Raw genomic sequence first — 144,179 nt, 5'->3', positions numbered from 1 at the left:
TTTCGTCAAAAGACTAAGACTAAGACTAAATCAAAAATAGCTGCCAAAATTAACACTGTTCTTCTCACCTGCTTTTAATTGGAGTTGAGATTGACACATTGTTTGTTTGCTTCTGCTAATGTGCAATATCTTAACTCTCAAATATTTACGATGTTTACAATTGTTTTGCTTTTTTATTTTTGAGATTTGTACCCTGTTTGCTCTTTTATTTTCTTATTTAAACCTCTTCAGTACTGTGGTCAGCTGTGGTTGTTTTAAACATGATCTATTTATAAACTTTGACTTGACGAGATGACCTTGAAGAGGAAGGGAGATAAATCAATATTTTAATTCAGATACGCTTCTCTCGTAGTCCTGATTATTTTTATTCAGTGAGTTATTTGCCTTAACCCATTAATTTCACTTAAGTTGAAAGGGCAAACGTCTCCTGGGGCGAATCGTTAACGTCTCATGTCTGAAACATGAGCCCCAAACTGTACCAGCGTAACAAATGAAGTGAAGTGGGAAGTAAATATTTCTCTTTAAAATGTTGTATGGACTCAGAAATTGAAATACTGTAAACAGATGTTTCCGCTTCCTGGTCTCTCTGTGTATTTTGAAAACATAAATTGTCATTAATTAAGTTCAGCCACTGCGACAGGAAGGCAATAAATTATCTGCCCGGGTCCTGCCCTGGCCCTTCTTTCAACCACTCTAATTGTTATTTAGAAGTAGTAATAGCATGTCACAGTGCCTGATCAATAATGAGTTCAGTCTAACGGCCATACAATTTCCCCCCTACACACACACACACACACAAACACACACACACACACACACACACAACTTTTGCTTTGCAAGGGGAAATTTGTTTCAGTGATTCCGATAAAAGGCTGATGAGTGATTACATATTCATGACAGATGTCGAGGCAATGCCCCCGACACGACATGATTAATGTGAAATATGAGCTCGACACTATCTCTGCACCAAAATGAAACACGATAACAAAAAATATGAATCTAATTGAAGAAAAATGATTTTCTCCTCCCCTCCATCACCGTTTTTTTAATGTACGCCGATGTCAATGGGCAGCTGTCGTCTTGCTGGCATTTCAATTACAGGTGGGATATGCAGGAAATTGCTTTTATTCTTGCCTCAAACTCTTCCAAGACGGGGGGGGGGGGGTGTGTGGTTTGGTTCAGGCAAAGGCCACGTCACGATGCCGTCACCAGCTGGTCACATCACAAACCAGGGTTTCTCACGTCGTGCTTTCTTCCTCCGCTCCTCAGTCATGCAGTCCTGGTGATGACTCACATACAGAGCTCCATTCTCTTCTTCTTCTTTGCTGACTGGAGTGGAAAGTGGCGAGAAGCCCTCTGCTGCTGCGTCGTCTGCTGCTGCCACCCATCCAATTCAAGGTTAAATGATGTGTGCTTTCTGAAATATCCTCCTGCACACGGCTGTTGTACCGGGTTGTCATTGATTTGTGGCTTGTTAACTTGAACAAGTTTTGCCATTCTCCTCTGACATCTTACATCAGCCTCCGCGGTGCATACTCGGAAAATGGGGAACAGCAGCTTCTCAAAAAAACATCTTAATCTCGGTCTCACTTTAGTTGAGAGTTTTTCCGTAAAGCAGAAATGCAGATAGATGATTTTTAACACAAACTGTTTCCAGCTAATTATGGGCTTTGGCATATCTTCTTTTGAATTAGCCGCAGTAAAAAACCCTCATAATCACATAGAACTCGATCAGCGTACTTATTTCATATTCATTCTGTATCGTCTCTTGTTTGCTCTGAAGCTGCGAGGTTTGAAATTGTGTTTACATTTCTTATTAATGCCTCCCAATGCAACTGACCAGCACACATGGCCGCTCCTATCTGAAGGAGGCAGAGACATTTCCCCTCACAGAATGAAGGAGAGAAGGAGAGAAGATGTCCTCTGTTTTTTTATGGAGGAGAGGAAAAAACACTCCTGTAACCTCAAACATCCTTCGCTCCCCCGTGGGAGGGGACATGGCAAGTGCACCGGCAGAGAGGATATCACAGGAATCCTGAGGTGTCAATGCCCCGAAGATTGTCAACAGGCGCCTTTCAGCAACTAACCCTCCTCACATGCACAACTTTGTCGGGGGGCGGGGGGGGGGGGGGGGGCTTTTCTGCCCACAGGTCGGCTGATAGATGGATGTTCGAGTCTCGCAGGAAACTTGACACGACAACCCCGAGAGGGCCGGCGGTTGTGAGATGCTGGGAGTGGAGCGTCTGGACCGAAGAGCTGCCGCTTCAATCCAACATCTTCCACCGTTTTGGCTTCCATCTTAACAGCACCTGCAACCCTGAACCTTTCTGCAGGCTTTAATAACTGTGCTTTATTTACACATGACTCACCGTCTGAGTCACTTATCTGTTCGCCAAAATAGGAAGGAACCTTAAAAGCTAGTGAGTACAGAGAGGGAACAGATTTCGTCTTCTTCCAAAAGTCACACGTTCTTCCTCGTGATCTTATAGATGTGTGAAAAGCATTAAAATCACATTTTTGCAAGACTGGTAAAAATGTGGGAAGCTGTACTGTCGGGAGCCAATCAGGCGATCGACAGCTGAAAAGCTCTGTTAGAGTCTAAGGAGATAGCAGATATCTCACTGATGTACTCTTACCAACCTTTACTGGCATGTATCCGAATGCTTGAAGACATTAGTGATAGTGTGAATCTCCACCTACACCCACTAACATCTGGCTTCTTTCTACAGTGGGTCAAATGACTCTGCAGTAGTTGTGGGTTTTTATTGACTCTGGCTCCAATCAGCAGTGATGGAAACAGGAGACCTGAAGTATTTCTTCTTCCTCTTAGGGCTGCTGCACACTAGAGGATATTCAACTCAATTTTTTTTAAAAACTGGGAGACCACAGACATTTTACTGATTATTAATCTTATAATCTTCAGAACACGCACTTCACAGTGACATCAATCTCAATCTCACAGAAACTCGCGATATCTTCTTCTCCTTCCTCAATTATGTTATGGCGGTTGGCAAACAACTTTTAGGCGCATTACCGCCACCTTCTGAGCTGGAGTGTAAAGAACTCACAGGATTAAATGCTACTGCAACAATTAAACATGCAACACGTGTCCATTTTCCAACGCGAGCTAGAGGTGAGTTGTCAATGTATTATAGTTTTTAAAAGAGCTATTATTGCTGTTAAAGTACGCAACAACTCTCGCTAGTGTGGGTTTCTGTTTAGTGTGTTTGCCCCTTTTGTGATCCCCTGACTTTGCCACCAATGCCATCATCCAGTCTGATTCTTACATTGTTAATTGCGATGATTTGGGGCCCAAATACCAACAAAACGTGTTCTCATCAGGCCCAGCTGTACGTAACCTTTTCTGCAACTCAGCAAAGGTTGTCACGTTGTCATGTTCATCTAAGATGTCGACCTAATCTACACGTTAGCACACTGATATCAGCCTTCATCCTCACAGAGCTGCCGGCTTGTCTGTCGACTCTCGTCTTGTCCAAAATATGTCGGACATTGCATATGTCCGCCGAGCGCTCACTGGCCCTCTCCCTCTCTCCCATCAGGCCGCTGATCAATTAGACAGAGCGACAGGCAGTCACACAGATTGATAGGCAGACAAACAAACAGCGAGATATGCCGGCAGACTGGTGATAATGCCGAGGCAACATAATGCAGTTTCTGTGTGGGCCCCCCCCTCCCCAACGCCAACCCATCCCCCTTCCCATCGCCGCTCCACACACACACACGACCGGGCCTCGGCTTCTTTCTAATTTTAAAGATAAACATCACCGGGTGAAAATGGAATTGGAAATTAATCACAGCTATAAATTAAGTCACCTTTAGGGGCTGTCCTTCGTCCTCCTCCGCAGAGTAACAGGTAGACGGCTGAGGCTGCTCTATGTGCAGGGCTGCAGGATAGAGGGGATTTCGAATGGGGACAAATGGCATAATATGATTTGCACACAAAGCAGTGGTTTGGGGGCTGATTTTTCTTACAACGGCGAGCCACAGAGAGACAGTGACTGCTGGGGTCTGTGGCAGTATGTGCCACACAATAAAGCTGCTCTCCGTCGCTTTGGGCACATTTTACTGCTGCTCTTGATATCAGTATTAAAAGTGATTTGTAGCTCCATATGTGGCAAGGAATCAAAACTTAATTTAGGCAGATAAAGATGCCATTTGGGAAGGAGATAAAGTGCTGCATCATGGGAGATGTGTTCCCCAGCCTGCTCTCAGCTCCTCACCCGTACGGCGCCCTCAGATTTACTAGCTCTTTTTTCCTGCTCCATAAAACAGCAAATCTGCTCGCCAGGCGACACAGGCAAATGTTAATGGATTCATTTGTCAAGAACCTTCCACTTATTTACAGTCCTCTTCCATTACCGCTGCTCCTCCTCTAAGAGCAAAAAAACAGTGGCCAAAGTCAAAATATCGATTTTCCTGTCCGTCACGACCGTGAGTCATCCTGTAAAACACAGCGAGCCAAAGACACCGCTGCCACCAGGGGTGTGCTTCAACATGACAGTTACACAATCAGCACACAAGCCTTCTTTCTGTGTGTCTCCCATTGCTGCAGTTATGCAAGATAACGAGACTGAAATAAGAAATGCATCATATCTGCAATCTTTGTGAATAAAAAGCATAATATATTGAGTTTAATTCTCCATTATCTGCAAGTCACGTGATGAAAGCATCTTGTAGGTAGGTGAATTTTTTCTTTCCGTACTTTTGAGTCACAACTTATATGTAACTTGCTGGCCTTATAAATGTAATCAACTTTACCAAACCAGTGAACTAACCCTGAAAAAGTGTTTCATTTATTCATAATTTTTTTGTTTTAGATCGTGCTCAGAGTGAGGCATGGGGTTTTAAATGTTTTACCTATGCCTTATTTTACTGAGACAATGGTTCACGGCCAAAATGGAAATTAAACACAATATACCAAAAACAACTGTTAAAAACTGTTTTACTTTAAATTTCCAAAGTTCTTCTGGGCTTCCGTGATGTGGGTTCACTAATGTTGTGTGTCCTTATACCACATGTAGAATACTGCGGCTGATTACACTGACGTGCTGCAGCTCATTAGACCACCAGGGTTACTCCAACGTGACTGCAGACGCAAGCCAGACACTGAGCCTGTGCACCAGGCGCTGATAGCTGGACAGATTTCACATTCACCTCAGACCAGATATGGCCCCTCAACAACACATATCTTCTCCACTGCTCCCGGTTTGTCTTTGTTGTAGATCAAACTCTCTTCGATCGTTCACATGACCAATAGTAGGAAGTAAAAAAAGTGCTTTTACATTGGTACGGTACTCATGTACATCTTACATGTATCTGTGCTTGACTTCACTAGATTTATATTCGGGTACTTTTCACTTTTACTCCATATATCAGGAAAAAACTGGTGTAGTTGCCAATAATCTAGAATATATATCTAAAAGCAAATACTGGCTTTAACTCAAGTAGAAAGGTTAATGTGGTGCTTGTACATGTTTGTGCTTTTACTTATTATTAGTAGTACTTCCTCCATCACTCCGTCAGATGACCCACATCAGTTAACTGGTGTAGTAGCAGTCTCACTTGTTGTGGTCGTAGAAGAAACACATCATTAATCCCTCCCGGGTAAATGTCTTTATCACTGGAACATCAAAAGCGATGCAAGGCAAACATGGTGCCAAACAGAAGCAGGTCACACACAAGCCAATGGCTCATACATATGCACAGCCAATTTACTCATTCTGGATCCTACCCGGTATATCTTGAAAAAATACACTTGTGTGCAACATTCATTTTTCCTGGGTAGAAATAACGATAAATCAGTTGTTTGTAATCTAACTGTTTTCTCACATCCCATGGAACTACATTTTACATAATCTGCAGCAGGACACGTTCATGTTTGCTCCACTTCCTCTGCACAGTTTCCCTGTCAGTGGTTTTCACCGGGAAACTAAAGTTCATCACGGCTCTCTCTCTTTCGATTCTGGTTACTCAAACCAAACAGTTGTCTAGCAGCTGGTGGCACTTCAACAGGGAAGCAGAGCGACAGTATCCTCAAGGCAGTCGCATGTGATTCATTGTTTAATAAACACATGTGCATCCTTGAAGAGAGGTATTTGCTCTCTCTCCACTGAACAATGTGACTCCGATCCACAGAGGTTCCTGTTTGGCCTTTGCTAACTATATAAGAGCTCCTGATTACCGCCGGCTCGCCCGGGCTCGGAGGCCACACTCGCATGGCACCGCCGGCGCCGCAGCATCCCACCGGCTCCCGTCCATACATCTGCTTCGTCCCTCCTCGTCTCCTGTTTCCTTCCCGTTCTCTTTCCTCTTCCGCGGTCCCCTCGTCCCATCTGGGGAGATGGTTTGGCCTTCCTGAAGTAAACAGGCATTAATCACTCCTTGAGAGGGAATTGTCTGAGGGACAGCCCACGGCGTTTGAAGGGGGCCACGCCGCCGCACGTGGGAGCGGGAGATAGATGCAGTGGGGGTGCGGGGTGTTGCGGCCCCCTATGGGACGTGTACTGCACCAGCTGATGGGGTCAGCGTGTCCACCTTGGGTAAGTGTGTCAAGGACAGCGAGAGGAGGAGGTGGGACTTTGGCTCTGGGTGAAACACGCCGCTGTAAATTGGAGCAGTGGGCTGACAGGGAAATCTTTGTTTCCTCTTCTTCTTCTTCTTTTTGAAGAATAAAGGGAGATCACACTTGTGGATAAGCATAAATTAATGCGTGATCTATCATGAATATGAGAGATGAGACAGTGAGAAAAAAGAACATCACACACTCTCTGATTAATGTCAGCAGTAGATCCGCTGTGTTCTCCATACAGAACAAAGACGTGGACGTGGGTTTGTGTTTTTGGACTTTTTCAGATCTTTGATATTTGGCGCCAAACCTACTTCTGGCAGAAAGTTTGAGGCTAGAGATTGAAATTAATGTAAACCACCCCCCATTGAGAAAAATGAGGGCACATATTTATGATTCCTCCATTTTTGATGTGCTATAGTCATTATTAGCTGGGAGACGGATGAATAACACGATCTAACACGGTTTATGAACCATGAACGGAAAGTGCAATTACCATTTGAATCAGAATGACTTCTTCTTCTCTAATAATGAAAATAAAACCGTCTTTTCAAAGTACTTTATGATAATGCAAAAGTACTACATATCGTAGTTTGTGTCAAAAAATAGAAGGATATGGTTGCTTTTGTATATTTATCATAATAATGTGTGTTTTAACAGGGATTATACTTGTACAATTTTTCTATGTATTATTCCAAAACATCTAATATCACCTAATTCAAAACTAAAGCGTGCTACACATGTCATTATACCTCTATTAGAACCTAAAATATGACTGAAGGATGACAAAGAGCTTTTTCAAAAAATTTTAATATTGCTCAACTTGTGATTTTTGTTGCAAAATATAAGTATAATGTTGTTTTAGTATATTTATACTAATAACATACATGTTTTAGAATGCATTATATACGTACAACATATCATTGTATTATTCCTATATATCTAATGGCATGTTGTCGTTAAACCTCTATTGAATCCCAAAATATGACTGAGGGTTCATAAAGTCAAGTATATTCGGACACTAAACAGCTATCACCTTCCTTTGCAGTCTCAGCTAATTAGTCCAAGTATAGCAGGACATGTTTTATGAAACACGGCGGCATAAAGACGTCGCTCACACACAACCACCAAACTCTGCCATCAATTACCATCATCTGCTATTTAATTAGAATCACCAGCGTTGATGTACTGTACGTCACCTCCAGTGTTGTGGGAATTATTTATGAAGGTGCCATTTCTACTGGCAAAGAATAGACGAGAAAGATGTGGAGAAGAAACGCATAAAAAAAAATACTCTAAAGTACCAGAGTGCAAAAATACCACAGCAGTTTCCGTACTTTTTCTCTATTTCCTTATCATTATTGATTTTAGATTTGACAGAGAAAAAAGACGGAATGTTATTCGTCTAATGAAAAAATATCTTCTGCTTCGTAAACTCTGATCGAAATGACCTGAGAGGACGTGTCCGCGCTTGAGTTCTCTTCATTCTAAGTCTGGAGAGCGGCCGCAGCTCGAGTGGCTCTTTGCAAACAATTTTCATTCTCCAGCTCAACAAATGAGCTCATCTCCCCGAGCCTCATAAACACGCAGAAGTGGGGTCATTCTTTTGGTCTCCCTCTTTCCAAAACAAAAATGTCCCTTAATGCACTGTAGGTAAGTGTTTAACCCGGACGGCTCGGCAGAAGGCAAAGTCTGCTTGTCTGGCACCAAAAGGAAGAAGAACCCTCTGACACTGGTGATCATCTGACTTTTATTCAAAGGCTAAAGCTTCCACTAATCCAGTGAAACCCACAACAACTACCTGTTAAACCACTGTAGTCTCCAATGCTGTTAATCAGGTCCGTTCAGAAAGACAACTTTAAAGGACAGCTCCACACTTTTTCCAACAGTTTGTCAAAACAACCCTTACATTTCATTCACTATTAGTTATTATTTGTATTTCCTGTATCTGTTTATACCTGTATTTTCATTGCAGGTCTTAAACAAACCTCCCCGATGCGACCAAATGGGGGAAAACTCTTTTTCTGCACTTCCTGTCCTGTGAAGTTCGGCTGAAGCAGATGCAGAGCTAAAGTCGATATCCTGCAAAATTGTAATTATAGTGTCTCCGTGCTGAGCTGCAGCAGAGGCATACTTAGACATAGTGGGAAATTTGTACTACAAAGACTCAGGCTGCATCACATTAACTTCCACTGCATTTTTGGACCGAACCAAGACGGCAGATTTTGTCCCCCTTCCGTGAAATAGCATTAGGAAAGGCTAATGCACGTGTAATTGTTGTTGTAAGACGGACTTGTGTCTCTAAATAAATGATTTACCCTGTTTATTGTTTGTGCTTTGTTAAGTTTAGTGAGCTTTTCACTCGACGGGCTCGTTTCATGTGTTAAAGCCGTTACAGCTTGTGCCGCTCTCTCCAGCTCGTTACGACAGCAGCACTCAGGCAGCCGGGAGACATATGCTGCTCGTCTCAAGTGGGGCTTTAAAAGGTATTGATGGTTTAAAAGCAGCTCGTAAGTGATCAGCGAGGAGACCCCAGTCTGTTTCATCGTCATGGTGGACAATGATTAACCAAACAGAGACTCTACTAACTCAGTACAAGCGTACGCAGGCACATTTCAACCTGAGCCACGTAATCCAGCCTCGAACCCGCACTTCACTGGTGCTGCTATTTATAGAGGTGATTATAAATTAGTTTATGCCATTAGATCCCATTTCAGACACGTATTATTTGCCAAGGAAATCATTGTGGAAGTTATCAGCTTTAAATGTCTTCTTAAGTGACAATTGGGTAACAATTGGAGCGTTGGCAGAGCAAGAGCGACACATTACAATCAGCCAGATGGCTGCCAGGAAATGTTTGGAGATAACTGCGAAGGAGAGAAAAAAGCAGATTTCGTACTCAAAGTTTATCTTTCATGTCTTTAATAACCCGGAGCTCCATGAAGCTGCCAGCATTTCAAACTTTTTTATCTTTCAGTTTTTTTTTTTTTAAAGTGTCTAGTGTTTACGTAAAATAAAAGCCACCTTGCTAGAAAACCAATGCAGTGAACAGCCGTAGGCTTTATAAAGAGATGGAAGACATGACAGCTTCTTCAAAAGTGAGATTAAAACATTTGGATCGCCCCCTTTATGGGGCATTTATCCCGCCTCCTTCATGTTAGTGGTTGGGACATGGACCAAGCTAGACAAAGTAAGCATCAAGTAAATTTTTCTCGAAGATGGTCTCTGTCATTTTAGGTTGTTCTTATCACACTGAAATATGTGTTCATTTGTTTGTGTCGTTCGTATCTGGGAAATTTTAGCTTCATTTCAATAAAGTGGGAGACGTGAGGACTTCTATCCTTATATACAATGTTTCGCACATCCAAATATATGTTGGTAAATAATCTCAACACTCCACAACATATCGGTTTGGGTTGTTCTTGTAATCATTGATTTCACAAAAATATTTGGCTTGTTTTTATCACTACATATTTTTTGGGTGTAGCTGCTGTCAAGTCCTTCTAGCCAGCCCTCTAATTAACAGTTAAGCAGAAGTCTGAATCACTCTCATTTGGCAGGATGTTGCAAAAAAAAAATCCAAATTCCTGGTAGATGAAAGAGGAACAGGGCTGCGTGATGTTCTGAAGCGTAGGAGCTCTCCACTTACGCTAAGGTGCTTTCATCTGGCTTGGCGGAAAGTCTCTCCTGTTGTCCTTTGTGAGGGGTGTGAGTTTCAGCTGTGTTTTGGACTGACGCGACACAGCCAGAGATGTTTGCACATCCAGCGTTTGAGTTAGGGAGCGTGGTGATGAATGAGCGGGATGTCAGCTCTGTCTGTTAACAATGATTTATGAACGCTCGAGGGGTGAGCAATGCCAGGTTATGGTAATGGAGTCAGACTCAGTGAGTTACTGTAAACACAGTGTATGACACCTAATGAACGCTCACACAGGAATCCATTACACCCTCTCACATTCCACTCTTTATGATATTGTATGAGAAACTGTCTCATTCTTGGTAAAAAAAAAAAAAAGGGCCAAAGAACTTAATCTGAACATCTTAGAGAAACATTGCTCCACTGAGGAACTACTTCCTGGATGAATAGGTGAACGGCCTCATGGTAGAAAAATAAATCCAGGAAGTGAAGCATCTGTAGGATCAAGAACATGTAGCCGTAGCAGACTGTAAATCTGCTCTCTTACGAGGCTCGGACAAACAAGACGGAGTCATCCCGAGCCCGCTGGAAAGTGCAGATCATGTTCTTCCGTAACCCGAGACTCGGCCTCATCAAAGAAATTCCAATAAGCAGTAGAGACATTTCCCAGAGTGCATCCTGTGGGGTTCCTGGTGGCCAGCAGCACTGATGGGTGGGGTCAGTGTGTCAAACTCCAATCCTGGCTCATCACTCAGCACAGGTCCCATTAATGTATCAGCCATCTGATCTGCACAGCTGCAGAGCAGGGGGGGGGGGCATGTAAACACAAAGAGCGAGGAAATCAAAGGGAGAGTGAGGCGGACACGGAGAACCGGGTTTTCCACCCTTGTTTCACAAAACACGAGTCACATCGAGGCCCGACGCCGAGTGTCAGCGCAAGGTCAAACGAATCGAAGAGCATCTGATTTACTTTGCACTCTCCGAAGGTCACAAATGACTGAGGAGATGCACGGGGGGGCGAGCCGGAGTGTGTTTCTGCGTGTACGTGAGGCGAGATGTGTGTCTTTGAGCAGTTGTGCGACGGTGAGTGCACTCGACAACAGGAGGGGGAAAAAAGGGCGAAAAAAGTGTGTGTCTTTCCATGTGCAGTCGCATGGTAAGCATCCTTTGCTGGGAATGACCTGCTTGTCTCATTAATGGGTTGCTGCCAGAGGGGAACAATATGCAAACCAAGCAGGAAAAAATGGAAATCAAAATATCACCCCCTCACTCACACAAACACACACACAGCACAGCACACTCACTGACACAACACACATAAACACACAGTCACAGTGCATTACATTATTCAGCTCATAAAGCACTTACAGTTCTGATAGGTACGGGTTTTAATTTGTAAATAAACATTTGCTACCAACAGAGAGACAAGACCCATTTAATCATATTTCTTTTGGCACGTATTGTGAGTCGTCCGCCGCCCCAGTCATGTGAAAGTAAGTAATCGTTAATGGAAAATTTTGCACATTAGGCTGCGATTTATTTTTGTACCTTGCACATATGGTCTATTGTTCCATAAATCTGTTTTAGTGCTCGGCTTTAATGCATAGCAATGAGTCAACACTATTCTTACTCGCCGGGGCAATGAACAACTTTCCAAAAAAGCTAGAAAAAGTAAAAAGCTAATGTTCTTTAATCTCATTTGTACAAGCGATTAGCCAGAACATTTTCCAACCGCATTTAAGGAAAAGAAACGTGCAGAAGAAAAGGCACCTGGGTAACTTTTGGTTTGTGTATTAATAACTGAACTGCAGGGCAGAAAGAAAGAAACCAGCATTAGGTTGAAAAGCTACAGCAGAATATCATGTTATCGATCCCGCTGCGCTGAGAGCAAAAACCAGACGTGCGAGTGGGTGTTGATGAAAAAACAAAAGCAGCTCCTTAAAGACATTATTGTTGCGCCTCTGCTCCAGATTGCAGCCTGGAGAGCTTTGCACCGGACCCCTGCTGTGGTGGGCTGAGGCGGGATCGCTCAGACTTGCAGGCAGACTACACTTGGGGCTCAGAAACAGGGGAAGAGGGGATCTGGTGGGGTCCCTTCTAGGCAGGGGGTGGCTGATATCTAAGGACCCCTGCTCTGTTTGTGCTCCAGGTTAGAGGGTCCTCCCCTTCCAGATCCTGAAGGGTCTCCTTACCCTGCGGTTGAACCGCAATTAAAAAAAAAGCGGCAAATGCAGATCACATCAAGCAGCCCTGAAAAGGATGGCAGAGACAAGGAGTTACATCCACATCATGTGCAAACTACATATTCTGGTGATTTCAGGATTTAATTCATTTTATTTTGACAAACTATAGAAACTACACTTCCCAACACACACACTGTTGTGTTGTTTTGTGTAATGCATCTAATTTATCTGCATCATATGGCTTAATTCAAACTTTGCCACGATAGTTATGACAATAATGTTGTAAATAATCTCACAGGCACTTTTGAACTGTTTTTCCATTCCAAAAGCACAAGTGCTAATTTCTTTGCAAACAAAATAAAAAATGCAAATCTATGCTTGTTTGCAAGATTTTCAAATAAACAGTTTGAAATTTTGTCAGTCTTTTCCTGCAGGGACAATATTGCAGCTTTAACTCTCTTTTCTTCCCACCCCACACCTCCTCCTATACTGTTGGGGGTAGCGATCTTGTAGCTACAATGCAAACACTGCGGGTCTCGATTTCATTGACATTGTTGCTACACTTAAGTGCAGTAACCTAATCCCCGCTGAAACAGAAGGGTTTCAACCTTCGCCAGCGGGGCTGCAAGGGGAGGAGAGCTGAGTGGAAGCGGAGGAGGGTGTCGTCCCCGCACTTTACAGCACCGTGGCGTACTGTAGAAGTGGCAGGGGCCTGGGGGTAATTTAGATAGGGTTCCTCTGGCCCGAGGTGTTAAATTTAAAACCACATTTATTATCACAAAAAATGCTTTTCTTTCAGCGTCTGCTCACTTAACTTTAATTATAGCTTCCTTTCACAGGGGGGGAGAGCCATTAAGCCTGGGTGTGTCCTCGGCTCCCTCTCCCCTTAGCACAGTGTTGAGGCCTGCAGTGTCACGGCTGCTGTGATGGAGAGGGGGGGATTTATTTCCTTTCCTGGAAGTTAGTCTGAGATCTATAATCCTGAAGGATTGAGACACGAGTTTTTTAGAACCAACTTTAAAGAGGTGATATGAGCTGTAAATGCAACCCATGTATTTCAGATTAAACCCGTGTGCTGGTTTACAGGTAGCTATTTGGACGCACACGTGTGCACTTTTGTTTGTGCACGTATGGCGTTCATCCTTCTACAGGCCTGGTTCACTTGGCCCATTTTTCCTCATTGTGCCGTGAGTTCCCCACTGGGGAGGAAGACGAGGGAGATTAACTATGTTTCCTGTTGGTGAGGCTTTGATGTTAAGTCCTGGGGGAAACGCTGCTCAGTCCCATTTTCCCTTCATCTGCTGCATGTCATTCAACGTGTACAAACACCTCCAAAGTCACCAAGCCCTTCATGCTGCTAGCCGCCTGCACTTAGAGACATCAGTCATGTTGCAGGAGCAGCTCATAAGTATGACCTCAACTTTGTTTACTGGTTTGAGGAGCATTAGTGAAACAGTAACACAAGAACCGTGGATACAATCAGTGCACGGGAGTTCTGAGGACCTGCCTGCGCATGTCGCTGGAGACACTGTAATAATATACCATTGATGTACAGAATGCAGAATTGATCTGGTGACCTTGCTCTATATGAAAGTTAATCTTCATTTGAGGATTTATTTATTTTTGTCATGTTTATTTTTGGCACAACGCATGGAAGAATGCAAGATAACACAGTGTATATAATGTAAGCTGGTTTGAAATGTCTGTCCCTGGATGGGCCTTTGCGGTCAACAAGAAAATATAAACTAAAGAGAACAAGCTGCTACTTCTGAGAAAAATGAACCGATGTTGCCAAAAACTGCAGTTCACTGAGTGGCCACTTGAGGCTTGCTCCAAAAGCGAGCACCAGAACATTCAGTACGACACGACTGATCCTTCTTTAAGAGGTTACACCGACTTAGCAATAGTTTTATTCCTGAACTCGCAGTCAAGTATTTTGTCTCCCCAAAAGCTTTTTCAACTTAAAATCATTTCACTTTGAATATCAGTCCTGTAAAAGCCAGAATAGAATTCACAATCCTTCTCCCAAATCCCCTAATGACCTCTTAAGTCCTCTCTTATCTTTAAGAGCATAGTGCCACATTATCTCAAAAGTCCCCAATTTTCTCCTTTCAAAATGGCCACACCCTATTGGAGTATTTTTTTTTTCTGAGAAAATTTCCCCCCCATTGTTGCCATGTGCTTGCTCATTGTGGGAACTCTTGAGCTTCTCTCAACAATATTGAATGGTCTCATCTTTACTCTTTTTGCCATTAAATTAAATATATTGTGATCGGGGACTATACAAATGGAATTGGTAAGGTGTTATATTATATATCATATATTTATCCCAAAATAAAAACAAAAAGATGTTTGTCCATCATGATATAGAAAACGTCACTCTATCATTATGCTACACAATGGCTCACCAAGGTTACCCTGAGAGGTCGACCCTGAACACCTCAGGGAACCTTCAGGGCATTTTATAAATTAGATTTACGTTGGCAAATTCAGTGAGGTGATCCAAAATTTACATATTCCGTTGCTTAACAATATGTCATCATATGGTGCAATGTTGTCAGCTCCCTGTCCTGATTAGGTCTGACTTACTAACGTACATAATGTGATATTCATGTTGTGTGCTTAGAGCTCTGATTAAAAGTTTAGGATATCCACAGGAGCGTGAAGAAAGTTAGTCAGCACCCCACAGAGATAATACCTTTTGCCTTTGCCTCCATCGCAGATTAGGTGCTTGCTGTAAAGCTGGAAGGTAAATGTTCTTCTTTGTTAATGAAGCATGTTGCAGAATATAGTTATTTTTTTTACAAGAAAGTCTCCTGAGCTTTTCTTGTTAGAGCTTGTTGACAACATCAGCGGATACTTAAGGTAAGTGTGGGGACCAAAGAATGAAGACGTGGTGGCACAGCTACAAAGGTTTCGGATCGGGTGAGCATACTTTATTTATAGTATGTGTGTTTGTGTGTGTGTGTGTGTGTGTCATATGTAATCCTATCCTTTCCTAATGCTGTTTATAAAAACGAAATAACAGCAGATACTTTGTTTTAATACACTGTGCAGCATTTTCTCTTCCTTTTGTTTATTTCCGATGATTCATTTTGGTAATGAGCTCCTCGTGATAGGCTTACTATTACTTATAATAAGCAGAGTAAGCGATATTTAGGGTTATAACTATAAAGCATTCGGCTCCCGTGGCAGCTGGAGCCCTCTCTGGAGCTGTCACTGTGATGGACGATTGAGACAGAGCATGAATCTCAACTGGGAGACGGCCGTACGTCGCAGGTACAAAACTTCAGTAATGGGTCTACAAAAAAGTAGGCAATTAAAAGACGTAAATGTAAATGAGCCTCATGTGCTAAGCTCCCACGTTTTCCACCCTTCGCATGCTGGTGAACTGTGGGGACCCCCCCCCCCCTCCCCCCTCCCCCCTCCCTCCCTTCCTATCATTTGTCCAGTTCTCCCATTGCAGTCGGCGCCACAAAAAAAAATAAGGAAACAGGGCTCGCTTTGCCCCCTTTCTCATTCAATTATGGGTCATGTTTAAATCTCCCAAGCCTAAAATGAGAGAAATCCAGGATGGTGGCCAGCCAACGCAGTCAGATAGACAGACACAGGCACACACACACACACACACACACACACACCCTGTTTGGATATCTGAGCGCTGGAGGGAAGCCAAGCACGGCTGCGATCGCCTCTTTTCACACATCAGAAAACCTTTTTCTCCTGCATGAATATTGACTTCATGTTCAGCAACTACTCCCGAATACACGTCTGTGCCTCGAGTATATAATAGAGCGCCTCTCTTGCATTTTCACACGAGATTCACCAAAACAAAAAAAGGAAGATGACATGGAATTAATCATTTTTGAAGAAACGCGTCACGACTCCTCGTTTCCACGTTCGTTCATTTCTACAATCTGCTCAATATCATTTTAAGATCCTACTCTCTAGTCAAAGGGGCATATCGATGTCATTTTTTGAGGGACTCCAGATTGGACAGAGTTGATTAGAGGACTACGATTTACCAGATGGCACATTGTGTGTTCTTGTTTCTTGGCAGTGTGTGACCCTGCTGAATATTGAGATGAGAGACCAGCTTGGATTTTCCGGGGGAAAAAGTGAAATTTCTTGGACGTTCTGTTTTTCCTATCCGTCCCCTTCTGTACTGGACTGATGGTGGATGTTGTGTTGTTATTGCGGAGCTGTGTGATTGGTTAGCGAGGAGTTATGGCTAAATTAGCATGAAATCATTCACATGCTCACTTGAAATAGGCCGTCTGGTGCTCACACATTTCAATGGAACGTGCGCGAGCTTCTGTATTTTACGTCGATATGAGAATGATCTGCTGAGGCCGAAGTATAAAGAGATCCGGGGTCCAACATCACACGTTATGCAATGGCCACGCAGGCATCAATCACGTTCAAATCATTATCGAGCATCCTGTTTAAAAAGGGACAATCAGTTCCTCTATTTAAAACCGATGCATCACCATTACAAATCCTCTTTATGGATGGCTCAAAGGCCTGCTTAAGTTCCAGGGCGAGCTAATAAGCCCCAGCACAGGTTGTATCTTTTCATCATGGGCCCTGGACCCTTTCATTAACCTCCTCCAACAGTGTAGGAGACAGCAGGCAGCTGGACTGCATTTGGGGACAGATTGGGACCAGCCATGTGTTTGGTTTGGCCCGGAGTTGCGCGGTGGAAGAGAACTCCCGAGGATGTGGAGAGAAGAAAGAAGTGGCCCCGAAAATAAAACACTTGCCACTTAACTTGAGCGCTGCAGACTCGGCTTTACAACGGCTAATCCAGCTGACGCTCCAGGGACACACTGCTGATGTTGGGAACAGGAAAAGGAAAACAGATTTTGGTCAGCAAATGGACATGCACTCCACCAAACTGTCTTGTTAAGAGCGGGGATTCAGCGTGTGTGCTGGCAGGAGGAGATTTGAGTGTTTAGGAGACAGTGGGAAGTATGAGGCAGTGGCTGGGCTGCCACCTTGAGGTTTACAGATGTACTTAAATTTGTTCTGTCATATCTGATGATGTGTGAGTCAACAGAAAGTGTTGATGTAATTGGAATATATACAGAATAGACATTGACACTCCTTTGGTGCAGGAGTATGATAGTAAACATCAGATTTAGCTCAGATGAAATTGGGAGGAATGAGAGGAACCTTTGCTCCCAAATTTAATAACTCAGTGACTTTGCTTGTTATGGTTCTGGCTATAAGAAGACAGAGAGCACCCACGGCATCAAGCCCTATAGATGTACTGCACCGTCATCTGTGCCAGACGCAGTGAACAGGACACACGCTGGCAAATTTATCGAAGCATTAAACATTAAATGCTCTAATGCAATTGCGATTTCATGACAGGGAAATGGGATAGTTAATAACTGTCTCGGCGAGTCGGCTTTCCAGCTCGGGGTGAGACACAATTAGGTCAAACTAGTGGCTGCATTAGCGGAAGGACAAGAGACAGTTTCAGGACTTTTCTTCTTTGGGATAGGTGAATCGTGGCATTAATCACAGTAATGTTGCTGCAGCGGCGGTGGAGACAGCCCCTGACGCCTTCTCTGCATAATATCCCAAAGTGAGCACTGCATTCTGCTGCTAATTTATGTACTGCTACCAGGGCTGTACAGTAAAGCCTTCCGAAGAAGCTTATTGCTCTATAGCTCACGGAAAAAAGGTGAGGATACCGCATAGAAACTTTTATTATATTGTTTCCTGCTGTAGTTTTTATACCTGGAGACTTTGATGAAGTCTGCAGTGCATCAGCTGCAGTGTCAAAGCTCTGGAAGTGGGGGACAGCCGGAGAAGGAAGTGTCCTGAGCTGTTGTGGAGCACCAGGAGATATAAAATGTAATGTACGATCTGACCCTGCACCACAACTGCAGGGTGGAGGAGGAAACTCCCAACTTTCTTTCTTCGACTGTCCTGTTGTAAATGTCCTTCATGCTACGAGTATCGTCTCTTTCACTTGAGTATAATCTAGCAAACTAATGGTAGCTTGAGAAGGGTTTTTCTTTTCAAATGGAAGAAAGTATGAATGATCCCAGTGATTCAGTTATATGGTGCCCAAAGTTTCAAGAGGGAAGCCATTTACTATGGCAGTGTTTCCATGTTAGCATAGTCAAATTTAATGTCAGCAAAAACGAAATTTAAGTAGCAATAATTATACTGTATCATTATAGTCTATATTATATTCAATTTATGTATTGTCAGTATCGATAAAATCTAAATAATGTATTCATGTAATTACCATCACAAAAAACTAAAACAGTTTGAAACTATATGTTGTATAGTCATTAGTACATGTAGTATTATTACTGGCTATTGATAACATTGATCTCAAAATAAATGTATTCATTTTATACACATCGTAAAATGTTCATATGCAAAACAAGATGATTAAAATTATATTTGAACATGTTACTGATACAAATTTGCATTTACGAGAACCCGACCAACAAGTGATGTTGAAATCCAAAATCGAAAGCTGATGCACATCTTTACAGGTGCATGTTATTAATAATACAATCCTGCAGCAAACATTGTGTGGGTCTGATTGCTGCAGCTACAAGCTACACGTGGAACGGCATGAACACGAAGATGATGTCGATAGAAAAACCAGCTCCAATAATCTGCTCTGTGAGAAACATACAAAACTGTGCAATAGAAAGTTCCTCAGGAAAAAAAAGCTGCTTTCCTTCTCTGCACATCTGCATGAGGGACGGTTTTTTTCTGTCCTATCCATCAGATCTGCTGAAGCAGCATTATACCCCTCAATGCTTCCCATTTCCCATGCTGACAGTTGCCCTGATATGGGAACCAGAAAGCAGGAGAGAATCAATTAGTTGCTCCGTACGTTTGAATGACAGCAGGGACGGAGGATATTTATAGAGCGGGGCTTGAAATATGCTCTGTTCTCTGGAAATTGTCAGTAAAGCAAAACTAATGGAGATCAGATGGATTCTGATCTCTGGTCTAATCAGTGTCAAGAATCTTTCAAATGTGCATACGCACACACACACACACACACACACACACACACACACACACACACACACAAACACACACACACAAACACACACACTCATTCCTAACCTCAACCATGACTAATTTATCTAAGCCTAACCTTAACTCAACCACATTTCCCATCTTACCACTAACTTTAACCAGAACCTCAGAAATGTTGTTCAGCCGCATTACAACTGTTCATTGGCCCCCATCAGGTCTACTGGTCCTGACACACAAACACACACATACACACACACACACACACACACACACACAGACTTCTAAAGTGTACAACAAGTAGCTGCACTCTGAAGGAAGCTCTAACTCCGGTGAAGGTGACGCTGCACAAACTGAAAGCAATGTTACTTTAAATCTGAAAGGCACCGAGGAGAGTGAATTAATGCACAATGATGTAATGACATTTTTATCATATCCTTTTTTATTGCTAGATGAATTACAAAGAAACAAAGCGGAGGTTAAACAGATCATAAATACATCTCGTTTGTCCAAGCAAGCTATTCATTACTTCAAAGTAAGACAACAAACTAATGTAAAAGAAAGAACGCGAAGATGAAAACAATCAGTTTTATATATATTTATGAAAATAAACGCAGCGCAGGTTCACCGGATCAAGAGCACATTGTATAACAGTTTTATGTAAAACCATGAAGAAAAAAAGAAGAGAAACCCATCAAGCCAATAATTGCTAATTAAACGTAAAAAACAACATATGAATGTAAACAAATGACAAAGATTAATTAAAAATTTCCATTATACCATAAACATTCAGTATGTAATAGCTTTTCTTATTAAAACAACACACGATTTTGTCTTGTTCAGTTAAGAAGCCAATTACAGTCAATGATATGCTGCGCTACTGAAGGAAACCCACATATATATATTCCATCATGTTATTATCATAAGTACTGTGGATGGTGAACTGACGCTGGAGCCCCCAGAGGAAACTCAAGCACATGATCAACATGCAAACTCCAGTCAATTCTTATTGATACAAACCTAGTTGCTGATTAGAGAGTACACACCATCAATAGCTGTTCTACAATACAGATGTGATGTAGAAAACCCTTAACAGTTTAAACTGCGCCTCTAAAAAACCGATGGAAACGATCGAGCCACACCGAACAACACGCGGTGACGTCGTGCACGAATCGAAGGAAATCTCGCTGGTGCAACATTCTTTCAGCTTTCAGAGTAATTCACCCTTCTAACTGTACAGGAATTTTTAAAAGGGCAAATGTTTATTTCCATTTGATGACAAAATGCTGACTGGCCGTCACGCGATGCATTGTAATGCGCTGCCCACAAAGGCTCTATAAAAGCATTTACTGCTCAGTAAATCTCTTTAATAGATGAAAAAGTAGAGGGGGGAAATCAATACCAAAACAAATACAAATTAGTGAGTGTTTCTCAACCATGCACGCAGATAGTCCCTGGACTCTATTTGCTGAAGCAAAGTGTAATTCATTAACAGATAAAAGCTTTGGAAGCTTCAGGCCTGTTGGATTCTTTATGGAAGACAAATTGATGACAAAAGTGCTGTGTGGATTTTTTCAGTAAAAGGCTAATTATGAGCCACACACCCACACACACAGAAACACAGACACACACCCACTGCACTTCACGCACACTTTACGCAGTCACATTAACACAAATTATCATTCTGTATTCTGTATATCGTCATCATCATAACCTTGTAGGGAGTTCATTGTTCTAATGAGAGAAGAAAAGATTAAAAAAAACAGTTTATCCGTTACACTTATAATCAAATATAGTTGAGAGCTCTGGGGGGAAAAAAGAGTATACGTCGAGTTCCGATTATTTAGTCAAACTACCGTGTAAATTACCATTAAATTAATTTCCCATGAATAAATTACATTTTGCACTTGTATAAATTACTTGATGTTACGATTACATCAGCGTGGAGGGAGCTGAGTCTTTATTTCACAAACTTTGGTGAGATGAAGACAAATTAGTTCGATTTGAAATATTGATTTCATTACCGAGGCTTTCTATATTTTCCATAAAGATATCAGCACACAGGCAAATGAGAGGAAAACAAACAATGTTATTTATGTAGCTGTGATACGACACGTTTGGGAAAAAACCCCATAAATGATGACATCTGATAAATCCGCAATTGGCAGAAGGACTGTGCAGAGGAAGTGTACTGGTGGGCCGTCATCATGGCCCGACATACGAAGGGTTAATCTCGACTGAACTGACATTCTCTGAATGCCCGATGGAGATGGATGCACAGACGCTTGAGAAGTTGCCATTCCTGTAGTAATATCCCAGTAACGAAAAGACCAGTTGTTATCAATGAGGTTTTGTGCAGGAGAGTCAAGAAAAAGTCACATACACACACACATAGCCTTCCTGCCATTTTATGCAGATGCGCCGGGGCATTGGTGTCTGAATAGCTAATGTGTTTATTGTATTTGTCAATTAGAGCCGCTCATTGGGGAGGGCCGAGCAGATGGGAATACAGCTGTGTAAAGTCAGAAAATAATCTTTTTAATTATTATTATTATTATTATCTGCGGGGCACACTCTGCTCCTGTGATGTACACGACACACACAAGTGACCCAAACTAAATCCATTACGGCATTATTGTCATTGATTTCTTAAAGGTCAACTGTAGCTGGGGTGTTTTCTTTCCCCAGTTAAATAAAATGAAACTCTCTCCTCTGATATGCATTTTCTGCGTCTGTCTTTCTTCTGTCATGTTCCTGCAGAGACACGCTCGGCTGGTCTGAGCCACACACAAGATAAGGCTCCATTACCGGGAAGACTGTTCCGACCGCACACTCGCCCCGACTTTGTTTTATGCATGAAAAGAAGAAAAAAACACACAAATGCAACTCGGTTCAAATTTAAAAGCAAAGGGGGAAAAAAAACATTCAATCATAAATAAACAAGCCTCAATTTCATTAGAGGAAGGAATTAAAATGCACTGGGTTTGGAGTTGGAAAGTATTTGATCAGATCTGAGTCTCTGATTGAATCTCATTAAAGGAGGACAGACAGTCAGACGGAGATATCGGGATTTATTCGGAGCCTGCGTGCAAACACGGTATCGTTTCATAGTCTAATATATGTGTGAGTACTTAGCCACGTGTATTTGAAGACAGGTTAAAAATAGGCCCGAGCTGTTATCATACCAGTGAGATGCAAATCAATGGTGATTTTATTAAAATGTGTTTTTTTTATGACCTCTATTTCACAAAGTTGACTAATGCATCATATCATTTCCTGTGCCATTAAGTGCAGTTTAAGGCAAGTGCGGAGGCGCCAGTGCCGAGTAAGCGTGTATGTGGTTTACATGCTAATGACGAGGAGATGGCTCAGCATCTTAAAGGACTGAACCAGTGTTTTGTGCACGTTATTGCCAATTTACATAAAACAAACATACTTTGTGCATCATCTCCCTTCCTGGCAACCATTAGAGTAGATTCATTTCCACTGGTTTATTAGAAACACAAAACGTCAGGGGATCAAACACAAGGAAATTCTTACATTTGCTCTCTTCTCTGTCGTATATAATTGTCTGTAATAATGTACTGTCAGTATTTTTGAAATATGATTCGTATTAACTGGGCTTAAACATGTCGTGTGAAGTCACTGGTCCTCTGCAGTGGATGAATGCTGAATGTGGATAAAGCTTTTATCTCCATTGTCTTAAAATTACATTTTGGTTCCCGAGCTGCTGCTCTCATCTGTAATGGGACACGTCTTCATATCTGTGGACACCATGACATTACCAGAATGCTTTTGAATTAAGAAGGGACTGATTATGTTGATGTGCAGCTCTATATTTGTATTCCGGGACTTCACTAGAATAGCATGACTCACAGATTCAGAACAAAGTCCTGATTCATCTCAAAACTGCCTGTTATGCAGCGATATTAGCTCAGGCCTCATAAAAAAGCCCACTTTCTTCTGATTGGACGAAAAACATGACAAGCGATTCATCCTCTTACCTGAGGTTCAGAAAACATAATTGACTGGAAATGGCAAATTCTCAAATCTACCCGTACATGTTCTGGAAATTGTGTGAACATCTGCAGAAACGGAGATTACAGCAGGATTTCATTGTTCGGGAAGTACAACTGCTCATTGTTCAAATTAACTCTTTTAAATCAGAATCCACATATAAATATTTCTCTATGTGTGCCTCTGTTTATAGTCGTACAGGGAAATGTGCTAAAATGTGAACTAAAGTGAAACATATCTGTTGGCAGGAAATAACGTTGCTTATAAAATGTTTCCCTGCTTTCACCTAACTGCTGCAGCGTCAGTTATTCGTGTGCTGGAGCACATTTAAGGCCTTTAATACCACTCAAGTTGACTGTGTTGGGAAAACAAGCTGAACTCATATTGCATGACGTTATAAAGAGCAGTAAGAATTCTATGGCCCCGGAGTTCAAAGTGGTCTGACGCCTGAGCCTTTGTCTCACAGGGATTCGTTTACCTCTTTATTTGAAACTCTGGCCTTGTAAAATATGGATATTGGACATTGTTGCGTTCCACTCTAGGAGTTCAGTGTGAACGCCTTTAAGACACTTTCATCCGTTTGGTTGGAATGATTCCTTCCCCCCCCACACTACTCGTTCCTCTCTGATAGGACCCGCATGTTTTCCATTCCTTCACTGACTACTGGGACTTCAGATTCCTCCACAAAGTTCTTCGGGGAGCGGGGCTAAGACAGCCATGCTCCCCGTGCTCTACAAGACGGGGGTGAAATCCGCTAATCGGCTTTTGTGGCCAAACGTGATAAAGCCGCAGCCAGGATCAGGCCAATTTGCAGCGCGGCGGCTCTGTGTGTCCTGTGTGAGCTGCGTATCCACAGAGCAGCAGCGGCAGCAGCTCAGCGTCCTCCTCTTAAAAACGATTTCATTACTATTAGGCCGGGATTGGCAGAATCTTGTGGAATTGTCCCATTGTGAGGAGCCTGCCTCACTCATTTCTGCAGCTGGTGGCTCAGTGGATGTGGAGAGCTGAGATGGAGCTTCATACACTGTCTCAGTGTGGGGTCCCTCCAGCAGCACCGCACATTAGCAGAGCCAACTGTGTGTGTCACAGCACATATGTGCAGATGTTGGCTGGTCATCAAACAGCAGAGCTCTGGATAAAGTGTGTGTATGCACTAAATATTACTGTACAACTCTTCAGCATCCTTTGATAAACAGTCTAAAAGTTCAAGGAAACTCTAAAGTTAAATAACATTTCGTAGAAATTGTAGCTAGATTTATTTTTATGGATTTCTGCGAGGTACTTGGGGCTGGTTTGGTGTTTTTTATTTATATGATAATCATTGACTTTTTACAACTGCTAAGCCATAACCCAAGACTATAAACTATATATATATATACATATCACAAACCTGCATGAATACTTCCTGGTCAGGTGGGAAAAGGGTTCTTACTTTGAAATCAACATGAGTCATGTGAAGTTGAGCCACCAGAGGCAGCACTGAGCTCTCTGTTGTGGATCAGACACTGAGCGAGAAAGAACTGCAACTGGGTCGGCATAGCAGCCAATTGCTTTAGGGAGATAATGGTTGATCATGTTTGTCCACAGCAACGACAATTTTGAAAGAACCCCATTCAATTCTACGATCGGCTATGTACATGAGACTGCACCGACACATCGGGTCAGAAAGGCCAAATGCCAATGACTTCCTGCCTGAAGATTCTTCATCTTCGAGGTTTGTTTAAAGACCACATACTACGTCTAAATGCATGTGGATGATGTGCCTGGGATTACTATTATATATATGTATGAACAGCATGCACTTTTTTTATAATCTTGATAGTGATAAACCCTTTGGAAAATTGGTTCCTTTTGCTCAGGTGTGAGAAGAGCTTTCTCCCAGTAGCCTTGGAGGCAAACCTGTCCCATGTGCTGACTCCTGGGTCACCTTGGATTGTACATGGATTGTATTGACTGTAATGGAAGAAACTTTACTCTGTCAAATTGATTGTGGTTATTTGTTATTTTTCAGCCATGGATGAAAATATGTTTTTCCTACGTTCGAGCTCGTAGGGTTAGAAACAGCTGAGATTTTTTGATTAGACTAGCTCGAGACTCCCAATTACATTTTATTTGACAAATTTCAACGATAGAAAATTAAACAAGAATGGCACATGGAGAGCACACACCCCCGCCAAGGCCAACTTCAAATCTAGCTGTGAAAGTGAAAATGTATTTGTGGATCCATCAGCTTAATGGAAGCAGCTCTGAAAGAAAACTGCTTCTTCCTTGGCCCATGGAGGACCCTTCAATCAAGTTTCAATAAAATCACTTGTTTTTGTGTAATCCCGAATACAGACAAAGAAACGTCAATGAAAACATAACCTCCTTGGCAGAGGTGAAAAGTTTTGATTCTGTACCAATGAGATTAAACAGCAATGAGCAGACCTAGCATTGATAACGCATTACATATCAAATGGGTAAGCCTTGGCAATGAGAGACCTTGGTCAATATATGATATGAAAATATGAATCACCAGAATTCACAGACCTGAAACACACTTTTATTTCAATAACCGGGCGTCACTCTGAGACTCAGCTGTGTTTCTCACCCAATGCTTCATTATCAAGTCCAATACCTGACCTCTTATACACATACACTTTATTTATCGGAGCCAATGCTGTACCTGGACTCTTTGACTTACCCAAAGCAACGTGTTGTTTAACACTGTGAGAAAATAAACCATTGCAGGGATGTGCCTGAGATTTTAATCAAGGGCAAGCTATGCAACCTTAGAACTGACATATACACAGAGTTAAATTTAGACACAGATGAGTTGATAGATAGATAGATAGAAGGGTTAAATCAATATTTCATTATTTGAACATTTAAAATCCAGATGAGTGGAGGAGGACAGTTGATCACAGGCTTAGTTGTCGCTCTTTGGGCTCTCCATACAGAATACTGCTGTCACTATTTATTGAATTGTTCCTCATTTTTAGTTCCTCATTTTTTCCTCAAAGCCCTTTTGCAGGAAGCAGTTATCCAGCGACAATGAGCTGCAGAGCACACTGAAGCCGCTCAGGTGCTGGATTTAGGGAAAGGGCAGAAGGTGCCTGCTCCGACTCAGATAAGGTGACGCCTCAACAAATATCCTCAAAGACAATGAACCTGTAAGTCCTGTAAGTCCAAAAATAATTACAAATGTGAGACATTGTTACATCCACTGCTCTCGGAGGACCGTGCCCCCTGTGAAGTCGTACCAGCTGGTTTAGTGGAGAAGCTGAACATCTCTCTGCTCCTACAATATGAATTTCCTCTATATACTAACACTTTTATTTGTTTCAAAGTGTAGGGAAACAATTATTTAAAAAACGCTCTTGAACAAATAAGGGGTTTTAAAGCTGGTTTGCAAACCCTCATTAAACCAAAGCCCGCCCCAGGCTCTACAGATCCGGGGAACCACTTTAGAAGCATTGCTGCCGATTCAAGCAGTTGTCGCTGTTGACTTGTTGGGTTCATGGAGTCCCGCCCTCCAGGGGGTTATTAACACACTCAGCGAACACACCCACGACGAGGGCAGGACAGTGACCTGACCTCAAAGCACAGGAGCAGCATGAGCGCAAGGAGAAGAGCTGAAGCTGGAGGACTGCAGGAAATCCACCAGAGCAAGGAAATATCTGAGTGCAAGCAAACTGTTGGAGCACAAGCGGAGCAAATCCAAGCACAAGCGAGGAACATGAGCGCATCGCAGGGTTTATTGTTTTTTACGGAGTGTTAAAACATTTGAACGTGAAAAGAATAACTCCTGCTCTCAAACTGAAAGACCACTACCTTGAATAAAGACCATATTTACTGCAGCAACTGTATCAGAATGTGTTTCATAGGATTGTAGGGTACGTGAACAGAAGGGCTCAGTGGCGTTGACATAATTTTTCACGTCTGCCCAGATTTGTGTCCGGCCCCGGAGCTCAAACACCACATGTGTAGATGCGAGGCCCCGGTGCTCTGTGGGTAAATACACCGTAAGACCGGGCTGCACCGTGATTAGCCACAACGCAGCCAGTGATGTCCACACTGAAAATAATAAGACCGTTAACGCTGGACCTTTGACTTGGCTGTGAATTGGTGTTGTTTTTTCCTCATTATGGAACGAGCTTAAGCGTTGTTACACTGTGAACTGTCACATGCTGGTTTGATAAACATTCACACGCAAAAAAATACCAATTAGATTTCATGATCTTGATGATTAATCACTGGCGGAATGAGAAGAATAATTAAACTGAAAGACGTTTTCACATCACAGACATCAATTTTTCAGTTTTGTATACTGTGCTAAGTAAAATAAATGATGGATTGAGTTGTGTGGGTGATTTTTTTTTTTTTTAAGGGGTGGCAGTTATGATTGCTGCCTGGAAAGTAGTTCTGCCGTCTGTCTTTATAATCGCTGGCATCGCAAATTCAACAACACAAAATAACAACAAATTTATCATACGTGAAAAAAAAAATCCTGGTGTCCATAATAACGGTCCTGCCTCTTTCCTCTACCTCCATCCCTGTTTTCCTCTAAATAACCTCCACCTGTTATCGGTTCTCCAGAGTCTCATGCTGCCTCCTCACTAATTTTAATGATCTCCTTCAGTGTCATTGCCCCCCCGACCTCTCATGCCCACCAGCCATTCGCAGAAGGCATCGAGGTCGAGGCTCGGGGCCGTCCTCCTTGTCATTGCCGCCGATGACCTTCACGTTCGCCCCCTGGCACCGGGTCAATTATTCACTGCACGGGAACCACACCTGTGTCCCCGGTGAATCCCCCCCCCGACAACCAGCCGGCAGAAAAAAATGAGTCGATTACCATGGTGGTGCCAGGTGATGGATTTCATGTTCGCTCGCGGAGTGCAGGTAAAAACCTGGAGGAAGCGGCTGAAGGTGACCTTCACAGCCCGAGTATCCTTTACCAGTCGTGCGTGCAAACACACAGACTCCCATGAGGAAGTATCAAAGGGGAGAGTGGAGCGCCGTGGTTCCGGTGTCAGACTTGTTTTGTTCGTCGTAGGTTATTGTTGTGTCGGCTGTAAACCTGAATAACCTTGAAATTCCTCCAGAAGACGCTCCCTGGTGGACCATAACGCCCGTGTAACATCTAGTAGACCAATCAAAACATAGTTCACTGCCTGTTTGCATGGGACGTGCTCAGCGGTATCTGACCTGTGACACAATAAAACGAGTGTCGCGGAGTCTTCGTGTTGTTCGGTCTGACCTGGAGGATTTGTTTTCCTTTTAAACCGTCACCATAACTTCACGATCGAAATAAAAGACGGCGGCGAGCTGTTAAAACATTTATTTTAGCGCCGGGGTCGCGCTCGCAGTCAAATATCACCTTTCGCAACACATTCTCCGTACCCGCCAGTGAGGTGGCATCTGCAGGGCTCTAGGCAGGATGGCAGCCATGTAGGGTAGCACCAAGCCAAGCTGTTAGGCCTGCTGTCTGCTAATCCATTCCAGTGTGGCGGCACAGTCTGTGAACCCCATGCGAGCCGCGCTTCAGGTCAACAGATATGGTCAATACATGTGTTCAGAACATGTGGTCAGGACAACAGTGCTGTCGGAGCATGACTAACAGACTCTACGAAGGCCGTTTGTTCCCCCCCCCCTGCTGGTTTGACTGCAGCTATATGTCCCCACGTGTGTGTACGTTCGAGCCTGTACATCCTTTTGTCTTTGTGCACTAATGCGTGCCAGGAGTCTTGGCTGCCTGCGCGGGAGACAGGTGAGACATGCATAGGGGACGGGCAGCTTTTTGGAACGGACTCTCCTCTCTGTATCTTTGGACGGTTGATGGGCCCGTCTTAATACCAGCGTGTGTCAGCTGTCCTCAGCGTGAAGAGGCACTGGCGTGTACAGCTCCAGTCTGCTGCTCCTCGGTCTCACTGGTTTCCCGGTCGCTCCCGGGGCCTGCCAAGCAACCAGGCCAGACATGGCACCAGAGGGAAGAGGAGCGCCACACGACACAGGCTTGGTCAGCCGGTTTTTGCTTTTGGTCAAAAATTGGAAAACCTGTTCTTGCTTTTGCTCAAAAGTTAAGCATTATCTAATTCCCTGTGACCGTGCATCTTGTTGTGGAATTTAAAATAGTTAGTTTTTTTATGATATCTGGGGTCAAAATGCAAACGATCCCAATTTACTTGTCACTTTATAATTTGCCGTGGAAACGACACCAGCAGGTTATGAACTACATATAATGGAGGCTTAAGAGAAACAACTGTAAAACCTTTATAGTACGCTTAGTGTTTTATGAGAGGTTTTATTGCACATCTGCCATTGGCACGTTTATAAGTACTTGAATTTACTGATATCTGTGAAACTCTTATTGAAATATAATTAATTGTACATTCTGCATGGTTAAAATATTTGCTCCTCTTTTTATTTAATCACGGTGAAGATCCAACACAGCACTATGATGTAATCTACGCACAATTTGTATAATCTCTACGACACACACACACACACTGACAAATACAAATAGAGGAGATGATATAAATGCTCTTACACACTAAACACGCAAAAATCCTCCTCTAATCTTGTCATGGTTAATGCTGTTTAATTTGAGCATGGGACTTATAACTAATGGACGTGGCCATTAATGAGACAATCAGCGTACACGCAGTATGTCCCTCATCAATCACAAATACCGATGTCACGTGATCTTGTTTTAATCTTTCTTCTTTTTTCTGTTTTTTTTGCAACAATCTATATTTTAAAACATCATCATGTGACAGAGAATCTTGTGGAAATGTATCCTGATATATTGTAATGTTGCGTCAGTCACCTCTTCTCTATAGCACCCCCTAAAGGCACAAAGATGAACTATGCATCCCACTCAGACAAAGCACGTCTCTACACAAGAGCCACAGCACCGCCCCCCCCCACAGCTCAGGGTCATTTATCTGATGTCAAAATGACGACAGGGGGTAAAAATGGAAATGTATTTTTTTGGGGGTTGTTTTTTGAGAACTGATCCTTTAACAACATTAATATGGCTGTTGTCGATTGTTGTTTGGGGGGTGACAGTGGATCCCGCTCCTCTGTTAAGAACGCTGGCGGACAGGTGCTGCCCTCCTATTTACATTTGGATCACAGATTGGACCTTTTAAGCCTCGTCCCCAGAGTCCTGGTAATGAACTTATGTGTTACGACATTTAAACAGGCAGTGCCCGGACAGCCTCTCATAACTCAGGAAAAGGTTTCTTCTCTGGCAGCGGATAGAGATAAATGTCAGCGGCGTCGCAGAGGCTTCTCTGAAATAGAGCAGAGATGATGCTCGCCGCTGATATTTACACAGCAGAGCCGAGTCTGAGGGATGGGGGGGGGGGGGGGGACATGGCCTGCTGACAAACACTGGTTCCCACTGTAATTATTGTCTCGATGGAGACTGATACCAGAAACAAATGATCTACTCACATGTAAATCAGGAGGATCTGAATCTTAAATGTTTTCACAGTACTTCACGCAAATAAGCCCAACAGGTTCATCCGGATTTCATCATAACCGAATGTTTAATGTCGATAACCGGTGAATAGAAATTTTACAAATTTAATTCGCTCATTTCACTTCTACTTGGTGGCCCTCTCTGAGTCGCAGTGACACGGGTTGTGGACCAGAGCTCTCCCCGGGTCCGCGGTCATTAATCCAGCTGAACCCGAGGCGCGTCTCGCTGCCCCACTCAGAACTCCAATGAGGGATCGGAGGAGTTAAAAATGAGGCGAGAAGAAGGCCAATTTGTGTGCTAGCCCCAGCAGCAGGACAGGCAGGCACTTAATTCTGCGGTAGCGCATCATTATATGCACCATTTACCAGATGCCCATTTAACATGCAATAATTAGATCAGTCAGTTTGGAGAGAGAGTGTGGGGGGGGGGGGGGGGGGGGGGGACCAGCGAAGGCCTGGGCTACTTAAATACGGTCCCTTGCCATAACATTAGAAACCCCCTACAGGGTCACTTGTCAAAACTGTTTGAGAGATTAATTCTTTGCAGTGTCAAGGAGAAAAGAAAATGTGTAGACAGACTCTTTTTTTTGTTGTTTCTCCCCTTTGTTCTCTGTCTGACAGTCTTCCACTGAAATGAGATGCACAGTGGAGTATGGCATTTTAAGGTGAAATTTATCAACTAATAAACATCAGATGCTTACAATCTCTGTTGTTATGATTGAGAAAATGATGAATAATAATGAGAACCAAATTCTCTTTTTATGATCAAAGAGGGGGAAAGAAGAGGGAGTTCATGAAATACTTCATTTTACCAACGTGACGCATTTAAAATGATTTCTGGGAGTATCTGTATCGATCTTTTTTTTTTTTAAGTCGTACCAATCCTGCAATTGGGTTCCCAAACATTAAACTGTTTGTCTTTGATAATGATCATGACTTCGTTCTAAACCTCTTTAATCTCTCTATGAACCTGTCTATCCATTACTCACGGTGTGGGACTTTTAAGATACAAACCAGACACTATCCCTCTCCCTTCATCTCCTCTCTATTTGGTTTGGGCTAATAATGCCGATCCCCTTCATAGGGAGAATCATTACATTTATCAATGATGCAACTTTCCCTCGTTTGCAGCCACTGCACCGAGTCCCTCCTCTCCACCAGGAAGCAGATGAGAGAGGAGCGAGGAGTGGGGCCAGACCCCGGTCGCCTCCAAGTGCGATGGTCCAAAGCCTGTGTGCTCTGTTAGCTCTGAGAAGCAGATGTTGAGTCCTCTGCTTTTACTGTTGCTGTTATACGGAGATGTTAATGGAGTGATTTATGGCCGGTATAAAGTGAAATAGGTCATCATCAGCTCTCAGCCCTTTCATTGTCGCCGAGTGTGCAGTGGGGGGGGGCGCCGCATGCTCGTTTCAGCCGAGGGCAGCCATGGAGCGCCGGTACATCCCCACGGCGGGGGGAGAGTGAGCGGTACCTGAAGAGTCAAATGGCCTGAGGAGGACACGGTCCACCATGCATGTATTCTGCACGGCTCTAGAGAGCAGACTAACACAATGGAAGAGGAAAGGGCGTACTTCATTTGTGTGTGTAGTGAGGCTAGAGTTGTGCCCTGACATCCTACTGCAATATGCGTGTAGATACTGTATTTATATACCCTTTATATAATATATTAATATAGGGTACAGTGGAAATTCTAGTAAAACAGCAATGCATCCAAAAGCTGGGATGTGATGTTACAAAATGTAACTTTATTCCAATAACAACCTGTTTATCCTCTTTGACATTGTTTTAGGTCAAAGCTGCATTTGGTTCCATACCATAGCACTTCTGTATTAATAAATAACAATTCATATTAATTCATTCATTCATTCATTCATTTACTCTTACTTCTACTACGGAAAGCAAGCCAGCATCTGTAACAGGGTCTGACAGTGAGTCATCTCTTCTTCACCTGGAAATTAAAGGTGTTTTGCAGGGGTAATGCAGCCATTGTCATCCGAACTGTCAGTGTCAGCCGGAGATGATTTATCCATTTAATAATAGAAAGAGCTTTTATTTGTGACCCAGGGATTGGCAGGCTTTGATTGGCTTGAAGACCGTTTCACTTTGCAGATAAAATGAAACTACCTTCAACGTAATTTATAGACTCAATTTTGCAAGACGGTTCTTATAGCTCATATTCAATGTGACAATGCATACGTTTGTGTGTGTATGTGTGTGTGTGTGTGTGGGGGGGGGGGGGGGGGTGCGTGTGTGTACGTCCACATTGACAAGTGTTATAAATAGGAAGATTGTATTTTAAGCCAGCTGGAATTTTTTTTTGTCTGCTTGATCTGTAAAAAACTGATTCACCCTGAGCCAGTTGAACATACTGATCATAATTTCACAGTAGAGTCACACACAGTAAAAATACTTCATCTTGTTGAGTCTCTGCTACTTTAGTCTCTCCTTTTTTTCTCATATGTATCAGCCAATAGAAATGATATTACTTGGAATATTCAGAATCTGACTCTGCCTGCAGGTAAACAGAGGCAAACACATTGACTTTAACTAATCGTCTATCAGCTTTTTAATATATCTGCATTCATATGCATATAGCTGTTAATAAAGATTAGCCAAAATGTCGTCTGGACCTAAAACAAATACAAAAGGTATTGTTGTTTTGTGTGAGGAACCGTTCGACTGTAAACATTGTTTACGGCGAAGTGAAGTCGGAGCCTGGATATCCGCTGTTTCCCCCCCGAAGGCTAATTCATCGTCTGACCTGACCTTCCACAAAAGCCTGATCCTTCTACAGTCACCCATCAAAAAACACTCCCACATGATCTAATCACAGATTAAATCAGAGGCCATTTTTCAAGATTACTTGAAGCTTTAAGTAACAGATTCCCGTGTAATCTCTCTTGTCGGAGCGGTAATGAAGAAAAAGGGACGACAGCAACTCGATCCGTTGTGTGGCCGGAAAACAAACGAGCGAGAAAACACCGGCTCCGTCCAGGAACTTACATCTGACATTTCAGGCCAGCGTAATAAAACGCCATGGAATGATCTTGCCACATATGAACAAGCAATGTAAAGCAATAATGTGTCTGCAGGTGGTGGAGAGTAGCAGCCTCGAAGCACTGACGCTTCTTATGTGATCCATTAAAGTTCAGTAGGCCCTGCTCAGGTCTCAAATCAAGGGGGAGGAAACTGACCACAATATCTGCGAGGCGGAGGAATTCATCATCTGAGGATAAGAGGTGTTCTCTCAATATGGCCGTAATGTTTTACAGCCGCTCTGAGGGGGCTTTAGAGTCCACAACGTCTGGTTCACCACTGGCAGGAACTGGTCACTATGAAGCCATCCATTTGTTTTACACAAGAAGTTCATAACATCCGCCACCGCCACTCCACCACGGGGGCTTCCGGTGATGTGCCCACATGCAAAGTCCTTCCTGCATTAAACCAGCAGCCAGCATGTGAACAGATCTTATTTAAAATAATCTATTATGTGAACGATAACTCGCAAATAACATGGATTTGACGCTAACACGCTGGTCTCCAAGGTGAGGCGACAGCGCGGCTCTCTTCAGACGCTGTGCCCCGTGGACCAAAGGGTCTTATTACTTAAATGAGCTCTATTAGTGTCTCTGTGGGGACCGCTGTGACGAGCAAACTCACAAACCCCCCCGCAAACAGCTTCTGCTGTGCCGCCCCTCGATTGCCCTCCAGTTTCTCACTGATTTACATACAAATTGATCTTGAGGTAAATCAGATGTCACTTTTCTCTGGGTCACGGCGAACACGCTGAGATAATGAAATCAGGGTCCGCTGAGTGCTCCACTCGCACCGGCAACCAGATGGGTCTCTGCGTTAATGCAACGCCTCGGCCTGTGCGGGGGTTCGGGTGGGTGCACGCACAAACACACACACACACACACACACACACAAGTTGGTGTGAGCGCATGTACCTGTGTGTAGGCGTGTGTGCGTGTGTGTTTGCGCTTGGAGAAATGACTTAACATCTTCTATTTATTTCGCCAATAAAAAAGTAAATGTGTTTGCTCATGTGTGATCATTCATTTGACAGCTCTGTATAGAATACATGCTTCCCCCCGTGACTTTGGGGGATTGCTCTGATTTGCTCTGTGAATAAATTTTCGGCTCCTATCTGCCCTTGCTTCAGAGAGAAAATACGAAAATTGTCAACACTGGCCTGTGGCATTTTTATATAAATGTACCAAAGGTTAGTTGTGTTTGTGCTGCTTGGTGGTCTCTTTTCTCAATATACAGTGGGGTCCAAAAGTCTGAGACCCTTCCCTTCCACTTGAATTCGCTCTATATTCTGTCTCAAAGCTGTATATTAGTCCTGCATATAGAATTCTTTATGACAGACCAGTAAATCAATCCTGGAATGGACACCTCCAGGCTTCCCCTTCAGAATAAATGACAGACAGAAGAAGGAGGGACCAGAGAGGTGACAATTAGAAGGACAAGAACCTGATGGACCATCACGTCCCATTAATGTTGTCTGGGGACATATTAAAGAACACGGCATCGTGTGCCATGTTTCTGTCATGGGACGGTCTAACATTGGGGACAGTGTGGGTGTGATGGATGATAAAGGTTGATGAAAACCGAAAAGATTCACTGCACGCATTTGTATTCAGCGCTTATTCTAAAGACGAGCAAAATCTGAATATTTACCAAATTTAAAGTTTGAAACAACTACACCAGTGTTTTTGCATATTTTAATCAATTATATATCAAATATGTAATATCCAATAATAGAATACTACTTGGCAAGTATTGCTTCAACAGTCACAGGCTGTATATCGTATCAGTTCATTTACTTGAGGTGAGGTTCAAAACTGCTAAGTTATACTTAAACTAAATGTTCAAGGTTTAGCCTATAGAACAAATGTACGGGATTCCAGACTTTCTCTATCTATGTAGTATTATTTAGATGTTATCTTATATTTATAAATCCTCTTTATCCTCTGCAGAGGTTCCAGCAGGTATTTTCATCCACCACACATTTGAAATCACTGCATGAACGGAGGATAAAACACAACTAGAAGTAAAGTTCATTGTGAAGGATTTATCCATCTCAAAGCAAGCTCCACGGCTTGGATTTCATAAGGTACCTTTACCGACATGCGTGAAAAGCAGCCTGGAGGATAGTTTGGACAAAGCTTGAAAGTTGTATAAAGTTGTAAAGAAATGGGTTTACTTGTATGACCCTTTGTTGCGTTATTGCATTGTTCAAATCCACACGTCCTTTCAGAGGAAAGAAAAGTAACCAACTGCATTGTCAGTCAAAGGAGGAAATAAATGCAGGAGACGGCGCGGACCTTCTGTGTTGTAATTCCTCTACTTCAAATCATAAATACAATGAAAAGAAAGAGAGGAACGATGTGAGGCCCAGAAGTCATCAGTCAGACTGACAGCCTTGAAATGGAACAATACCACCGTCTCCTCCTCCTCCTCCTCCTGGGCTGCAGACTGTTTTACTATTTGTTAAATAACTCTGGTATTCATGAGGCTGCTTCCCGAGCACCGTCTCCGAAGCTGCGATCAAAAAGGAAACGTGAAAAAATTACAGCTGATGTGTTCATTTCAGGATCCAAAATACTGGCCCATTACTTGTGAGGGTAGGAGTAAAATAAATACATAAACGTGTCGTATGATTGATGTAGACGTTGTGGAAATACATGCTGAAGTTATAACGGGATGAATATTTAATGGGGGTATTTTACACTTCATAAGAAACTGAGATAAAAAAATATTACAGTTCATCATATCTTTATCAACTGGCATTTTTACCGATACATTTTGCAATCAGAAGAGCGAGTTTGTTCAGCCGAATGAGGATCAGTATATCTCCCTCCTTCATAACCCTGTCATCAGAGGATAAGAGAGCTCATAATGGAGCAGTGGTTTATTTTACCCTCAGTGGGCAGCGGGGGCAGTCTCTGGCCGGCTTCCACGCTATGAAGGAAATAAATCAAACAGAACAATAACAAAAATGACCAGAGACCTCTCAGGGGCCGGGCCGAACTACTCGGGGTGAAAGAGGTGAGGCCTGACGAGCTCCGAGCCAATCGCGGCGCAGCCTCGGCATAATAAATTTCGCACAAATTGCCTGGTTTAATTGGGTTCGTGATCTGTGGACTGGAGTGTCAGGAGACTCCAGTAACAAAAGTGGCTGACGAATGGGACTCGCCGATTTCCAGCGCCGTGTAATGCTGTTATAAAGATTGAGAAAAAATTGGAGATGTCTTTGGATGGAGACGGAGTTGGTGCCAGGCTCCGTAGCACCTGGATGGAGAAGACCAGGGAGGGCTCTCCACGTGTGGAGCAGGAACCTCACATGTACAGTCCAAACTCCTATTCTATAATAATTTACTCACCCTGCTATGAAACCAGAGCCTTAACTCTGAATTTGTTTAGTCAATAAGATATTCACGAAATGATATTCGTTCAAAATATAAGCAGTAAGTATAAATACTACCAAAAGATCCAAGTGATGTTCAGAGGGATCACTGATAGACCAATTTTCCCATTCGTGTATTCAATTATTATTTGTATCAGTTGTAATAATAGCATTAAATTGAAATGAAATCATTTGTACAATTTCAATACGATCAATAATTAATTTGATAACTAATATGATTATTGTCAATATCTAAATACTAGGGAATATACGGTATTTTCAATTCTTAACTGAGAGAACAGCATTGACTTTATACAGCATTGACTTTATACAACATTGTACAACATACAAGCAGCCGAAGTCATAAAATACTCACAATATTCAATTGTAGGGAAAGCCTGGTCACATTATAGATACAATTTTTGAACACGTTTCATCACTTTATCCTTGACTGGTCGGCACCTTTGCAAAACAAAGTAATTCTATGTGGTGGTTTGAGTGAAAGTGCTCTTACGTTCTTAGTGGGAAAAGAAAAGGAGAGAGGAGTGAAAACCTGTTTAGGAGGACTCCGACTGCCTGGACGAGTCGGCAGGAGCACAATCACACAACATCTGGAGTCATGAGGGAGAGAGAGTGTGTGTCCGCCCACGCCTCCAACCGGCAGGACCACTGTGATACAGACGCACACAAACCAGCAGCCAGGTACGCACAGCTGGCTGCACACGAAAGGTCAACTCAATCAGGATGTAGAAAAGTTAGGAGGGAAGAAACTCGCTGGAAGGTTTTTGTCTGTGCAGCTTTAATTAGGAATGGAAATGATGCGTGGAAATATATAAGGTGCTTCAATCACGTCTGAGGATGTGGCAGAGGGAGATTGTTTGAAGGCTTTGAGCAACGCAGACGAAGATTCTGTACAATTTAGGAGAAAGTGAAAACAAAAATCTGCAAATCAGAAAAACAGCCATTTTTTTTATCTTACTGGTTCCGATGAATGAACAACACAAAAATACAAAATGCTCGTCTGCACATATTTCCTGTGAAAACCATTCATATCTGCAGTGATGCATATTGTATTTAAAGTTGATAGGTTATTGTATATTCTAAACTGCCATAGAGATTGGCTGATACCTTTATTTTCAGTGTGAAAGACCAGTGGTATCACAGACAGCATTTAGCACTGTTACGGCACAGTAATTAAATTTAAACACCCTAAGAGAGAGCTGACTTTACAATAATGATTTGATTAGTTATCACTCCCCATTGCAGATGATATCGAGTCTATTAATCCAGTCGGACGTCCACATCAAACTGGCTGAGCAGAGATTCGTCTTTGATTCAGCCCCACATGAAAACCTGGTCCCCCCCCCTCAAGTGAAGTCAGACCCACCCATAGAGGAATGTAACCAGCAGTGGTCCTTTTGCCCTGAGGGACCAGCTCAATGTCAGTTTTACTCAACAACACACACACGTACACACCTGCACACACAAACACAAACACACACAAAATCTGGACGAGGGGTCCTTGGGGGGGGAAAGAGGGATGTGATATGGAAATCCCTGTCCACTGATATCTTCCTCTGATAACTATGTGTGAAGGTCGTTTGTCCCCTGGTTTGGCACGACTGTATATAAATCACTGTGGAATTGGCATGATGGGTATTCGCCATGGCAGCTACTGCCTCCCGGACTTTCGCGTCCCCCCCCCACCATATCTTCTCCTTGTCACCCGTAACCCAAGTAGATGTGTAAAATAAATAATGGCACATGTGGACAATTTCATCCATTACAGTCCACTTGGAGCAGACAACATCTTAGCGGAGATCTCTATGTTTTTCTCAGCCTTACAGTATCTTGACATTTCAGTTTACTAAGTTATCCAGGTCAGAGTTTACAGTTGCAGCGGATCCTGGTTCTGAAAATAAGAAAATTACATATTTAGTAGTATTTGTATGGCCAAATATTAGGCAGAGCTCTTCCTCACCTCCGGGCCACATTACAAACATTATTTGCATTTGCACATGTGCCCTTTGTCTTGAGATTTTTGTCAAACCATAGATACAGTTTGGTTTCCTTTGATTTCATTTATTATTTGTTTAATATCTTACGTTTTTTCTGACAATCGTGACATCTGTTATCTCCGGTGGCTCATTAGAAACCAGAGGTTTGACCTTTTGGTGTCCTAGTGGAAACGTACACTGATGGTGACGCCACAGCTCCTGATCTAAAAAATCCAACATTACATCTCTGATCCCATTTTGAAGAAATATCGATCATTTAAAGGAAATCTATTCGAATATAATTGAAAGATAACAATATAATCTCAAATCATCCCTTTATTTAACCTCTGTGCCACCATCATTTTGTGCTGTGTTGTTTAACACACAACACAGAGACACACCAATGGAATTCAACCATGCTGAACCGAATTGGGTTTCTCACATCCTCATGCAGATGGCAGACCGCTATGTGTGTTGTTCATGCACATGTGCACGCATCTGTCTCCCCCCCAACCCCTCTCTCTCTATATATGTGTGTGTGTGTGTGTGTGTGAGCGGGCGGGGGGGGTGCTACTTCTGAGAGCAGCAGGTTTGGCCCCCGAGGCGATGACAAAGCGATCAAACTCTATGTGTCACATATAAATTGCTTTGACCTTTTTTTTTTCCTCCCAGACGCATGGCTCGATGGCAACAAGGGACATTTTACCCAACTGGAAAGAGTGCTCAAGTCCGCAAAACACGAGGAAATGGCAAGCGAGGAAATTAACGGCGGTAAGTGTTTGTCCTCTACGGGGTCGAAACGCGCCACTTTGTTCCCTCGTGTTTATGCTTTGCCAATTTCCCAAAAGACTTCTAGGGTGGGGAAAAGCATCGAGCGTTTATTTCAACGCTGCGGGTTCCTACAGAAAATTGAATTTGCTTTATGGTATCGGCAAAGTGCGATTGTTGAAACAAAATGTTGCTCTGTCTCGTAGAAATTCTTGCTGGAACAAGCAGACAGGTCAGCAGTGTTAATTCATGTGCGGCGAGCGGCCCACTCATGTAGCGTTTACCATTTTACCCCTTAACCCTATTAAGTTAAGTGGCCATTTTGTTTTGCGGCTCTCAGTTGTCACACTCTTGACCACTTTCATACATTTGGATTCTTGATGGCTGCATAAGTGGACTTTGCAAATGAACCTGTTGTCTGTAGTGGCCATCTGGCCAGAAGTCATGTATATAAATGGACCTCCAGACACTTGACTTCTGTTGCTATCTGCCGTGATTACTCTCCTGGCCTAATCCAATATTCATGCATTAGAGTAGGCATGCATTACCTTCTCTCTCCTCCTCATGCTGCCGTCGGTAATTGAAATTCCTGAAGTGCGGCATGTATAATAATGGAATTAATTTCCCGTGGAAGCGTATATGATTGACCATGCACAGGGAACAGAAGGAACAGACTGCATGTTCAAAGAGGAGGAGAAAATAGCAGGTTGTGAGCCATATTGTTGGATTCATGAATTTATCATGGAAATGATGGTAATAACATTATTTAAGATGATACTTATGATTACCCCTTGAATCATATTGTTCTGTTTATACTATTTAGTACATTAAATGGCTTTACTACAGCAACAAATTTGCCAGTTAGATCTTCTCTTGTACATAGAAACAACAAATTCTTCAATGCAATAAACTGTTATTATAGCAAAGACAGCACGTGTGACCATTTCTTCAACACATTACAATACGGCCGCCATGAATTCTGGGAGGGTGTAAATGTCGTTGTGGGGATTGGGAGGGCGGGCACAGAAGTATGCAAAGAGCCCTTTAAAGGTGGGAGGGAGACTGAGCCAATGATCAAGCCGCTTTCACCTCTCATGCAGTTAATGCTGAACAGACTGCTCCTGGCAACCCAAGTCCAGATGACATCAGATCACAGGACATCACAGGGAAAGAACAAAGGCTCTCACAAGAACAGCACTCACCATGTTTTATGAGGGCAGTGAATAAAGGGCAGCAGAGCAGGGACGCATATGCCCGGCGCTTAAAGAAACCTCTTTCCAGCTGCGCTCAGATATGCACTTAAGTCCGGGCATTTTCCTTAGAGTTCTGGTGAAACTGAGTGAGAACACAAATGTTGGCTCTACACATTTTCTTAAACTTTTCCTACCAGCCTAATAGGAAAATGTCAGAAAATTATAAAATGGTGGGACATTCACAACAAGCGAAAGGCTGTGTTGACTAGAACAATACATATATCTCAGGGAACAGTTCATGTACATATGTGGAAGATGCCAACAATGGTGTCAACTTGATTGGAAAGACAGGAATCAATAGCATTTGGCAATAAGCAAGAGGGATAAATCATGTCCCGCCCACTGCAGACATTTTCCTGTTATGAGCGTATCTGACTCGGCTTTAGACTCAGACAGGAAGTGAGAGCCGTTCTGTTATATAGACGTTTCAAAGTTTTGTGTAACTAACACACATGATCAGAGAGACGACTTGTCCCATAACAGTGTCATATCTGCTCCTGCTACTTTTTATATAAATCAAAACAGAAAAAAAGGACGACTACCCTCAGTGCATCAAGCCCAAAATGAGAAAAAAATTAAAATGTGAATATGCAAGGATCAAAATCAGGAAATTATCCAACCCTCATAGGTTCATTTGTGAAAGAAGCATAAGACAAAAACACGATTAATTTTCAACAGGGAGTGAGGTTATCAAGGAGGGGGATGGGGGTGTGTGCAATGGGAGTGTGATGAAAACAGTGGGCTCAGCACAACAACAGCGTATGTCCCAGCCAAGACATATTAGCCTAATGAAATGTTCACAGGCTGTAATTGTGGTAATGAGTGGATGGACTCTGCGGAAGGACGCGAGTGATACGGCAGCAGTCAAGCAGCGTAGAGAAGACGTCAGAGTGAGGACGCACCCGCGAGAGATAACTGTGATCTCCCAGACGTTTTCAAGAGAATCACCTTGTTTAGCGTTTTGTACTGGTTTTGTGTTCATATCAAAAGCCATTCAGCCACAAGGCTGTTTTTTGCTTTTTATATTCACTTTCATCTGAATTCCAAACATACCCCACATGCTTTGTGGAAGCAAGAAAGACTCTGGCTTTGAACCCAAAAACACTCCATACTTCTGTTCATAAAATAGATAAATAGCCAGGTTTGGCCAGTAGAAGCTGCAGTTTGGGTAATTTTGGATAAATAGCCTAAATCCTTTCAACTATAAGAGGTGCCACCCACGTATTCTCTGACGATGCCGCGTTTTCAGAAATGAACACAGATCAAGAACAACACTAACACATCATAAAAGGCGAGGATGCGGCAAAGAAGGCAAATAATTCAAAAGGGGAACGAGTGGGCGGCGAGAGAGGGAGAAATAAAGTGAACAGGGGAGAAATAAAGTGAACAGGGGAGAAACACGGGAAAGGTGAGAACACATCCGAGGATGACAAGAGCCGAGAGAGGGAGTTACAGAGAGACATTTACGGGAGAACTGAGTCGGATTCAAATACCCAATGATTACATCTCTTAACGTGTCAAGTACATTTCCATTTAAAGTGCTTGCTTAAACACCCATGAAGAGGTGTTCTGCGGCTGCTATGCACACAGTAATGACTGGGGAGTCTCCTAAGACCCTCAAGCCGTGCAATTGTCACTTTGTTCCTCAGTGCATTGGATCATCAGCCCCATCTTTGAATTTACTACTGCACTACACTGTGGTGGGCACCAGCGCACGACGGGAGGACAGCGACGTGAATGGGCGGATGTTACACGGACCACAGCCATTTCCAACAGCATTATTCAAAATATATGGCTTCAGAATACTTCGCAAGATAGAAGTAGTCAAATAGAAGCAGCAATAATTGACTGTGGCTACTTGGGGCCAGTGGAATTCAATTTAAACAAAATGAATTTTTCACTTTATGTCAATACGCATTAACTCAATCTCTAGTATCTCTATTTTGGTCTCCTCCAACTCTGGCTCTGTAGCTGCTAAATGCTCCAGTTGGTTCATCAGCTAAGTTTCAGTGACTTACTGACGAGAACACCAAGAATGTAAATGAACAGTAAAGTTGTGAGGTCATGAAGAGCAATGTTGAACTGTGCTTAGCTACATGTGATGATTCCGGGATACTGATAAATCCTACATTTTAGAATAGTAGCATAAATACAGTAAGGATGAAAAGCCATTACACTGACTCAGATTCTATTGGGTACATAGCAGCATTATTCTAAAGTTTGCTAACACTAGTTGATCATAGGAAGCTACTGAAGCTGCAGCCATCGAATTATCTATACCACTTAGTATCTGACAGTCTCAGGGAGCTGGAGTCAATCCAGGCTGACTCGATAGAGGTGGGGTACATCACCAGTCCTTCACAGGGCTGATATACTGAGACAAACAACCATTCACACCTACCAGTCTCCAATCAATCTAACCTGCATGTCTATCAGGAGTATCGGGAGCAAACCAACACAGACACGGGGTGAACATGCAAACTCCACACATAGAAAGGCCTCGCTTGAACCAGTGTGCAAACCACTGCTGCTGCTATATGGCTGACAGGTGTATTCATTCGAGCAAGCACAGCTTTTATTTATGTATTTTGTAGTTTGTGTATTTAACTTTGTATGCATAAGCATACTGCCTTAAAGACATAAATACAGAAACATGAACGGCAGCCAAATTCCCATTCACGTGGGCACAATGACAAATATGACATCTTGGAGTCAACATCCTCATTCGGAGCCACCTTCACCTAAACATCCTGCTGACTGCATCCAGCATTGATAATCCTGTCACTCCCTTGAGGTCCATGTATTAAAATGCAGTGCCGTTGTTTGCCTCTGTGAGAGGCCTTTATTATTAAAGTGCCCTCACCTGCTAACACATTACAGCCCGTAAACAACATGAATGATGTGCCGAGCGCCGCAGCCTAACACACATTTATTAAATTACACTTTTCCGCCACACATCAGCTTTCCCCCTTTGATTCATTCCCTTTAATGAGTTTGCTGATGTAGACTGGCATGCTGTAATGAAAAGGTAAAGACAAGCAAGCAGGAGAGCCATAAATAAGTCTCGGAGCATGAGGAATAATGACAGGAGTTTAGTGTCCAATTAGATTAAAAGGCTCTCTGACACAAAAGCAGGATGCTGAGTGCACTGCTCAATGAGCCCGTGAGTGACATTGATTAACGCTAAACGGATCTATTACTCTCATCCGGGGTTCTGATCAACAGTTCTACCTGCCACTTCTCCAACACTGGTTTCAGGGGGTGGCACCTACTGTATTTCTATTCATGCAAATGTGTCTCCCCGTTAACTAGGTTACAGATTAACAGAGCTGGATGTCCGGATGCTCGAGGATGTTGGGATTATTTTGTGTTTCCACCTGTTAATGCTTATAAATCTAATTAGCAAACAACGGGTTTTAATCTGTAATGTATGAGATATTTGTGTCAGGCATCGTACTCAAATCTATGTACCGATCCGATATCAGATCTACAAACTTTATTATTTTCACCCGGATAAAACTACAATCTCTTCCTGGAAATCACTTTTTCTTCTTTGACACTCTTAAACAGCAGTTGACTGTTTTAAGAGCAGCGAAGAACACTTGATTTCTGGTAGTGCCGCGCAAAATGTCAGCAATTCTGTGATATTTCATTCTGAAAGGTTAAACGACAATGAGTAAAGTGTGCAAGACTTCAATTATGAGGGGGGGCACTCGTGTTGCCAATCAAAACTCTAATAGAACAATAAACGCAATTATCCCTTCCTAACAGGGTTATTAGCACATGCACTGTTGTATTTTTAAATGCACTGTATTAAATCGGTACTCAGGATCATCCGTTATAAGAATCTGTGTCAGGAATGGACAAATTATATCAAAACATCTCTAAAATTATATAATAACGGGACAACATGTCCTTCTATCACTTGTCATACGCTTCAGCTGGCATCTTCCATTTGAGCCGAACTTTAGAGATTTGGTTTGCGGAGGAGTTTAAATCTGTTTTGCTGCAGGGGAGCGAAACTACCTTTTGGATGTGGCTGCTCATTATTCTGCTGACAGAGCTTTATGGATCGCTCCTCTGTTGAGGAGAAATAGATGGGATGATGAGCGATGTCCTCCAGTGGAGGAGTATGTCAACACGTTTGACATATAACACAGCTTACATTAACATTCACAGTTCACAGGATCTGCAGTGCACCGCCAGGACCAAAGAGGTGATGTTAGGCAACCGACTCTATTGTATGAGCATAATTTGTCGTGGTTTTCTTTAACCCCGGGTCTGAGGTCCCCATCTGAAATCTGTGCACTATTTATTACAGGCCAGAATCCGTGTGTGACTCATCAATAACATACATGAAGATTAGCTGTCCACGTCCAGTTTTTCTTATTTTATTACAGGGGAAATGTGCTCTGAATCTTGTAAGAGTGGAATAATCCTCAGTGTTCTCAGGCTGCTTCTCTGATAAACACCGCGTGTGTCATGTCTCATTTTCCCAATTCATGCACTGAGGGAATATGTTTCCCACACAGTTGTTACACTAAACATCAAGCTGAAAAAAAAAAACATTATGCTGTCTGTCAAATCAAAAATGACGAGGTTTTGAACTTGAGTGGCACACTGGTTTATAATGGGAGGAGGGGGGGATAGGGAGTGAACTGGGTTTGAGGAAAAAAATTACAAAGAATAACAAGTCACTGTTGGTATAGTCTTACTGTCGCTGCCGAGAAAGTAAAACAGACGGGAGGAGGTTCACTTCCTGTCTGGCTGATGGGTGGTCCTCTCCGGACCTTTAGTTAGGTATAAGCTAAGTATAAGATTTGTAGCCTCATTTCCGTAATGGGATCCAGCCTCCACTCTCAATATGTGCAAATTGTTACGCTTAATATTTATATAGGTAAAACAAATACTTGTCGGGCAGTTACTTGTAATGTAAGAACACCAACTTTGACCGACTTTAATGGAGGCGTTTGCAGAAGTAAAAGCCAAATGGGCTGAACGAAGAAAATACACGATCACAAGTGTGGGGGTGACTGGAGACGTTCAACGGCAGCGTGGCAGAGGTGAGACATCGACCTCGGTCTCCTTGACAAGCATCTGCCGCGTGCAGTAAAAATGGATGATGCCTTATCAGTGATTTTTCCACAGAGGAAAGGAGAGACAGATTTGAAAAATGATGCAACTGATGCTGGGGGAAGCAGATAAGTCATGGCTCTACTTTCTTAGGCACAAAGGTACCACGTCCAATCGTACATCTTATAGGCCTAGCGAAGGTATATACAAGCATCCTACCCATTATGGACAAGGTATAGACAATACATGGGACAGAAATTAGAAATTTGTGATGTAAATCGGTGTAAAATTGCAGAGAATATTCATGGGACACACAGTTTACATTTACATTCGGACCATGTGCACTCACTGACACTGTCCATTGTCACATTTAACATCAGGTCCTTGTGTCTGTGTCCTTTGGGGGATCTGTTTCAGGAGCACTGCAGACTCTATCGCAATTTTGTGTCCGTCTAACTGGAGCATAAAAGCCGCGTCCATACCTAAGGGAGGCTCGTGCTGGATGTTGGCCAAGCTTGTGCTTTATCAGCTTCTCTGTTTATGATTTTCACGGACAGAATTTTCATTTCGACAAAAATCCACACCCAGCGTGCCGTATCGATTTCGAGCCTGACTATTTGCGCTGCATTAAGGCTGCATTAATTGATTTATGGCGACGAGGGGGACATTAAAAATAAGCCGACAGACACACAACCCTGATGACTTACGACTATCCGAGTTGTGTGGAGTTCACGTTCGGGTCTTTAGCCCCGCTCAAGATGTTCAGCTCTCCTCGGCAGCGAGTCGTTTTGTGTGTCATTAGCTGCTAAGCATGTAGCATACAGAAGATTTATCAGAGCTTATTTTCCGGAAATGGTTGCTTGCTGCCGACGATAAAGGGGTTGATGGGTGCAGTGAAACCATTCAGTCATGATGGGGGGGGGAAAGAGGCTGAATGGCTCCATAGCGCTGCAGAGGTCAGTGAAAATTCAGTATGCAAATGTATCCCTGTTGTTTGAGTATGCTTTGTTTGAAATGCACAAGCTCTTGCACATTTCACCAGCATGCAATTCGTTATGTTTGATTCTGGGGAGGTTTTCAAAAAGCCAACATGAGATCTCAGTGAGCTTGTCTGCCTCCTTTCAAGGTGAATATAATTCGGAACTCAACGCCCTGCAAACTTAGGACTCCCACATGCCAGGAAAACACTTTGCAAGGCCATGCTTCTCACCTTGTGGAGCCCGAGCATTGAGCGATTCTTCTCTGTTGCAGCAGAAAAACCATTCAGCTACATTTTTTCCATATGGGGTTTTGAGTCAATTTGTGTTTTCTCTCTTCCTAAACGTTATCATTTAATTTTTTTTTGTTGCAGTGGATAAAGACCCACCCACACATCTGTATATCTGGATCTTCCCTTCCACCTCTTCATTGCATTCAAACTCCACATCACCAAGACAACTCCATTACAAAGTTCAAGTGCTCAGCAAAGTTTCTTTCACTTTCTTTGGAGACTTTTTTTTTTTCTTTGACTTTTTACTGAGAGACTCATCTCTGGTGGAGAGACCATGTTCTATTCAGGGCACGTCATCTTGTCTTTTGAAGTAAGAGTCCAATAAATGAATAAACACCACCGATGTGTATGTATAATGTTGGTGATGTGTTCCATATAAGTGAGGCATCATATAAAGAAGGACTAATGTCTATCAAACCCTCAGTGGCGGCAGAGAATCATTTTAGTGCAGCTGTTAAATTACAAGTTAACTCGTTCTAATGGCAGAAAAAACTTAATTAACTAGGTGAGCCCCAGGGGCTCGAGCAAAATGCCTCCCCAAGCAACGGCATAGAGCAAGAATGACCCCCAGCTACCACAGACCTGCTTACTGATACAGAAAATATGATTGCTTTTCATATTCCAGTGAATTTTTCAACGTTTTTACATTTTACCTCGGGACACAGTCTCTCAGAGCATATTAGAGCAGGTGCGTCGCAGGAAAAGGGGCAGTGCATGTGGGCGTTATTAGCTAAATGGAATTTTAATAAATAACACTGAAACATAATGAAACATAAGACAATGTGAAAGACGGAATTAAATGCTTGTTGAGGTATGCGAGACAGATAATGAGATGCAGTAATGAAACAGATGAGTTTAAGGAGGTGCGTATTACGGCGTGTTCAATTTATATGTTAATCAATCCGCCTAATGGAATGACCTCGACCGGGTGCCAGAGGATAGGAAAACGATCCCAACCAAAAGCGTTTTTTGTGAATTTTGAAATCTCATGAGCTTATCCGGAAGCAGGGTGTGTGCCTGGTGCTACAATAACCCATTAGAGAACAGGCTAATGAGGTGATTTATTCGAGTTACGCAGCAGCACCCACAACAGAACCTACGCGATGCCCATTCGGGAGTCGGTCTGTGCAGGGTGCGCGTGAACAGGTGCCTCCAGCAGGGAGCAAGTGGCCTTTTCACCCCCCGTGCGTGTGGGTATGAGGCGGATGGATGGGTGACAAACGTGCCATTACTGTCCGCCGCGGCTCCATGTCACCTTTCTGTTTTGATACAGAGATACTGGATGTCTGTCACGCTGACCCTCCTTGTTAGAGAGACAGCAGAGGATAATAAGGAGTGGACAAATGATGTGCTTCAAACCCCCCCGCTGTGTGACCTTTGACCACGTTCGCACTGTACCCAGGGTTCCCTGCCTCCCGGGAGGTCGGTGGCGTGCTACAACTACTGTACAGATGAGAAGCAGAAAGGAGAGAATCAGAAGATTTTATGCATATTTCCGCAGCTGTTTAATGACGTTTTTTCTTTTTCGTCAAAAAGCCGTATGTGGGCGTGTTCTGTGGAGTCAGAAGTCGCTCTAGTTGGACTGTCTATCAGTCACTAATGGTGTGGAGCAGTGGAAGGCCAGGACTGCGTCTGCTGCCTGATAATGACTATGATGAAGATGGATAATACTCCACCCCGTCTGAAACCGTGCTCCCAGCTAGGGAGTGATTACTGCAGTAATTGGGATCCACGGTGGCTGCCGCTGGAGATACTGATCACGAGGCCGCCTCGACTGAAATGTAGATAACATTGACATTACTCATAATGGACCCCAGAGTTACAGCTTCACAAATCCTCCCCGACAGGCTCAAAGTCAAGTCTGTGGAGTTTCGACGTGGATTTGTTTTGTGTGTTTTTTTATATACTTTAGCGACCAGACAAAGAAGAGATGAGCTCTCCAGATGCTGGGTTGAGACATGTTCGGGTTCAGGATCACGAAGGCTCTCATTTGATTTGCTCGTCCCTTCACAAAGTCTCGCTGTAATGCGAAGCAACAGGACATGGGCGACAGTGACATCCTGTGTTTGTCAACCGCGGCTGACGACTGACCCTGTCCTCATGTGTCCCCGACCACACCTGTCTGAACAACAGTCTGCGCTCAAACACAATTAACAGTTCGGTCACGTGAAAGACACAGGAACAAAAGCCCCTAGCTGGAGCAGGAAACAGAGCAGGGAAGCACTGGTGACATGAATCACTTTTGGGGGGGGTGGGGGGTTATTAGTATCCGTTGTGTCACTTTGACCGTCCCTACCTCGTGCCACCGGGTTTGACATATTGATTACTCTGCTACGTGGCCCATCTCCATACTCCATGCTGTTATTTTGAAGAATTTCCAAAAGAGAGATTTATGAAGACCCCAGAGTGATCATTACCAGGAGGCCTTGTCGGGCACCACTTCTTCTTCTCTGGCGAGGTTTTCTGGGATTCCTGAGGGACGTCGGGTGTCCTCTAGGTAATGTCCTAGTGCATGGAGGGTGTCAGGACTGCAGAGCAGGGGTGCTGTTAATGACCATCTGCTCGGAGAGCAACCGTTTTAATGAAGACGGATGTTGGGAGGATCTTACCGGGGGAGGTTTCAGGCGGGGGTCTAATGACACACCCTCCCATGTCTGGACCTTGGAGGTTGTTGCACGCGGCCTGAGGACCTCACCACCTCAGCTGACACCAAGACATTCAGACAGGCCGCCGGAAGTTGCATCAAGGTTCTCACACACACCCACAAGCACGAGACAAGTGTGACTGCAAATTAGGACGACACTCACCCTAAGCTGTATTTAAGTTTTGTTAAATAAGATCACACTCACACACTTTTTTGACCAAAAAATACTAAAAACTGTCATAATGAAGAATGAGCTGCATTCCCAAGTAAAATCCACTGCAATGATTAATGTTTTCATATCTCTTAAAACACTCTGATTACTCCACACCCTATATTCATATTTCCTTTTATTCATATTAATTCCTTAAACTTTCTTTAACTGAAAACAACTTCTGCAACTTTTCACACTTTTCTCTTAGTATGTAAAGTTTCTAGTACATTTTATGTTTTTCTGTTTCCAGTTTGAGTTATTTTATGTTCCCTTGATGTGCAATGCCCTTGCCATGCTGCTGTAATACAATGATTTCCCAATTTGAGATCAATAAAGTACATTTGTCTATCTATCTATCTATCTATCTATCTATCTATCTATCTATCTATCTATCTATCTTCAAGTATAAATCACAGATGTGTCATCCTGAAAACTTGAGTCTTGAAAGCAGAGCAGATACAGGATCAAATCCTTGACATTATGAGCTCATCAGAGGAGTGGGTTCTTGCGTGGCCACGAGAGGAGCTTCCTGGTCGTGTGCGTGAATGTTTTACATGCTCCCCTCCGCAAACGTTATATTAAGCGGGGTCATTATTATTCCCTTATGCTTCGTCATTGAGCCACATCATGCTCCGCTTGAGTAACTCAGATTTAATTGGATTTCAGTTTCTTAAATTAAATTTTCCTTTTCAGTCCTGATCCTCAGCCTTTGTTGCCCGAGCTCCTTTTCACTCTTTGTGTTCGTACACTGAAGTCTTGGGAAATGCTTTTTTTTCTTCTTCTTTTTTCTGTTGATTTGCCAGACTCAGAGTTAAGTCCTGTGATTCTGCCCCAGCGCTCAGGCCTCGTCGTCCTTCTCCTCGATGTGATTCCAGAGCCGCGGTGTTCATAATATCCAAAAAGGAAAGAGGGAGCTCACAGCACGCACGCCCTCAGGCTTCACCCCGAGTCCGCGCTCAAATTAAAAACAAGCCTGTGGCCTATAACGGAGGATTTAAACGCGGGTGCTGTTGTGTCAGCAAACTTTTATTAGAGTCATCCCGTTCGAAAACACAGCAGGGAAGAGGAGGAGAACAGAGCCTGCCGGAGAGAGGACATGGGCTGCTGTCCCTTTTCCTTTTTTCTCTTTTTTTCATAAGACACCACTTCTCTGTAAAGGTTATTAGAGAAGTCGACTAAGATTGATGGATGGAGGGTAGAACACGCTCAGAATCCAATTTCTCTCACACTCATCTTCATCTGGGTTCTGGTTCTGACAGGAGAGGGCCAGAGGAGGTGATGGATGGATGGATGGGTCTCCTCTCTGAACTGTACTCTAAACTGGGCTGCGTTTTCTACAGGAGCGACATTCTTATTTCCTTGTTTTTTCATCTGAGACACCTTTGCAAAAACAATGATTTACCACAAACAACATGAGTAATTTGAATGTTTATGGGAAACTTTGAATGCACTATCGGATATGGGGCGTGCGTGACACAGTATTTATCTATCAATATGCTGAAAGTATGTATGTGAGGTGCCGCGGGCTAATAGCAGCCGTTATAATGAGGGATGGTACCGATAAATTGACATCTCCGCCACTCGCCACAGTCGCCTCCATACAGCTGCAGTTAAAAGGACTGAGTCAGCCTCCACTAACCTTGTGTTTGACTTGAACTGTCATTAGCAAATCAAAAGCAGATTAATTAATCACAGGTCCTGAGGGGTGTGCATTACTTTAAGTGACTATTGTAATATAACACGCAGAGAAAGCACCCATGATTCCTCATCCTGACACCAGGACGAATGCACTTCTGCTTCCAGGAGTGCTGATGCTGTCATCAACGGGGGGAAAATGGATTCTGTAAGTGCCGGAGAGTCTATTAGAGCATTAATTCCACGGCGGACGGAGCTCTTCGCGAACGGCCGACACTTAGATCTCGTCTGGTCGCCTTCTCCACACTGCTGCGTCGATTACACTCTTAAGCATTTCCCCTTAACACATGCTGTGCTCTGGGGAGGAGGAGGAGAAGTTGAGGTGACATGTTTTAGTGTAAACGTTATCTGGTGCAAGCGTGCACGCGGAAACACTGCTGAGCGACCAGCGTTTGTGGCGTGAGCGGAATAAGAGCAAGTGGCTGCATCTGTGCTGCTGCTCAGCCTCGAGCTCAGACGCCTCACCGTCCTGCTGCACTCTGACATTTGGAAGCACACTGTGACTCACTCAGTCAAGGGAAGGAGACGCCGAATGGCCACAGTGGGGCCGGGGGATCGCTGCTCAAAGCCTTGGAGCTTCAGAGGAGCCGTTGAGAACTATTTTCCTCTTTCTTACAGATTTACTGACTCATTCTCCTTCTTCTTTCTCTGTATTTAAAAACGTATGCCGCCTACTCTGTATTATCCAGTGCAAACACCCCATTGGTGTACTAATACCATCCCCTGCTGGCAAAAGAGGGAATATTTCAAACATCCCCCAAAAAAATTACAGATGGGTGTAGAAAAGTCATCTGTTCTGGAGTACATTACTATTTTAAAAAAGACAACAATGAAGAATATATTAAAAAATGTCATATAAGGAATATGAAAGTGAAAAGTAATATTATGACGAGCGCAGGGGACTGAAAACACTGTGGGCCCACAAACGTCCTCAGCCTGGGAGCATGGTGATTATGGTTGCCTCTCTAAAGCCACCAGAGGTCACTACCACTTAATATTTAAAAAGTTCAGAGCAAATCAATAACGTGGCAAGTGTCTTTTTTGAATTTGCCAAACTAACAAGTAAAAAACAGTGAGAGCTAGAGCAATGGAATCGATGCATATTTATAGAGGAAACATTAAGAAGTATAGATGCACGAACCATCGTCTCTGTACACGTATTTTCATTTTATACCAGCTGTCTGTCAAACTCTTTTATTATTATAGCTGGCAGAGCAGAGCACCTCCTCCTCCTCCTCCTCCTCCTCCTCCTCCTTCATGTATGTGCCCGACCAACAGCTACCTTCACTGCTCCTGTCAACAGGCTGGTTTCCATGCCAACCTGGAGCAGGATCGGCAGAGCAAACACTCCAGCAGGCAGGAGAGAGAAAGGGTCCGAGCTGGTGGACGGTTAGTGGAGGAGGTTATAGCGCTGGGAGCAGAGCAGGTACGCAGACTCATGCAATGCAAAGCAAGGTTCAAATTTTGAATAGAGAGGAATGGATTGTGCAAAGAATAGAAAGATCATGCACTGTAGAGACTTTTTACCAAACACACAAAAGAGGAGTAAAAGAATGTCAACAATCCTGTAATCTGAGGACAAATGGCATGTGAGCTGTCAAAATTGCCCTGAAAAAAAAAGTTTTTAATATTATTTCTTTACCTCTTCAGAGTAGAATTGTAAAAGAGACTTTTACAATTTCAGTTTTACTGAGAGGAAAATCAGTTAACGAATGAGATGAATCATAGAAGACATGAACATGTGTCTTAGGCTCAAGCTGAGCCCCTGTGATGCAGATGGGTCCCACTCATTCCCTACTGGGTCTCTGCTGCTCCACTGTGTGTATGTGGAACATGTTGAATGTACTGGTGTATGTATTTGTTCTTTTAAACCCCAAACCCTTTCACATGTCAGTACAGAGCTTTCTTTAAACAAATAGTCTGAAGCCAAATTAAAAAATGTGACTTCAATTGTTGCCCTATAACTTTTGACAAAAGTGGGATGTGCTCTTATAAATAAAAAGGGGTTTGAAATGCTTTATATTTTTTAAATAGAATCTTCATATTACTTCATTAAACTTTGTAACAACTTAATTCCGCTGATTGATTCCTATGCCACTAGTTCAAATTCACGTGGTGACGTGATGGCGCGCGCGTTTACCTGAAGACTGCCTCCAATACGCACGCGCAAAATAGGAGCAACCAACAAACCTGCGACTAAAAATAAAAAGTCTTCAATTATTTACTGTTTAGTGCGAAAGTCCACACGAAGCCGGTGTGAAGGGCAAAAGGGCGCCGGGAGTAGAGAAAAGTAGTTCCTGGTGACGGAGAGGTGGAGGTGGATGTGCTGCTGGTGAGGAGGAGAGACGCTCGAACATTCCTCCTCTGAGGCTCAGTGAGAACAACCATCACCAAGTCTGCTCGGAACCACACCACAGCTCATCTCCTGCAGCCAGAGACCCAGTCCCAGTCGCTGCTCCGCGCACACACGCGTCCCGACCTGACACGCCACTCTGGAGAAAGTGTTGACGACAACTACAGCAGGTAAGAAGTTTACGCGTCGTCCTGGGATGAAAAAGTTGACCGTAAAGGTCATGTTTTTATTGTTTCATATAGTGGACTGTTCTGTGGTAGAAAGTTTTTGAATTAAATACAAAACACAAATTGAATTCCTGCTTATGTTTATATTGTATATATAATACAAATTCCAACTTTATTGATATGGTAATGAAGTATTGAATCTACAGACCTCAGTTAAACACATCATTTTACAGCCAAAACTTAATTTGTAAAAAAAAAGTTGCTTACGTTTATCATGTTGTTTATTAAAGAAGAAGTTAACAAGTTAAGACATAATAAAATCGATTTTCTTGTGGAGGTACTCCTTGAATGTTATAATTTACTATACTCTTATATGTATCATTATTTTCTAATAGACTGTTTTTATCATAATACATTTTCTATTTTATTATAGTATCATATTTTTCACTATTATCCAATAGAATGTTATTATTGTTTAATGTTTGTATTTTATTATATTATCATAGTTTTTTCTACAATTTTACTACAGACTGTTTTGTCATAACTCTATGTATTTTTTGTTTAGATATATTACTACATTTTTTACTATTTAATGACCAACTTATAGTTATGTATATGTTTTAAACCTGAAAGGACTTTGTTAAGTACAGTGCAGAGTTACAGTGTTTGTGGTTGAGTGGTTCCTGAAGTTTCAAAGCATGAAGAAAGTGCATAGTGGGTTTAATAGTAATTAGAAAAGAAAGTTCAGTGATTCTCTATTTGTGCATTTTTATGATTTTCATTCATCCACAGGTAGAGCTGTACTATCCTGTATAAAACTAATTTTATGAATTGCGACAGTTCAGTTGTGATTTCCTCATGAGTGTAGAACCTCTGAGGAACAGGTTTTCAGATCCTCTCAATAAATGCCCAGTATACTTTTATGATTTTTTGTCTTTGAATCATCAACAGGTATGAGCTGCCGACTACCAGGTCACGAGTAAAGCTCCTTTTTTGATATGCAACTACAGCTCAACTGACAAACAATTACAGCCATGAGCGGAGAGGGCTGCCAGCTCCTGGTGTCTCCATGCAACGTGTCCCCGTCACTGAGCATGATTGCGGGACACCAGTCCATCAGGATCCCTATGTCCCCCTCGCCGCGGCCCAGTCAGAGTCCCTCCTCGGGAGCGGAGACAGCAAAAAAAGGAGAAGTTCACTCCCTGGACTCTGGGAACCAGAGCAGGAGCCTCGTGGTTCTGCCAAACCTGAGCCTCCGCAGGCAGGTGCTGACTTACGGGAAACATCTAAACGTGCCCACTGCTTCCCCACAACCGCAAGGACCTACTCATCGTCCTCCCACCACAACAGTTACAAATACCACTCGGATGAAACCGGGCTCCTCAAACAGCAACTTCAAAGGTAAAAAAAACTAAAGTTACTCTCCCGATGAGTATTTTGACTCTGCAGCTTTCAGCATGTAACTCAACACACCCTTAGTCTACACGTAATCAGAAAATCAGGGCACTCATCTAATAAAATGATAAAGTCTGGCAGAGCGATGTGGTGGGCCGACTCAGCTCGTTCCCAAGGTGCTCCTCACAACCCTCGCCGGCTCCCCGCTCGACTTCACGGCTTCTTATTTATTGATAATTAACCAAGCATAAAGGCTGTCCTTAAATTTCTACCGAGGAAAAGTGGAAGGAGGTGAAAAGCTCATTTGTGATTAACAGAGCAGAAAGTGTCTCAGTACGAGGAGGAGGTGGCGGGGGGGGGGGGGGATTCCACAATCTACTGTATAAACTTTTATTAAAGCAGAATAAATGTGATGCTTTTAATTTTAATTAGAATTTAGTATCTTTTCCCGAGACTTGTTTAATATTATGTTAACACTCTGTACTGATTCGTGGAGATTTGTTGAATGTGGATGAAAGTTGTGGCTCTGTTGTAACCTTATGGTGTTTCTCATGTTGATGATCTTTTTCTTTGAATTCTGGGCTTTAGGTCCAGCAGGTTGCTCTGTGTCTGAACCGACCATGGAGGTATTCGGTCAAGCAGCTGCTGCTAACCTGACAGTGACTTCTGTCAGAGGCCAGACATTTCCTCCATCTTGTTTACATGGTGTAACAGTTCCCCACACGGACGCCAGGTGGGTTATATCAATTTCAGTATACGAGGATGAGCTCACTAAACCTTTACAGTGTTTCTAAAGTGGATAACAACAATGTGTTTCAGGTCCTTACTGTCCAGAGAATCCCTGGCATCCACTACCCTCAGTCTGTTTGAAACACAGTCAGTGTTTAGTGGAAGACATGACTGGCCATATGGCTACCGTGTGCTCCCTCCGCTGGGACCACCTCAGTGCTCCACCCAGGCCAGCGAGGGAGGGGAGCAGCTCAGCGTCTCACCGGGCACGGCCATGTCTGGCACAACCGTATCGGGAGGCACGAGCACCTCTGCGTCCCTGCCTTCGTACCTGTTTGCAGCTGACGCTGGAAGCCCCAGGGCGTCTCGTGCCAAGAAAAGAGCTCTCTCCATGTCGCCTTTGTCAGACGTCATGGGCACTGACTTCAACTCAATCATACGCACGTCGCCCACCTCACTCGTGGCTTATATCAATGGTTCCCGCTGCTCTCCAGCCTCCCACTCCACACTCTCACCCGTCCAGTCTGAGGGTTATGGTCACTTCCTGGGTGTGAAAGGGCGCTGTATCCCCCACTCCCATCTCTACGGCATGCCGGGCTTTTCCAGGGCTACGGCCCCACAGACAGTGTGCGGCCGTATGCAGGTGCTCGAAGAGGCCGGGGGTCTGGAGAGCCAGATGGCTAATATGGTGGTGGAGCAGCAGTGCCTCCCGGAGGACGGTGGGGCACGGGGGGGAACTTTAGAGAGCTGCAGCCAAACCTCCAACAACCTGCTGACACCTTCACAGTTACTGCCAGCTCTGCTGACCACAGCTCCACAGGGGCCTCCGCCACCTTACCACTCCCACCAGCATGTTCACCTCACCAGCCGTCACTGCAGAGTAAAGGCCTCGTCTCAGGACCCCATGCTTCCTCCAAGGCACGGGATGGGCTTTTTACCCCAGGTCCCAATGCTGGAGGAAGAAGAAGGAGAGCTGGAGGACTATGAGGCCCTATGCTGCAAGTGGTTGGACTGCAGTGCAGTGTATGACCGAAAGGAGGAGCTGGTGAGGCACATAGAGAAGCTGCATGTGGATCAGCGGAAGGCCGAGGATTTCACTTGCTATTGGCTGGGCTGCCCACGCAGCTTCAAGCCCTTCAACGCCCGATACAAGCTTCTCATCCACATGAGGGTCCATTCAGGAGAGAAACCCAACAAGTGCACGGTACAGCATGCAATCACTAACGTCTCTTTTCATGCAACTTTATTTCTTTATAACGCCTGACCTCTACATATCAGAAAAAATATTCCATATTCTATCCCACCTTCTATACACACAACGTTTTCTCAATGAGATGAATTTCATCACCGATTTGTAAGAGGGCTGAGTGTATGCAGTCAAAGCAGGAACACGGAGGAGCTCACTGAGTTCAATTCTAAGTATTCGATTCAGAGACACAATATCCAAAGCTCGGGGGGGGAAGAAAACCTTCATGTGCTTTCTATGACCAAGGTTTAGATCCGAAATATGGCCCCTCTTTTGGCCATTGAGTAATTAGCAGAGCGCTGTGATAATTGACGTGGGAGTTGAGTCAATTATGTAGCTGTTAAATCTGCTCAAAGGAGGCCTGGCACTTTAGATCTGGCACCGTGGCTCTCTAGTAGCCACTGAGCCTGTCAGCCGCAGCAGGGGGCTCGCCCGGCCACCGTCTGAAGAACTTGGCTGTTGTTCTGGGATGGTGATGCCCCACAGTCTGGCTCTCTACAGGTCGGTGTCTGCGGCCAAAGAGTTGGCATTTAGCCACGGGCCTTGTTGTTGACGAACTGTTGGCTTTGTTTCTCCAAGATGGAACGGTCTAATTCTTTCATGTGTGTTGCAACTTAATTAAATCTCTTTAGTTTGTTTGTTGGTTTTTGTCTGTGATGTGAATGGTTTTTTAGTTTTGCGAAATCCTGCTGACAATACTTTCATAACTCACTCAACATCATTCATAACCTCTTTGGATGAGGTAACAGCAGTTATAACCTACTTGTGACGTTACATTCAATATCAGGTGATCACTGTAGAGATTAGGTATCTTACTAAACAAAGCCATTAATATCTGTACCTGATTTCACAGTAATTTTAGCTGCTGCAATATTTCACTAAATGCCAAATTAGATAACTCAATATATCTGATTGGCAGTGTGGCTAGATGATATATAATCTGTGCCAATACATGTAGTTGATACATGCAGATATAGGTGAAAATCATAAAATCATAAAATTCATTGTCTGGGTAATCCATAAATCAAATTTCATGGCAATCCACTCTATCGTTATTTCAATTAAGTCCAAAATACCGACCTCATGGCAGTGCTCGAGGGAAAGTGATCAGGATTTATTGTCTGGAAACAAGAATTTCTGCTCTGAATTTCATGGAAATCCATTTAATAGTTGTTGACATTGCATGTATGTGGATATTTTTACAATTAACAACTTTCGGGCCATTTAATGGTCTTTGTCTAACCCCCACTGGGAGAATACTTGAGAATTAGGTGAGCAATTGACAAACCACTTGCCAAACGCGCTTTGAACAAGTCAATGATTAACACCAGGCATACCTGCAGTCAACCTTTTGCACCACGCATACTCACTTATTAGCTGAAGCCCACTCTGTTGCCATGGGGCCACATTTTGTTGGCTGCAGGTCTGTGTTGCGTGTCATCATTCAATAAAGGACGAAAGTATCCGTGGAAACAACCCGTGGCCAAAAATGGAAGTGAAATAAAGTGGGTGCTTGTGTGGAGCAATTATAGAATCGGCTGATTTTCACTAAAGAGAGAAAGTAAACAGAGACAGCACAGAAGACTTATCGCTCCCGTACTTTAATGAGAAACTTTTGATTTTCTTTATGTCACGTCTGAGGTTAATTTCATAGACACGAGCACGATTGTGTATTTTTAGAGATTCTGAGTTTACACAGAGAAAACCGAACCCAACGCTCAGAGTACACAACTGCACAAAGATATAGAGCCATAGGGAAACGACTGGCAGGTGAGCAAACTGACGCCCGATAGAAGAAACGAGCGCGAGACGGCAACAGGACAATGAGGCGGCTCTCGTTACACTGGGAACGTAAAGGACAGGCCCAGACTTGTACTTGTCATTTCACAATCTGTTTCAGTGATGATTGAACAGCGTGTTAACGCGTCGTGATTTAAACACACAAGGTTTTAAAAGCCTCTTTTGAACTCAGACCTCAAACAAAGCAGACTTCCACTATCATTGTGAGTCGGCTTATCATTTATGATTTTTTAAATAGTTTACACCCGATCCTTCTGTGCTATTACTACTGTGCTAATCGCGATTTACTTCATACTTAATTAATAATGCTGTGTCCAACAAGAGCATTTGCATAAAATGAGAATTAAAACCCTTTGTTCTTTCTTAATCCTCTAAATTTCCATATTTGAGCTGCTTGTAATTCAAAACCCTTCTCATGTCAAGCCTGAGATTTCAGGTTTGACAACAATTTAGGTACTTGCTTGGTTTCGGCTCTGGGAACTTTTGCTCCAATACCTGGAATTCACTTCCAGGTATTACTATTACTGTTATTCAGCTTCAGTAAACAAATCATTATATGTTCCAAATTGAATCTAAATTGTATTATGTTTATATTGTGTTTCATTAAGTTAATGGTCATGAATGAATCACGATTGTCCATAATTATATTACAGAGGCTTGTTCACGGTATCATTAAATTACATTATGCTTTTATTTATTTAAAAGTTTGTATGACTTGTCACAAAACTATACTTCTCATTAATAACGTAAAAGCTAAAAAAAAAGTACGGCTAAGTATGGAGAAAAATTTTATCAAAATAAAAAGTATTCACATTATTATTTCTTTTAAGTTTAAAGGCTGATTCATGCTCCTCAGTGAAGGTTGTTGTTTAAACTCCTCTTTATGAGCAAAGAATGACAAACTCTTGATAAACAGCAAAACATTTTAAAAATCGGAGGTTGATCAAAAGACTTTTAAATTGCTATCGATTGAAATTATACTGCGGTAATTGTTTTATCTCATAGTCCTTCTGAAAACATACAGTTTGAGGAAAGAGCTGAAACTTAATAGACCAAAGAAATCAGGGATACCAGTGGTGCAGCAGAGACGAGTGTGGTCCAGAGTGAACTGACCTCAGAGTGAGACTGGGCACTGGACGGACGCTGCTGGCACAGACCGTCCCTGTCCCGGCACAGCAGCCAGGGCGCGAGTCTACCTGCCAGGGCCTGTCAGCCAGGGCCTGTCAGCTGCTGGCTGTAACACTGATCTACACTGAGGAGCCGTGCTGCTTCTGTTTCAGCCCCCAACGTCCCCTGCGACCAACTAAAGAGCCCTCCGTGCTTTATGAGCGCTTCACGAGAGAGAGAGAGAGAGAGAGTTACACAGTTATGTACCCCTGGCTGGTCCCGGAGTCCTGGCAGTATTTTAGATTCATGTTGGTTCTCGCTTGTGCTTCCACTTTGGTTGCGAGAGGCCATTTATCTCGGACTGTGCTGGGGGGGGGGGGGGGGGGGGGAGATTCTTGCCAAACTTCAGCTGAGAGGGTTTTCAGTTATTTCTTCTGTTTATATTAAGGATCGGAGCTTTTCGAATACATCGACTTCAACAGAATTGGATAAGAGTGCTCAGATGGAAGATTTGCTCTCGTGTGTTTGGGGGGGAAAAGGCTGAGAGGTTAAGAGAAGCATTTCTCAGTTTGTATTACTCAACCGCTCAGTTTCCAATTTAGTCCTTTTGCTTCGACAAAATGTCGAGAACTCTTCATATTCACTGCCGATCAACCCGAGACCCTCTGCGATTGTGGCATTTCAAGAAATACAACCGCTGTCCATTCATCATTAAAAAGATGATTACCATGATAATGACTCATAACAATCACTTTGCTGCAGACAGGGCTCAGCTAAAAGTGAAAAATCTTTACTGGCAAGTTCAATTTCAGAAACATCTTCATTTTTTCCCCCCAGAGAATAGATAAATTAGCCCTGTTGTGAGGGAGGAATGATAGGCACTTCTTTGTGGAATGTAAATGAAAGTTATAAGTGAATTATTAATAGGGAAGACAGGGACAAGTTTTTAATTTGGCTCTGGCTGTGATGACCTGCAGGTATGAGAATGTGAGGAATCCAGTCTTGAAGGAAACATAACAGAATTGGACATGCTCTGTGTGTTTGTTTTTTCCTCCACAACATTTAGTGAGGAAATTCCAAACCCCCCTGAGAGCGGGAATAGGGAGAGTAAGGTCCTGGCCTTAAAAAAGCTTGGATGACTCACGAGTTTCTGCAGTGAAGTCACCGCAGTCGCATGGATAAAAAAAGAAAACTGGGATATTTGTGTTTTCTTGGTTCTCACGACACAGTGCGAGTGCCAGGTCTTCAGTATGATGCAGTTAATCTTTAATCTTAGTTGTGTATGTTTTAAAAATAGCTCACTTTAAGTGACAGTTACTTTTGTAGCTGATACCAGCTGCTGTCAAGGTGATCGAGGATAAAGGATTGAAAACAGAAAATGACAATACGTCGATGTGTGTATGAACACTGACCCCTGCTGGTGACACCAATGACCATCAGAGATGTGTTCCTGAAAGGCTGCGAAGACGTTTAGTATAGTGGATGTAAAAATGTGTATTTGAGACAAGAAAACGGGCCAAATGACAGTGTTTTTTTTTGGTAAAGTCTACAGTTTTGAGTATGAATGTGCAAAGCCTCATGATTCTCTCTGTGTGAGTAAGTTTTGCTTTGACGTTGTTTTATATTTTGTAGCAGGGGGACACAAAAAAGAGGGAAATAGGAAAAGACAGATTTCCACCATGCATGTGCCTCTGTTCATTAGGTTCTCTATCACTTGAAATGAGAGTGAAGTTACCTGGAAGAGACCTGGACTGTAATCAAAAGGGTTCAAGATCCATGGAAAGTAAAAATCCTCAAAATAATTCTTATCCAGTTGGGGATTAACTAAATGTAAGAACAATGTCGTTTTGTAATACAAATATAAAGACAAGTAATACAATACATTCTGCTCATGACTTGAATCGAGTGTGTGAAGCTAAAGATGCATCTGTTTACCCCCCTCACAGCTTTGCTCCTAATAGCTTTTGCCTGTCAAACTTAAAACTAAAATCATGTAACACATGCTGGGGTTTCAGTTGAGATTAAATCACCCAATTTTTTTCCCATTGTAATGTCTATCTATAGGCTGCATCGTCTTCCACTCCCTCCCACACACTGAGGTCAGCAGCCTTTTTGTCTGCAGCGATTAATAAGTTCCCAGCTCTGCGAGTACGCGTGCGACGCTTGTGGGGCTCGTTATCGACTTTGACTGGGTTTGCATGTGGTTACAGTTCGATGGCTGCAGGAAGGGTTTCTCTCGGCTGGAGAACCTGAAGATCCACCTGCGCAGCCACACGGGGGAGAAACCCTACACGTGTCAGCACCCGGGCTGCCACAAGGCATTCAGCAACTCCAGTGACCGAGCCAAGCACCAGCGCACCCACCTGGACACAGTGAGTGGCAGCCCGGGTGGTCAGACACACATGCAAATAAAGATGGTGTTGTACTGCTATGTGTGTGTGTGTGTCTTTGTCTTTATGTGGTCTCTAAGTTTTCATGATATCTGTGGTTGTACATAGAAGCCGTACGCGTGCCAGGTGCCTGGCTGTGCCAAGCGTTACACGGATCCCAGCTCCTTGAGGAAACACGTGAAATCCCACTCCTCTAAAGAGCGACATTTACGGAAGAAGGTACACAATCTCTGCAACACAACTCACAATCTTTACAGGTGGAGTACTCTTTGAGAGTAAACTTTTTCATTCTTCAGAGAGTATCTTCAACTATTAAAAACCCCAGGTGATTATGGAAACAGTGAGCTGAATGTAACAGACAAAGGAAACAAATAGTAAAAGACATGTAGCCAATGCATTGAGTCTGATTTTAAAGAGAAAGTACAAAGACAAGAGTAAAAGGTGTATTATTTATAAGTGCATGAAGTACAAAGGGGTTTGGTACAGGTGAATCCAGATCGGAGGTTGTGCTGATTAATACTGTACATTTACTGTGAGCCTGTCAAATCACTGTTCTGATCACAACTGAGCCAATCACAGTAAAACGTGTTTTCATTTGTCAACACCTTAACAAATAGAAAAAGGCATTTTTTTCTCATGAAAGCTAATCCTAATCCCAAATCTGAGGCCAGAGGCAGGTGTTTAGTGAGGGTTTTAATTTCAATTGTACAATGATGGAAAAGAATGATTGCAAATGCTCGTGGAGGCGTTAATATGACCACATATAAGACATATCAGACTTTTTCCATTTTACTTCTAACAATGGCATAACATTGCATTTTAAGAATAACATGTGAAGTTTTTTATCACGCAGCAGACTTGAAGCGAGTGGATTTGAATGGGCTCACTTTGTGGCAGCCTGATGTAATTTGCACATGACTTGATGAAGGTGAACACGGTGGACCGCTGTGCTCAGTGTGCTCTGACGCAGCACTTCTCAAATTCGTTGGGTGCAGACTCGTCGACACACTGTGGGCTCCTTGTATCGATCAAAGCAGAGGGGGGGGGGTGTTAAAATGCATTTCAAGGTTGGCAAATTGTCAGAGCTCTGCCCACGCCGTGAAGACACAGCCGATTAGCTTCATTAGTTTTAACTTGAGACCTTGAACCTGATCACAGCAGCGATGCTCTCAAGTGCACGGCATCGCTTCGACATTACGATCATGTACAAAGCTGCATCCACACACTGTTAACGTTTCATTTCATTGTGCTTTCATTTGTCAGCCGGTGATACCGAGTACATCCTCTCCTCATTCCACTCTGCTGAGCTCGGCAACTTAATTGCTCACAGAAAAAATGCAATTAACTTTCATTAACTAACATCTCGGCACGCGTGCAGTCAGATGTAAATAGCCACCTAGCTGTCTCGTCAGTTTATACAGTACAACCAAGCCGAGGTCAACACACCGAAGAGCTTGGTCACACAGAAATACACGCAATTAAGATTATTGTCACTCGCTGTACTTGCCACGCAACGTGTCGCAGATTTTTCAGATCACTCTCGTCGCCGCTGTAACCAGTTTGCAACACGTGCGTGAGAGATTCATGCTCTTTAGCTCTTAACGAGGGTTAGGTCACCATAGATACAGACAAAGAGGTGGGAGTTTCTAAAAAAGCCACATTTTACAAAGTCCCTCCCACACACACAGCTTCTTTCATTAAAAACTCATTAACAAATGTTGATTGTAATTGTGATTTCACTCGTGACTCTGTAGGTGGAGTGAATGTTAGACGAACTCCAACTCCCGGCGTTATTCTTTACATTGGTGTGTTTCATGTCCTGTGTCTTCACCGTCAGTAGAGTCAAAGGAAATGTGGGTAGAAAGAGAGATAAAAGCTGTTGGGTTTTCCTGCAAGATTCCCGTCTTCAAAAGCCTAATCTCGCTGCCACAGATTCATTTAGATTTGATTTTGTCGTGATTTAATTTTTTGTTTTGCTTAATCCAATAAGAATTAATGTCTTTCTCATTGAATTTTATGTCCAAGGATCAGATCTAATGAAGATTTATTAACATCTAACAATTTGTGTCTGAGGTGATTTGCTAGAGGAAGTGTGGTAATGAAGTCAGATGTGTAAGACTTTACTTTGTGATGTCTTAAAAATTTAAAAAAAATCATCTGCATAATATAAAAAAACACAAGTCATTGGAAATATTATAATTGAAAGTAATATTTAACATTGGAATAATTAAAAGGAAAATATGCCCGAATCTAATAACTGTTCATGCACGACAGCTCTGTTTATGTTCAATGTCATTTCTCTAGATGAGATCTGCAGCTGGTGTGACCCAGGACCCGTTGACAGACTGCTTAACCATCCACGCTCTGCAACCAAGCCTCTCTCCTCTGGCAAGGACAGACAACCTAAACCCATCCCCTGGTGCATCCTATGAGTCATACTCCGGTATGTCTCTGGTCGGACTCTTTTCATTAATATGTTTTATATATGTATAAAAAGAACCAGATGAATAAATAATATAGTAGGATACAGTACCCCCCCCCCCCCCCCCCCTTGCAACCATGTGCACATAATAGGCTTATCTATTAGATTTGTGAAGTGTCTGTCATCCCTGCTCCCCAGCTGCTCCACAGGGACACGACTCCACCGGCAATCCTCACCTGACTCTGTTTGGCTCCTTACAAGATAATTACAGGTACTGAGGATTATTTTTGATCGGCTCGTGGTTTGTATTCTTTAGCGTATAATCCATATATAGTGTGTGCAAACCTCCATCAAGGCCAAACAGTCGCACACATGATCGTCTAGTTGTTATAGTAGAAATCCTATTGAAAGGAGGAAATGGTGTGATGGTAAAAAGGATTTATCCGTCTAGAAATATACTGCTAACAAGTGGAAAATAGTGATCTGTGCCTTAGTTTATGATAAATTAATGAAAATGTTGAAATGTTAAAGAAAATCCACAGCTTCTTCAAAATGTATTGGGTTCATCCCGGGCCACATCCACCCACCAAGTTTGGTGTAAATCAGTTCAGTAGTTTTTGTGTGATCCTGCCAACAAATAAACCAACACACAAAACAAACAGAAAAAGGAGAAAACAACCTGTGGAGGAAATCATACACTCCAATATAAATCATTCAACCGTTGTTATTAATCTTCAATTTATGCACAAAGTAAATTATGTGATGGAATTCCAGATAGTGTATTTGCCAACGTAAAAATAGATACCGTGTTGGGATTCATATGCAAATTCATTAGTAAACAAAACCTTTTCTATTTGAAATACTGGGAACATGTGCAGCAACATTAGAGACAACAAGTTGGAGCAGTTAGCTTTACTCTGCAAGCCGACTTGTTATTTTGTTTCCATTCTGTTTTCCCATTGGCACCGTTAGAACTTCAAACCATGACTGATTAAAATGCCTCACAAATCCTCCTTTTCTCTCTTTTCTTTCCTCACGAACTGAAACAATCAATTTAAACATCGGTTGTCATGGTTTCAAGGTTATAAGCTCATAATTAGAATCATCAAGAAGGAAAAAAAGCTCTTTTTTGCAGCCTGGGTGGAAAAAGAAAAAGTCTAAAGGGTTGGGATTTTGTGTTTTGTTGTTGTTCTTGTGTGTGTGTGTGTGTGTGTGGGTGGGTGGGTGCTGCGGCTGGGAGTGAGAAGCATTGGAGTTAGGGGACGGCCAGCAACACATTTCCCTGGTCGACCCATAGGAAGGCGTCCCTTCATCTACACACTTCAAAGCATGTGATGGAGGATTTCTGCCGTTCGGAGCAGCCAGATGCTCGCGGTTCCCTCACTGGCTGCGATTGTTCTCATATCAGCGGCAGGCCAGAGCATTCACCGCAGGATTCTGGGGAGACAATTGGGCTGTGAAAGCAGACCTCGCCTTGCCTCATTGGTCTCGACCCGCCGGTATTAATGGATGCTATAGCCACCGACAGGAGCGGCTGAGGAATTCAATAAGTGAATCATAAAAAAGAAACCCCAAAAACACCATTTAAGGAGCAGTGGGAGAAGAAAGACAGTGTAATTACTTTTTTTTAGATGTTAAATCGATCGTAAAATCCTCGTTGCCATTTTGGTTTTTCTGGGATTCCTTTGGGTTCAGTTGCTCGCTACTTTGACAGCAAACTTTGGCTCCTTTAATTTTCCTGTTGTTGCCAAGTAGACGTACAAATGGGTTACATGGGCAAACCTACCAGCAGGGTTGTCAACACTATTTAAATCTACTACTCCAACAATGAGTTACATGACGGAGTCTCTAACTTTTCTTTGAGAGAATAACATGTTCAATTAGCTCGTCTATTCAGAGTGATTTTCTCTGATTACACTAAAGACAGGAGGAGCAGCTTTGATCCATTATCTATATGAGAATGTGATGAGATAACAGACTGCAGGCAGAGACTTAGAACGCTAAGAATGAGCTTGTGTTGCACAGCCCACTATGTGCATATAGACAACAACGCATCATAAAGTGCAGCTAGAGTCCCTCCCTTGCCGCTTCTGTCAATTTCCAAGCGCAGACAATCAATCTTGTGGTCGTGATTGATGATTTATTTGTGGCCTAACTGGCCATTGTGCTTTTGTGTGAAACTGTGGCAAGTACGGAGCTGGGTTCAGAAAGGTATTTGTTTGCCGAACACTGAGAACAATTGGGATCTTGGAGGTTTTTGATCTCAGTCACTGGTTTGAAAAAAGTATGAATGGATGTGATGGTGACGTTATTGCATTAATCGATGGGTAAGAACGGGGCAATATCAACACCTCTAGAATGTGTTATATATCCATATTTAAGGCTTGCAGCACAAAATACTTATTATTTTATATATATACAAAATATAGTGAGTCATGGTTTTTAATATTGGTGAAATATATTTTATATATTTTTTAATATTTATATATATGAATTGCATCTTAAAAGGGCCATAAAACCAAATCATGAAACAGCTAAAAATCATCTATTGTTCTCCAAGTTTTTTTTGCACTATATGATTGTGTATGTTAAAGACTACCTAATAATTATTTAGTTAATGATGAAATAGATACATTACTCTTTTTCCTAACATGTGGAGCAGAGAATTTAATTCAGTCTGAAATATTTCAGGTTTGTTGATCCTTCCCCTCACCAGCTCTTCCCTGGGGACCAGCGTGGGTCTTGCTCTTCCACCTGCCTCCCCCTTCCTCCCACTGGGGCATCCCTGCAGAGCAGCCGGGATCTGGAGCAGCCGAGCAGGCCTCCTGATGTCGCAGATCACAATCCGGGTACTGGGATGAGTTTATTATCTGTGCATTTCCCAGCTTTGTCAAAACACCCGCTGCAAAGATGTAAATACAGTTGTGCTGGAGGGGGAGGGTCATCTGAAAGTGGTTTATGGTGCAAGTTTCACATCTGAGCCTATTAGCAAACGTGTGGGCGGTTTGACAATCTGTTTGAACAGATTTTCTCACATGCACATTAATTGTGCAGTATATCTTTATGATGTGAAGCAGGTGGCTGGTGATCTTCTAGTTAGTCGGAATCAGGCAGCTTCACTCTATGCACCTTTAAATAGACATCACCTCTACACCTCCCCCAAGACTTGATAGCCACAGTGATGTTGACGACGTGCTCAGAAACACAAGGTTCAGTTTTAACTGCGAGATAAAGACGGGGTTTAAAAAGGCCGGGATGCACAATTTATTTCTTTTATGAGGTCTGATGCCGCGCAATGTATGATTTAAGGGAGTGAGGCAATAGACCTTTAATTGAACAACTCTGTATAAGAATAAAAGACTGAGGATTTCTCATTTACCCTGCAGAGCTCTCGGGGCAGATGAAGATGCTTTATTGTCCTCCACAATATGGCGGGATCACAGCAGAGACCGGCTCGAGTCAGCTGATGCAAGTTGATGCCTATGGTGACAGCCTCGCTCCAGCAGTCAATAATCCCAGTGGGGGGGCAACCACACAAACGACTCTTCCCTGCATTGCAGGTAATGAAAATACAATCTAAACAAAATAGCCCCTTATTGCCATTGGATTTACCAGCATGCATATGTGGGTGTGCATGTCTATTCATGGGTGTGTGTGTTTCTGCGTGTGTGTGTGTGTGTGTCTGTGCGTGTGTGCAGAGTTTAATATCCCCAGCCAAGTGCACAATGTGACTCCTAATCAAGACTTCCATGGAGGAGATTTCTTCACGGGGGCCGACCACTTCCCAAGTCAGGTCTCCTGCATCTACACAGAAGGATGATATCACTCTGTAGAGGGATTTGTATTTGGTCCTTTGCAATGTTTTGTGTCCCTGTTCCATTTATGTCAAACAGTCAATATAAGGAGAACAGCAGCAGTTACATTCAGCGGAGAAAAAAAGAACGATTTGCTGATAAAAAACAATCGAATATGCGGCTCCCTGGGTTATATTGCACTGACGTTATTGACTCTCACATTCTAAATATAAGTTTGTCTCTCTCTATGTGACTCCCTCTTTGTCTAAATCTCTGTAAATGTACCATCTGACTCAACGCTCTGGCTCCGGGATCGATGTATAGTAACGACTTAGCCGACCAGAATTTAATGTTTACTTTTTCGGGGTTTTGTGCAGCTCGTGTGTGCCTCTGCTGACATTTTGCAAAAATATTCAACACCGCAATCACAGCAAAGTATGCAAGGGATTATTTATCAAGTTTTCTTCTTAGAACCACGGCCTTGTAACTATAGTAACAGGACAGCCTTACCATTTCACTGTAACGTTCATCGACACAACCTGAATATACAGTAGCACTGTGCTATGAGGGCTGCTGTGCCTCCATCATTAGCCGCATTTCATTTTATTTGCTGTGAACTGCTTTCTTTTCAGAGCTGACCCTTTTCGAAAGCAGCAAAGTGCTGTACATTCTGCAGACACTTGTATTTATGTTACGTAAATTAACTTTTGTAGACTGCAAAACTTGCTTGAGATCAGGAAACATTAATGGTGATTATATCTGCCTTTATTTCATTGTTTTGCATTGCAGGGCACTTTTACTTCCCATCCATACTTGCAGCTGTATTACCATGCAACCTTCACACATACAAGTAAAAAAAAAAGAAGGAGACTTGACGTTCACCATTAACCCAAAACAAAAGAAAGATGATCAACAGCAATATGTTTTATACGATGTGAGGTAAATGTTTTATGGTAAACTGACTAAATTATGCAAGAAATGCTGTTTTGCCTTCACTTTTGTAAACATTTGTAATAGATCAAGAAAAGGAATTAAATCATTTTCAATTTTTTACCAGTTGTATAACCTTGTTTCCCTAAGTAATATGAAGTTGCACCAAACTCATTTTGGTACATTACATTTTTTCAAACAATACCACACAGAAAACTTTCAAGGTTCATTTCAGTACTGCAAAGCACTGTGGAGTGAATGAAGAAGACACGCACTCACCTTTACATACTGAGAGAGCCCTGACACTCCACAGGAAATTATTTCACTGGAAAATAAAAATTGAAGGCAAGAGTGAGTTATATCTGATGCTGATCTTTATAAAGCAATTTGTATTAAGCCTGGGTGATCTGTCCAAGAATTATATCAAGAGATAAATGTTGATATCGGTTGATATTGATCATTATTAAGATAACTACTCTTCTTTTGAAGCTTGAGGACAGATTTTTGCTCCTGCGTGAAGATTTATGGTGTTAAACATTTGATAAATAGCTAAATATTTAACAAATCTGAGGTAGATCCATTTATACAATTCTTAAAAAATATATCAACATATATGGGACTTAACTTATAATGCCACAGATAATTACTGATATTGCTTTATTGGTCCGCCTCGATTCCCCACACTACAAAGCACATTTTCTCAGGCAAAAACAAAAATGTCTAATTCTCCAAGTCGCTATCTATCTACAGAGTCATTATCTCCATCTTTTTTTGTGTTTAACAAAACAAGACAAAGTTTACCGTGACAGCAGAGGGATACTTTGTGGTAGCAATACAAATTCTGAGTGCAATAACTTCACATAAATCACAGATTTAATTAGACATTAGTTAACGTCCAGCAGGCTCCAGTCTTCACAGCAGTGTTTTTCTTTCTTTGCTTTTTTTTTTTTTTAATTGAAAGGACAAACTGTTTTACTTAAAAATATATCCTTTAGCAAAAGAGTGTCAGTCTTCAGACGGGGTTTGACTAGTTGCTTAGCAACAACAACAGCTTTTCCGTCTAATACAGCTAACCAACAAAAAAAAGTGCTGCTCAGTGGACACAGGTGGTTGGTTAAGCTTTGGATCCAGTGAGAAGCTTCTTAAAAACGCTGCCTTTGTTTTACTCACTGCATCCTTTTTTAGCCCCCGCTCGTGCTAGTTGGCAAAATACTTCAACTTGCAGCACATTCATAGCTTGATTTATATTTAATATTAAAAATGTTATGTTTCATAGATATATATATGACCCGTGTTTTGTCATATCCACCACTTTTGCATAATGTGCTAAATAAGGTCTAGCGTTAAGATGAGCTCAAATGTGATCTTTCAGAGAGAAAAGTGCTTTCGTTAACTTTAAGGCTAAAGACAGTGAGATTAATGACAAGACTAATAAAACCTAATGGCTTTAAAACACACAGCGGAGAAGAACAGCTCATTATGAGATTCACCTTCGGCCGAACCAGCCATCTACAGATCATCTACATCTGTATCAGATTAAGTTAAGTCTCAGCACTTGTTTGAAGTAATAGAATGGCTGTTTCTCCTCCGGGTCCTTAACTCTAGACCCTTCCTACACTGTGTGGAAATAGAAACATTAAAGAAGTGTGGTTTGGAGAAGGGAACAAGGAACTCAATGGCAACCACCGCTCCTTTTATTCCCGGATTTTGTGAGAGAAAAAGCTACTGTCAACGGAAACATGAATGAAAAGGTGACACCCTGTTGTTGTTGATGCTGAGAATGACACCTGAAACTTGATAGCAGATCTGTAATCTCTATTACAGACTTATTAACCATGTCTAAACATATCACTGTCTCTTTGGTCAAAATGGGAATAGGTAATAGTGCTCAGGAAAGAATTTTATTTCTAAACAAAAACATGTCATGCTCGACAACTGTATTTGAGTCCAAATTTTTGCTAGACCACACAAATCCCTACACCTCCCAATTTTACTTTACTTATCCAAGCCACTAACCCTACCCCTGAAGAGCCTATTGGTCTAGACCAGGTAAATATAGAGTTTGAAATACTCTAAATGCGTTTGTCCCTGTGTGTGTACTAATGCACATTCTCATGTGCGTATGTTTATGAAAAGTGATAGTTCACCAAAGAACGAAATTCAATCAATACCTACTTACAACTATGCTGATGGATGGGTGGGTTGAATCCACAAAACACTTTTTGAGTTTCAGGGGTACACAGCTTTGCAGCACTATCCAATACAATTTAATTAGCTGGTGACCACAAATCTTCATTTACAAGGCTTCATTTACACCATGTGTGTGCCTGAAGTGAACGCGGCTCCACAGGATGACAACAGAGGAGATTTGGGCTAAAAATATGGTGAAATTGACGCCGTTTTAAATTTGGATTTTGTTCTGTTTACCCCTTAAACTCCAATAGTGTTTTGTGGACTCAACCCACCCCTCCATCGGCCGAGTGGCAAGTAGATAATGAGTGAATCTTAATTTCTCTGGTGAACCAACCCTTTCAGGAAATAAACGAGTGATTAAAATGCACGACCATATGCCACTAAATTTCAATAAATTATTACGAGAGGGGATTCTCTTTTTTCACTTGGGCACCTGACCCCCCCCCCCCCCCCCCCCCCCCCAAAAAAAAACAATCTGTGCACGGCTCTGGTCATGAAGCATGAAAATCCTAATTGTGACAAAAATTAAAATTAGTCGTGGATCTTGATTAAGTGATGATAAGACTTTGAGTTTTACTCGCACCTTCACACGGATCCAACAACCTGGCTGTTATCTTTTCACCTACAGGACGCAGCATCTCGGTTCAACGTGCTTCACCATGTTTCATACAAAGTCTCCATATAAATCGATCTGATGGGTGTGATTTGTGTGTTTCTTATGTATTATTTGTTCTTGTATTGACTGCGCGTGAATCTCCTCCCACCTGCCCGACGAGGATGCGCGCTCCCGGGGAGTTTTATAGCAACTGTTGCCCGGTGAAGCAGCGCCATAGCCACCGTAGTCCTGGCGACTGTAACCCACCGACAACAACCTCTCGCTCCATCATCACCTCCTCCTCCTCCTCCTCCACCACCATCCTCATCCTCATCCACCAGTCCACGGCTCAGGTTTGGAATCAATCCTTTTACTACTCCCTTCGCCACCGTAAATTCAACCCCGAGGCTTCGCTGCTCGCCCGGGGAGGGTGGGAAGATATCTATCGGGTCGGTGTGTGTGTGTTTGGTCCGCCGGTGAATGAACGCTCTCCTCCCGGTGGGTAGCTCTCGGGGTACTTTGCTAGCGGAGGGTGTTTCTTTGTAACGTGCTAGCATGCTCGGCTAACGCTCTGCCCGGGGAGATACCCACAGATGTGAGGTGTCCGGCTCGCTAGCAGCGGCTCGTTGTGTGGCTACAGCTTCGCCCTCACGTAGTCCACCTGGCGTTCAATGGTTTTCGTGGGGGGGAACCCGTGTGTTTGAACTTACCATGCTGGCGGAGCGGTAGCATCGGTTCTGGGGGGGCTAGCCGCGGATGCTAGCTGGGTCAGCTGGAGCAGGTGTCTGTTGTTGCTAGGTTGCTAACGCCAGCGTTGGCTTCTCAAAATGCCCCCCCACCCCCCTTTACGTGTATTTTAAGCTAATGTGGCAGTGATATGGCAAAGTTTGGTCAAACCGTGTCGGGGATACACAGCCAGCAGCGTCGACCAGCTAGCTTCTCCACACACACACACACGCACACACCAAGTGCTTTTCACAATAGCTAAGCCATTACTTTCCCTTTTGTCTTAGGGGAAGCCAGATAGCCTTTCGCTAGCCCTCTTTGTGGCATCTGATGGCCACGACAAGCTAACACCTGACACAAGGCGAAGGGCTGCAGCCTTTAAGGGGGGGAAAGCAAATATGCATCATTATCATCAAAACACCTTTTTAATGTCGGTGCCCATTTTAATCCCGAATCGTGGCTTTATCCTGCCCTGCACTGTGTCTGTGTATCTGGGCTGGTGGACGTCAGGGTTCCGCCGCCCACTGCAGAATATATCCATATTAAAAACCTCTGAAATGATCTATTCTGTATTTTGGGATAGAATGGATATGCACTCCATGTGTGCCTGTGTTTCAGGGAGCACAGATCATAGAAGTAGAAGAAGAAGAAGACAGACTTAATTCAGTCTAGAATCACACTGTGAAGGGGGGGAGATGTATGGTCCTGAGTTAACAAGCTTGTTATTGTGTAAGAACTGATTTATGCTCACTTTGATTCGGTGAAAGTGATCTAATCTATTTCAGTCAAATGTACATCTGCCTCACTGTAGAATAGTAAACTTGCTGTTTTGGGCTAGTTAATACTGTGTGAGGGTCATATAGGTTTAGACTTGGTTTCTTAATGTTTCATCACAATTATTCTTGGGTCCACTGGGTCTCCTGCACATCTGCGACCCCCCCCCCCTTCTCCCCCATTCCTGTGTGTGTGTGTGTGTGTGTGTGTGTGTGTGTGTGTGTGTGTGTGTGTGTGTGTGTGTGTGTGTGTGTGTGTGTGTGTGTGTGTGTGTGTGTGTGTGTGTGTGTGTGTGTGGGGACAGGTGCACTTTCAGCTGTGATGGGACTCCTGACCATCGAGGCCTATGTCTATGTGTGCATGTGTCCATCACGGACAAGGTATTCCGTTAGGAAATAAACTTTCGTTGTCCATCACCATCCTTTAAAATGAATTTGTGTAATTGTATGTATTGTAATTGTGATTCATCCTCTGTGTGTATGTAACTACTGATGTAGAAGGCCCTTGAATGAGAAACACCTGGTACTGGTAAGCAAGCGTGGCTTTGACTGCCTCAAATCAGTTCAAACTAATTTGGTCAAACACTAATGAAACAACATTTCCAAATACTAAAGGAAAAGATCAAAATAATATACATTTATTGATGAATTGGCATACACCACACAATGAGGGTCATGCACAGACACCCCTCCCGACACACACACACACACACAAACAGACAGAGGATGTTGGAAACTGCTAGTTATCAGATCATGTTACCACTTACCTGTAGACCAGTAGGGCAGAAATAGTACCATGCCACCTGCCGCCTGGATCCTGTTGCATTTCCAATCACTTAAAGAGGGCCTGATTAATTCAATTATTCAGCCATCCATTTTCATGGATTAGCAGGATAGGGCATGTTTGGTTTGTTATTAGCCACGGCCGGCCAGAGATAATGTATGATGCTGATGAAAGGGGGGGGGGGGGGTGTAAAGGTCCTTGTTTTTCTACTTCCAAAACCCAAATGAGGCAACTCGGCTCATCAGTGTAGATTTGGACGTTTTCTTAACCAGTGTCACGATGCGTTTTTTTCTCTTTTTCTCCTGATCCTGTCTTGATATCAAATCAGGTCAAATGTCTGATGCTTTGTTGCTTTGATTCTAACTGGAAATAATAACAATATCCAGTTTATTATTGCAAAAACACGCAAGTCTCTCCCCGTTTAGTTTCTAATTTAAAACCCAACTCCTAAACAAATAGTGCTTTGCCTCCCCCCCTCTTCAGCTCCCACTTACATGTCCCTTCACCTTTTCGCCTGCTGCACTAGCGCCTAATCGAGCTCCTGTCTGGGGGTTGAATGTGTGTGTGAAAAGGGGAGATATTTGTGTATGGTGTACTTTTCAGGCTGGTTCACCAGCTCATATTTCTTTACTTGGTGCATCAGACTCCACCGTCATCCTACATGATCATTAGAGAACGGTGGTTCTGTGTTGTTTTCCAGGATCTTTGACTGTGAATATAGCAATCTTTGCTATTTGTTGCTTGTAAGGTTAGCATGAGGAATTGGGGGGGGTTAAAAACGTAGGGCAAAATGTTGCCCTCCTCTGTGGCTTTTGTTCCTCTGTGTCTTTGTAGGGCTTGCACTTGCTCGGTGGAGCAAAGCATTTAAGTGGGCCACAAGGGAGTGCCTGAATTGTGAGGCAGGAGGTGTGTGTGCGTATTTGTGGAGGGGGTTGGGGTGAGGCAACAAGAGTGTGTTGTGATGTAGGGGCACTTTTCCTCGATTAGGTGGGCTCAGTTGGGCACATGTACTTTGGCTTTCAAATAGCAATGTTGAACATGATTCTACTTTTTTTTTTAAAGCAAAACAGTAGTAAGCTGAAGTTTGACTGTGCAAAATGACATCTTCATCACTTGCGTAGTCTCCAACCAATGGCTGTCACACCTCAAGATAAAGAAGCTGCTCGCCATGTTGTGCTTTTTTTAGTGAATTTTCCTATTTGCCAGGATCTTTACAAAATCACAGAATATAAACATATGCTTCTCTTGATGGTAGTTCCTTCTTCCATCAGCCAGACCACAGCCCGTCTATCAACAGTCTGCTTACGTGTCTGACAGAGATAGTATATGCATACATCCCCCTTCCCCGGTGTTCAAAATAGTCATGCTGAAAGCAGATGGCTTCGCGTTAATGAATCTCAGATCGCCTGGGTCTTTAAAGAAATAACAGATTTTTTTTCTGACGCTTCACTTTTTCTCACAATCTCACTGCACCAGGTAAAATTGACTCAGCTTTCCAATCCCAACTTTGACGTTCGTCACCCCATCACAAATAAAGTGATAATCACAGGAAAAGGGGCCAGTATGATACTGAGGAGCAAGGGAAGGCTTGTCCCTGGAGAGAGTCGAAGCTGTTTGGAGACCCAGCTTAATTAACCAAGAGAGGCTTGTTCATGGAAACTGTGATGGGGAGGAGGTGGCCTTCCCCTGGAAGGAATGAGTGATGTTAGCCGTACTATTATTAACTCACAAACACAGGTTCACCAACGGTCTCTCCTCTCCTTTTCTCCTTATCTTGAAAATAGATCACTTTCCCCTTAGTTAGCGAGTACTGTAGACAAGGTCTCTCATGCACACTGCAGCTTTTTATTTATTAGTAATAAGGATTCTTTCTGCTCAAGTCACACAAAACCTGCTTCTTTTTGTTCTCTGTACCTTTTAATCTCAGGTAAAATAAGAGCTGTAAAAGTGCAGGACTGACAGAGCAACAAAAAGCAACATCTATTTAGAGTTTGTTAAATATTAACTTGTTTTATGGCTGTGAACATGGAGACACGTCCATGTGTCACTGATGCATGAGGCTTTTAGTACATTGAGTACCACAAGGCAGAAACAGGTGCTTGGGCAGAATTGCTCGAGAGCAGATTTAGAAGCATTGATTTGATCTGTGACGAAACCTCGTGTTCACTGTTATGCCTTGATTAGGATCTCAATAAAGCATATTTTATGCCCTGGTATAACTGAATCAGGAGGATAAACATTGGATGTATTTTCCTCTATAAGCTATATGTTTTTGATGGATGTGTCTATTTGGTATGTCATGCTATGTTTTGGACTCATGTTAAGGATAAGATTTATTTTGGGATACGTTAGCTGAGGTTCATGGCACTGATTTGAAGAGAGAATAAAAAAGTAATCTATGTGTTGTTCTTTTTCTATTATTAACTCAACTTAAAAACAGTACAAGTATTTAGTAGAGCGTTTAGCAATTTCCTCTTTGTTTAACTTAATTATTAATCTTTTACGCCACACGGGCGTTGGCTCAAGGTTGCATTAAGATGATAATGTTGTTGTTATTGAGTGGTAAAGTTGCTGTACCAGTTAGACCGGTAGGTTCGGACTGGGTGCTCTTTTCTTTCACTTTTTGTGGCTCATATTTATCTATAGTAAGAGTGAGTATTCTCTGTCTTATTCAGGCGCCATGCAGACCCCTGAAGCAGGCGCTGACTCCACCTCCACTGTCCCTCTTCAGACCACCGTGCCTGTCCAGCCTACCAGCTCCACCCAGCAGGTGCCTGTCCAGCAACAGGTACATCCAGTCTGTCTGTGTGTGTATTTATGTCTGAATCCTGCTGCACAACTGTGCATACCTGCACCATGCATGTCTGCACGTCTCCCTGCTAACATGTGATTTTTAGTCTAAACTAAACTATTAATCTGCAACATTTGAAATTTGTGTTGCCAGGCCCAGACTGTTCAACAGGTTCAGCATGTTTACCCAGCACAGGTGCAGTATGTGGAGGAAAACAGTGGCGTCTACACCAACGGCAACATGTGAGTCACTCTGCTACTCAGCTCTGCTCTTACACCACTCAACAAATATTAGCGCTACGTCTCCGCAGCCTGTTCTTTCTCCTCTTAAGTCTCTTCACGCCATCATTCATGTCACAAGCACATGATGTCGGTGGGAGAGCGTTGGGTCTCTTTGCGTTTGTTTTCTTTTCTGAGGGGTCTGCAGTCGTGCGTTTGATTGTGCTCAGTCACCTGAACATGACGAGAAGTAGGCCTGTCCTCTAAGTGCTGACGCTACGTGAGGGTCCCCTGGGTCTGGGGAGCGGGGGTTACATACACACTCCACTAACAAGCCCAAGCTGTGTTTGTTCTACTGTGATTCGCGTGCACACGCACACGCACACACGTGTATGTACAGAAACAAACACACTGAAGCTGTCTGACCTCAGCTACTGGTGGAAATACTAGCGACTACTTAGAAATATTTAATCATGCACCAAATAAACTACACACGTGGCCCGAGTATCAGGCTTGTCAAAACATATTGGGAAAGTTATATTTAAAGACATCTCCAAATTAAATGTGACACAAAAAGCCAATAAACACTTTTATGATAATTGCTTTTGACAGCCTTTAATAGTCTAGTGCATAAACAATAAAGAGGTTGTGTAATGTTTAATTTTTACCATCTACCTTTAACAGGTGACTCACATAATTAAGAAACCATATTTGAACTTAAGAAATGCTAATTAACCCAACAAATAAAAAATCTGCATTAAAGGTACTTCAATCATTATCTCTGTTTTATTTTCCGTCCCGGCACACTGTCTCATTGAGTGACTGATCACCTCTCCTCTGTACAGAAGAACCTACTCGTACTCGGAGCCGCAGCTGTACAGCCAGAACAGTGGAGGGAGCTACTTTGACACGCAGGGCAGCTCATCACAAGGCTCCACTGTGGTGACATCTCATGGCATGACCAACAACGGAGGAGGGGGCAGCGGAGGAATGAACATGGGTCTGGCGGGGGGTCAGGTCATCAGCAACAGTTCGGGGGCGTACCTCATGGACAACACCGGACCGCACCCTGCCACCCAGACCGCACGAGCTTCCCCGGCGACTGTAAGTGCATAGCGCCCACGAACTGGGTTCCTCGCCCGCCTTCGCCTGACCGCTGTTGTGTGTTTTGTCGATCGAACATCTGACTAGTGTGTAGTCACATCCAAGTCTTCCCTGTTTCAATCCACACAGCTTTTAGTTTGCTTACACTCTTCCAGTTGGAGTAGATGCTCTGTCTCTGCAATAATCCACACACTGATTTGATTCAAAACGTGGGTTGTCAACTCTCCTAAGTGGAGTGTTTGTGTTTCTAAACTTTCAGTGTACACGCATTATGTTACATTATAGAGAGAGAACTTTTGTGTTCACCTCCTCCATGATTGTGTATATCTCTGCTGATGATCCTTGCTGATCCATGCGATGAACTGCGTAGGCTGCCCCCCAGTCTCTGTAGTGATACAACTACTGCCAGTTTCCATCCCTCATTTCATCTGCTGGTTTATTAGCACTCTTTGGTGAAGAGGAAGAAAGGAGGGGCTCAAACCTGAGAGACAGGTGTATTGAGCGAGGGAGGAGAAGCACAGCCCCGCAGATGCCCCCCCTCCTCACGCGAGTTGTGTATCGTACAAAGGAGTTGCTCTGTAGCTACAATCTGGACGTCCCATTGAATTTTTGTGTAGTCCACTCTAATGGTGCCTTCTGGCAGTAACGTGGTAATGATGTGTTAACTGACATTACGTGTGGATGAATATGATGTGGATGTCTGTCATGGGAGAGTTAAAAAAACCCTAATAATGAGTGGCAACTTTAAATTGTTTTTTTTTATGTCTAAGAAATGTTTGCAGGCTTCGGAAGAATGCTTCTAAGTGATGTGCTACTTGACTAGATGAATTGGTCCAGCACTATGAATTGTTTTTTTCAATACAAATACCAGGAGACCAATAATCCTTCTATAGAAAATGAGCTAAACACTGAGACACCACGCTGCCAACAGGAAACACATCATGCTTAATAAACAATCCTTTTAATAAGAGTGACTTTAGCATCTTTTTAATACTTACTCCAAACTGATAAACTCATCCTGTAAAGCGTGTGTTCCTGTTATACGGAACAGGCAAAGATGTTCCTGAAATGGCAGGTCGTCCTGCTCTGCTTGGGTTTAGTGGTGCTTGCTTTGGAATCTTTCCTAAATATATTTATTTTGCTAGTAGCCACTAATGTGACTACATCAATCTATGATTTGTCTTGCTTTTGTTTATTTGTTTATTTTTTGTTCATTTCCCTCCTCTTACATTTTGTTTTCCTGTGCTTCGTGGTTTATCAGATTGAAATGGCGATTGAGACGCTCCAAAAATCTGAGGGTTTATCCAGTCAGAGAAGCTCGCTGCTCAACAGCCATGTAAGTTGTTTTTATAAATGCTTGCCCTCGTTTTACCTTGACCTCTGCTAAACTCAACCCTCTTGCCGTTCTGCCTCTCTCAACCCCTCTGTACATATGAGTTTGGTGTGGTGCTTGCTGTTGCTTCTTTTACTTGTTATTATTCATTTTAATTCCCTGGCTGCATTAGAGATGCTTTTTGCAGAGCTGCAGCGTGGCAGTCTACTGACTGTCGGCCCGAGGCCTTTCCAGACAGTTTGCGTGGACCAGTATGAATCTCTTGAGTAATGCAGCGTGTGTTCCCCTTGTAGCTCCAGTGGCTGTTGGACAATTATGAGACAGCAGAGGGCGTAAGTCTACCACGATCCACCCTCTACAATCACTACCTACGGCACTGCCAGGAGCAGAAACTGGACCCTGTGAATGCAGCCTCGTTTGGCAAACTCATCCGCTCCATCTTCATGGGACTCCGTACACGGCGCCTTGGGACAAGGTTTGCTTTTTCTAACTTCTCTTCTCTCCTCAAAACATTTTTTCATCCATGTGAACTTTTCACCTCTCCTTAAGATTCTGTCGATATGCGCTCACTTCTATTTTTTTGTTTTGCAGAGGCAACTCCAAATATCATTACTACGGTATACGTGTAAAACCAGACTCCCCACTCAATAGACTCCAAGAGGACATGCAGTATATGGCTCTCAGACAGCAGCCTGTTCAGCAGAAACAGAGGTAAACAGGCAGCCAGACATGCAGCTAGACATGCGATACTTATCTCACCTTATATCAGTGCTGAGGTGAGCCCTCTGGTTTCAGGTTCAAGCCGGTGCAGAAGTTTGACAGCTGCGCTGGGGAGAATTACTCAGCCGGAGGCCAAAACCAACCTGGTGCAGAGGAGCAGACAGTCATCGCACAGAGCCAGCACCACCAGCAGTTCCTAGGTTAACAGCTTTTTCCTTTGTCTAGATGTCTGTGAAGCATCCAAAATGCATTGATTTCTGCTTTATGTTTGCCAGATTATTCCATAGTGTTGAATTTAATATCTCATTATCCCAACAGATGCATCGCGGGCACTCCCTGACTTTGTCGAGCTGGACCTGGGACCGAGCAATACAGAGAACATCAGTCCGGAGGATGTGAAAGCTCTCCAGTCCCTTTACAGAGAGCACTGTGAGGTCAGATAAAGAGCTGGCTTTTCATTTCCACCACAAAGTCACCACAGCACACATAACTCCATTCAATATCGCAGCATTCATAGATACCATCCTGTCTCACTATGCAGGCATTCTGTTCATTTCCCTATTGATCTGCCTGGACTAGCGACGCATAAATCTATTTCACTTATTTTCTATTAAAAGTCTCACTCTCTCCGAGGAAACGGTCCATGCTTTCCCTCATTGCTATCATCACAGACATTTAGTAGTTTAATCTACTAGGATTACATGTAAACTTTGGCAGGATTCAGAGGGTGGAAACTTTGGGAAAGGTCATGTGTGTTTACAGTGACGGAGATTCGTAAAATGCCATCGGCTGGCATTTAGGAACTGAATTTCCTCTTCATCTATTGAGTTTTTCAATCACAGCTCTTCTCATGTCTGGAAAACAATGACCAATGGGAGAAAAAACATTCACACATTCCTCATGCAAATCCAGAGCCTTTTTGAGATGTTCATGTGAGATTTCAGCCACATCAGTACGATGCTGCTAAATATAATTTTATCTGTGTCCTTGAGAGCGCTGACAAAATACTTAATCTTGACAATGTCCTGGTTCTTCTGGATAAAGCACAAACCTTGCTATCAACACGCACTATTTCTTCCCCTCTTAGAAAGTAATTCAAGGTAAACCTATTAACTCCTTTTGTGTAATCTCTTTTTCTGTTGCAGGCTATCTTGGACGTGGTTGTCAACCTCCAGTTCAGTCTAATTGAGAAGCTGTGGCAGACATTCTGGCGTTACTCTCCCCCTGATTCGGTAGAGGGTGCCACTGAAACAGAAAACAGGTGATGAAGAATTACCATGTTGATTTAACGTTTTCCAAAAATATCCGTTTGAATGCAAATTATTATTTTTTGGAATGAACAGATTTCAAAGGCATCTGTTTAAAGTTTTGATGTGGTTGTTCTGCAGCAGCATTAGCGAGATCGAAGCGCGGCTCCCCCAATCACAACTACTGGCGCTGTGCAGAAGCGAAGCTGTACTCAAGTGGATGAGCACCTGTGACCACCTAATGTACCAGGCCCTTGTGGAGATCCTCATCCCTGATGTCCTGAGACCCATTCCCAGTGAGTCCCAGTCCCAGACACCTCTCGGATTCCCACGTGTGCTGTGCTGCCCGTATTGTTGTAATGAACGGGCGGTTTCTGACATGTTGTTTGGTTTCGCAGGTGCCTTGACTCAAGCCATTCGCAACTTTGCCAAAAGCCTGGAAGGGTGGCTCAATAATGCTATGAACGCCATTCCGCAGAGAATGATCCAGACCAAGGTGCACTATTGCAGCATTCATAAGACATTTCTTCAAAATGTCCTGTTCTAAATATACAACTAATAAATCAGTAATTTAGTATGAACGATTAACTAGCTGTCGGTGACACCTGGGCCTTTTGTTATCATTGTTTTCACAGATTGCCGCTGTTAGTGCCTTTGCGCAAACACTGCGCAGATACACATCTCTGAACCACCTGGCCCAGGCGGCACGTGCTGTGCTGCAGAACACGTCACAGATCAACCAGATGCTGAGTGATCTCAACCGTGTTGACTTTGCCAACGTACAGGTCAGCACAGGTCTTTGTGTTTGAATACGCAGCAGCGGTGCTTTTGTAATGTCAACAGTAATATCACTGCTCTCTTATCAGTGTGTCAAACGATTACATATACATATGTCTTACTTTTCCTTTCACCGGACACGTGTGAACCTCCCGTTCTGCCTCTGTTGCTGAGTAGGAACAGGCATCGTGGGTGTGCCAGTGTGAGGAAGGAGTGGTTCAGCACTTGGAGCAGGACTTCAAGGCCACACTACAGCAGCAAAGCTCGTTGGAGCAATGGGCAGCCTGGCTGGAGAACGTGGTCACTCAGGTGCTCAAGCCCTACGAGCACCGGCCCACTTTTCCCAGAGCGGCTCGACAGTTCCTGCTCAAATGGTCCTTCTACAGGTCTGCAAAAAAACAAACAGCCTCACTGAGACATGACCATGTGTGTGTGTGACTGAACACTTAATGTTTTCTTTAATGTCTGTGCAGTTCGATGGTGATCAGGGACCTGACCCTGCGCAGTGCTGCCAGCTTCGGTTCCTTCCACCTGATTCGCCTGCTCTACGATGAGTACATGTTTTACTTAGTGGAGCATCGTGTGGCCCAAGCTACCGGAGAGACGCCCATCGGTGTCATGGGGGAGGTACAACTTTGCCACCACTCGTTTTGGTTTTCAGTTTCATAGTATTTATAGTGCAATTGTGACACACTACAATATATGACAGATATGCTGCATGCCTGAATAAAAATATACCTCAAAGCACAAGTTTACAATCCAGTCTCTGATTTAGATACATGAAAACAATGCAATTTTAATTGGACCCTCTAATTATTATTTTTTCGTCTGTTTTCAGTTCGACAGCCTGAACACCTTCTCCCTCAGTAACCTGGATAAAGGTATGTGGTGCAACATTTATGCTAAAAGAGAGATTTATTTTGTTGCCAACTGCAGTGGGGCCACTGAGAAATATAATTTTAGTTTTATACTATTTTTGTGATGATCCATTGATAATCTATAATCTCAAATACAAACGTGTTGCTCTTTCTTGTCCAGATGAAACTAGTGGGATGGACAGTGACCTGGACGACGACTTGGAGGAGTCCGGGGAACCTCTCGCCAAGCGGGAGAAGTCGGAGCACGACGTGATCCAGGTGATCCAGGTGGGGGCGCTAGAGGACGGGTCCCACCCTGTGGTGGGCGTCGTCCAGCCAGGTGTCCTCCACTCGCTGCCCCAGCCCCAGCAGGATCACACGGAGCACATCCTCACCCCCTCAGCCGGTACTCCCAACATCCGCCACTGCAGCCCCACAGGCAACACCTACGCCTCTGTTTGAGGGTCAGAGGGCTCGGCCAACCGTGTCCGGCCTATTTACGCTGTCTCACTCTCTCCACATATCTTTCTCTCTGTCAGTCGTGATGTTTCCGTCTCTTTCATGCATTGTCTCCATCTGTACCTGAATGGACTTGCTCTCCTCTCCAGCCTGGTCAGTGGAGGAGTGCCGATGGCTGACACTCTGGCCAAGTTGTGCTGTCCGTGTCCGACTGCTTAGATTGTGGATGTTCTGTCATCCCATAAGTCTGTGCTCTACCATAGTGCGGCAGAAGTGGAAGGGACCCGGAGGAAAAGGACTAATTTGACCCGTTAAAACATTTCCTGGTTAATCATGAATCAACAACAAACCCGTCTGTGTGTACAGACAAGCATAAGCTCGAAGGAAAATCACACTCCTTCATACTGCTGATGTCTCAGAGCTCAAATCCACGTCACCAGTCCCAGAGGAGCAAAGTCATCGATTGACTCAAGACCTTCATCTACTGTACATAGATCTGCTGTACTTTGAATTGGTATGACCCAAACCTCATGGTGCTATCGTTGTGTTTTGCTTTAACTTCCCGTTATCCCTCCTAATTTTAGTATGATTTACATTCCAACTGCTGACTAGCTTTTGGCTGAACAAAATATGTGTGAGTGTTGTTTGTAGCTCAAAACAAAAGGGATGACTTTCTATGTGTGTATGACATTTAAAAAAAAAAAAAAGGATCAATTGGCAATTTTGTCTTTTAATTTGGTAGCCACCCACCGATAACCACTTACAGCTTTTAGCCACAGAGAAAGAAACCCCCTGAGGAAATATCTGTGCTGCTTCTCGCGTGTAGAGAGATTGAGAAGAACGGCTGTACAAAAACCGTTTCCTCGATGCTAGCTTTTCTATGCACTCGTGCATAACGCTTGCCTTTGTTCATTCGAGATTTTCTGTAGTTCCGCTGATGTGACAATAAGTAATCTCGAAAACACCTTACTAGACACATTCCCCCGGTTTCTTTCTCTTTTTTTAGTTTGTGTCTTGAAGAAATCTTTTTAGTTCATAGAGGACCAAAAACCAAACCAACAAGAGGAAGCTGGGAGTGAGGCCTCAGGGGCCACCCGAGAGCCGTCTCCTGTCCCCCCACAGTGCCATGTTTGCAGAGCAGAAGGAATGTCAGGGATTAAATGTACCTCGGCTTTATCATAGTGCCTTATCTTTAAATGCAGCTGTCCTTGTTGTCCTGACTGTGTGGTGTCGAGAGCCCGCGGCCCCTCTGCATTGTCCCAGCCACACCTTTTGGCTTTCCGGTGACTTGTGGCTGGATTTGGGCCGGGTCATCAGTGTGGAGACCAAGGAACCCAGGCCCAGACACATCCGTTGTTTTCTCTGGATCAGCTCTACTAAGCTTCTTTACGTATCTGAATCGCGGTCTTTAGCCTTGCTCCTGCCCTAACTCTGCCCTCTTGAGGCCTATTCTTGCATTAGCCTTCGTTACTGGGTGAAGTGCGTGTGAGTGTGTATATACATGGATGCGTAGGTCTGCACTGTGTTTGTATATGTATATAGATATGCCTATGTCTGCGTGCTTGTGTGTGTGTGTGTGTGTGTGTGTGTTGGAACACATCCATCAGTCACCCTACCTCAAACCAGTGGTGCCAGCCCTTTTGACGCGTGCAGAACAGTCACCAAACACTTATTGCACACACACCTCTGTACTGCACAAATCTCAACGCGATAGAGAAAGTCTGCATTGCTTTTCTCTCACCTCTGACACATTGTGATTTCAGTTCTTAGCCCGTAAAAAAAAAAGCGTCATCCTTTGTTCCCTGTTTGAAGATCATCTTTGTACAGTGGACCAAAAGTAGATATTTTCTGATATTCAAAGAGATATATAGATATATATGTATAGTATATGAAATGACGACACACTACAGATACGTGTTTGCTTTTTATGTGGTTGATCGGATTGTTTCTACGTGACTGTGCTTCTTTCGGTAGCTCCTCTGTAATTAGTTTATAGACTCAAGTGGGAAAGGCATGGGTACTAACTTTTTTCTTCATTAGACTACATCTATACTTGAACTGTTACAGCCTTCTATGTTGTGGAGATTATTGAGATTAATCCTCTAAATAGGAACTGTTTTGCTACTGTTTTATTGTTTGTTTTTTTGCCATGCCTGTTGAAAACGACCTGCACCGCTTCTCTGCGGGAGACTTTTTTTATTTATTGATATTTATTGTGTTTTTGGTTTCATTATGCATATGTTATAATGGGGACATATACCACTGCAAAGAGCAGACTTACTGTACAGAAGGACCAGGAGGTTTGTTTGTTGTCGTTTTGTTTTATTTTCCCCCTCGTAAGTCATGTATGTAGGTTGATGAAGGATTATGAAGAAGGGTTGGCACTGTTATTTGTTGTAATCAGTCTTTTAGAATCTCTAGTCCAAAAATTCCCTCAGAAACTGTCATTACCAGGATCTGTGCCCTTTTTGTCTGAATCTAGGTTGTGTTGCTGTGTAGAAAACATGCTCAGCAGTAAAGGAGGGCAGGGGTGTGCGAATGTTGTCCTTTAGGTCTTACTCTGTAAAGTTCGACTGAGTATTAGGGCCACTTACAGGGGAAAAACCTGAGATTTCGAGAGTAAAGTAATACATTTACCAGAAGAAAGACTGAATTCAGGGGAAACATCAGAAGATCAGCCTGTTGCCTGATAATGGAAATGCGGTCGACTGTAAATCTTTGATGTGATATATGTATGATGTGATTTTCAAAGAGGTGTCCCAGATTCTTAAGAAACAATGAGATTTGTTTGAGGTTTTGTATCCAGCACAGGTTCTCCTTGAAGCTTATTTCTTAAAAAATATCTTCTTTATCCACTAAATTGCTGCTTTGTTCTTGTAAAATTGCAACTTTACTCTCAAAATCTCAGATTTCCTTTCTTCAGCATGGCCCTAATACTCTTGTTGTAGACTCTTATCTAGGTTTTGTAAAAAAAAAATTCGACAACGTTTTTGTCCCCCACCACAAAGACACATTCCATATTTATTAAGCCCACACATCTCATACTGTAGCCTTACCCTGAGTCTATTGGCTTGAAATGTCTGGCACACTAGATCTAGGAACCGAGCGCACACACACAATAACAGGCTTTATCATCACATCCCTTAAGGACAGTTTTGAAAAGTCTGCAAGAAAAGGTCAGTGAACCTTAAGGGAGCTGGGAGCTGGAGGCCCGGAGTATTTTGTTTACATCCGACTGCGGCCACAGCGACCTTGTATGAGCGATGGCTCCCTGACTCTTGCTATTTAAGTCGGGGAGAGAACACAAGGTGAACAGACACGTAGACATAAAGCCCCTAGATCATCTTGTTCTTTGTCCAGAGCCTCACCATAAATCTGTGCTCCCGTAATAAAGTAACCCCACATGACTCGCTGAATTTATTTGAAAAATGCGATTGTAAAAGAAAAAAAGAAGAAAAAAAATGACGTTCTGTTCTGTGACTGAAATCTTTTGAAGTATGCTGTAAACCTGGTAGTGTGTACTGGTTAGGAATGGAGGTTCTGCAGGATATATTATCTTGCCTCTTATTGAATGATTAGTTTTTTTAATATATACGAGTCTCACCTCCGTTATCATGTGAATTAACTACAACACTGTAGATGCATTTTTTTTTTTGTGTGCCTGAAGTGGAAATGGCTTAAAAATGTTTTTCTTTCTTTGAATCTTGAATTGTGTGCTTTAGGATCATAAGTGCTTTCTGGTCTTGCACGGCTCCCATGTGCTGCTAGAATCCGGTTTTGTTTCGTTCACAATGTTCCCCCTATTGTTTTCTTTTCACACATGGACTGATGTGCCACACAGTGATTTTTTTTTTTGTGTGCTTTTTCTGCATCTCAAAGCCTGCCTGGTAAAACACTGGACTGATGATAATGCTGCCAACACAATTGTACTTAATTTCTCAGTGTCTTTGAAATTGAGAAGTAGAATTGTTATTTTGTGTGAGTGTGTGCGTGCAAATGAGCCTTTTTTTCGACCAGAGGGAAAAAGAAAAAGAAAAAAGAAAAACATAAGCTATGTAATAGGAGTTTTAGCTAAGAACGGACTCTTCACCGGGACAACATGGCAGCTTCACTGACCCATAGCAGACTCCAGTGCCTTTTCCTTTTCGCCCCGGCCAGAGCAGATGGCCTGGGTGACTATTGGGTCTCTGGTGGGCTACAGATAGAGGCTCATCAGAGCGGACGTTTCCTTGCACAGGTGCTGCCATTGAGAAGACACCGGAGCTGAGGAAGACGGAAAGACAAAAAAAGACCCGCCCTCAGACTTGGGGCTGTCTATTTACTGGATGTGACGCGCACCGCGTGGTTTACACGTGGTAGAGGACCTGCAAACGGCTTTTTAAAAATTGTATAGAACTGGTTAATGAACAAGGAGAGCAGCTGTAAAGTAAAAAAACGCTCCCTCTTACGACTTGTTTTTCTCATGATCGTGATTTCTGCTGAGGTTTCTTTCTTTTCTTGTCAAATGATCTTTTCTGAATGCTGTGACCTGTTTGAGATTTGTATTTGGATGTTTTCAAGTGCCATTTGACAGTCCAGTGAGTCGTGGCCATCTGTAGCACGCTCTAATGCAAGCACAAGCATTTGGCAGTGGCATTTGGGGAAGGTTTTTATTTTCGATTCACCCTAGACAAAAATATGTATATATCAAAAACTGAAAAGGTATATTTATTTGTGTCCTAATTATTTGATTTGTTCTTTTGGTGAACATTTTATCGGATATGTTGGCTAAAGTGCTTTTTTTGTGATAATTTCTTTTCCCTCTATTTTTGGGGATAATGTATAGTATCTGATATAATATATACACACAAATTTCATGTGACTTTCTTTTCGTGCGCTGTTAAGTTTTCTTCATATCTTCTCAAATTTGGCGAGCAAAACCAATGCGTGTAGGGTGATTTGTATCGTGTATTTTGCATAAAAAACGAGGACAATTGGGGAACTTTTATATTTATAAAGATATTATCATTTAGTGTGTCGTATTGATGAATATAGAAACTATTAAAGACACATGTAGTTTGGTTTTCTGAATATTTCAGATCTCAGCTCAGGCTAGCTTCTTAGTGTTGTTTTCTTAAAATTTGTGACACGTCTTTGCAGTAATAAATGTTCTCTTGTTCAAAGTTGAGTTCCTCTCTCTCTCACTTATGGCTCACACACACAGAAATCAAATGACTAAATCGTAGCGTTAGCCCATTACATTTTATTCAACCATATTCATACATGTAAACACCAATATCATTCAAACTCAGTTTACGATGAGCACAAACTTGCATTTCCTGAAAATTGTACAGCATTCCTTGACTTTATTCTTATTTATTTTTTAAATGTTTCCATTTTGGCCAGAATGGTTCGTCACTGTCACGGTAGCAAAAAGGTACAAAATACTGCAACTGCTGTAAACAGAGCTCCAAATACCCAAATAGTGTTGAAAATGAAACAGAGCTTTCAGAAGCAACGTAAACACTGAAATGACGGCAGGCTGATTAACCGTTTCCACTTTTCCAGAGAGTTATTTTTGGCTTCAATATGGCTACGCTTCCTCTCACAGTTCGGTCCACACTTGCTTTTCTCAGCTGTCTTCTACGTTATGTGTTATTCTCAAATGAAAACAGGTGGAGGTGAGCTACTCCAAGGAGATTCTCCACCGAAACATGTGTTTTCAGTACAAACAATTCGCCGCCCGCAGGTTTGAAAGGTGGTGCTCAATTTTTTTTTTGTATTTCGTAAACCACACCTCTGTAAGTTTTAATAATCATGGTTTCTTTCAAACCAGCTGAGAGTGAATGTTTGATACTGAAACATAGATTATGAGCAGGCTGCACTTTGAACTACCCCTGGGGTCCAAAAACAGTCTCAGACATTTCGAACCCAGTGTACATTATTTAATTTTATATTATGCTAAGATATATGGATACGACAAGTAACCATACAGGCGACAAAAGAAACAAGACAACATACGCAGGCAAATTAATAAAGTGCTAATGGACACTGTATGGGAATCTAGTTAAAATAAAAAATAAATTACGATTAAAAATAAAAATTAAGCAGATAGATGTATAATAATCTCTCCTTGCTTTTATAGTTTCGATAAAATAATGTGGTTTGCAAAAGTTCAATAGAAAACCATCATTTCTCACGACTGCTACTAGAATAATGGAACAGTTTTATAAAGAGAAGCCTAGCTCAACTAAAATGGGCCTTTTTTTTAAATGCTCTTTACCTTATTAAAAACAACTATTCAAAAAGGGGGTGTATGAATCAAAGCTTTCAGCTTTGAAAAAGATTCAAGATTACATTTCACAAGAAAATGAGTAATGGGTAACATGATCTCACATAAATGTCCTGATCTGCAACTGGGAAGAAAAAATCTCCACTTACATGAAGCCACATCAGCACCGGAGGACCAGTGAGGGAGGACTGGACCGGCAGTGTCCACCAGCTGAAATCACATTTACATAAACAGGGTATACGACAGGTTTGCATCCAATACAAGGCTCCACATTGGGCTCAGCTCAAACTGTGTGGAGCTAAATAGTTTGCTCTTTTTAATAAATAGATTAAAAAGGAATTTGGGGGCTCCAAACATCTAAAAAAAAATTAAATACAGAAAATGTCCTGACAGAAGAATACAGAGTTCGAATCGTTCCCTGCTTCTTACAGTGTCTTTGTCAGTTTGTTAAATAGTCAAAGAGCTTTTTGGATCTTTTAACCTCAGTGTGGACATGATCATGATCAAACTTGTGATTTGAGAAACGGGTTCACTTCGTATTGTTGTGCAGTTCCAATTGTTGACAGCGGAATACTGGCTACCTTTAACATGCTCATTCTCTTCGTTTCCACTGTTCCACAACTCCTCCCAATGTGACTCACATGCTCCTCCAGGAAGTCTCTGAACTTACAGACCTGGAGAGGAACTCAGTAAACCGACGACTGCTCGCAGCACTGGGTTTGAAATCAGTGTGAGTATACTGCCGCCCTTGTTCTTTACTCCTACAACCTGCTCAGTGTCCCTGTGGTTGCGGCCCTCCGCTGCTGCTCTGGGCCTATAGGTGGAGTGGTCTGTTAAAAGTACAGTCTGATTTTTTTTCTTTGTTGCTTTTGTACAATTAATGTCTTTTCAACTTAGTCAAGCGGATGAGGGTCAGCTATGGGCATGGTGTGCAGAACTTCATCCAGTAGCTGCAGCGCTCGGTGTAAATGGATTTCAATCCAGCAGGGTGTCTCTTTAATGCTCTGCCGTGGGTAGTCGGGCCCCCAGCCTTTCACGAAGCTCATCCGCAGGATGCACAGCCTGCGCAGGTCGTCAACCCCGATGCCTGCAGCAGCAGACAGACCTGCAGGGGAGGTACAAGCAGCAACTTTCAGATCAATGTGGCACTATAGGCCAACACACAGCGGAGATATGTCAGCGAAGTTACTGCTGTAGTAAAAGTTGGAACATAAACCAGACACAACGTTAAATATAAAACATACGACTGCTATTAGGAGCATATCTCCCACTCAGATCAGACCAAGTTTTATTGGATAAAAAGATAAAGGAGAAAATCCAAAAACCTGCATAGTATAGTCACAACTCTCCCACTGCAGCTGTATATCTACACTAACCTGGCATTGAAGGGTAAATATGTACATTTTAACATCAACTCATTATGAAATCTGACAGATAAAATAAATAAATGAAATCGATAACACCACAGAGAAATGCAGTGTAATGGCCAATTTGTACACATCTGGGTCTGTTGGGGATACTATTCCTCCAGTTAGTCATATCTTGCAGTGTAACTTTTGCTTATTCCTTTCAGACCTAATAAGTTAGTACAATAATACATATTTATATTATCCTGCATAATACAGCTGCTCATTTGGCAAACACAAATGAATCAAGTTGGTTTAGTATAGTAAAGAAGTTATCCATTAAGAAAATACAGACTTTTACAGCAGACTGCAGTGCCATAAGAGTCCCTGATGAAAGTCTGGAGGCAAAACGCCTAAAACAGGACGAAGCTGAGAAGCAAATCATTGTAATACACATGCTGGAGGGGAAAGTGCAGCAGTTACAACACTCACTGATGGCAGGAGCGATTCCTCCCACTGAGCCGGGTCCGGGAATGTTTCCAGCCACCGCCGCCGCCTGAGCTGAAGCTGCTGCTTGAGCTGTCGCTGCCTGCTGCTGCATCTGCCTGTGGCACTGACGCAAGTCAAACACCTGGTGGGGGGGGACGAGACAAACGTTCACAACTGAGAGCAAGCCAAGATATTAAATGAACACTCAACCATTTGACTGTCAACTGAACGGGCCAGATTCCCACTTTGATAAACTGTCCCTCGAGAAAACAACAGGAAAGAGGATGCTCCACATATTTCACTACAGCCTCAAGCTTAACTGCATTAACAGTTAATCCACCATACTCGCATTCCATCGTGGCTCCTGGCTTCCATCGTGGCTCAATTACTGGTGTGTATGCAAAAATAGCCGCTGCCAAGAACACTACAAGCGTGTTTTCTAATAACACTACTTAACTCTAGAAGCAAGATACTGCAATCTCACCTTGATGTAAGCACTTGGGTAGATCTTGTGAACTGCATCTCCAGGGGCACGACCCGCCTCTCGATCCAGGTAATAGCTCTGCACAAACACTGCGTGATCACTCAAACAGCGCACCCACACATCTCCTTCCCCTTTGCACTCCAGCTGCACGCCTTTCCCAATGTGGAGCCTGTGGTCAGAAGAGGGGAGGAGAAGTAAGTCAGAGAGGACAGAGACACTACGTCACGCACACACTTCACAGTACTGTCATTTATTTATTAACCCGAGAGACGGATAATCCCTGTTGTCTGCTTGAATCAAAAATACTACATAGAAGGCAGCGTACCTGGCTTTTTCTATGTTCTCTGTCCTGTGAACGTTGCTCAGTTGGCCCAAGCAGAAGCGATCCCCTCCTGATGGATCCACATAGCCGTCCACAGTCACTACTGGACAAGTGGACGGCACCTTAAACGTCTCCCCTACCTGGACATCCATCTCAAAGTAAGCGATGGAGCACCAGTATTCTGGAGCTTGGAGAAGAAAAAAAAATATACAAAATGGTTTACACCGTTTACAGTTCCAGTTTTAGGATGTGATAGTAAATATGTGAATTGTTTTCCATCTGTAGCTTGATACTCACAAGGGTGATTGGATATGGGGGGCTGGAACGCTATTTCGTTGGTAACAGGCCCTGCAAGATAATGTCAATTTTAATTAATAAACAGAATAAGGTAACAGAAAGAAGATGTGTGCCTGTGACCTTAACAGATGTTCTGTCAGTTGTCTTAAATGATGTGCGACTATTGCAGATGTGTCCGTGTTCTCCCTCCACTCACAGTAATGCCCTGTGTTAGGCATGGGCTGGTGATGCTGTAGATGACCATTCTGGTGCGGAGGGACCACGGGGGGGAAGCTGCTGCTCCTGCCCCAGTTGGGGGTCGAATCTGTCAACGTACAATCAAAAGAGAAAGTTTGTGATTTAGAATTAATATTAAAGCTTAAAACTAAAAAATATTGTTTTACAAAGATCTAAATCTAATTGAATTATTGTTATTTTTTCAATTATGTCAACTTTATCTCTTTTATTTAATTCTGACTGGCAAAAACATGATTATTCTTTATATTTTGCTGATGTGTGCTCAGGTGTCTTACGTGAGGGTCCAGCATTGATTGTCGAGAAAGCAGAGGTTGAGCCGCTGCAATCGGGGGGGAGTAGAGCGGGGCTGCTGAAGGTCTCCTGAAGACCGGGCCTTGACGGCGGATGCTGGATAGTCTGCAAATGGCTCTCAGAGCTGGAGTGAGATTGCTGGTTATCATAGTCATATTCATCCTTTACCATTAGTGGACCTAACAGAGGATGACAAACATGATTAGGGCGGATGGAGATTTACAAAAATTAGAAGCAATGTAAACAGGAAGACCGGCAACTCCTGACCTGAGCTTGTAAGCGTCAGTCCTGATAAATCTGTGGAAAATGATAATTAGAGTCAGAATTAGAACATGGACTGCACTTTTAAACAGATGACTGAATCATATAACTTCATTATCAATGAAAATATCCGGTAGCAGAGGTGTGGTTCAAATAATAACTTGTATCAAGCTTCAAAATCCTTCAGTCTACCTGTAATATCATCTTATATTGGTCCATAACCTAAAATAATGTGATCTGGTCACAACATAACAAACCTGTGACTCTCACTTACCGATGCCTGGAGAGACCACCCTCTCGTAGTGGTATGGGTTGACACAAACATTGTCACATTTCAGGTCAAAGGCATACTGGCAATATTTCACATGTTTCAGTTCGTTCTTGTGTAGATCAGGCCACCGCCACAGTCGAGCATAGACAACATGGGGGAAACCTTTGCGTCCTGCAACCTAGAGCACAGAGATGGACATCCAATGAGATAGGCAGTGCTTCTGAGGTGTCTCTCACAATTTTACCTGAATATAAATCAACAGGGTACTGTGTATCTGCTACTGTACCTGTAGACGTCCATCCAAAGTCCGCTGTATGGTTACACACTTGCTCGGGTGTGCTCCATTCGTCGTGATGGCTGTGATGAGGGAATCCAGCTCGTCTTTCTTCTCCTTCAGCTTCTTGACGAGACTCTCGATAGCCCGCTTGGCGAAGCTCTCGCTCTCGCCTCCCTGCCTGTGGCACATCAGGCTGTGCACAATGCTCAGGCAGGCGTCATTGCTCGTGGGAGTGTTTGTGATTGACATCTTGCTCCTGAGGCTTCAACCTAAAGGAGGCTGTCCAGTTGGATGGAGTGAAATGATTGTCGATCAAATGTTGCCCAGCGATCTAAGACAGAGAGAGAGATGTACAGCCCTGTTCACACAAAAGTTCACACAGTACAATGATTTAAAGCCACAGGGTTAGATGACAGGTAAACAACGCTTGATGATAACAGCCACTAGCCAGGGTTACTGGGATTTAATAGTTGACTGGGCATCTTCGATCTAACACCCATGTTCATACATGCGTTTACAACAATGGTAACTTCTGAATCAAGTATTCAAGTTTGAATGAACACGGGGGTTAATGGTCAGGGGTTAAACAGTCTTTTCGCAGCTAACTAGCCTTGATGGGTGTGAAGGCTAGTAAACACATGTAGCATTATCCAATCCGAGCAATGCTTCAGTAGTGCAAAACTAAACCCGATTAAAAATATATTGATTGCTACAAATCACATATTCAATGTAACACACATATTATCGGTATAATAAAAAAAAAGCATGCAGTTAGCAAACATTGCCCTGCTAATGTCGACTTTAGCTACAGCTGGGTAGCGTAGTGTTAGCTGGCTAATGCTAATTTATAGCCAAGTCGTTTCATAACATGGCGAACACCAGACACACCCTGGTTATTGTACTTACTGTGGTTTTTGTCGATGCAGCAACGATAGTCCAAATGTTATCAGGTTATAGCGGGTGGCTCCAGCGACCTGGTTTTAGATATGCTGCCCAGCCCCAACTAGCTTGCTAGCACATACCCTACAGCTAACAGCTAGCAGCTACCAGCTAAGGCTCCTCAACACCTCGCTAGCACGCTGGCTCTTCTGGCCCAATTTCGCTACCACGCGAAATGTTACAGAATCATATTATCTAAACGCACACGGGTTCAGCCTTTATCTGTGTAATACTTCAACGGAAACTTAGAAAACAGCGTTAGCCGGTTAGCTGGTTAGCTGGCCACGAAAATAAACAAAAAAAACGCATCTCCACCCACCCGGCTGCGACTGCGCATGCACGCGTGAAATGTGACAGGCGTGGCGCTGCTGTTTGTTTTTCCTTTTTTTTCTAAATCCACAACACATCTGCGTCAATGCACTTGAAATATAAACATGGTTCTTATATTTATATAGGATTTTTTTCATTGTGTGCTGTCGATTAATGAGTAAGTACTACAAACCTCTCTGACTACCCAAATACTGAAGATCAGACATTTTTACTTTATAGATTAAGAGATTTCTGAAAGTAATGTCCAGCATGTGTACAATCAAATCAGTTTATATCTGGATATTTCAAAGTTCTATAAAAACACTTTGCTCAATAAGTTCAGAGAGAGACTGATATGCATGTGATCAGGACCTCTCTGAATACCTACATACTGATATCAAAGATTTTTACTGTATAGATTTGGAGTACTATAGGGTTTTTATAGTACTTTGAAATATCCAGAAATGAACTGATTTGATTGTACACATGTTGGACTTTACTTTGAAGAAGATATTCAGTAAAAATATCTTAATCAAAACAGTAAACATGTTTGATATTCAGTATGTAGGTAGTGAGAGAGTTCCTGAACACATGCATATCAGTCTCTCTATGAACTTATTGAGCAAAGTGTTTTTAAAGTACTTTGAAGTATCCTGAAATGATCTATTCTACAGTGAAAATGTTGGACTTTACTTTGAAAAATATCTTAATCAAAACAGTAAATATGTCTGATATTCAGTATGTAGGTAGTCAGAGAGTTCCTGAACACAGGCATATCAGTCTCTCTATGAACTTATTGAGCAAAGTGTTTTTAAAGTACTTTGAAGTATCCTGAAATGATCTATTCTACAGTGAAAATGTTGGACTTTACTTTGAAAAATATCTTAATCAAAACAGTAAATATGTTTGATATTCAGTATGTAGGTAGTGAGAGAGTTCCTGAACACATGCATATCAGTCTCTCTATGAACTTATTGAGCAAAGTGTTTTTAAAGTACTTTGAAGTATCCTGAAATGATCTATTCTACAGTGAAAATGTTGGACTTTACTTTGAAAAATATCTTAATCAAAACAGTAAATATGTTTGATATTCAGTATGTAGGTAGTGAGAGAGTTCCTGAACACATGCATATCAGTCTCTCTATGAACTTATTGAGCAAAGTGTTTTTAAAGTACTTTGAAGTATCCTGAAATGATCTATTCTACAGTGAAAATGTTTGACTTTACACTGAAAAATATCTAAATCTAAAGAGTAAATATGTTTGATATTCAATATGTAGGTAGTCAGAGAGTTCCTGAACACAGGCATACCAGTCTCTCTATGAAGTTATACAGCAAAGTGTTTATATAGTACTTTGAAGTATCCAGAAATTAGCTACTTGAAGCTAAAAATGTGTGACTTATTTAGTAAAATCTCATATTGATACTGTCAAAATTCTATTCATAAAAATGACACAGGTAAAACGATATATACTACTTTTTCAAGTATGCGGTTTTTATAGGCTCCATGTCAACAGTTTATTTTGAAAACTGGACGTATGCCCACATGTGTTCCTCCTTTAACTTCGAGCACTCAGTTGCCGTCCCCTTTCCGGGCGGCTGTGTTGCCTGAGATTGATGTGATCATATGAACCTGCTCGTACGGATTATTGACACGGTGGACGTTCATTCTCTGTGCAAAGTTCGGGTAAAGGAAATGAATCATCATGAAAAAGCAAACTTTTGAAATGTCCCGTGAGTTTACTCCTCGTTTTTCCTCGTCAGACTGACTTCTGAGGAAATAGTGATTGATATTAAATATGATACTATATAATATCAATCATTTAAAAATGGTATCTGATCACCTGACACCATGACTCGGCCATTTGTACAATGAAAATATTGAGAATGCTTTCATTTGCACACAATTACTTGGAAATGTTCTCATGTGAACTTTGAGTTTAGGCTAAATTTGTTTATGTAGTTCATAAAACAAATCGTCCAATTAAGTATTTCAAAAAATGAACAAGAATTTACACAGGAGCACAAATCAAACTGAGGATCAAAACACACAGAGTCATTTAAGTGGGTTGTTCTTAATGGCAAACTTGTGAAGACGAATATTAAGAGTGATTGAATCCTTAAAGTCACTGGATTAACATAGGTATACATCTTTAAACTAAAGCAGCAAAATGCCACTAATTGAAGTTATATTTCTGTTTTGTGCTGGAAGATCAATAAGTTCACTGTCGGTCAATATCCCTGCCCTGCACCCTTGAGGATCCTGTTCATTTAGAAAGTTCCACAGTGTTATGCCATTATTGTTATCGGCTTCCAACTGTTAACAGCAGAGGCTGGGTGATGATGTGACATGTTTTTTTTTCCATTTGCACTGTTGCCGTGGCCTCGATAAGGGTGTCCGCATGCCCGTGTCAGAAAGAGGAAGTGAGAAGGGTTCAGAGGGCAGCGAGCAACCTGACGGCAGGATCGTCAATAGAGCGTGTCTGCGTTGGAGACCAGGAATCTGACACCACCTTCTCACAAATGCTCCCACTTGGAGTGGCGTCTCATCCTGAGTGACGCTCTACGAGACTCCAGGCTCTGACACCTCCTTATCGCCGTGGCATGGACGCGGGTAGAGAGAGGCCCGTCCGGCATGTGACGCGGGAGGGATGGGGATTAAGGTTGTTAGGTGGGGAATGCTGCGATCACCTGCCAATGACACGAGTTGTACACTAAAGTTGCTTTCAGATATTTTACTTTATTAATGTTTTTTCGCGTGAGAACCAAAAAAGCAGGATATGAATGGTTGGTGTAAAGCAAGATTTTGCAGCAGCTGACAGCGACGTTAGGGAACAGAAACTGTACATTTTTCAAGACAAGAAGTCAGGAAGAGCTCAGAGACTCCTCCTGTGATCAAAAGCCATCACCATAGATAGATTTTCTGAAGAGCAGAGATAAAAGAAGAAATGTCACAGCTTTTAAATCACCTCCCTGGCTCCAACATGCCACAGGGCACAGAAACAATATATATTCCTACTTATAAAGCATCTTGGCATCACTGGGATTAAATCACAACTGAATATTTATATATAAAAAAAAAAAAACATATAGTAATCTAACAGTAGTGCAAGTCATTGTGATATGGTGGGTATAACGTATTTGTCATGACAGAGTAGTTCAGTTTGGATAAGCTGGAGCCGCTCAACTTGTGTGTCAGGAATCTCTGCCGAGCTAAATGTAGCTCTGAGAAATCCTTTGAGGAAAATGCATGATGGCATTTCACATAATGATTCAGTATGAGTTTGGTCTATTTAGTATTTGCTATTCTGGTTCTGAATCCACATTTAAATAATACAAAATTCAGGTTGTGCACCATGAAATACTGCACACAGGGTTATGATCTCACATACACACTGATCTATTGACATATACATATTGTTTTTTTATCAGATGGTATTACTGCAGTATTTAACCTAGTGACTAATGATCCAAAAAGCTTGAACAGATATTTTTCCCACGATGTTTGGAAATTTCTTTATTCTTTTATGATCATTTTGACTGATGTGTGGCCCAGGGCTGCACGGGAAATAAAACAAAAATCAATAATTATCACAATATCCTTTTCATCAATAGAAGATCTAAATGATTGACCTCAGATTCGTAAAAATGTTTCGTAGGGATGTTGCAGTGATTTATCACGATAATCCACTTTTTATCCTGTTGATGCAAAAACACTCTCATATACAAAACCCACCACATCGTCACAAAGCATGACAGCCTGAATAACACCTGCTTTGAAAGCTTTATACTCTACACTAATATAATAACTGCTTTTCCTTTATACAATTGCAAATTTACAACATTCAGCACAAATCTGTGTCCATCACTAATTTACAACTAAGTCCAGAATTGTGTGTTTTTTTTTTTTCTTCACACGCCACTGTATGAGCTCTCGAGTAGATATAGTGGAAACGTGGGAAGACGTGTGCAATGTGCAGTCTCTATCTCTCTGTGTTTTCAGGACTATCTGCATCCGCACTCCGCCACCACCATCCCCTCGTACTTGTGATTGAAAGTGATCACGCCGTTATCGTGATAAAGGAGCGATATGGGCTCCAGTTTAGTGGGCACGCAGCAGGCACGCGATGCCCTCTCTGGACTCTTCAGACTCAGCAGACTCTGCACGATGGCGTGTTTGGTGGGCGAGACCTCGGAGGTCAACGGCGGGTTGCACACCCCGTTGCACTCGTAGGCCTCGTAGCCCAGGGGCTGGATGATCCACGCGTCCCAGCCAATGTCTTTAAAATCCACAAAGAGCGGCGTCCTCTTGCACGGCTCGCTCTTAACATTGCGACGCATTCGGGGAGGTGTGTCGTAGATAAGGTTGGACTGCAGCTGCAGGAGAGACTGTTTGTCCAGGTCGTCCTGGTTTGCGAGGCCAGCGTTGTGATTGACGTGCCCCCGGAAAGCCTGTTGGCTCCGGCCTGTGTTTTCAGCGAGGTCGTTCTCGTGCTCAATCATCTGACTGAGCTCTTGTTTATCCAGTTTGTGGTCCCTGCTCTGATCATCTGAGAACACAATCATCACAGCGTTTTGTTTTCCCTCCGAGCTCCTGTCGATATCAATCTCAATCGAGGCTTCACCCTCCTCTGTGACCTCCCGTGTGGCCCCGTCCTCCTCTGGAGTCGTGATATGAACCTCCAATCTGTGAGCCGCACACCCCGACTTCCGCCAGAGCGTTACCACATGAGTCAGGTCAAACGACACCCACTTGTTATCTCTGACATGGACATGCTTTGTCACCAGTTCCTCCAGATCCCTCATCTCCACCACCTCTTCTTTCTCCCTCCTTCCGCCTTCTTTCCCCACCTCTCTGGTCCAAACAACGCCCTCGTGTATATTGTAAATGGTCACCTTGCAGTCAAGGCCAGAGTGTGGTCGTTGGGCCCGCCGGACCAGGGTGAAAAGGTGAAGCTCGGCTATGGTTATGTGCTCGTGGTGGGGCATGGAGAGGTTGAACATCAGGGGAAATATCCGCACGCCCCCGGCCGTTAAACTGTAGGGGGAGGAATCTGAAATTAAAATATCAATAAGTGTGTCTCAATGCGTTTTGCATGCTTTTACATGGTCAAAACTCACGTTACGCTGTTAAATATTAGAACGTACCCCTATTTAAAAAAAACACAGCTATCATAACAAATGTATTTAGTTTGTTTAAATCACATAATTCACAAATTGTTAAAAGCGGAATGTTTTTGTTATTTTAAGTTCAACACATAATCACTTTTAGAAGGTTACATTAACCATTTCAGCTTTGTTGACATCCTATTTGTATGTTTATTTAATGGACAAAAAAGTGCAGCAATCTTTACACGATTGTTTGTGGTGTTAAACAAAGCAAGTCTGTACCTTCATTCTTGAAGCTGCGCACAATGTTGGCCGAGGGCACAGACGTGCGGTCGTGGGCAAAGCGGTTGTACAGCTCCAACATGTACTCGGGCGGCTCCTTACGGGCAGCGAGGGGCCTGGGCTGGGGCCTCAGCTCTGTGAGGTTCAGTGTGGACAGAATCTGCCTCATGAAGTCCTGCGCGTCAAGGAGCGGATTATCACCTACGTCCCTGCCGACTGACGGCCTGCGCTGGGTCTCGGGGGGCCTGATGGGACTGCTCCAGCTCAGGCCAGGCAACGCCAGAAGGAGGACATTCAGGGAGCGGATAAAGCCGAGGCTGGAGAAGACTGGAGCGGCCATGGTGGAGAAGTGGAGGAACGGGTTTAAGATCCAGAGACTGAGAAGCAGATGAGAAGATGTGAGGGATCCTTCTGGGAGAGGACCCCGTGCGAACAGTTCTAGGTTTTTGAGGGAGGGCTGACCTTGGTTAAATAGGACAACAGGTTGCTGTTGGGGGCAAAGAGAAAACAGCTTTGCCCTCGTTGATCCTGTGGTCTGGTTGTGAGGGCAGGGCTGTGCTGTCCAATGTGCTGCGCTGACATGTGTCGAGATGTCACTAAGGCCGTGTACTCGGCCCTCCTCTCTCTCTTTCCCCACCACTAACTTATTACATTAATTCCTACTGATATTCTAGCTCATTTTGATCGGCACCTTCCTCTTGACAAACCAAACACTAAACCTGCCATTGCAACGACTTGAATCTAGCCTCCCAATTAATATATATGTTTCACCATGCTATAATTAAAATAACGATGGTGTCCTTCCGTATAAAATGCAGAAACGATAGAAATAAAAAATATCTAATTTTCAGTACCTTTAAAATGTGTAAGAATTAAAAACTTTGTTATGTTATCAATTATAATATTGTATAATTCATGCAGCGCAATCTCCACAAGAGGCCAGTGTAGATCTAACCTCTGTACATCTGCCTTCGGGAAAAAGACGGCACTGAACATTTTCACTGGGTGGTGAAGATTGTTGATTTAAACTTGTACTTTCAGCTGCCATCAACTGAATATAAGCTCACAAACAGATACTTACCGGTTGTTGAAAATTAGCTAGAGAATATATTTATACTGAATATAAAGATATTTTCACCAAGACACCAGGTGACTTTTGAGGAGGAAATGTGAATATAAACCAGGTTCAGTAAAACGTCATTGGTTTTTTTGTTGTTGCTATTTATGGAACTTAATGCATGATAATCCCTTGCTGAGTCACTGCTAGATCACTATGCATTATTTTTCTGGATTGTATTATTTTGCAGAGGTTATGAAAGATTCAGTTAGTAAATCAAAATTTACAACTGAATCCACTTTTTACGTCGATAAATTGTGTTATTAGTGTTTTTTTTAAAGAACCAGGGCTGTGTTCGGGTAGATGAAGTAATTGGAAAAATACATTATTGCAATAACTGTTGAGGAGCTGTGTCGTGTTATAGTGGCTCACAAGCTAAATAACTGCGCATTTGTTAAACCTGCCTTTCTGTATGAATATATATATTTATTATCTTTATTTTGCATCTGATGGGACATGCTGGGTTTCACAGACTCTTTGAATAATTGACACACATCTTGCCTCTGTGGAGCTCTGCTGTGTTTGGAAAACTTGAAAACCTCTTTTAAGTTTGACAATCGACACCCAGCCTAAACCCACCTTTGTAGCTGTGTTTGAAGTCCTCACACAGATAATATTCATGATTTTTCACCCTGTGTAGTGTGAACATTTCAAAGAGGAACATCCCCAAGTCACTGCCTGTATGAAAAACCCAGCTAAGGTTTTTATCTATTCGTGTCAGTCTGACCAGAGCCAGTCAGTCGGTGATGTTTAAAGTCAAAAATCACCCACAGGAAAAGATAAAAAAACATATCACTCAGTGTATAATTAAGAAAAAAAGAATATAAACCAAAATATAAAATTATGCACGTCATTTATTTTAATTTTTCATTCAACATCGCAATGCAAAAAGGACCACTGCAAAGCAGAGTTGTATTGAATGTAGGATTACTTACTATAAGCTAATACACATGACCTTTAATTAATAACATGGGTATTACAATAAATATTACAATATAAATGCCTTTTGGAGTATTAACAGTCCTTTGTTACACATTTACAATCTCATTTTGCCGATCGTGAATCAAATGGAATGGAGACAGTTAGCGAATGACTGCACAGTCTGGTCCGGCGATTGATCTGTTAAGAATCAAAATGAATTCCAAATCATCTGCATGTTTTTGATGACTACACCGACGAGAGCCCTAATGATCTCCAACACAGACCAAAAGTATTTTAAAAATCGTTTCATATCAGAATCTTTCTCAACAGCCGATCCACGTGTCACCTCAGGCCTCCGTGGCTCGACAAACTCGAAATATTAGAAATGATGTCATACTCGTGTAGCAGTAAACCTTGAAACTGTACATGTCATATTCTTTGGAGTCTCCATTCACCAGTTTGCATATTTAGTCTAGTTCACATATCACAAGTGATCCATCTTGAGCTTCAAACATATCATCCATCCAACCGAATGCCAAATAATCTCCATAATAAATACATGTAAATGTTTGGCACATTATCTCCTATGAACAAAGAAAATGACTTCTAATTGGATCTGTTCCTCTGTCCCCACAAGAATAATCAAATGGCACAAATCCGTATCTCACCACTGGAAAGTGTCTCTGCAGGATTTAACCGGCGCGAGCGGCCGTGTTGTCATGTTTACACCCAGGAGTCCAGCGGTGGAGGCTTGTTATCCATGAGGCCCACCGCAGGTCTGCCAGCTCTGATGAAGTGTTTCCTTTCACTTGTGGCCTGTAGGTCGAGAAATACGCACAGGGCCAGTGTTAGTGGATTGGCCTGAAAAACCCTGACAGTTACAAACATAAGTCACAAGAATAACTTTAAAAATAAAATCCACTCTAAGCATAGCCTCCCTTCTAGGCATAGGTTATAAATACAGTAATTAGTAAATGAGACTATGTACAATTTGATTATGTATGTGCTTCTGTCATGATGTCTTTGAGGTTGTCATTCAGTTTATTGAAATTGCAGATTACCTGTAGAGCATCTCTTTCCACAACAGCTCCTTTCCCCTCTCCAACTCTGTCGTTTTGCTCCAAACTGGAATATACATCTGAAAGAAAAGAAATAAAAAGAAATACTGTCAAAGTATCAGGAGACAACACGGCAAAGATTAGAAAGATGTAGATGAAGTGAACGGTCACGAGGAAGCTTCAGTCACTTTAAAATGAAAATTGGACACTCTTGAAAGAAGATTTATTAAGGAACCTCAGGATTCTGTCCCCTAAATCAACATTAAATATTATTATAGCATATCAGTTAATTAGAAGTCAGTTAAATGCAAGTTAGCTTAACGATTAAGCCTAAATATGTAACTTAGCTAAAGTTAATTGTCGAAATTTGAAGTTTCCTGTATTTATGCACTAATTAAAACAATTTGATGAGTCACAGAGCTGTATATGGTATATTAATGCAGCTACATGATTATACTTTCTCTAATTCTTTTTTATATATATATTATTTTTATTTCAAGAAAGTAGCTCCAATGCTACATTGACTCTGCCTCTTTTAAATTAATGCGAAATGAACCATAGTTATTAAAATGTGACAGTAAATTGTTTAAAACTCAAAGTTTTCAGTCAACAAATGTCCATCTGTGTATCTTAGTCTTTGTTTCTTCAACTACCAGAGCAATGCGCTCAAGTCAATTAGCTTTTACACCTTCTATGCTGCTACCGCTTATGTCTGTCTTCATGAAAATTCTAATGTCAAATAAATTTCAGGCTTTGAAACTGAGGCCGACTTTTGAGAACTTAATGAGGTTTGATATAGACCCACTTGTTTTAAATGTTAATACTGCAGATCCAGCCAGCTGGGCACCTATTGCCCTTTAAAGAAATGCAAGGGCTCATCTATTCATTTCAGGCCGGGAGACCAGAAAGAGAAACAGGCAAATACAACGAAATAAGTCAATGAAAGTAGCGCATAAAGAATCTGTTTTATCGGGAAGATAGAGGTCGCTCTCGATGTGGGAAAGTGCCCTTTTGGAATAATGCTCAAATGAAATGTGACTGGTGATGCGTGAGCCTGCTCTGCCTCTGGGAGAAGCTGCTCAGGCTAATAAGCCAAGTCTGTGCACTGATAACCTCAGCAGCACATCATTGGTTCAGGGCTATTTTCCAGAAGAATATAGTCGGAGCCTGAACATTTTCTTTGTCCCTGACACGACAAGACCCACAGTATGTTTAAAAACCTCTCCCTGTTCCCAGAGCTAGAGGACACATCCTCATTCAGATGACGCTTTAATATCATTTTGCTGAGGGAATTCATGCACTGATTTGCTGACCTTGGTTTTTGTCCATGAGAGGCAAAGTGATGTCATCGCCGCCTTGCTTTGCACTCTTGGACTTTTTAGTCGTTCCTGTGGTCGTTGGCTTAGAAAAAGACAAAATGAATTATGGTACAGGATGGCAGCAGAGCGACAACATACGGATGTGGGCCACTTCAGGCGATGATGCAACACTTGTGGCCTTCATGTGGCCCACTTGTGAAAATAGCAATATCCTAAAACAAACATACTTTGACATTTTTTGGCAAACATAAGGTGCTATAGGCAAGGTTTCATCTAGATGTGAACCTAGATTGGCCCCTGTAGTAAACAGTGAATATGGCCTAAATAAAAAAAAAAAAAATCCGTCCATTGTGCATTCTGAGCTTTAAATGAGCAGGAAATAGGAACAAATACCTTAAAGTGGCTCTTGTTCCAGCCGGCCTTGATTAAGGTGTTCCTCAGGTCCTTGTAGGCCCATATGGTCTGCAGCACATGGGACGCTGCCTTGGTCTCCCGTGCTGATTGGCTGACGACAGATCACCAGACATTATGGTAAACAACAGAGGACAGCTCTGAGACAATACTGTCCTGATGATTAAAATCCTTTTCTGGTTGCCCTGGGGTATTATGCTCATAATATCATGAGCTATCGCATCAAGGACATGTCAGAACAAATGCAGCAGCTAATCCCATAATACCAAATGCACTCTGCTTTGTTTCTCTGTCTTATTTTTTACTAAAGGATAACGTTTGAGAGTTTCAGTTTGGGGTTTTGGCTGATCTATTATTATTTTAGAAAGAGATTACTTACCTGGACTTGTTGATGGCCACCAGCTTCTGCACAGCATGGCCCTGTATGAGCGCTCTGGCGTTCTCGGGGCTATCTGTGATGATCTCATGGATAGTGTTCAGAATGGAGACCACCGTATCTCCCTCCAGATTCTTCGCCGGGTGCTGCTGCCCACAAGGAAGATTGCCGACAAGGTCCCTCAGAGCGTAGTTCCCTGAAATGACAGGGCAACTTAGTGTGAGTGTGCACGTGTCACAGGGCCCGGGGTATGCTGCTGAGAGTAACAAGCCTGAACCTATGAGGTCTTTATTCCTCCTGTCCATGGCCAGGTTGCGGAGAGCAATGGCCACCGCTCGCACCACTTTGTCCACATCGGAGCGCAGCAGCTCCACCAGGATGGGCAGCCCTTTCTCTTTTCGCACCGTGGCCCGGATGTAGCTGGACCACTGCAGACACAACGGATATAACAGCTGAGTGACGGCAGCCTGTTTGGAAGGATCTGGTGAGCGATAGCTTCAGGGGATCGGTTGGTCATCTTTCCACCTTTTTCAAAACCACTCATATTATCCCAAGCACAAACTAAACTATGAGAAGTGCAATTCTCTCAAGTTATTTGATGTGTGTGATGTAATTCAGGGTCAAAACTCAGTATTTTAAGGCTTTAATCTGAGCAGTGACAGAGCATTGATGTTAAAATAAGGTGACACAGCGATGGAACCACCTGGAGTTCCTCGCAGTGAAAGAGATTTCTTTGATCATGTATCATGGTGACAATGTCAATCCAGAGAATCCAGTGAGATAAGGACGATCAAACCCATATAAACCTGATTTTCACGAACCAAGATCAAGTAAGAACCCTTTGGATTTTGGTGCGGATCCCCAAAAAATTTAAAGAATTTAAATGTGGTTTCACAAGGGGACTCTTGGGCCTTGGCAGAGGTATTCTCTCTCTTAAGTGCCATTCTAGTCTTTGTCTTATTTCACACTCTAATATTGATACAGCTTCACGGACAAACCCTGGATATGATCAGTGGACAGTGTATAATATCAGGACAAAATGAGAGCAGCCATGGTAATCTTCTTTGGATACATAATGATTCTCAGCAGTAAGTGTTATAGATTTAAATAAAACTCATGCAAGGTCTAAGCATCCAGGTAAAATGATCCACAATGAATGGGCCCACCGAGCGTCACTATTCCAACCACTCACAGCCCAATGTCCCGCAGCCAGGTTCTGCACTGCTCCTGCAGCCGCCTCCAGGGTGTTGTTGTTGTGACTGCAGGTGAGAAGAGAGAGGTAGAGCCTCAGCACCTCCGGCTGGTACAGCAGCTCCAACCCTTTAACAGCAGAGGCAGAGAAAGTCAGGAAGGACTGTGAGGCAATGGCAGTTCAACAGCATCAGTACGTTTACATGTTAGATGGTGTTTGTATACATGTTGTATGCATGGGAAATATGTTAATCTTGTTCCAGAATCTCTGTATCAGAATATAAGATAAGAACATTTAGATGTCGGGAGGAACATCACTACTCTAGCAGCCTCCTGCAGAGTTTTTTTTTTTTATGTGTGCCAGCAACTGGACGCCTGACAATTGGTATAAAGCTGACCCAGGATCGTAACATGCTTGTCATTCTGATTTGCATTCACTGGCTGCGGCGTGGGAGGCATCAGCGTAGCTCTGCTCTCTGTTCAGTCCTAAACTACTACTGAGGGATTGTTTTTCTGCACACAGAATGAATCCATGATTAAAATCAGCCACAAGGCTACACACACAAAACCTAACGATAGTTTAGCTGCACAAATCTCTGAGGTGCGCACATGCTGTAGCTCATGCAGAACCTCGAATGCAAATTCCTTTTCCTTCCAGAGTAACTGTTCCTCTTCTAGATGTTGTCGGATAAAAATGTCTTTCAGTTGGTGGGTCCTTTTTTGTTTTGGTAATGAAACTCTCATCAAGTGGTGCAGGTGCTGATGTGTGGCTTTGAATTTAAATGAATTCCCTTTCAGGCCATGCCAGCATCATGCTTTCAAAAACAAATAACAGCACAGAGAGCAGATGCAAATGCTTCATGTTAGTTTGATGATGATATATGATGAAAAGTCTACATGATTTATTTACCCTCTAATCTACAGCCTCCTATAACATTACTATGAGTCGTACTGCAATCAATATTATGTTAAATCTGAGATTGTCTTTTCAGAAAACATATACCTTTCATTTGATCTGTACGTTTTGGTAAATCCAATGTACCGTACTTTCTGTCCATAAATCCGTTTTTCCAACCTGTACATCACAGACACACACATGCACACAAACACAAACACAAACACTGGTTTTCATTGTAACACAATGACAGCAAATATCCAATCACCATAATACTGCCACGGAAATATTCAGGAGTAGCGTGCGGACTGACCTTGATTGAACCACTCCTCTGGTGAATAGGGTTTGAAAGGAAAAGAAGAGAGAGAACAGGGACTATAAGAATATATTATGCAGGAGAAGGGACAAAGCACAGAGCTCCTCGATGTGCTGGAGGACGATCCTGCGTCACGTTTGACTCAGTGCCGCATTCGTCAATTTTGTGCAATTAGCTCCGGGAGGTTAGCATTGGTAAAATGCTATAAAACTGTAAATCACAATTAACTCCAACTTTATTGTTCCTCCATTAAGTCGTTCCCTTCCATCAGAAACAGCTGCAGTCCATTAATTACTGTTGATCAGTTCTAATTGAAACTTCTTCTTACATAGGTTACGTATTTTCACGATGTAAAAACCGTCTTGTGTGTTTCATCAGTTGTAAAATAAAAACAAACGGGAAAAATAAAACGATATTCCATAACTGATCTCATATCTTTTCGTTTTTGGGACCTTGCACTCCTGCTGAGTGAAATCTCACGTCAGCTGCTGCACAGGGTGATGAAATATTCAGGCTCTCATTGGCATACAAGGGGGCAAAGAATGTGAAGGCCCTGCTCGAAGGCAGGACACGCTCAAGGTAAGCTGTTGAAACAGAAAACGGTTGGTTTGCGGAGATACTAATAGATGTTACAACTGTTAAGAGATAATGAAGGACTAAAAACCTTAAAATGGGAAGTTATGTGAGGAGAGGAAGGAAGAAAAACAAAGAATAGACTCAGTTGGCATTCATGAACTGTAATGTGTTATGGCCGACTAACCTTTGGGCCTTTTCCCGCCCAAACAGTCAGGCTCGTTCTTCTTCTTCTGCTGCCCGACCGACCTCATCAGACTTGAGTGGGGCTCCTGGAATCGCTCGGCTCCTGGTATCTCTTTGTGAACGTGATACGAGAGGTTGCGCAGAATGCAGACGCAGTTCTCCACCGACTAAAATAGCGAACAATGAAAGAGGAATTCAATCAAAGATGCTATAAAGGTACTAACGAAATGTCAAAGACAGGCTATTAACCTAAATTTGAAGTATACTCATTCATATATCAATAAGTTGTGTTGACGCCAACAACCTTATTGTCAGTATCCTTGTTGAGAACAGCTGACTGCAGGGCATGAAGCAGCGCGTCCACCAGCCCCTGACAATCCCTCAACCTCTGTCGAGCCTCCGCCCCGTCTGAGCTGACGTTCCTGCAGAAACAACTCGGCTCTATCACACCTCAGCTTGCAGGAACGTTTGTCTTTCACTCTTTGACAGCAGCAGCAGAGATTACCTCAGACATCCAGAGGTGTTCTTGAAGACTGTGGTCCAATCAGCGCTGTGCATTTTGGAGGGATCGGCCGAGTCTCTCCTCCAGCCCGAGTGTGGGATGATGATTTCGTCGGTCAGAGTTTGAAGGCCTTGGTTGATCACCATCATCTTCATTGGCTCGTGTGAGGAGAGGTTCCACAAAGTGCCTGCAGGGGAACAAAGATACCAAAGTTGTAGAAATAAAATTGTTTGTTATGGCTGGAGAAACACTCAGGATTTTCACAGTACCTGTGACCAGCTCTTTGACCTCCATGCTGCTGGTCTTCCTCAGCAGTCTGACCAAAGCTGGTATGCCATCACAGCTCTTGATGGCCATTTTGTTATTATGGTCTTTCCCAAAGGAAATGTTGCGCAAAGCCCCGCAGGCCTTACGGTGGACTTCAGGTTTCGGGTGGTCCAGCAGTTCCACCAGGATCGGCACGCCGTTCAGCTGGCGGACGTCCTGCTTGATGCGGTCGTTCTCATAACACAGGTGCTGCAAATAAGCGGCCGCGTTGGACTTGACCGGGTCCATCGGGTGGCTGAGCATGGAGATGACCTCGTGCAGGTTGGGGTCCCTCCAGCGTGGGTCTCTGCGGATGCTGTCCAGGCTGACCATGCTGCTGCGCTTGTGGGGGAACTGCAGGGTCTGTGCTCGGCACATGGCCTGGAAGAAGGGATTCAGGTTCCCCTCTAGCTGGGCCATGAAGGCGTCGTCGTAGCCACCTCTGAGGGAACAGAAGAAGTCATGGATTCATTTATATTGTGATCAGGACAAACATGCAAAATCATCATTCAATTTTAATAACTTGGATCATTTTGAATAATTTACGAAATTAGCTTATCTTCTTGCAGAGAATAAGAGGAGAGGGTCGATACCAATACTACTAAATATGAAGCTATACCGTCAGTAGTTGATTATTCTAGCTTAGCATAAATACTGGAACCATGGGGAAACTTCCCTGGTTCTGTCCAATTATTCAGAGAAAGAAATAGGCCATCCAACACTTGAAATGGACTTAATCAAAAAAGGTAAAAAAATGTGAAAATGTATTTTGAAGGATGGTTATTAACAGGACTATATCTTGACCATTTTTTTTTCATGTTATCTGGCAAACTCATATCACAAATGTTATGATATCTCTCGGCAGAGCCAGCCGAGCTTTTTTCTCCTGCATTTAATTTGAAGCTAAGCTTTGCAAACATCTCCTGGCTGCAGCCTTAGATTCAACGGACGACTAAGAGAGCTATCGATCCTCTCGTCTCTTCCTCAGCAAGAAAGTGAGCATCCTCTCCACAAAATGTCACCCTGTTCATTTCATTTTCCACAGGGTGAATTAAAGGGTCTAATAGAGGCACCTTTGGTGAGTTTAACACCGGGCAACAGTGAGTTGTGTCTTTAGTAAACAGCTCTGTCACTTTATATGGGCTAAGGAAAAGCTTCTGGCAGGGAATAACAGGTAAAACCTCCTTATTTATTGACTTTGCAGCCGGCTTCCTGATTGATACCAGATGCTGCTTAACTGCTGTCCATCTGTCTATCTGTTGTCCGCGCTCACTCACAGGAACAGGATAAAGGCGACTGCACTGCCTGTGCAACTGCTCAGGTTAATATGGGTTATTATCACAGCAAGACATCTGCCATACAAATTATACTGAGTGTCGATTGGAACTGTGTTTAGATATGTTTGCTACTGCTACAATTTTTTTTCCCCGAGGAAGTCTCAGTCGTGGCAACTGAATCTCTGACGTCATCTACATTTTTAAACAAAATGGCTGCTCATAACATGGGACATGGGAACATATCATAGACCAGACATGAAGATGGATGGAGCATCTTCACTTCCTCCCACTTTCAAGAAGGGATGACAAAATATCCCAGGTATGAAAAACTGGGATTTTGGGGGCATTTGTGGCCAGAGTGCAAATTAGCAATCAGAGGATTGAGCCACAGTAGCAAGTAGCCTTCCACCAATCGTGAGTGAGTCTAAGCTGTCAATCACCCCATTTTTAACATCAAATTACTGATCAAAACCAAACTTACCAGAAAAATAAACACCGGAACAAATGTAAATGTAATGACCTTCCTACAATGACAAGAACCAGCGTGAAGAAAAATGTATTCAACTTGTAATTGCACTTTTTAGTTAGGTATGGCACTATTGATGACCTATACTGCAGCCAGCCACTAGAGGGAGATCGAAATGCTTTGGCTTTAGGGCAAGTGCAATATCCAATTCACTTTTAATCAGCATTTTCATTCTGGGTCTTGCGTGATATGCCTTTATTTACTGTTTGTTGTTGTTGTTGGTAGTAGTATGTACTGTTCTGCAACTGCTGTAGCACTTTGGCTCAAAAATCTTATTCCTCTCTGGGACATTCAAAGTATATATTTGATTTGATTTTACTTAATATTTGGGGGCCCCATCATATCTTCCATCTTTATTTACAGTCTGTGATCTAGATTGTTTTGCATTTTGGTTTTTCTTGATGCGCCTTTACATCCACAGCTTTAAAGACACCATGCATCATTACACCATGCATTCTAAACAGTCTCAATAGCCTTGTTGAGATGAAAACTCAAAGGACCATATTGACTAACCATAGACTGAACATTAATAATGATCCCACATCTGTTGTCTGACCACAAATGTATAAAAGGATCAAAGATTGACCTTAAATTAATGGACTCCATCCCAAACTCTATCATTATTCTGACTGGAAAATACACATTTTAAAATGTTCTCTTTAATGTGTTTATGGAGTAGTGACTGAAATATTACAGATGTTCTGTCTGTAGAGACTCATCACTATTTGTCTCGACATCATTTGCACCATAAAAACCACAAGAGTCCTCGAAAGCCATTCACACGCTTTCCCTCCGTGGGATCAATAAAGTTTGAACTAATGTACCTGGTTCTCGAGGGCTCTCTGAGGAGCTCCATGGTTGTAATCGGCCTGAACTGGGGGATCCCCCCCAGTGTCGGATAACCGGGGGTCGGGTGGTCAGTCTTCATGTCCAGGGGATTCCCTCCTCGCTCGCCGCCGCCCTCCTCCTCTGCCTGGCCGCTGAGTGCAGCAGGGGCGTAGCTGTCCCGGAGGAAGGGGAGGGTGTAGTGGGCCCCAGGCTGGAAGTTCTTGGCCGGCCAGTAGCCGTGGAGGGTGGCGCGGGATAGGCTGCCGTACCCTGCGCACATGTCGCCCCCGATGCCTCTGTATGCATCAGGAAGGGTGTACTGTCGGCCCTGGCTGTCTGGATTCACCGACTGGGGCTCCCCGGGTGGCAGGACCGCCTGAGGCTGTGGAGGTGCTGTGGCGGCGCCGCAGGTCGTTGCGATCGGTGTGACGGACTCAGTGGGTTCGGTGTTTGCTGCAGGAGTGGGTGGCTCAGCTGGAGCGTTCTCTTTAACCACTGGGGTCGACGTGAGATCAGGTGAGGTCTGGAAGTTCTCCAGTTGTGTGTCTGATGATTCTTGGCTCTCACTCAGGGCCTGTTCACCCTCTTGTTCCACAGCCTTGGACTCCTGCAAGGATAAATGCATCAGAGCTAAATATCTCCACAACAGTCTAATCACAAGTCAATGAAATCCCATTGGTTTGTTAGAGCTGCAGGTTTCCCTCTGGCCCTTTGGACGCCACCAAATTGGTTTGTTCACAGTCGGAGCAGGAACTATTTGGTCTTAATTTGGCCGGGAGTAGACCAAACATGTCTCCGTTGCCCACAGTTTGTTTATTTCTCATTTAAAACCCTGCCGCACCATCACAGCTCATTTTTTCATACTGATGATCAATCATCATCATCGCAGTGCTTCTCTGGCCTTGTGGGCCACCAGTGAATAATGAGTTCTTCTTTCTAGCCAAACAATAATGAATCCCCCTTGTTGAAAATGAGTTTAGATTGGACTCTGATATAACAACTTGAGGTCCAGCCATTGTTTAGAAGCCGAGTAAATTGCCGGATCTTTTATCGCCTGGTTGAGTTTTAACTCTTTCGCTGGAGAGTGAGAGTGAGAGCGAAACTTAGCGTTGCTGTTTGTAGAAACCGAACAACATGGAGGTTAATCGCATTCAATTTCATGGTGTCGTTGTCGTGTCAAGTTTGAGAAGCACGGCTTTAACGGATTTTCTACTAATATTGTAATTTGACTCTGAAAACTGAAGTGAACATTGAGTCGCACACCTCAGTGTCCGTCTGGTGCGGGGTGTCGGTCTCACAGGAGCTCTCATTGGTCGAGGTCATCACGGAGGCGACGGAGGTGGGCGTGTCCAGTTCGTCAGTGGCGGACGGGTTATCCAGAGTGGGCTCTTTCCCCTCCTGGGCCAAAGATAGAGGTGGAGGGTGACCCTCTGAACTCTGCTCCAGACAATCAGTGTAAATACATCATTTGTGGGTATTGTGAACATCATGTCTGCATTATACACAAATAGAGAGATGATTATGGGATGGACCACACGGTGATAGCACATCATGTTGTTAAGGCTGTCGACATTATCAAATCATCACACATGACTTACAGAGTTCACGCTGAATAATGTGCACACGTATATTTATATCAGACTAATATACAGTGTGTCTGAAAAATCTGAGATATGAGCTTATAGATAAACTGGAAAGTCATATATTGTAGATAATAAGATGAGCTCGTTTTGGGTTATAAAGCAGGGTCAGGTGCCAAAAAATATATGAGAATATATGTATAGATGTATGAAAATAAGTTATCTGCTGAGAAATGTACACAGCCCATATTAAAAAGAAATAAGATGTGCTTTAAAACACCCTCAAGGACTTCCATAATTTTCTAATCCCCTAAAGAAAAAGTCAACGCCCTCAACTATGTCCTCAAACAGACCCGTCATTCTGGTCTCTGAGGGTCTCAGGCTTCTGAAATCGGACTTTCCTTTTTCATTCGATTTCAATTAAGGATTCTGTTTAGTATTAAGTCTGTTATCTTCCTCCAACCCTCTGTTACAATTCCCATTTTGTCAATTGTTTTGTTTTGGTCGTGGAGGGAAAACAAGCTATTAAAGTGCGTGCGTGTGTGTGAGTGTTTGTGTGTGTGTGTAAGTGTGTGTGTGTGTGTGTGTGTGTGTGTGTGTACTCTAAAGTTGCTTACTCCCAGTTAAGGGATGTTTTCAGAGCTAAAAAAAAGGGGATAAGCTGCTTGATAAGCTTTGCCTCCATAGCTGCTGGTCAGGCAAATCATGTTCTATTGTGTTGCTTATATGCAATCTTCCACTATTGTCGTCCCACTTGCCGGATCACACACCTCCCTGAGTCTGCAGCCGTGCACGCTCTCCTGTCTGGCCTCCATGCACACTGGCCTCTTACAGTCTGTCACCTGAGGTTGGCTGTGCGTCACTCAGAAAACACTCAGTTAATCATCACAGGCTGACCGACCCGCTCTAGCTTGAGGCCCCCGGAGAGAAGCCTCAGAGAGGAGAGGCGGAACTGCAGTGAGATTAATTTTACAAACACACCGTATCCTCTTACGGAAATTAAAACTTTGAATTTGAAACGGGGAAAAAGGTGTGAAATATGGGCACTTCAAACTGAAGGGATTATTGTGGTTATTGTGTAGTCGCTAGGCAGCAAAAACATAGAGGGGGAAAGATATAGGGTGATAGACGCCATTTAACACTTAATTAACTAATTGTGTTGTTTTTCTTGTGTCATGGTTTATAGCCTTGTGTACAGACGAGGTTATAGCTGCATAATGTATTATTTTGTTTATTTTTATCATGTAATACTTTCGTGTAAGTTGTTGGGAAGAGAATAAGTTGAAATCTGCTAATTACATGTGCAATTTTTAGGGAAATCCCTTAAATTTAAAGACCTCAATGTTGCTACTTATACTCTTTAAAATAAAAAGTGTTAACCCTTATCTTGCGTCATACTTCTAAAAACTTTGATAATAATGTCAGGGAGCAGATTTTCCTATTCTCTGATATATACAGAAACTGACAGAAAACATCTTGCAGGGGTACTCGGCTACACGTTTTCTGCATTTCAGTTGAAGTGCCTCGCTTAAGTCTGCTCGAGAGCAAGCAGTGTAGTGCCTGGTAATAATTTAACAGCAAGCAAGCAAAACAATGTTTTTGAGAAGTAGCTGCATCTGCGGAAAAAAATCTAACGTAACTGTGTCACAATCTGTATCTCTATGATTAGATATCATTGTGGGGTGGAGATTTAAAAAAAATGACCCCTGGACAAAGTGCAGCAGCTCTGTGACGGGGCTGGATGTGAGCAGCCAGTCATTCAAGGTTTTTGTTGTGAGGCCTGATTTACCACCAGCGGCTCTTAAATCAATAATCCAGCTGCCGCTCTGATACAACATGTTGATATCTCTTTAATTTCCACTTGCTTATTTCAAACAGATCTTAAACTCTCTTTTCTCTTCAGCCGAGTGTGCTTCATTAACCAGAGTGGATTAATTATTCAGCATCTTGGTCGGAGGGAGAACCGGAGGCTTTTTTTTTTTTTTTTTACTGAAAACACATTTTATGCAGATTTTCTTTCAAAATTCCCATTCATTCCGGTGTGTGTCTCCAAAAGCACTCATGCTTTCAGTCAGTATCGAATTATCTCACACACCTGTTTTAGTTTTGAAGGCGTGGTGGTTGCAGCGGGAGAATTTCACTCAAATCTGGGACAAACAACGATGTAAACAAACCCATCAAAACATCAGACTATAATTAAGCTTCTATTATGGAGGAGATCAATTCCGCTGCATCATTTATGAGCCGTTTTACCACCTGAATTGCTTATCCACTCTAAAATCATTCGACTACTCAGAACTAGGACATTATTGTACATGATCTCACAGGATAGATATATACAGTGGATGATACACTGAAATGAAAGTGTAGGACAAAAACAAATAAACTGTTAAAACCTCCTGGCTCTCGTCAATCTGAGGCCACAACATTAAACCGAACAAGTTCCAGAGAACTCACCTCCACTGCATTGAATCAGGCTGCAGCGAGCCGCGGAGCTAATGTGCAGGGGGCGAGAGCTCGATTCGCTTTTCAGACGCCCCACCGAACACAAGTGGCCCTCATATCCGAGCACAAAATGTGTCAGAGGGACGGGGAGATGAAAGGGTCACCCAGGGGAAATTGGCAGCGAGGAGATGATCTCGGTTTGAACAACTCTGGGGGAGGTTGATTGGATATTGTTCGGCGGCACAAACTGAACGCCTGGCCCGGAGAATACAGGGTACCACTGTCCAGCACAGACGGCTTGATTAAGGATTTGGAGGACGATAATAGGCTGGACAGGGGCCCGCACGCTGTCCCCGTCTGATTCGAGCTCCAGGGAAGGCCAGGCCACTCTGAGTCAAAGCTCATTTAAATAACTCACTGCACCATCACTAACTAAGTGTGCCCACAGAGCCAAATAGGTCAAGACGATGACGCTCAATCTGACCTAGCTGTAAAGACGTGGAGGTAAGGTATATGGTGCAGCGATGCAGGAGGCAGAATGACATGATGAGCATCTTGTGCCTGTCAACTCTCAGAATTGAGGCCAGCAGAAGCCAAGGTATTATTTCGGGAGACAAGCGAGTCTGATCTAATGCTGAGTGAGGTCAGGTTTGTTGGTGACCAGCTCAAGGGCATGACAGACACAAGCCACAAATTCAACTTGTCACAAATCCATGCCAGAGAGACACAAAGATGGTGAAGTGAGTGTGCGGGGATCAAACTTGAGTGTGTGTTAGTTTTGCAGTTTGTGGGGCTGAAAGAGTGGCGCGTCCACGGGGTAATAAAACATGACATCAGCCCACTGATGTCAGAAGACATTAGTCACAACTTTGTCACAACTCATCTGCCGTGCACTATCTGTTGAATCCGAGATGCTCGTGCTGGTCACTGTTAATATACAGAATGTGTTGCTGTGCATTGTGAATGGAAAAGGCACTGAAATGACATAAATGCATTTAAACCATTTTTAGTTGACGCTTGTTTCCTGCAGAAACACCATTGTCTGCCATGCATAACATCCTGTTCTCCCTTATTCTAAGCAGGCTGATCTATTTAGTAAATACTCGTTCAAGATGACGCCACAGAGGAGAAGAAGGGAGAATACTCAGTCTCAAAGTTTCCATTTGGAGCCTCCTCTTACTCCTGATTATGCTCTGATCCTCAAATAGTTAAATACTGCATGGTCAGATTTAATGTGTCTCTGATACATCATGGCAATACACTTACCACAGTGTGTGCACCATTTTCCCCCTGGAGGGACAACCTCTCCTCATAATGCAATCAAAGATTATCTCCCTTTATAAGCTTGCCTATGCATTTTGCACACACGCACTGCCATGTGGATGCACGCACACACACACACAGAGACACACACACACACACACACACACAGACACACACACACACTTGATGAAGATGTTAGCATCATGTCCCCCATGCACACAAGGAGACTGCACCGAACAGCAGTGAGAGGGAATGAGGTGAAGCGACTGATGCCTCCTTCATTCATCATGACAGAGGCAGAATGCATAAAGCTGTGGTGGGCTTCAGTTTTCCGCAGGAAGAAAAAAAAAAACTGATAGGCAAAAGCAAAAAAAAAAGAAAAAGAGGGAGGGTACAGAGCAAATAGAGCCATTCCACCACACACTTACCTCTTTCACTTCAGCAGGCATTGCCAAATATTCTCTGCTTCCCCACAAATGATGAACAGGATGCGTCCCCCGGTGAGACGTCTGTCCCCCTGCCTAGGATGAATTCTTGCCTTGACTCTTCCTCTGAGCATTTGAGGCAGTTCAAACATGAGCAGCCATCCTTTCCTCCCAGCTCTCACCAACACATGTCCGCTATCCCTCCCTCTCCCTCTCTCTCCCTCTGCCTCCCTCCCTCACTCTCCTCCCCTCTATCTCTCTCTCTCTCTATCTCACTCTCTCTGCTTCTATTTCTCTTTCTCCCACAAAGACCCTATGCACACGTTTGCTCAACACAGACGTTCTCACAAACACGTCCACAAACACACTCATGTACCCCTACAAACACTGGGCAGGGGCTTCTCTGTCATCCCTGCCCTCCTCCTCTGCACTGGTGTGTGCTGCAGTTCAATGCGTGTGCGCTATTAGCAAGATGCTGAATCAACTGTGTGATGCTGAGCCTGGGAATGGCTTAGGTAAGTGCAGAGCCCTGCAATCCCTGCGCTCTGTACCCATATTTTCTGGCAAGCAGGCAGGCAGGCAAGCAGGGTACACACACGCACACACACACACACACAGGCACACACACATGCACCATTCCCTGTGGGCTCACAAGCAGATGCAGCTGGAGTACAGAGCAGCCCACTCTACTTCAGTCCTGTGTCACCCATGTGCAGCATAATAAGGGGTGAGGGATGGGGAAGGTGCATAAACACTCTCTGCAGCAGCAGCAGCAGCAGCACACACACTCCATGCTGGAAACAACCCTCTGCAAACTGTACCAAACCAATCAAAGTGCTTCTCCACAGCCCATCACCGACTGCACACAGGTCTTCTCCAGACACCAGTCACTGGTTAGAGAAAAAAATACAAAGGTGCTGAAAAGATCCTGCAAGCAGGTCTGTGAGTGCTCCTCTTGTTTTTATAGATGTCATCACCGGGACGTTTTGAGTAACTTCACCGTTAATATACTTCCTGGTGCAGAACTGGTGAAGTATTTGGGACAGACATTATATTTAACTGGGACAAACTCCTTCTGGGGCTTGTACGCTCAACATCTACAGGCGTTAAAACAAAACAGCCATTTGGAATACTGGGCATGGCTGAGGAGGAAATTGGCAGACACAGACATTAAGCCAGATGTCCAATCTATAGAGCAGTGGATCTAAAACTCTGGTCCTTCAAGGACCCTTAACTCACACAAACTAGACCACAGACCCCCATTATGAAAAGAGTTTTTGCTTTTAGATGATTTCTTACAGGAGGTGTAGGAAATTAAGGATGAAAACAGTGATACATCCTGTCAGTGTGTTACTTATGGATGAAATGATAGTATAAATAAAAGATTCCCCTTTTACTTGAAACCCCTCTGGTACCTCTCAAGGAAGGACCCCTGCTGTGAATCACTTTTTCTATGAAACTTCAGCAATTCAAACTTTGGACATAATGGAAAATGCGTATTTACCTAAAACATTCTTCTTTTGTTTAATTTTGTTTATTTATATAAATCTAGGGTGGAAACAAGGCGGGGGGGGGGGGGGGGGGGGGGGGGGCAGACTGTTTGCCATCATGGGCCCTGAGGCTCAGGAATGAATTGCCTGAAGAAATAAGTTTGCCTGAGACAGTGCCTTCTTTTAAGTGTTGGCTAAAACTTTGTCGGGAGACATATTCATGAATGTGCATCCATTACCATTAATAATATTAACTCCTTTCTCGATTTTAACTATTTTCCCCATCTGCATGCAGAAGTGGCCTTGGGCAAGATACTGAGCCCCTGATGGCCCTCATAGAAAAAAGTGCTGCACATATATGCACTATGTATGTTTGTGTGAATGGGTGAAAGGCAAAACTGTACTGTAAAGCACTTTTCTAATCTTGATAAACACTCAAAGTAAATACAGACCATTTACCACCTCACATTTCTCTTTGGATAAAGCTATTAATAATTATTATTAGTAGTTGTTGTAGTACTAGTTGTGGTAGTAGTAGAATTAGTAGGAGCAGTAGTATTGTTTAATTATTTTATTTCTCTTATTTCCTTATGCTTTTTAGTCACAAATGGAAAACATTTTATTTGGACATATTTTATAGTTCCATTTAAAAAAAAAAAAAGCTAATGACAAATATTGCTACTGTGGCTATGTGATTCCAAATATAGGATAAAAATATATATGAATAACCCATAGACGTCTTGGCTCATTCGATTACATCATCTAATATCGGTCGAGGCGTCGGTGAGATAATCGCAGTCGATCTGAGACTAAATCCACCAATCATCATGAAGTCCGGCTTCTCACTTACTTTCTCTGTTTAAAAAAAGACACATACATTAAAACATGCTCCTCTGGGCACAGACAAACATAATCCATGTGAAAGTAAAACATTCTGCGATCATCCTCACAGCAGGGCGCTCGATCAGCTGTCTGTGTTATCGATTTCGGGGGCAGCTCTTAATATCATTGATCCTGAGACATTTAGAAATCTTTATTGGCCTCTGTGGTATTTCTTTCATATTAGTTTGTCTCCAGCTTGTTAGTGCGGTGCAGTTTGTCATCTTTAACGTTACACATCGACGTTTTTGTGAGGTCTGGTTCATTAAACTCTTTCTCATTTGATGGAGTCCCGTGTTGTCGCCGATATATTTCAGAATAAACTCCTTCAATACAGGTGAAGTAACAGAGAACCTTGAGTTCTGTGTCCTGGACATCAAACGATCCATTTCATCAGTAAATCAGTTATATAGTAAGAAGCTGTTGGAGCTCCCTCGCAGTGGAGTTAACATTTGAGACATCTCTTTTAATTAAAAAGAAGAAAAAAAAAACCTTTGATGCTTCCATTGTGAAATCAAAGTGAATCAGCGTGTTCTCACATTAGAGAGATTTCCTGACACGTGGAAACTGATCCATTTGTTCCAGAGGAGATTTCTGCTGCTCGCTGCCCCCCCCCCCCCCCCCCCCCCCCCCCCCACAGCTCCGGAGGCCTCACTCCAAACATTTCTGGCTCCATCAAATCGAGAACACCTGCATCAAGTGCCATAATGGTTTTGGGTCAGTGAGAGAGAAAAAGGTACTTTACACAGTTTCATATTCTGATCGAGGGTATTTCTTTGCAGATAACCTTAATTTAGATGATAGAATATACTTTACTTTAGAGGTAAAAGGGAAAGGTGCTAAAATCTATCTATGGTAGAAATCACAAATACAAATATCGATAAAAAAAGAGACATTTCTGGTCTTTTTCATATTTTTACCACCAGCAGTAAAAAGCAGTATCTCTACTCGGAATAAAACAGTATTATCACCAAATAAATGTGATTTATCCTCACAGATTTTTAACCAAAAAACATGAAAATTGATTCATCGCCTGAGAGAGCTGGGAATGTTCCATAAACCGAGGTGACCAGACTTTTACATCTACACATTCTCTCCTCACAATCTTTCCATGGCTCCTAACAATCAACACGTGGGGCCGAAGGAAACAGAAACCTGCTCTGGAGTCAGTGTGAGTTCAGGAGATCACACCTCAATGCAAGAGCTGAAAATGTTACAGGTGATTAATGAGACTTTTCTATTCCCGAAAATGAATTATACCGGATTTATCGGCATGTTCCAAGTGTACAATTTACAGAAATTACTCTGAGTTTATTACACTTGATATTATAAAATGTCAGCTGTATAGATCTGTGCGCCGCCATTCATATTTCATTCATTATGAGCCTCCTTCCGACTTTCAGAGCTGCTTAACATGACCTGACTCCACCTCACACTCCCTGTGTCTGCAGCACATTGTGCACACAGACAGAATAATCACATCATGTGTTGTCGTGCCGCACCGCAACAGCTTTGTTGTAGTTTTGTCGTGTAGAGACAGAGAACTTGGGTTCAGGGGACTGATGTTTATGATCCAAATAACCGTGTGGATCTGTTCCTGTTGCTTCCATGGTGATCTCCGGTTGATTTATAATCCTACCATTCTCATATAGTCTGATACTTTCCTTATCGCTGCTTGTCCATCCCTTTCGAATCAAGTGCACTTCTCCCATGAATAATGAACGAGCCGCACACGACTGAAATATGTTTGTTTACATCCAAACCACACCCTGTCTTCATTTTATTGGTCCATAGCTCAGGGTGCAGTCCTTTATTTTCCCTCTCTTTCTCTTTTTTTTGTCTTTGCAAATCAAAGCATTTTTAATCGTTTCACGCCAGAATCTCACACGTCAGGTCCACAACATGCAGATCAGCTGAATGGACAAACAGCCACATGCTAATCAAACTGCTCAGGGGCCACTTCAGGTCGGTGGATGGAGGAGGAGAACTGCACTTGTAACAGGAAAGAAAATGTATATAGGAAAAAATCGAAATATTTCCAAACAATATTTTCACTCCTGTCTCTACAGGGTCTTAAACCATGAACCAGAACACGTCTCACTCCCTAACAAACAACCTGAAGGACTTTTAGGATTTTGATTAAGAATGCAGGCACAAAATATGAATCACTGGGTCCATAAGTTAAGCTGGAGAGAGAGGCATGATTTTTTTTCTCCATGTTTGTTTTTAAATAACCTCATGCAACCTTCTGCAGCCTTGGATGTGCCGTCTCTCCCTCCTTCCCCTGGTTCACTCGCTGTAATGTTCAAAAATAACCTCGCTGACGCTCTTCCAGTACATTATTGCCTTTGTTTGTCTCCATGTGCCCGAATGAACGAATATATATGATGAAGAAAAATGGAAGATTTGAAGGTTTGTCACACAGCACATGTACTTTTATTTTGCTCCGAGGCAACGTGACCGGTAAATCATACATGACAGAGACGCTTTCCATCTCTAATTAGAGCACGAATGTAGGTAAGAGACCAGAAGCTCGAACATTTGGGCACAAACAAGCCACCCTCTGTGATTTATTCCCTGCTCCTCTCGTCTGACCTCAAACCATTCACGCACACGCACACGCACACACGCACAATTTCACTTGTGTAAATAGAACGAATAATTCCTGCTCTGCCGAGAGTATGATGAATGTGATTGTGCAACACAGGCACTCATTTCTGCATGCACACACTTCAGCTGTATTTCAAAAAAAGGAAGAAAAAAAAAACGGGTTTGTTTTGTTGCTGCTGTACAGATGATGAAGCTCTTTGTCATCACCACAGTAACCGGACAGTAAATTGCCTCTACCATGTGACAGAGATGAATGTCATTATCGCTGCCCATTATCTACACACACCGGGGTTGAACCGGGTCTGCACGGTGCGGCGTAACACACAGGACGCGTTGGCAGACCCACAAAGCCACACAGACACATCCCATTATAATATTATTTGATGGGAAATGCCCACACAGTCTTTTGGTGATCAGCGGGAACATTTCTTCTCACAGCTTTCTCCTGTGGCCACACAGAGCCACAGTCAGGCCAGATTTCTGTCCCAATTAAAAAAAACGCACTGCCCACCTCCTCACTCTGGCAAGTGCAGCGGAGGCTAATTCAATTTATCGCATAGACAAAACATCTAAGAAGGGTTTTAAAGAATGGGAATCTGGTGCCTGCAGGGTTTTGGATGCTGCCTGTGGAGGCGGCCGCGCAGAGAAACACTGGAAATGCCAGAGAAGGTCAACGAATCGGCCTCGGAGCAGAAAGGTCACCTCTCATTTTCACATTCCAGCATTTAAACACATTTGAGTTAAGTGCATGGGAGTTGCTCTATTTGCATTTGGTGAACCTGAGAGTTTGCACTCAGGTTATTAAACGACAGAGCGTCACGTCGACACTGGCTGCTGCAGCCGCTCGGCGAGCCGCAGGAACAGCGGTCGGGCCGGATCACCCGCGTAGGAAGCAGCCACAACACGGCAACACATCCCTTCACTGTGATGTGATAGATAATGTTAATATAATAAAACATAACCCCCCCCCCTCTGAGGCAGAAACAAGCCGGGGCGGCTATTAATCCAACTCGTCTTTGTCAAGTGTCACTGCAGCAAGTGCTTAATCACGCCAACAGAGGAGAGAGAGAGAGAGAGAGAGAGAGAGAGAGAGAGAGAGAGAGAGAGAGAGAGAGAGAGAGAGCCCGGAGAGGAAATGAAATGCATCAGTGGCGCTGCAGCTGAAAATGACAATCAGCCAGTTCAGCGATGCCTCCGATGATCAAGCATATCAATGAGGGCGAGAGAAAGAGGCCGGGGCAGAGAGAGAGAGAGAGAGAGAGAGAGAGAGAGAGAGAGAGAGAGAGAGAGAGAGAGAGAGACCACTACTGAAGGGAGAGCAGAGCAGCAACTAATGTAGGTCAGATGTATCACAAACGATTCGGGTGATTTGGAGACTTATTAGAATAAAGTCAGCTCATGTCGAGAGGTTAACGTGAATCCATATTCCTCACATTAAGACCCACAGGCTTCTGGATGAACCTCGGTACAATGCTGCTGAGCCGGTGAGCAGAAATGACTGTTTGTTAACTTTTTATTAGGGTTCATCTGCAAAGTCACATCTAAACTAAAGAGGATCGGAACATCGCTGTCATTGAGTCATTATGAGTGAACACACACGAAGGGATTGGGGGTCAAGGTTGGTTTTGGATGATTTTGGCTTCTGTGTAATGTCATAAGTGCAATTAAAGGGTCATGTCACCCAAATCTCAAACAATGTTATTACTCGTTTTACCCTCAGTGGTGTAACGCCGATAGTTTTGGTTTTATTTGTCATTTGTTTAGGGCTGTCTACATACAATTAATGTTCCCACTGAACGAAATAAAGGATATAATCCAGAAAAGTTTTTTAAGCGGGTACTTCAATATGACATTCCTCTGTGTTTCTCTCCCTGTATCAAAGAAAATCAATTTTGTCTATGGACGCACAAATTTGTTTTGTTTTTTGACTAAATATGACTTTTCGATGATTACAGTACGTTTTTCCTCTTTAGCTAATATTTAATGTTCACAAGGCAAATTAATCGATCAGCGGTTCAAGGTGTCATATCATCAACTTGCAGCTTGGAGGACAGATGTCTCCTCTGAGATGTATTTGTCATGCGGACACATTGTTAAAAATGCATGATGTTCAGTGGTGGGGGGGGGGACATCTCAGACACCAGGATATATGCACGGAATACTTTTGATATTACTCAAAAACCTGCAATCCCTCTTTGAACAGCAGCCTTGACACTACCATCATTACTATTTTACCCCCAGTCAGAAAAACTGGGATGGAAGAGAAGGAGACTAGGGGGCAGAAAAAGAGAAAGAAAACAACAGAGAGGGAAGAGTAATGGAATATAAATCATCAGATGATCCTAATGCATGTCCTGCAATAGGAAAAGTCGACCAAACAACACTGAGATTACCTCGTTCTCCAACATTACCCCCCCCCCTCTGCTCAATAAAGTTCACTATACAGTTCTTCTCACCCACGTCTTTTTTCTCTTTCTGTTTTCAGACAGAGCAGATGTGAGAGAGCGACCGACTCAAGCCGCTGCACCGCTGAGATGGAATCATTACTCTGTGATCACAACATCGTCGGGTAAACTCAACAAACAGCATTACAGATTCTTTTACCCGCGGAAAACAGCAGGACAACGCTTTGAAGATTTATTCATTCTGGAGGAAAGTGTGAACAAATGCAGAAGCTGAGACTGAGAGACAAATATGTTTTTAAATCCATTAATGTCCAGATTAGGGGTGAAAATGGCCGAGGAGGGTGAAGTTATTTCGTGTTGACACATTTCAGTGCTCATGTGGGATTGTGAGTTTGAGGAGAAGTGTGAATCCATCATTTACTAAATAGGATTGTTTTAAATTCAAGTTCAAATGGATCAGATTCCTGTCACTACATCTTTTATGGGTTTTTGTTTTGAGTTGGGCCGTGTGTATAAACTGAAGCAGTGATGACAACTAGCATTGGCTATTATTGTTGTGGATGTGGTAATTGGTCATTGCTACATCAATTTCTCTGTAAAAAATTGATTAAAAGTCAAATGAAGAAATGTAATCTGAGGTCCATATGAAGTTTCAAAGGCTTCGTCTCCTTCCTCTGAATCACTGTCGTCTTCAGTGAAAAGATAATAATATAATCTGTGACACTTTTGACAAGAACAACAGCTCAGATGACTCCTGAACAAAGTTGTTCACATTTAGCACCGAGAAGCTGTTTGTGTTCATGCTCCACATCGTATTTCTGTTGTCAGGGCTCTGGCCTATAAGCTGGAGTGAGTGAAGGGTTCTTACGTCCTGTTGCTGTATTTACCGCGCTGGTATGAGATCCACCAGTTTTTCAGCTGCCTAGTAAATCTTAGTAAATCAGTCGTGAAAGCTGCATTTCCACCTTTTATAAGGTCAAACGCAACGATAACAACACATGAAAAGTTCTGAACCTCAGATACAAGTCTTGTCATTAATGGTAACATCCAAACAAAAGCATGAAGTGGTTCATCAAGTTTCAGACTAATGAAAGTTTCTATTGTTAGAAATATTTCTGAATGACTTATGTCCTGAGATTCCCAGCAATCCCAGCTGCCATTAGGCAAGAGTTGGGGTACTGGTCACCAGTGTAGCACAGGGACAATCAACCATTAACTCTCACATCCACGTCTATGGTCAACTTAGAGGCTCCAATCAACCGAACCCCAATCTGCATGTGTTCGGACTGTAGGAGGAAAAAGGAAAATAACCCGGATGCAACATGCAACAACTGCATCACCGTGCTAACCCAATCATATCAGACATATCATGCACCAACCACCAAGTGTATCCTTGTTGCTGTGCTCAGTTCTGCCCTATCATGCCACCCCTTATTATTAAACGGTATTTCAAACGTGGAATACATGAAGTGTTTGTAAAAAAATACAACATTTCGGAAATAGAACCCACTTCAGAGCCTCCTCTGGTCTTTTCCATCACTTGTGTACCTTGACATGGATGTCAAGGCCTCACCAGCCTCACATCACCTTCTCACACTCCTCACTAGAGGGTGCCACACACAAATCCAACATGGACACTGACACTGCAGAGAGGGTAAATCATTCCCCCCGCAAGGCTGCATTCCACTAAACTCTCCATCACAGCCACAGCCATCATTTCCTCCTTCCCAGCTGCCACTGCTCAGCAAATGTGTGCATTCATTGCATGGGACGCGTTTTTAAAGGGGGAAATGAATGAAGAGATGTTAAAACACATTCTGTCTCTATCACCATAAAGCATCTGTTTACCAGAGTCGTGAGTGGAGAAAACATTTAGTGCACGTGTGATGTCTTTTGCAGCTCGGATCAGCAGGTGCTTTCAATGCGTTTAGGCTTGTTTACACGTTATATGTCATTTACATCTCAGCGGTTGTGAGTGGATGCTTTCATTGACAGCCATTTACATCAGGAAACTAGAAGGGCACTCATCTAGTGCTCTCATCCGACGGGTCCCCTCATGAAACCACATTCTAATTCAGTAGATCTGGATTTTTAATTGGATCTGCACCAAACTACACGCACTCATACCAATCCCTAGAACATGCCTGATTGTTTTCATTGAGATCCATGAATTATGCTGGGAGAAATCAACGTAAATGTTGAAAAACACCCAATTTCCCCACAATGTTAAATCCTAAATTATAATCCCTTCTTCCCTGACCGAACCTTCCACCAGGTTTACTGAGATCCGTCCAGTAGTTTTTGCGTGATCTTGCTAAATAATTGACCGACACAGAAACACACAGAGGAAAACACAGATAAAAACCGGTATGAAAATTACAAAATAGGTTTATTCATATAAACAACTACAAAAGTCTAATAAATAAGGTTTTTGGGGGGGAGGAGACAAATTTGATAAAGCGGTATTATATTATTTCACAAAAGCGATATCAAAACACATACAAACAGATGAGGCTCATCTGTATTCTCCGCACAGCTCTTCTGCCGCTGCCGAGTTTATAGAGCTCGCTCTGTTTGTAAGAGGAGGCACAACTATCCTGAGATTCACCATGTTTCACATTTGGTCAAACTTACAAGTCTAAGTTTATCCTTCACCGTGCACTTGCTTCTCACACGCCCTCCCACACAGTAACGTCTCACTTGGCCTCTTATTTACAAAGTATTCTGGAGCTGTGAACACTGAGACTGCATAGATGATTCATTCACGCGTTTCTTTTATTATTTCAGGGCTCCCAGGGTGACCGAGTCCTTCCCCTCCGAGGAGTACGTGAGCGAGGATCGTTTCGCGGTGGCATACGAGGCGTAGGAGGAGGTGGCGGAGGAGGAGGGTAAACGGGGCAGGGTGGCGGTCGAGGAGGGGAGGCCTTGCGTCTGTCTGTCAGGGGGACAGTAGGCCGGAGAGGACGACCGGCCTTTGCTCTGCAGGCTGCTGCTGCTGCTGCTCTGCAGAGGAGAGCTGGAGGTTTTGGGGCCTCGAGTCAGAGACGACGTGGAGGAGCTGGAGAGGGGTGAGGTCCTCATGCCGTAGCCAAGAATGCCCGTGCTCATCAGGAACTCCCTGGAGCCGTAAGCGGGAGGAGTCGGCCCCCGGGAGCCTGGAGCTCGGATGTTTTCTGGTGGCAGACTCCGCCTGCTGGGGATGTCATAGACCCCCATGTCCTGGCCGTAGAGCGCCTGAGATCTGGCTTGGAGGCGCAGCATCCTGTCTCTCTCATCCATCTCTCGCCTCTCGTGGATAGACGCCATCATGCTTTTTGAGAAGCTGTCGTAGCGCGCAGCCGACTTCTGAGGTGTCATGCCCTGTGGGCCGAGGTCACGGAGGCTGTCCCGAAGACTGTGAGAGGTCAAATCTCGCATGGCCAGACCTGGAGGGGGGACGTCTCGCGATGATACTTTTTGGGAGGCAAGGTCTCTTGGCATCAGCCCTTGAAAACCAGGGGAGGGGTCTCTCTGTATGAAACCCTGGAAGGAGGGCGAGGCGTCCCGTGAGGCGAGACCCTGCAGAGAAGGTGAGGGGTCTCGGGGCTGAGGAGACTGTCTGTTGACGCCCATAAACACGGGGCTGTAGGCGTGGGGAGAGTGCCGCTGCACCACAGTCCCGTCTGCGCCCAGGGTCATGAAGTGAGCGTGGTAGCCGACTGGAGGAGCCGCTCTCTGAGCCAGGAACTGAGGGTCCGCAGGGCTGATGACATTGTCATAGGACAGGCTGCTGTTGCTGCTGCTGCTGTGGCCGGACAGCAGGCTGGAGGAGGAGATGAGGCCCAGCGGAGGGTTGGATCCCAAACCGTCAGGTAGATGGGATTTGCCCCCATGGCGGCTGCTGTGCCTGAGAGTGAGAGAGCGGGAGTTGAGCGTCAGCGAGTTGAGCTGCAGCGAGCTGGAGGCGGTGCTGGTGTGGACAGCCACGCCCCCCCTGTGGCTGATTCTAGGGCTTTCCCTGGACGCAGAGCGGAGGTCCGGACTTCTGCTGTTCTCCTGCTGCTCTGATGTCTTCATCAGCTAAACAACACAATAAGAAGCAGATAACAACGTGTGTCAGATATGAGCAGGAACCCAGGAACTGTATGTTAAGAATCCTACAATCCAACAAGGTGATATCAGACTGAGAAGCACCTGCTCTGGTGGAATTGGAGATGATCCTCTGGATATGGCCTCCAGGACTGGCCGGAGCTGTGGGATTGTGGGAATGGATACAGGAATGATGGTTTTGGTGTGGTGTCCTATATCGGCAAAAGAAGTCACATTGGGATTAATTACAGGCAAACAACACATTTCGACATTTCCAGCAATGACACAATAAAGAAGACGTTTTTAAGATAAGGCTAAGGTTCTACTGTACCGTCCATGGCGGCTAGCTGGCTCTTCAGGAGGCCGTGCTCTGGTTTCGGGGGCAGCGGTGGTGGACCTGATGCTTGGGGCTGGATGTCGGACAGCTCGACAGCTTCTTCTGAGGTTTTCTGACGGGACATAAACAACAGAGGTATCAGGAGAGATCTCATTATATCCTGGTAAAAATCAGTTTACATGAAATCTGAGACAATATAAATGATCAAGCCATACTTTATTTTGGAGACTGTGTATCCCGTTGTCCCTGACTTTCACTGGCATCTGCCTGTTGACCCCCGGCCTCAGGAACGGAGGCTGAACGTGGACGACTGTTTTCATGCGAGGCCGTGCTGTGTACCTGGTGTCAGGGGGCGGAAAGAGACAGCTGGGAGTCAGACCAGGTTCCTCATGGTTTCATATAGAGCTGAAGATTATGTAGAATAAAAAATATGGCCCTCACTTTGGAGAGATAGGACTGCAAACCATATACTCCAGGTTGTTACAGCAGCCTCGGGTGAAGGGATTTACTCCACCTTGAAACTTCCCAGTTACCTGCGGGATCATTAAGAGGTCAAATGTACCTGTTAGTTTTATTACGGCCCATGAAAATGTAATTTAGAGATATTTTCTAAAATATTAGAACAACTAAATACATAACAATAAGTATAAAGTCTAAAATATTTACTTTATTGATATAATTTACAATCTTCATAGTAAAAAACTGACTTGTTCGTTTGTGGTGCGTCCTCTGGACACCAGGTACAGGTGGAATCCGGAGAGACCCAGGACCGGGATCAGAAACAGACCTGATATACTGATCACGACCAAACTGGAGATACAGATCAGGAAGACTGCTTTGTGTTATTCACCATTGACATATGGAAGCGCACACACACACACACACACACAGGCACACAAACACACACAGGCCCACACTGTGAGTAAGGATACGTGACAGTGCAGTGCAGCTTCCATAACTCCTCCATGTGTTGCAGGACGTACATGAGGCCGAAGGTGAAGATGCAGATCATGTGAACTGTCAGCGACAACAGAAACAGGAAGAAGTAGCGGTAGTTGCGCCTCCCGATGCAGTTGTTCACCCAGGGACAGTGATGATCAAAGTCCTGGGAGGAGTTGGTGAGGGGGGGGGGAATAAAATATAAAAATAAAAAATGTAATTAACCAGAGCCGGAAATAAAACATAACTCACTCATAAATGAAACAGTTTTGCTGCACAGATTCATCGCTGGCTCGGGAACTGGTTGGAATATCCCCTGTGCTTTCTAAATACATTTCGTTTAACAGAGGTTGTCTGAGCTGATTTTCAAATTGCATTTCCACAGCGACTACAAAGGATCGGAGAGAAGGATTAACCTGATTAATGAAAACTCTCTCCCCCTCCATCACACTCTGTCCATCATTCACTGCAGAAATCCCCCTTTATTGACTGTCCCCACACTCACACGCACACACACGCACACACACACGTACACACACACACACACACTCGTCCACATTTCTCCCTGATCTTCCCTCCCATGCCTCATATTTTATCACCGTCGCCACTCGTTTCTCTCGTTTAAATCCCCCCCCATGTTTGTCTCCACCCTCCCCCTGCGTCCTGTGCGACTTAATAAAAAAACTCCTGCCACTTCCCCTCGCTTCTTCAAATCTCTCCGCACACACTCACCTCCACACAGTGGTCGCAGACGCTGCAGTGCGAGCAGCGTGGAGGTCTGTAGAAGTGGCAGGAGGCGCACCACTTCATCCGCACCTGGACGCCCCTCACGTCCACGTTCTTGTACAGCGGAGCGCGGAACTCGTCGTCCTTGTCCTCGTCCTCGTTAGCTGGGGAACAGTGTGTGGAGACGTCAGGTTCAACGTCCATAAACTGTGGGATTCTGCTCTTTGTTTGCATTTGTCATGTGTAGTTATATTTCCCTGCTGTAGGCATAATGTCACTTTGGTTACTGACCCATTGGGAGGACACCAGCATCCATGAAGGTTGCCATGGTGAAGTTGGCCAGCACAAAGAGGAAGAGGATGGCGCAGCATGGCGGCACAGCGGGGCTGACGGCGACAGCCAACCACGGGCATCTGAACACACACACACGTGCACACATTAAAGAATGAAAACATGGGAAAACTGTTTCCTGCACTTTAGATTAGATTAGATTAGATTCAACTTTATTGTCATTGCACAGTACAAGTACTTATACAACGAAATGCAGTTTAGCATCTAACCAGAAGTGCAAAAAAAGGCAGTAAAGTACAGAGTATTGTGCGTATTTAAAGTGGAATGTAAATAAATATAGTTATTGTATGATATAAGAACTATGTACAGTAAGAAATATATATGGAATAGTACAGTATTAACAGGTATTGTATGATATAAGAACTATGAGCAGTAAGAAATATATATGAATAGTACAGTATTAACAGGTATCGTATGATATAAGAAGTATGAGCAGGATAAATATATAAAAATATATAAATATGAATATACAATAGTCGGGATAATACAGTAGTAAAAAAACTTTCATCCGAAGCAGAGTTCACGAGGATTCGACGGCGTCTCTTAGACTCGCAAGTATCCATCCCTTAGAGGTTCATGTTAACACAAATCAGTGCCACAACAGAGATTTTAAGGGATAATCTACATCCCATTTATTCGGATGGGAGCGGTGAATCCCAAAAGTAATTGTTTACAGTGAGGGATAAGCATGTATTAGTGTGTGTTCACCAGTGCCCAAAACAAGGGATTATTTGACTGGTTTCTCCTGGCTGAACGTTTCTGCAGCAGCAGGAAGACACTCAGTGTATCTGTGTCCTGCCCAGTGAAGCCGAGCAGGAGACCTGAAGGACGAGTGGTTTCAGTGTTCATTAGTCTGATAAATATTTGATGGAGTCAGAAAACAGTGGAAAATGTCCTTCACATGTTCCTGAGATTGTGTTTTATGAAATTAACAATTGAAAAACCTTAAGATTTTCACAATAAAACAGACAAAATCTGCAAAGCGTCATATTCAAGAACCTTGGACCTGCAAATATTTACATTTCTTTGTTCGGAAATGACTTAAAACAATATTCAGTTATTAAAAAGATTATGTGATGATTATTACGTGCGTTTTATATTTTTAGATACTTGAATCTGTGTCTGAGTATTGTTAAAAACGATATATAACTTTTTTTAATTGGATTAATTTTCAACTTCGTTTTTATATATAGATTATATATGATCTCATTAGGTCAGTGGTCACACCTTAACTTCATATTACTGTTGTGTTATGTCAAATAAAAAGCCTTTGATAGATTGATCAATATTTATAGTTTGAATGATGCTGTATTGCACATTAACTGTATTGTGGATTTTAGTGTTTTTAAAGGATTGTGACTGGGACATTTTCCATGTTGAAGGCCGTGTCCCTTCTCTCTGGTGGGTAAATTCCTGCGAGTGTTCCTGACACCGTTTCTAAATCATCTCAGACCTTGTTTTTTGTTTCTCTAATACAAAATCACTTATTATAGCATGATTTACTGTACACATAATAAAATCATAGCTGTCCGATACACAGCATAAGCCGGGAGAATTTATCAGAATACTTTGGCCCAGAAATGTCACGTATGATTCATGTACAAAACAAAATATTAAGGTTCGAGCCAGACTATAATAATAAGTGAAATTGCCACAATGAAGTTCTCAGATTAAAGAAATGTTACATGACTGATGCAGTATCGATCTTTGCTTCCTGTCAGGATTTGAAGCAGTTCAAACTTCTGTGTCCCGTAAAACCTTAGAGAACCATGACTTATCTGCTCCAGTCCTCCGTGTGTGTGTGTGTCTGTGTGTGTGTGTGTGTGTATGTGTGTGTGTGTCTGTGATGAATTATACTCAATGGGAGTATGATTATATCTCTCCTGCGTGAGATTAGAGGGAGTGTAATCAGGTTACAGTGGCATTCAGAGAGGAAAAGATTCACTGGATTATATTAACAGTGTTTGATTGAACATCACATGTTTAACCTACATATACACTGTATGGGAATTTTCCTACGTGAACGATCAAATGTTATGTTTGCTGAGTTGTTATTATCACAGGTGGAAAATGGATAATAAAACATCACGTGTTCTGTGTGTCAGAGGCTTTAAATGCAGATTTGCAGGTTTGCTGATGTTTCACAGATGAAACATCAGCAAACCATGAAGACAAATGAAAAGTGATTAGACACAAAATTTGATGAAAACCAAATCAAGACGCCTCCGCCTCTGTTATGCACTTCATCCCACATCAGCTCCAATCTGGAAAACCCTCTGGGAGATTTTAGGCCGCGGGGGGAGGGGTGCCACCACCCCACTCCCGAGAGGCACGCCTGCTGATGCCGTGCCAGCTGCAAACCCAGTAATCCCTGGATTATGAACTCTGGATTACAGACCATCTCTGCCCCGTCTCCGCTGGCATTGTGGACTCCTCACATTGGATGCGAAAACACACAGAGCGTGCAGCCGAGGCTCGCCGTGCACTGCAACACGGCAAGCCACTGTTTTATTCTGAGATAAATCCAATCGATTCGCCGCCGGTCATCTGCAACGGCTGAACACTCCCCCTCGTAAAACACTCGACGCCTCCCTCTGCTCAGCGGGTTGAGGAGAAAATTGGAAACAGGACGAGAATCTCTCCCAACATCGTGGGCACAATGAAATTATAAGAACCTTTAAGAAGTCGTGAATGTGTGACAAAAAGATGAAGGAGCATAACGTGATCCCCCCCCCCTCTGCTTGAGGGCTCCTGTTCAGGATTTGTGTCCACGTTCTTCTCACTAGATATGGTCGTGTTTGACATGTGCTTAAACTGTCACAGCTGATCACTCGCATTCAACTCCTGGAGGTGGTCAGTTAAAAATACTCCTCTCATTATACTTAGACGTATAAGAGAACCACACAGCGGTGGAGAGAGAGAAATAGCGGGATTTTCATCAATAAGCCCAATTTGATGCAAAATTGGATGTGTGTGAGAGAGAGAGAAGAGAGAGAGAGAGACAGAGACAGAGAGAGAGAGAGAGAGAGAGAGAGAGAGGCAGAGATAAGTAGATAGACAGAGCGATAGATAGATGGAGAGATAGATAGAGAGATGGCGAGATGGCGAGATGGAGTGGTAGATAGATAGATAGATGCATGGATAGATAGATAGATTGAGAAGTAGATAGATAGATAGATGAGAGATAAATAGATGGAGTGATAGATAGAGAATTAGATAGATAGACAGATGGAGAGATAGATAGATGGATAGATGGATAGATGGATAGATGCATGTATAGATAAAATGATAGAATGACAGATAGATAGAGGATGGAGAGATAGAGAGATAGAGAGATGGATAGATGGATAGATGCATGTATAGATAAAATGATAGAATGACAGATAGATAGAGGATGGGGAGTCACCCTCACTGGTCTGAGACCATCTGGAGCGCAGGCAGAGACAGTTCATTACACTGCAGCGTGGCAGGACAAGCTTCCACCTAATGAAACAGGCCGAGCAGAGCTGTATTAAATCACACACAACAGTAAGCTGCTCTCTCTCCAATCTGCACTCTGCTGTCCCACAGTGGGTCAGTGGCACAGCAGACACAACGCACAGTCGCTCAAGCAGCAAGTTCACTACTGGCTGGAAGCCAGGGCTCCACTTTCCGTGTGAGTGTGCGTGAAATATTCTCACAGCTACATAAGTGACATCACTGTCATGTGATGTGTCCGACACAACATTAGCACTGAAAACACTGGTGGTGAGTGAACAGCCACTGGCTGAACAAGAAATCTGCACATGTGCTCAACTGTCAGCGAGCAAAAACCACAGAGGTGTGGTGAGGTAATACATTCATTTGATTTGACTTCAACTGGACATTCGGTTTCAATCCATGCAGGACAAGGGATTTAAGCTTTAAACCAGTTACTAACATTTGTGGAATATAAATTGTTTGTACATTTAAAATGCTAGTTTTGTGAATACACAGTTTGCTCAGCTCAAACTGTTTCACGTGACAGTATCTGTGCTTCAACTCCCACGATTACCTCAGGAGGTTTATGTTTTCCTCTGTTTGTTTATGATCTGCAAAAATTAGCAAACCATTTTCCAGGATGTCTTGTTCATGGGTGGGGTCTGACCAAAGGAAGGACCCATTTGATTTTGATGCAGATCTGGGTCAGGGGGCAAATTTTTCTGTCTTTAACACAACAAGATTTCTTAGAGAATAATTCATAGTTTTGGACTCCAGCTTATTTAAGGAACTGATATTTATGAGGGTGTGAAATCTGGCTGCAGATCCAAATAAGAATCTGGATCTGGTCAATTTAAATGTGGTTTCATAGAGGACTGCTGTGCCTCGGTGGAGAAATATGCTCTAAAAATTCACCAGCGCACAATTAGGATTAGAGAGCGGCATAAGAGCGCACATTTCATTTCCAGCAACTATCTCTATATTTCAATATATTTCATTCCTCTAAACACACAGTATCTTAAGTAGAGGAGCAAGATTCTCTGAGTAAAATTGAATTAGCAAGGCACAAATTCCGTTGTGGCTCGGAAGTCTGTGGTATGTGTGGGCGTCTGAGTTTAACAATGCACGAAAATCTTAAGCACCAGCCCAAACAGAAGTTCACGGTCGGGGGAACAAAAGCAGGAAGCCGGTAACTGATGAATTTTCTCAGGCAGCGGAAGACAAAAGAGCCTCCGCGGCTCTAAAGGTCATTCTCTGACTCTCCCCAACCTGCAGCAGAAACAGAAATGGAAACGTGTTCGCTCGCACTGCTAATGCCCACACTCGAGGCCCACATGCACAAATACTGATGACTGCATTACCAGATGAAAGAAGCTCAGACTTTGAATATAAAACGTGGCTGCGGGGTTTAGAATCCCGGGTTTACTTAATCTGCAGAGGAGGCCTTGTTAAAAATAAAGGATCAAAGTGTTCATGAATATAAAAAGACCAACAAAAAAAAAAACGAAGACGTGCAATTTTTTCGGAGCATTAATATTTACACAACAGCAGCAGAATGCACGTGAGTATGCAGGGGCCTAATTGGGTGGCGTCCACAAACCCCTGCGTGTTCCCAGTGATTCACAGCGAGCGGGGCGGAGGCGAGGGTGATGTTATGGCAGATGACAAGTGGTGTCCTCTTGACTCAGTGTTACCGAGGCGGGGCTGAACATGGCCGAGCGTGGCACCTGTCCATCTCTTGCCGATGCACGTGGCGGCGGTGGTGGTGGGGGGCGCTCCAGCTGCAGCTGCTGGCTTGGCAGAGCGGCAGGATATCTAACAAATTATTACTCGTATCAGAAAATGTTTTTTTATTCTCAGGCGGCCGACCAGTCACAGAGTTTCTGCCAGTTTTTCCTCTGGAAGGAAACATTTACAACTTCCTGCTTGAAGCGGATATGAATGGTCTTCTACACAAAAGGGTCGTGTGTTTGAGGAACATTCAAGACAAGTTAACCTGTGGACGTTGGAGCAAAGTATTCTACTGCTGGGAGGTTTGACAGTGAGGTTTTCAGATATACTATTTAAAGATCAATGGACAATGGTCCAGGTGCATTTAGAGCCACGAGGTCGGACATATTCCAGCAACCCCTCGTCCCGTAAGACGCAATCAGCCGCAGCGTCCTGATTTAGCTGGTTAAGCATTACGAATCCAATCAAGTCATCTCTCTTCAATCCATCGCGTCAGCAGGCCATTGATTTGATACAGAGTGTAGGAGGAGTTCATCGAGATTGGTCAACCTTCATTCGGCCTGTGGGAATTTCTCTGATTGCTAACCCCCTTTTCACCACTGCAGCAGGTAGTCAAATGGATTTTATCCTGATGCATTTTCATGTTAAGGTTAAAAAAAGCTACAAGATTGAATATATGTAGAATTAAGGATGCGATACAACTGCTTATGTTCATACATCAGATTCCCACAAGCACATCTGGACATTAGAGAAACTCTGACGGCCATTAAACGTGCTAATATAGTAACTTTAATCTGAGCTAGATATATACACTCCACACCAGCATCTAAAACGATTAGTTCAATGTGTGCTTCACTGTGAAAGTCACTCCAAGGAGGTTACGTTAAATATCCGCTGATGGTACATTTCCCATGCAGATGGGGGGGATCACATGGCATCAGCCAGAGGATCCTAATCCCATAGTCCCAATCTGGTGTCAGGTTCCAGTGCAAACGGTGCACGGATGGAGGATACGGGGAGAAACTAGGACAGATATGGCTGCCGGGGTCAAGGGTCAGCAGACTGGAATAGAGCTGATGAGGTGGGAGCCTTCAATCGGTAAGTCCATAGTGGATATCTATGGGGGGTTTTCATGAAGAAATTAGGGTGCTATAATATCTGACACTGGACGGCTTGCCCATCCACCCCCCCCCCCCCCTCTCTTTATAGATCTTAGGTAAAGGCTTTAAAATAATGTTTATAAATCAATCAAACAAACCTATATTCATCGTTTAAATTGGATTCTGAGGCATTACAAGAAGTTGTATTGACTTATTAACCCCACGAACAGGTCAGAATAAGGACACCCCCTCACCAGAACGTACCATCGCAACCTCAATTTCAATCAGATCTTGCAACTAGTTTTAAAACCCTTTTTAGAGTGTGTATTTGATTTCCTGCTAAATTTGTGACACATGTAGGTCAATGCGATGCGCTCGTACACGCCGATTATCCCGAGGACTGTGTGTGCGAGTCCTCAGGGTGCAGTGCACTGGGACCAGCCCGAGCAGGGCTCAACCAGGTCAGATGTGAGTGGTGGTGGCTCCATCAGTGGGTGAGGAGGAAGAAGAAATGGTGCCCAAAGGTTTTAAAGTGATAGTTCACCCAAAAATGAAAATTCACTCGAAACCAGGTCATTTACACAATGTTTGTAGCCTAAATCTCCGCTGTGATCCAGAACATGGCTACACTTCATCCCTCCATCCATCGACATAGTGGTGAGTAGATGAGAATTTTCAGTTTGGGGTGAACTGTCCCTTTAAGGCCGGTCTTACGTGAAACTTCTTGAAATTGATCAAAGGGAGATGAAGTAAAACTATTTATAAAATGAGAATACAACTTTGGGATATTGTTGGATTCATAGAAGATGATGCAAAAGACAAATGGAAGTCTGTAACATGCAACACATCCCAAGCACAGCCTGTATCTGCATGGAGGGAGGCTGATGGAGGGAGAGTGATGGAGGGAGAGTGATGGAGAGTCTGCATGGATCCTATGGCTGGCTGTGGATTCTACAACAAGCAACAGTGCAGCGACACCAACTTTTCCCTTTCCCCCGCCACTTACGTGAAGACGAAGAACAGGGAGCTGGAGCCGACCAGGAGGCAGGCGGCCGTGCACACCGGGATGAAGGCGCTGGGCTTCAGCGAGTCGGCGGCGGCGCCGGCGGGCATCCTGACCTCTCCTCTGCCTCCACAATCTCACCACCAGCGGCACCAGCAGCAGCAGCGGCAGCACCGGCTCATTCCAAAGAGGGCCACCGCACACACACCGGGGAAGTGTCGCCGAGAGAGAGCACCGAGAGCCGGGAGAGGAAAAACCATAGTCCTGTGGAGGAGGGAAGGATTTGAAGAGCCGAAAGAAAAGCCCGGAGCCGTGTGCGCGCGGTCCCGCAGCTCGTCCCTGTGAGTCCCGGTCGGCTGCAGCGCACAGATGCCGCCTCTGGTTTATCCCAAAGGTGGAGCCTTGACTCAGGAATGACGTGAGGCACCAGCACAGAGCTCCACTGGCTGACTGGGATCCTGCTGAGCGCCCACACAACACACGCTGTTCGTATTTACATTCAAATATATAGATTCAAAAAGGTTTGGTCCTCCACCATTATTATTGATCCACGTTAGTAAGAGGCTATTCATAATGTGCACAAATCTGATAATGGAATCTGTTTCATCTGTCTTATGAACTGTAATATTTTTTCAATCAGGCCACGTGTTTTGCACTAATTAAGTAGGAGAGGGGTTTATTTTCTATTTCTCACTGTTTCTTAAAGACTATTTGGACGAGAGCAACCCAATTTTTCACATATTCAGCTGACATCTGTTCGTCAATAACACACACAGATGATCACGTGACATGTCACTAATGCACAATATGCATGCGAGTGGTAAAAAAAAACATTTAATTGCAACAAACTTTGTCTCAATAAGCACAATGAACTCATAATGTGTCTAGTATTACTATAATATATATTTTAGTATTATTTATCAATATATATATATATATCAGTTATTGGAAGAGTTTTGTTCCTTTATACGTAAAACTACCTTGAGTCACGTGCAGATGTTACAGATGCTATTCCATCCGTCTTTAAGTGTGAGACAGGAAGAATAGAAGGATATACAGCACACTAAACTTTTAAGTATTTATTGTATAAAACTAATTGTACTGCACATGTACATTTGTGTTTATATATGGCTCCAACTGTCCCCTATTGCAACTGTGGCCGGTCTCTCCGATCCTCTTATGGTTTTATCAGTGGTTAATGAGCTAAATCATTTATTGCAGTTATATTACTGAGAACAGATTAGGTGGCAAGGTTGTGGAGAAAATCTTCTACAGCATCACAATGACATTTTCTTTTTTTTTTTTAAATGCACTTTTGCTTCATCAGGAAAACCAACGCTTTATTAGCCCACTTACCATCTTCAGGAGGTTTGCACAGCATCTGGGTCTAAATCCATTTATCAATTACTTTAAATAATCAAACTGCTGATTGGCTGGCAAATGCCAAACAAGAAAGAAGCACCAAAACTTCTGCTGACGTCAGATACGCTCCAGTTTCCACAAGACTTAGATCTGGAAGACGATCACAATGTTTGTGCTACCGAGATGTAAAATCAAATGTTGATGAATGGAGAATGAATGAAGACTCTCACTTTGGACAGCTGTTGGGGCTGTGATGAGAAGAAACCACCTCCATCTCAGTGGGATCACCTAATTGAGGCTGCACTGGAAAAGAAAATGACAAGACAATGACTGGGACCGGGGTTGGGCTTCTTCTTACCCTCCTCTATAAATGTCAGAGGATCCGAGCATCCCACATTGCGAGCTGGAGGAAAGCGGGTGATATCATGGACGCAGAAGACTTGATCGAGTCCATCATCAGAGCTTTCATGTTTCTAGCAGGGATCCTGGGAAACAACTGGCTGGCGATACGCTCCCTGCCCGGTCAGAAATCCAGCATCCGCACCAACGAGCTTCTTTTCATCAACCTGGCCGTGTCCAACCTCATCACCAACTACCTGGTGGACCTGCCCGACACCATCGCAGATTTTGCCGGCCGCTGGTTCCTCGGGGAAACCTTCTGCAGCGTGTTCCTTTTTTGTGCCGACCTCTCCCAAACCAGCAGCATCTACACGACCTTCTTCATCAGCGCCTACTGGTACCAGAAGCTGGTCGGGTCCCTGAAACGCGGAGGAGCGCCGGTGCAGCTGGACAGCCTGTGTCTGGTGGGAAGTCTGCTGGCCGGGAGCTGGACGGTGGCCATGATCTTCAGCATCCCACATTTCTTCTTTGTCGCAATCGAGGGAGCAAACGGGAGCCATGAAGACTGTGTAGAGGTCTTCCCTAGTGCACTCGCCCAGCAGACCTACGAGATCTTTTATTTGACCCTGGCTAATGCTCTCCCTGTGGCCGGGATGGTATTTGCCAGCGTCCGGATTGTCATCACTCTGCTTCAAAACCGGCGACGCATTGAGGGTCATAACTCTGACGCCGCCAAAGATGAAAAGAGGAGTACAGAAAACCGAAAGGCTGAGAGATGTGTCGGCGCCAACTCTGGACCAGGAACCTCAGAGGACCTCAGCGATTCGGCGTCAGTAAACATTTACAACGGCGTCCCTGCCGCTTCCTGTCCAAACGGAGCACCGCCTGGTCCCAGTTCCCCCAGCCCTCCTGTCAACAAGGATGTTCCCAGGCCCAACCAGCCGGCTAAGCCCGCTGCGAGCTCAGGCACTCAGGTGAGGGCAGCCAAGAGCGTGGTGGCGGTTGCCAGCGTGTTCCTGGTCTGCTGGCTGACTCATCTGCTCCTGCGCATCACCAACACCATCCACACGTCCTCGATGGTGGTGGAGGTGGCCAGCTACATCGCAGCCTCCTACACCTGCATCATCCCCTATATATTCCTGCACGGTGTGAAGAAGCTTTCCTGCTCATGTAAAAGGTAAAGGTGTACGACAGGCGTCGGCTCGATGAACGCACCATTGTGTTTCTCCTCATCTGATGATTAAAGTGTTCTCAAAACTTCTACGATTCGTCTCTGATATCCACTCAAAGTGCGAAAAGAAAACTAAACGTGTCAGAGCTTTGAAATGGGCTTTCTTCTATCATCTTCTAATCCTCAGAAAACACTGTCATCTGGGGATATTTTAGAATAGATGGTCATCTTTATCCTTTCCACAGTATTTAACTTCTCAACTATAATAATAGATTAAATAAATTCTTTGTGGAAAAGAAATGGCTTCTTCCTTGGGCCGTGTCCCACCCTTCCACAAAATTGCATTGAAATCAGTTCAGTAAT

At 43.2% G+C, this 144,179-nt stretch overlaps 7 protein-coding genes across 7 annotated transcripts; 3 read left to right on the top strand and 4 right to left on the bottom strand.

The window, feature by feature from the left end:
• The first annotated feature begins 55,790 nt into the window (after positions 1 to 55,790).
• Positions 55,791 to 69,780, top strand: glis3 (GLIS family zinc finger 3). Its single transcript, XM_053411348.1, has 10 exons — positions 55,791 to 56,157; positions 56,749 to 56,884; positions 56,971 to 58,084; positions 63,244 to 63,405; positions 63,532 to 63,642; positions 65,728 to 65,866; positions 66,044 to 66,116; positions 68,537 to 68,694; positions 69,232 to 69,405; positions 69,544 to 69,780. Exons 1-10 carry the CDS (start codon positions 55,791 to 55,793, stop codon positions 69,663 to 69,665), a joined length of 2,556 nt encoding a protein of 851 aa, XP_053267323.1. The 3' UTR covers positions 69,666 to 69,780.
• A 7,673-nt stretch (positions 69,781 to 77,453) lies between these two features.
• rfx3 (regulatory factor X, 3 (influences HLA class II expression)) lies at positions 77,454 to 90,308 on the top strand. Its single transcript, XM_053411347.1, has 16 exons — positions 77,454 to 78,428; positions 78,585 to 78,673; positions 79,495 to 79,753; positions 81,015 to 81,089; positions 81,380 to 81,561; positions 81,678 to 81,797; positions 81,882 to 82,006; positions 82,125 to 82,240; positions 82,952 to 83,067; positions 83,195 to 83,349; positions 83,452 to 83,549; positions 83,689 to 83,838; positions 84,008 to 84,216; positions 84,304 to 84,457; positions 84,669 to 84,711; positions 84,869 to 90,308. The coding sequence occupies exons 1-16, from the start codon at positions 78,321 to 78,323 to the stop codon at positions 85,147 to 85,149; spliced, it is 2,280 nt and encodes a 759-aa protein (XP_053267322.1). The 5' UTR covers positions 77,454 to 78,320; the 3' UTR covers positions 85,150 to 90,308.
• Positions 90,309 to 90,368: 60 nt separating this feature from the next.
• smad4a (SMAD family member 4a) lies at positions 90,369 to 96,963 on the bottom strand. The gene is made up of 11 exons (XM_053411288.1): positions 96,599 to 96,963; positions 95,702 to 96,023; positions 95,419 to 95,593; positions 95,151 to 95,180; positions 94,868 to 95,062; positions 94,552 to 94,659; positions 94,356 to 94,406; positions 94,062 to 94,245; positions 93,737 to 93,905; positions 93,256 to 93,394; positions 90,369 to 92,522 (listed from the first exon to the last, which is right to left on the bottom strand). Exons 2-11 carry the CDS (start codon positions 95,939 to 95,941, stop codon positions 92,311 to 92,313), a joined length of 1,503 nt encoding a protein of 500 aa, XP_053267263.1. The 5' UTR covers positions 95,942 to 96,023; positions 96,599 to 96,963; the 3' UTR covers positions 90,369 to 92,310.
• A 3,982-nt stretch (positions 96,964 to 100,945) lies between these two features.
• LOC128424870 (bone morphogenetic protein 10-like) lies at positions 100,946 to 102,671 on the bottom strand. Its single transcript, XM_053411295.1, has 2 exons — positions 102,332 to 102,671; positions 100,946 to 101,994 (listed from the first exon to the last, which is right to left on the bottom strand). Exons 1-2 carry the CDS (start codon positions 102,669 to 102,671, stop codon positions 100,946 to 100,948), a joined length of 1,389 nt encoding a protein of 462 aa, XP_053267270.1.
• A 2,421-nt stretch (positions 102,672 to 105,092) lies between these two features.
• On the bottom strand, positions 105,093 to 119,870 carry arvcfa (ARVCF delta catenin family member a). Its single transcript, XM_053411294.1, has 16 exons — positions 119,850 to 119,870; positions 115,397 to 115,570; positions 114,130 to 114,740; positions 111,466 to 111,944; positions 111,200 to 111,383; positions 110,999 to 111,116; positions 110,696 to 110,861; positions 109,933 to 109,950; positions 109,728 to 109,799; positions 108,726 to 108,853; positions 107,811 to 107,961; positions 107,537 to 107,729; positions 107,140 to 107,251; positions 106,741 to 106,828; positions 105,431 to 105,507; positions 105,093 to 105,185 (listed from the first exon to the last, which is right to left on the bottom strand). Exons 1-16 carry the CDS (start codon positions 119,868 to 119,870, stop codon positions 105,093 to 105,095), a joined length of 2,685 nt encoding a protein of 894 aa, XP_053267269.1.
• A 9,730-nt stretch (positions 119,871 to 129,600) lies between these two features.
• On the bottom strand, positions 129,601 to 141,054 carry zdhhc8a (zinc finger DHHC-type palmitoyltransferase 8a). The gene is made up of 11 exons (XM_053411334.1): positions 140,948 to 141,054; positions 133,592 to 133,713; positions 133,307 to 133,464; positions 132,568 to 132,740; positions 132,343 to 132,445; positions 132,077 to 132,168; positions 131,851 to 131,974; positions 131,630 to 131,747; positions 131,404 to 131,510; positions 130,676 to 131,289; positions 129,601 to 130,612 (listed from the first exon to the last, which is right to left on the bottom strand). Exons 1-11 carry the CDS (start codon positions 141,052 to 141,054, stop codon positions 130,009 to 130,011), a joined length of 2,322 nt encoding a protein of 773 aa, XP_053267309.1. The 3' UTR covers positions 129,601 to 130,008.
• A 1,677-nt stretch (positions 141,055 to 142,731) lies between these two features.
• On the top strand, positions 142,732 to 143,826 carry LOC128424898 (rhodopsin). The gene has a single exon (XM_053411335.1). It carries the CDS (start codon positions 142,732 to 142,734, stop codon positions 143,824 to 143,826), a length of 1,095 nt encoding a protein of 364 aa, XP_053267310.1.
• The last annotated feature ends 353 nt before the right edge of the window (positions 143,827 to 144,179 follow it).

This window comes from Pleuronectes platessa, chromosome 19 (genome assembly GCF_947347685.1).
Source record: "Pleuronectes platessa chromosome 19, fPlePla1.1, whole genome shotgun sequence".
Classification (NCBI taxonomy): Eukaryota; Metazoa; Chordata; class Actinopteri; order Pleuronectiformes; family Pleuronectidae; genus Pleuronectes; species Pleuronectes platessa.
The sequence above is the reverse complement of the archived record's forward strand: the minus strand, read 5'-3'. Positions and strand labels throughout refer to the sequence as shown.

Bases quoted from the DNA above. Each gene is read 5' to 3' on its own strand.
- smad4a (XM_053411288.1), bottom strand. From the start codon at position 95,941: ATGTCAATCACAAACACTCCCACGAGCAATGACGCCTGCCTGAGCATT. The intron at 94,407-94,551 runs GTGAGTGGAGGG...ATTATCTTGCAG, and splicing joins GCCTAACACAGGGCATTACT to GGCCTGTTACCAACGAAATA. The intron at 93,395-93,736 runs GTGAGATTGCAG...CCCCCCCACCAG, and splicing joins ACCCAAGTGCTTACATCAAG to GTGTTTGACTTGCGTCAGTG.
- rfx3 (XM_053411347.1), top strand. From the start codon at position 78,321: ATGCAGACCCCTGAAGCAGGCGCTGACTCCACCTCCACTGTCCCTCTT. The intron at 82,241-82,951 runs GTCAGATAAAGA...TTTCTGTTGCAG, and splicing joins TTTACAGAGAGCACTGTGAG to GCTATCTTGGACGTGGTTGT. The intron at 84,458-84,668 runs GTACAACTTTGC...GTCTGTTTTCAG, and splicing joins CCATCGGTGTCATGGGGGAG to TTCGACAGCCTGAACACCTT.
- zdhhc8a (XM_053411334.1), bottom strand. From the start codon at position 141,054: ATGCCCGCCGGCGCCGCCGCCGACTCGCTGAAGCCCAGCGCCTTCATC. The intron at 132,446-132,567 runs GTATCCTTACTC...CTGTATCTCCAG, and splicing joins AAGCTGCACTGCACTGTCAC to TTTGGTCGTGATCAGTATAT. The intron at 131,748-131,850 runs GTATGGCTTGAT...ATGTCCCGTCAG, and splicing joins TACACAGTCTCCAAAATAAA to AAAACCTCAGAAGAAGCTGT.
- LOC128424870 (XM_053411295.1), bottom strand. From the start codon at position 102,671: ATGGCCGCTCCAGTCTTCTCCAGCCTCGGCTTTATCCGCTCCCTGAAT. The intron at 101,995-102,331 runs GTACAGACTTGC...TTTTAATTTCAG, and splicing joins GCGCAGCTTCAAGAATGAAG to ATTCCTCCCCCTACAGTTTA.
- glis3 (XM_053411348.1), top strand. From the start codon at position 55,791: ATGAGCGGAGAGGGCTGCCAGCTCCTGGTGTCTCCATGCAACGTGTCC. The intron at 65,867-66,043 runs GTATGTCTCTGG...CCTGCTCCCCAG, and splicing joins ATCCTATGAGTCATACTCCG to CTGCTCCACAGGGACACGAC. The intron at 68,695-69,231 runs GTACTGGGATGA...TTTACCCTGCAG, and splicing joins TGTCGCAGATCACAATCCGG to AGCTCTCGGGGCAGATGAAG.
- arvcfa (XM_053411294.1), bottom strand. From the start codon at position 119,870: ATGCCTGCTGAAGTGAAAGAG. The intron at 111,384-111,465 runs GTACTGTGAAAA...GTTCCCCTGCAG, and splicing joins GGTCAAAGAGCTGGTCACAG to GCACTTTGTGGAACCTCTCC. The intron at 105,186-105,430 runs GTAATCTGCAAT...CTCGACCTACAG, and splicing joins TGGAAAGAGATGCTCTACAG to GCCACAAGTGAAAGGAAACA.
- LOC128424898 (XM_053411335.1), top strand. From the start codon at position 142,732: ATGGACGCAGAAGACTTGATCGAGTCCATCATCAGAGCTTTCATGTTT.